Source organism: Ctenopharyngodon idella, chromosome 6 (assembly GCF_019924925.1).
Source record: "Ctenopharyngodon idella isolate HZGC_01 chromosome 6, HZGC01, whole genome shotgun sequence".
NCBI lineage: Eukaryota > Metazoa > Chordata > Actinopteri > Cypriniformes > Xenocyprididae > Ctenopharyngodon > Ctenopharyngodon idella.
The window spans coordinates 28,681,044-28,793,275 of NC_067225.1; the positions used below are offsets into that span (position 1 = coordinate 28,681,044).

General features: G+C 36.8%; 5 protein-coding genes across 10 annotated transcripts; 3 read left to right on the top strand and 2 right to left on the bottom strand.

Moving 5' to 3' along the window:
- Positions 1-9,144: 9,144 nt before the first annotated feature.
- On the top strand, positions 9,145-41,552 carry phc2b (polyhomeotic homolog 2b (Drosophila)). Of its 4 annotated transcripts, none has more exons than XM_051896718.1 (15): positions 9,145-9,286; positions 20,433-20,694; positions 24,958-25,116; positions 25,696-25,773; positions 25,919-26,080; positions 26,761-26,910; positions 28,079-28,361; positions 32,173-32,552; positions 32,640-32,799; positions 36,738-36,946; positions 38,104-38,236; positions 38,553-38,673; positions 38,892-39,018; positions 39,124-39,400; positions 40,471-41,552. In XM_051896718.1, exons 2-15 carry the CDS (start codon positions 20,494-20,496, stop codon positions 40,623-40,625), a joined length of 2,595 nt encoding a protein of 864 aa, XP_051752678.1. In that variant the 5' UTR covers positions 9,145-9,286; positions 20,433-20,493; the 3' UTR covers positions 40,626-41,552. The 4 variants fall into 4 exon arrangements, with proteins under 4 accessions (XP_051752678.1, XP_051752680.1, XP_051752677.1 ...); XM_051896720.1 differs by lacking the exon at positions 9,145-9,286 and adding an exon at positions 16,799-16,869; XM_051896717.1 differs by lacking the exon at positions 9,145-9,286 and adding an exon at positions 16,805-16,869 and having other exon boundaries at positions 26,761-26,850.
- Positions 41,553-42,038: 486 nt separating this feature from the next.
- On the top strand, positions 42,039-63,881 carry cttnbp2nla (CTTNBP2 N-terminal like a). The gene is made up of 5 exons (XM_051896721.1): positions 42,039-42,242; positions 45,719-45,826; positions 58,698-58,970; positions 59,123-59,230; positions 61,585-63,881. The coding sequence occupies exons 1-5, from the start codon at positions 42,228-42,230 to the stop codon at positions 62,653-62,655; spliced, it is 1,575 nt and encodes a 524-aa protein (XP_051752681.1). The 5' UTR covers positions 42,039-42,227; the 3' UTR covers positions 62,656-63,881.
- A 3,047-nt stretch (positions 63,882-66,928) lies between these two features.
- On the top strand, positions 66,929-77,326 carry wnt2ba (wingless-type MMTV integration site family, member 2Ba). Of its 2 annotated transcripts, XM_051896723.1 has the most exons (6): positions 66,929-67,418; positions 70,758-70,978; positions 74,407-74,684; positions 74,885-75,149; positions 76,284-76,545; positions 76,635-77,326. In XM_051896723.1, the coding sequence occupies exons 1-5, from the start codon at positions 67,249-67,251 to the stop codon at positions 76,511-76,513; spliced, it is 1,164 nt and encodes a 387-aa protein (XP_051752683.1). In that variant the 5' UTR covers positions 66,929-67,248; the 3' UTR covers positions 76,514-76,545; positions 76,635-77,326. The 2 variants fall into 2 exon arrangements, with proteins under 2 accessions (XP_051752683.1, XP_051752682.1); XM_051896722.1 differs by having other exon boundaries at positions 76,284-77,326.
- A 7,704-nt stretch (positions 77,327-85,030) lies between these two features.
- Positions 85,031-98,791, bottom strand: st7l (suppression of tumorigenicity 7 like). Of its 2 annotated transcripts, XM_051898276.1 has the most exons (15): positions 98,578-98,790; positions 96,516-96,598; positions 96,248-96,407; positions 96,120-96,174; positions 95,893-96,008; positions 95,719-95,797; positions 94,460-94,548; positions 94,278-94,378; positions 93,494-93,608; positions 93,320-93,392; positions 93,068-93,170; positions 90,131-90,281; positions 89,856-89,948; positions 89,563-89,702; positions 85,031-85,233 (listed from the first exon to the last, which is right to left on the bottom strand). In XM_051898276.1, exons 1-15 carry the CDS (start codon positions 98,744-98,746, stop codon positions 85,138-85,140), a joined length of 1,623 nt encoding a protein of 540 aa, XP_051754236.1. In that variant the 5' UTR covers positions 98,747-98,790; the 3' UTR covers positions 85,031-85,137. The 2 variants fall into 2 exon arrangements, with proteins under 2 accessions (XP_051754236.1, XP_051754235.1); XM_051898275.1 differs by having other exon boundaries at positions 94,278-94,548; positions 98,578-98,791.
- Positions 98,792-99,939: 1,148 nt separating this feature from the next.
- capza1a (capping actin protein of muscle Z-line subunit alpha 1a) lies at positions 99,940-111,755 on the bottom strand. Its single transcript, XM_051898277.1, has 9 exons — positions 111,682-111,755; positions 108,472-108,535; positions 107,676-107,727; positions 107,318-107,381; positions 105,675-105,881; positions 105,481-105,560; positions 103,416-103,566; positions 101,085-101,147; positions 99,940-100,948 (listed from the first exon to the last, which is right to left on the bottom strand). Exons 1-9 carry the CDS (start codon positions 111,718-111,720, stop codon positions 100,808-100,810), a joined length of 861 nt encoding a protein of 286 aa, XP_051754237.1. The 5' UTR covers positions 111,721-111,755; the 3' UTR covers positions 99,940-100,807.
- Positions 111,756-112,232: the final 477 nt, after the last annotated feature.

Genomic DNA, 112,232 nt, shown 5'->3' on the forward strand with positions numbered 1-112,232 from the left:
TGCGTGTGGGAAGTTGCTCTTTCGTTATAACTGGATTTGAATATGTGTTTGTGTTTGCAGTCAGGATCAGACTGGTTTAGATTTACAAGTGCATGAGGCTGACGTGTAACACAATTGTGTGACACCTATCACATCTCTCTTTCTTTTACCCTCCTTCTCTTACAACCCCCACTGATCCTGCTATCTGACCATCCACCACAGTTTCCTATTCAACCTTGCAGTCTTAAATCTGAGACTCATCTTAGGACCAGAATATCTCAATTAAAATCATAATAACTTCGGGCTAGAACTTTTGACTTGGCTCCTAGAAGCTAACCATGCCCTAGCAACCACTCACAAGTTTGCAGAGTCAAAGATTTTCTTCAGAAAGAATAAAAATCTACTATTTTTTTTTTTTACTTCCTTTTCTGGTACCTTTGTTTTCTTTTCATAGTTCTTGCAAAAAAAAAAATTTCTTTGAAAATTGTGCTTTTCTAGCTTCTCTCTTTCTCGATCACACACACACTCACAAACATTCTTTCTTTCTACCTAAACCTAATCCCCATTACTAGGGAAGTAAATGCTCTCGCTGACACATACACACCCTGAAAGCCAAACCCACTAGATGTGTGCGTGTCTGCGAGCATGCACGTCTGCCATCTGACGGCACGTCCCCTCCTCTGCCACCTCACATCTATTTGTTTTAACAGCAGCTCAGCCTCTGAAGTGCTAACCACAATGTGTTATTACTGTTGATCCTGCCTTGTAGAGGCATGGAAAAATTTAATGACCTCACAGCATTAGCCCAGCTTCAGTCAAAATCAGCTGAATGGAAATGGTGATGTTTTGTGGTAGCATCACTTATCGTTCTGCTTTTTTAAACCTTTTGTCATCGGGACAACGATCAGCAGTTGTAAGTTACATGGCTTTAATTTCTGAACAAATGAAGATGTAGTTCCTATACAGGAGCAACCACTAAAACCCTCTGCAATTCCAGTTTCCACCTGTACTTTCATGTGTGCGGCTTTCACATGCGCATACATGTCTGTTTCAGGTGCTTCATTTTTTGTCAAAGGAATAAATCAAACTTCTGTCATAATTTACTCACGCTCATGTCATTCTAATACATACAGTTTTATATGAGAATATTTATTTTTGCATGAACTAAATGCTTGAATAAATTGTGCCTATGTACAGTATAAGAAAAAGCAGGCGATAATAATTCTCTAAAAGCATGTCAGATAGACAATGATAGACAATGTGAAAGATGTAAAAAGAAAGTGTAGCTAATTAAAGCTAAAACAATAGTTATTCATTTATTTTTTATTATATACTATTTTTCGTCACTGTATAATTCAAATACCTCCATTTGTGTTATTCATAGTTTGATGCCTTTACTCAGTCTAAAATATGGAGTTACAGTATCTCACAGAAGTGAGTACACCCCTCACATTTTTGTAAATATTTTATTATATCTTTTCATGTGACAACACTGAAGAAATGACACTTTGCTACAATGTAAAGTAGTGAGTGTACAGCTTGTATAACAGTGCAAATTTGCTGTCGCCTCAAAATAACTCAACACACAAACCTTAATGTCTAAACCACTGGCCACAAAAGTGAGTACACCCCTAAGTAAAAATGTCCAAATTGGGCCCAATTAGCCATTTTCCCTCCCCGGTGTCATGTGACTCGTTAGTGTTACAAGGTCTCAGGTGTGAATGGGGAGCAGGTGTGTTAAATTTGGTGTTATCGCTCTCACTCTCTCATACTGGTCTCTGGAAGTTCAACATGGCACCTCATGGCAAAGAACTCTCTGAGGATCTGAAAAAAAGAATTGTTGCTCTACATAAAGATGGCGTAGGCTATAAGAAGATTGCCAAGACCCTGAAACTGAGCTGCAGCACGGTGGCCAAGACCATACAGCGGTTTAACAGGACAGGTTCCACTCAGAACAGGCCTCGCCATGGTCGACCAAAGAAGTTGAGTGCACATGCTCAGCGTGATATCCAGAGGTTGTGTTTGGGAAATAGACGTACGAGTACTGCCAGCATTGCTGCAGAGGTTGAAGGGGTGGGGGGTCAGCCTGTCCGTGCGCAGACCATACGCCGCACACTGCATCGAATTGGTCTGCATGGCTGTCGTCCCAGAAGGAAGCCTCTTCTAAAGATGATGCACAAGAAAGCCCGCAAACAGTTTGCTGAAGACAAGCAGACTAAGGACATGGATTACTGGAACCATGTCCTGTGGTCAGATGAGACCAAGATAAACTTATTTGGTTCAGATGGTGTCAAGCGTGTGTGGCGGCAACCAGGTGAGGAGTACAAAGACAAGTGTGTCTTGCCTACAGTCAAGCATGGTGGTGGAAGCGTCATGGTCTGGGGCTGCATGAGTGCTGCCGGCACTGGGGAGCTACAGTTCATTGTGGGAACCATGAATGTCGTCATGGAGGAGTGGAAGAGGACTCCAGTGGCAACCTGTGAAGCTCTGGTGAACTCCATGCCCAAGAGTTAAGGCAGTGCTGGAAAATAATAGTGACCACACAAAATATTGACACTTTGGGCCCAATTTGGACATTTTCACTTAGGGGTGTACTCACTTTTGTGGCCAGCGGTTTAAACATTAATGGCTGTGTGTTGAGTTATTTTGAGGTGAAAGCAAATTTACACTGTTATATAAGTTATACAAATTTACACTGTTATACACTGTTATTTACATTGTAGCAAAGTGTCATTTCTTCAGTGTTGTCACATGAAAAGATATAATAAAATATTTACAAAAATGTGAGGGGTGTACTCACTTCTGCGAGATACTGTATAAATAAAATGAGTAGTAAACTTTATCTACAGTACAGTATAGTATCACTAATGTCTTATTTCATAAAGATTTTTTTTTTTAATCAGTTCCGTATTTCTCCTAATTAAGGTTAATGGCTCATGTTTCGGAAAAAGGACCAATACATTACCCACAACTGTCTTTCATTGATGTACATCAAGGCTGTTTGAGGACACAGTCACACTTCTGAAAGTGAAAACAAGAACTTAAGAACTGCAAATGCAAGAATGCAAAACTAACCGCTATAGGGGAAATGTGAAGCATGTACTACAGTCTGTGTTAGACTATGCGGCTCTAACCGCCTGGAACTTGTGAAAGGTAGAATCACCTACTGACAAATAAATGCACTAAAAAGTAGAGGATAGGGTTTCCCCTTCAAGCAAAAAAAACAAAACAAAACAGACTCAAAGCTCATTGAATGTCTGCAAGACGTCACATTCAGAACAGCGGCCAAGCAACTGAATCAAAAGACCCATGAAGGCTTTATATTTAGTTAGTATTTGCTTGTTGGTCCATGCAGAAGTGTTGGGAGCGTACACGCTTTAATACATTTATTCGGTTTTCACAGTAACTGTGGCAACTGCATATCCAGAGACAAATGCAACTGGAGGTTATGATATCTAACACTTCATAAAGGCAATGATTTTAAAAGGGTCCTATTATGCTTTTTTACATTTTCAACATTCTTTAGTGTGTAATGTTGCTGTTTGGGCATTAAAAAGCTCTGCAAAGTTGCAAAGTCACTTCAAACGGAATTATTCTATATCAGTGTGCACTGTTTCTGAACCCCCTGAAATGCTTCGATTGTAGTCTTGAGTTTTCTTCCAGGAATGTACATGTCACAGTATTCCTCATTTAAATAATTCCTGCCCAAGGAATATGCAAAAAAGGGCGGGGGCCTGGTTGAGTTGCATTAGTAGTGTGTTGGAACTTGTGGTTATGGTAAGCGGTGTGAGATTCTGAAACACGCTTGAAACGGTTGACCAATCACAACACACTGGTCCAGCCGACCAATCAGAGCACATTGTGCTTTTCAAAAGGAGGGGCTTTATAGAGACAGGAACTAATCAGAGCATTACTGACAGACTGGGAAAAGAGATGCTGCAACAATGTAAAATATGTGAAAAATAATGTGCTTTTTGAACATTCAAGCATGAAAATCTATAGTAGACCCCAAAAACAAAATGAAGAGTTTGAAAAGGGACATAATAGATCCCCTTTAATATTAGCTCAGTAAATATTACACAATTTCATTCTCAGACAAACAGAGACATTTTTGTTCACTGAGTAATCTGGAGCCAGTTCTTCAATGTGGATCGACTGCTTTCACAGGTACAGCGTGTCTCTTTCTCACTAACTTCCTATGCCAGGTACTTCATTTATTCTCCATTTAATTTATTTATTTTTTTTTAAGTAGTCATGAAATCTTTTACTAAGTGCCACATTTTTTTAAAAAAAAATTAAATGCAGATAAAAAGTTTTATTCTCAAAATGGGGACAATAAATTGCAGGGTCTCATTATGACAACTTGCCACACTATATATAGTATATGCTATAGCAGTCAGCACAAAAGGTCAAAATGTGGTCCCAACATCAGTCATTTTACCTGGACATGTTCTTTAGATTTATTACATTTAAGAATAATAAATAAGGGAAAAAAACTCACCCTGAGAAATATTCACTATAGTAAAAAGTGTGACAACTTGCCCTGGTCTCTCCTACCATATGGATTACTGGACTGTACTGCAGTGAAAATGTAAAGACATGGCATAGTATAATAATGCTGACTGTTTAGGAACTTCAGTCAGGGAACTGATAGGATGATGTTAAATTTGCCACTGAGTCTGATTACTTTTACACTCTAAATTCAATCTAAAACTTCTCAGTGTCACAGAAACACATCCATCTCTCAGATCGGAACATCCATGTGAATACCACATCCCTTGGAATCAGCCCTTGCAAGTCACCATGCAAAGCATCAAACAAGCTCTTTTGAAGACCATTCATGGCCATTCAAGCTACACAGAAAGGGGAAAGGTCTGCTCACGTCAGACTAAATATCCTGAAGACAAATGTCACAAGTCAGTCGCGTAACTAGACAAATAAACGAGTATACAATGAGAAAGGGATACTGTCATTTCTGTGTAAATATACAAAGTTCTATCTATGCTGCCTTTTAGACACACTTCCTTGCAATACTGAGAAAAAGGAAGATCAAAATTATCTCAAATGCAATTATGTTTATTCCAGTAAATGCATCTGACTTTTACTGTTACGCCTTTTTTGTATTAGATAACTGGAACTGTAATATTTGTTATAGCATAGTGCATGTTTTTCATCATTGAGAAATTCTAAACAAAAGTGTAGTTAAAAGCATCTCTTGCTACTAACTCAACCGGCAGTTAGGCAGGAAGTGGTTAAGGCCTATTGATGAAAAGAAGGTGAATGTTTTTTTTCATTTGTGGCTAAGTGACATTTCAAAGTATGACTCTGACTAGATACATGCATCTAGTCAGAAACATACACACATAATTAAATGAAAATAAAAAGTGTTTTGTCCATGTTTTGTTTCATTAATATTCTGTTGTTTACCATTAGTGTAGAAATATTATTGCTAAAAACTTCTATCTAAATAATACATTTATATATTAAATTAGATTTTTTTTTTTTTTTATTTTACTTTAGATGCATATCAATAGGGGTTGACAAAATGTCAAAGGTCAGCATGTTAAATTTAATAAGCTTTTTTTCAGGAAATATTCAATAGCTTTTTTTGGTAATACATACTGTAAAGGTAAACTGACTCAAAATTAAACTTAACCTGAGAAATGTTCACTGGAGTAAACATCTACCACTATTATATCTGCAAGAAAAATGTTTTATACAGTTGATTACAATTCCAGTTACTCTATGAAGTTTCGGTTGAGTATAAGAGCTGAAAAGGACTTGTGTAAGCCCCCTTGTGGAAGAATGCGTTTCTTGTTCTTTTTCGAACAATGCCTCATTCTGATGAACAGATCACTACAAAAGATTCTGATCTTCAGATGCCCACAACCTCATCACCCAGTGCTCTTCTGAGACTTGCTTTTTCATTTCTGCCCAGTGTCCTCAACTAACCTCACATCTTTTCTCTGTTGTACGTCTGGTATTTCGCACCAGGCCATTAGAGGGCAAGGCGATGCCATAACCATCCCACAACGCCACAGTCGTTAAAGGAGGCAGAGCTTACCAGTCACTGCTAAACCATGATAGATTTCAGTTCTGTTTTACAGGAGACACATGCATTATAAATAATGGCATATCAGAGACCTGTCACATGTAAGAATGGGAGAAAACATTTATCAATGAAAATATTTTAAAACGGAAAACAAACTGTCCCATCTACTAAATGCAATATGGATCAGGTGAATCAGGTTAGTGGATTATAATGGCTATTTATGAGAAAGTTTGTTTTTGTGGGATAATTTGGGGTGGGTGGTGGGGGAGGGGTAATGGGGCTGTTCTGGTTTATACATTTTTATTAATTTAACCGTATGAGTGTTAAAAATAAAACAGCAGATTGTGTTGAAATTTGCCATATATGTTTTACATACATTGTCACTGTGGAATCTGCTCAATAAAATAAAATAAAAAAATCTTGACAACAGCTCAAGATCCAACATCTAAATATGACCACTAGATGGCAGCCATAACATAGTTTAAGTGTTTCCTTTGACTGACCTACTTTTGATATCACACCAGTCCCACATACCACATCCTTATTCAACATACAGAAAAATAATAAAAAATTTAAAATAGCCTACAGTGAGGACAAGCTTTATGCTAACTAAACTGGGCTTCCTTGTAAGATTACGAATGGCAGATTACTTTGATTAGCAGTGATCTCATTTAATGGTACATTTCCTCTTTGATTTGAGGTCAAATGGGGTGAAAACCCACTGACTTAACATTAGGAGCATTTTATTGATCTGTCCTTGCAAATGTAAACTTAAAGGTCATTTTTAAAAAAATATTTATTTACTCATTTGGTCAAAAATGTACAAATTAAACCCTCAGTTCTCCTTAATTAAAAGCCAATTATGCTCCATGTAAGATCATACTGTGGAAAATACCCAAGGGACATCAAAGGAACCATTGCAGGTATTTCTACAACAGGACATCAGCGGCACAGAGGGACTCCACATAAATATTTCATCTTCTCGCCCATGAATTATGCATATTCTATTACACGCCCACATAATATGATGCTCATGTCAATTTGGAGGTCCATTGCTCTACAGGGTGACGGCTATGAAATCCACCTCTCAGGTGAAATGTGATATACCACCGGATGCCTCTGCTTCTACACAGAAGGGCTTATGGGAATTACTGTTTTACTGGAAAACAGGTTGAGGCAGTGGGTCACTGTGTCTGGAAGCGGAGTATCAAGGGAGCTGTTGGGGGCCAGATAATTAAGTACCGGTCAAACCAGATAAGTCATATTGTAGATTAATTATTTGGAATAATCCTTATAATGCATACAGAGATTTATGAATATCAGACATCTAATGCTAGATAGGGAGGTGCGAGAAATTAAAATACAGTTTATAATATGATTTGTTCCTAATAAATTATATAATTTTGACTTTCGAGGGCAAGATAAAAAACCACTACAATTAATTGAATTTTGTTTAAATTGTATATTGGATCCATATGTTCTGCCTTATGATTAATCATAAGGGTTGAAAGATAAACTAGATTTCCACATTTTCCAAAGAAAATTTAAGTGCTTGTCAGTCCAAATCTCACTGCCTTGAAGTACTAAGTATCTTCTCAGTATCTCAGTACTAAGGCAGCGGTTGCAAAGCTGTTTTGAGCGGTTCTAATGTTGCTATGTGCAACATTACTAGGTAGTTGCTTACTTGCTCAAGTCAAAATAGCCCAGCTCCAAAAACTCTGTTATTCTGGTCACAATAGTAATAGTGATGCTTGTCTTAGTAGTACCACCAAAAACTGAGGAAGCATAAGCAAACCTGGGTACATAACAGAAAATTAATAAATTATTGCAGACTTGCATGCACAAACACATGGACATGCTAGATTTATTTCAGTGGCTTCCACCTTCCCCCATGACGAGGAACACATGACCACTGACATGAAGACCAATCACGCTCTGGACCAAACAACACACTCAGAATTAGCCTTTCAACCAATCAGCTGAACCCCAGGGCCCTTAGGATTGTGTTTTACTGTGATCCTCATGCACCATTATTTGAATATATTTGCATACATTGACTACACAGAACCCAGTAGCCCATAGGATGTTAGCTTTGTCTTTATCTCGAACCGAGGTTGAAGAAAATTGCTTAATAAATGAACATATATAAGCTAGTAATCTATATATAATATTATAAATATTTAAATATCTTTTGGTAATTCATGTTTGTTCAATACACTAGCCAATGTTAATTTACATTACTTGGAATGTTAAAAAATATTATACTTTTATTTAATTGTATTTAATATATATATATATATATATATATATATATATATATATATTAATCGCATCCAAAATAAAAGTTTGTTTACATAATATACGTGTGTACTGTGTATTTTTATGTATATATAAATACACACATATGAATGCATATATTTAACAAAAATATATTTATATATAAAAATTTATATTCATATATAAATATATATACATGTAAATATTTCTTACATATATACATGTATGCGTGTGTATTTATATATACATAATAAACATACAGAGTACACACTGTGAACATATATTATGTAAACAAAACTTTTATTTTTGATGCAATTAATTGTTTGACAGCACTAATATATATATATATATATATATATAAACAATAATATGCAAAATATTAAACATTAAACAAGATTAAGAAATGCTAGTTTATGATACCTAATGTCTTAACTGTATTAAATGTAAATAACCTGAACCATATTGTAAAGTGTTACCCTTATTTTTACATTGTTGTCAACAACTACACTATATATTTGACAAATGGCTATGCTTTCACGGGTCAAACAGTTATTTTTCACAGTATTTTAAGCAAACGGGTCATTACTGATGGCATCGGGCATTTGCTTCTCGCTTGCATTTTGTCATTTTATCAGTAAACTTTTCAGCCTGCATTTCAAGCGAGCCGCCATGAAATCCAGGAGAGGAAATTAAAGCTCTTTGTGTTGCCATGGTGCTGGTAGACTGACAGAACAAGAAGCAGGGGAGGGATTTAGGAAGAAGGGGGAGGGTCATGAAAGCATGCAGTCCTGTGATTGGCTGAGGCCGTGTCACATGTGACCTTTGGAATGCTAATGCCTAGATTCCCCCCCCTACTTTCTCTCTCTCTGCTCTGCGGTACAGCTTAACAGCACAAACACAACCCAGAAATGGTGTAGGATAGCAGGAAAGCAGGACGTAATCCAATCCTAGGAAGGAAAGGCAAAGCCAAAGCGTAAGGTAGGCATTATTTATGTGCATGTTGTTAAATTCCTTCCTTCTTGTGGTTCTTAAACAAGGTAGGAGGGGATTAGGGAGAAGGAATGTGTTTGTTTTCTTACTGCATGCTTCCAGACCTGTTTCAAAGAAGCCAGTCCAGATCTGACAGCTCGAGGGACGACAATGTGGATGTGAGGGCACTGGCCTGCTGTTGGCAAACCTGTGTATACAAAATACACTTTTATTAAGACTGCAATCCTATTTCGTAACACAAAACCTGCCATCTTTGTGTATAAAGATTTTGGGAATTCTAGAATGCATAACACATTATTTACTTAAGATTCATTTCAAATTCAAAGGACGATAGGAATATTATAAGGCCACAGGATTAAAGAATTGGTTACAAAACAGGCTATCTGAAGGATATTCCTTTAAAGGTCAGTTTCTTTCACGCCAAATATATATGTATGTGCATCCGAGACTCCCATGTAGACTAGAGTCTGGGGTCAGGAACGGGTCATTGTGCCCTTGGCATTCCGTGTGACCCACATTAGGCCAGATTATATAGAATGGATACCATGTGAATAAGTGCACCAGACCACAGTGCAATTGGATGATTGCGTACATGTGCGTGTACGTTCAAACTGCTCTTGCCTTTAGTACTTCCAGTTTGGTGATTCAGCCAAATAACAACACAGCTGGATTAGAACGAGAGACGCAAATCATTCCAAACCAGATCCTGTAAGAAAAAACCTTCTGAATTGTATTAAATCCAGAACATTCTGATCTGAGTCCCAAACATGCAAAATCACACTCTGTTTAATGGAATTCTTATGCTGCCATTTGGTTCAGGTCATTTGCCTTTAAAACAAACTCACTTACCTTATTTTTGTCCTGTGTGCTTTGATGACTTATGCTAGGTGTGTTCAGGTCATTTATTGTTGCTGTAAATCAACCAGTTTCACATAGTGTAAAGAAAAGCGTTTAACGTCTAATTATATATTGACATCACTTGCCTCAGCACTTCCATCAATCTCTGACTGGACAGTTCTGTTTGAGTTCTGATTGGTTGTTCTAAAGAGACTAAAATCAGTGATCTAGACTGTAAAATTACACATTTAGAATCAAAGTATCAAATTTTAACTAGTTTTACATAATCTGAAGAAAATTTGAGTGCTGCTTCACCATGCAATAGCACACCTCTCTTCAACAAAACACATAATCTGAGGAATCATTCATGCCCATAACACAATTAATATGAGTAATAATAGTGATGCCTGACCTAGCAAATACAGTCTCTGTTAAAGAATCTGCCTGTCAGTCCAGCCATCCATTCTTTAATCCAGAAGCTTTTTCTCAAGCTGTCTGTTAAAGTGCTTTTATTAAATAAACCATCTTCCCTCCTTTGTGCAGTGACCCAGAATTCTTGTGAGTGGGACTGAAGGTTAATTGCACTGGGAGCCTGGTTGTGTGCGCTTACTCTAACGTGCCGATTACTTGAAGGAATTAGGGCTTTGAGTGTCTCAGGTTTAACCCAGAGTCAAAGACGGATCCCTCAGTGTGTATATAAACGTGTTTACCTGCCTAAAATTTTAGTCCATGTTGTCCCCGTAGATACAATCTCCCAGCTTAATTAAAGAAGTTGAAATGTAACTTACATGCTCTCAGATTCACTGACAAGTCCACATGATGTTCTCCATGGGCTGCATCACTGACAGACGCGTGTTCCTGTGCTGACGTATACATTCTCCAGGCCAGCCACAGAGGTGTTCTGCTTAGTAGCATTCTGACATTCAAGACAAGAGATGTTATACTCTAGGAACACGGGCTGGTTTTTCAAACACTTGTCCAAAATCCTTGGCTTAACAAAAAAAAAAAAAAAAAAAAAGGTGTGTGATTCAGTGTAAAAGCAATGGCACCACAGTTTTTCTACAAACTGCTTACTACAAGGTATATGAATATTGGCATCTGATGTGGAACTTTTAAAAAAGAGCTGCCTGGAATTTATTTTTTATTTTTTATAATTAAAAGTGCAATTTTACACCATTTAAACATGCATAATAGACTAGTGTAGTATACATGTAGTATCACACAAAGCAAAAATGTTCAGTTAATGTAGAAAGCCATTGCATAAATGCGCTATTCACAGTCACCTATAATTAATTTACTACAAAAATGTCCAATAACAGGGGGTTTACTAAGACAGAGTTAGTAGTATTTGGCTGGTCATGTGAACATCTCATGAGAGTACGGTATACATGATTTTAAACAAATCAAATGAAGAAAAAAATGAGGATACAATTACACCTTTAATTTAATTGTTGATGTTTTAATGAAGGAGACAATGAAGGAAACAAAACTATACTAGCCATATAAAAAAAAAATCACCTAACAACCACCGGCAACATCATTATTTTTTTTTTTTTTACAATCATTATAAGGTTTGTGGTTCCAGAGGTGCTCATTACTGACATTCATATCCTCCTTCCCATTAATAAGTATGAGGGGCCTCCTCTGTAACCCATTTTAGTGGTCATCATCAGTGTACTATATTCACAGCCTTCTTAGGGAGAGTTAATCCATCTCCGCTGCATTGATGCTGCGGATCTGCTGAGGGAAATAGAGTCACTTGGGAATGTCTGTCTGGGGCCGTAGCGGCTCTACTGCCACAGAATGAGGTACCAAAGGGACACCAATTAACTGAGTCTCAGAGGAGAAAGAAAAGAGAGCAGGATGGAAAGAAGGTGAAAGAGGGTTACGGTGAGACTGTTCACTGCCATTAGTCAAGCAAAGCCCACCGGCACCAGCAAGTGTTCTATGGCTGTGATTTGTGTTCTAAGGCTGTGCATATCTCAACTGCTTGATTGCTTGTATCGTTGCAAAATGTAAACTATATTATCGCCCAGCTCTAATCTGCTTAATGCAACTATAAGACATGAAGATATTAATGTATTATAAACATTAACAGCATAATTTTCTGCATTGAAACAACATACAGTATATTGTGAAAAGCACTACAAAAATAAGATTTGAATTGAATTTGAATGGTATGCAAATTAATGCATACAGATTGATGCATGATTCAATTTAGTTTAAACATAGGACAGTTTGATATTTTGTATTTAATATACAGATGGACAGTTTATTGGTGACCATAACATATTCATCATATTAATTTATTGGAATCAGACTGATTTTATAAGCAAATGATTTTTTCAAACAATTTACTTCTTTCAAATCCAGGATTTCAAATTAAAATAAGTAATAAAATAAATGATAAATTAAAAAATAGTATAAAATAAAAAATATTATATATGTTAAAAATGAATAACATAATAATAATAATAATAGTAAACAAAAATACAAAGTATATAAAATAAAATACAAATAAAATAATGTATGATTAAAATGTAAAGATATATGAAATAAAAAAATAATACATTTAAACTTAAAATTAGTATAAAATGTAATATATATATATATATATATATATATATATATATATACACCAATCAGGCATAACATTATGACCTGATTGTTATGCCTGGTGAAGTGAATAACACTGATTCTCTCTTCATCACAGCACCTGTTAGTGGGTGGGATATATTAGGCAGCAAGTGAACATTTTGTCCTCAAAGTTGATCTGTTAGAAGCAGGAAAAATGGGCAAGCGTAAGGATTTGAGCGAGTTTGACAAGGGCCAGATTGTGATGGCTGGACGACTGGGTCAGAACATCTCCAAATCTGCAGCTCTTGTGGGGTGTTTCTGGTCTGCAGTGGCCAGTTTCTGCCAAAAGTGGTCCAAGGAAGGAACAGTGGTGAACAGGCCGCTGGTCATAGGCCACCAAGGCTCACTGATGCACGTGGGGAGCGAAGGCTGGCCCGTGTGGTCCGATCCAACAGACGAGCTACCGTAGCTCAAATTGGTCAAGAAGTTAATGCTGGTTCAGATAGAAAGGCGTCAGAATACACAGTGCATCGCAGTTTGTTGTGTATGGGGCTGCATAGCTGCAGACCAGTCAGGGTGCCCATGCTGACCCCTGTCCACTGCCGAAAGCACCAACAGTGGACACGTGAGCATCAGAACTGGACCACGGAGCAATGGAAGAAGGTGGCCTGGTCTGATCAATCACGTTTTCTTTTACATCACGTGGATGGCCAGTTGCATGTGCGTCGCTTACCTGGGGAACACATGGCACCAGGACGCACTATGGGAAGAAGGAAGCCAGCGAAGGCAGTGTGATGCTTTGGCCAATGTTCTGCTGGGAAACCTTGGGCCCTGCCATCCATGTGAATGTTACTTTGACACGTACCACCTACCTAAGTATTGTTGCAGACCATGTACACCCTTTCATGGAAACAGTATTCCCTGGTAGCTGTGGCCTCTTTCAGCAGGATAATGCGGCCTGCCACAAAGCAAAAATGGTTCAGGAATGGTTTGAGGAGCTGTTGACTTGGCCTCCAAATTCCCAGATCTCAATCCAATCGAGCATCTGTGGGATGCGCTGAACAAGCAAGTCCAATCCATGGAGGCTCCACCTCACAACTTACAGGACTTAAAGGATCTGCTGCTACATCTTGGTGCCAGATACTACAGCACACCTGCACACCTCTCTAGTGGAGTCCATGCCTCGACGGGTCAGGGCTGTTTTGGCAGCAAAAGGGGGACCGACACAATATTAGGAAGGTGGTCATAAAGTTATGCCTGATCGGTGTATAATATATATAGCAAAAACTTCTGCATCTGTCAGTAGACCCATTAATCAGCATCAAACATTCATGGGACAAAAGTGCAAAAAACCTCACTGATGAGATATCCGAGCATTGACCTCCATCAGATCACCAGTGCTCTTACCAATATAACAGCAAACAGACTTATCACTGACAGACTGAGGTTTACAGCAGTCGATTAAATGCGCTAAATGAGTCCAAATTTAGTGATGTGAGAGACACCATGAAATCAGCATTCCTCCATCTCTCAATGCTCTCGCATCTGTCCTCGCCCCCTCCGCCCCTCCCGATGGCTGCCCACCCCCGCCTCATTTCCCTGCCCCCCACTCATTTCATGCTGAGTGGATGAGTGAGTAACTAATATGGATCAGACCCAGACCAGACAGACAGCAGCACCCCCATCCCATCCCAGTTTACTGCCTCATCCTCATCTGTCCCTCTTGATTTTCCTGTCTATATCTTTTCCTTTCTCATCCAATATTCCCAGTGTTTCTTTTTCTCTGTTCACTCTCATTCTTTCTATCCTCTGTCTTCTGAATGGATGTAGCACATGTAGAAATGATGATGGAACAAGGGAGGGAAGGTGATAAACAACATAAAGAGAAAGAATGAACAACAATGCCAAAAAACAGAATGGAAAGAAAAAAAAAGGGGTGTGAAATCAATCCCCGGTCTTCCCATTCTGTTTTTTGCAGTCACCTTCCTTCTGTCCATCCCTTCTGTTCATGTTGTTTCCACCTTGCCTACCTTGTTTCATCCTCTTCATTCCTTCTCTAACCTTCCTTCTTCCACCTTAATATACCCGGCCCCACCAGAAGCTAATCTATATGCTAATAAGAAGATGGCAATCAATGACGTTCATGCCCGTCTGTGTGCAATCAATGTGATATTATATGAGAGAGTCCAGATGAAGGAATACATTTCAGAATAACACAGCCCAGAGGTATTACACAATAAGTGCCTCAATTTACTTTTCACGACAGTGGCGTTTTTATCTCCTCCTCCAAGGTCAGAAAGGCCCCCTTGTATGTATATTTTCAATTTAGTAAGGCCTCTTCAGAATGACCAGAATCGTCTTTTGTTGTGCCCTGATTTAAGCAGGCCCCAAAATCTATTCACCTTCTGTAGCACATACTCCAGTTTAAATTTGAATAACACATCAGCTGCATGCGGTCTATTTTTCATGAGTGTGTGGTTTGATTGGGATTGCCACAGCAGTTGGGGGTATTTACCCTTTGCTAAGTGATGCTCTAATCACTGACTATTAAGAGGCAGCTTCATCAGCACACAACACTTAATCAACCAAGACTGTGAACTGCAGTGTTTTCCTACTTCACCACGTCTGCACTTGGTGTCTGCTTTGTCTTTGTTTTTAGCACTGCCTTTAATTACAACAATTTCCTTCACTAGAATGTTACATTTGCTTAAAACTGAAGAGTGCTATTTGCTCCAATAAAACTCACTGCCACAACGTAGGTGTGAGTGGTTGCCAGGGTGTTGCTATGCAGTTGTTAGAGTGTTCTGAGTGGTTGCTAGGATGTTGCCATGCTGTTTCTAAGGTATTCTTAATGATTGCTTAATTAGAAGACTGCTATGTAGCTAGGTATTCTATATTATTGCTAGGATGTTGCTCTGCGGTTTCTAAGTTAATCTGGGTGGCTACAAGGACATTGCTAGGTGGTTGCTAGTGTATTATGGGTGTCTTGTTCTAAAGGAAAAAGCAGTGAGCTAAAATAAACTCGCCAGGATGCCAGGGTGTTTTAGCATAGGATCATGTTTGTAGCATAAACAGTTTGGGATGACTCGCAAGCCAAATTTTAATACACAAATTTAGGGGTTTATTGAAATCCCTGACCTTAAAGGGTTAGTACACCCCAAAATGAAATTTCTGTCATTATTTACTTACCCTCATGTCGTTCCAAACCCGCAAGACCTTCGTTCATCTTCGGAACACAAATTAAGATAATTTTGATGAAATCCGAGAGGTTTTTTATCTCCCATAGAAAGCAACGAAATTATGTCAACTGTGTACGAAACTGACAGGGTAGAGAGGAAATTGTTGAATAAAGTCGTTATTTTTGTTTTGTTTTTGCGCACAAAAAGTATTCTTGTCGCTTCATAACATTACGGTTGAACCACTACTTTACTACTTTTTTACTACTTTTCTTGACCTTGAATGTGGTAATTTCGTTGCTTTCTATGGGAGATAAACCTCTTGGATTTCATCAAAAATATCTTAATTTGTGTTCTGAAGATGAACGAAGGTCTTGCGGGTTTGGAACGACATGAGAGTGAGTGATTAATGACAGAAATTTCATTTTTGGATCAACTAACCCTTTAAGTATTATCAACAATAATAATGATTGTATTGACAATGATAAAATTATCTATCAGGTTTATATTTCTAAATACATTTAAACATCCATAGAAAGTATGACATTTTCACCCAGGTCTTTTTTTTTCTGGGACAGACCTTTTCCTCTGTTTTGGCAGTACAAATCATCACCGGTGAATATTCTGGTGGTGCTTATAGAGGGGGATAAAAAATCATTACCATCTCCCTCATTAGAGAAGAACCAATTGTCCAATCAGCACACAGCTCTGCAATAGGGCTCCAAAAGGCACCCCCAGTTGGCTGTCGCTAGGAAACCACAGAACCGGGGGGTGGGGGTCTCGTATGCGTGTGTTAGATGGAGAGAAATAGGGAGAGAGAAAGAGAGTGTGTGTCTGTGCCTGGCGACTGGGACGGTGGATGCTAGCAGTGATCTGGCAGGATTGGGGTGCAGACCGCACACTAGACAAAGAAGCGTTAGGGTCCTGAGGCATGGGGCTCACCACGGGGCCAAACGGAGCTCGTGCTGCCCCTCAGAAAAGGTAGGAGCTGGGTTTTTGTCTGGGAGGTGGGCCCTAGGCTAACCTGGATGTCTCTGAAATCTCTCAGTGCATGCATATTGATGCATGTTGGTTTTCTATGTGATGCATTTCCATCCTCATCCTTCCATCTTATCAAACATCCCTTTAACTTTTCTCTCTCCTGGAATGGTCTGTTAGTTAGTTCTGTGTTTTGGAATTACTGACAGACTTATTTTTAGCTCTGCTAAAGGTGACAGTGCATTTAATAGTTGTGTTTAAACTGTACTCTCATTGGTGGGATGCATATGGTTGGTTGGTCTGGAAGCCTCTGAGGGGCCCGGGACTTGGACTCAACATAACCGCTTCCCTCTCATTAGCAGACCCAATCAGCTGCTAAATGTGAACTAAGCAGGCTTTAATCATGAATGCATGCGTTTCCATGACGCATTTCCACCATAGCATGTTCTGGTGTTACTATAGAACCCTGCTCATAACATCTGAAAAGGTTGTGATGGGGTTACTACCATACTACACCATGTACTATTTCTGCAGTATTAAGTATGTATACTTAGTATGCAATATGCAAACTTTCTGAATGCATGAAATACCCAGAGACTGCCAAGCATTAATAAAACAATGTTTTAAACAAAATGGGATTAAAATAGCAAAAGAAAAAACTGGCTGTTATTCGTTGAATTAAGTGAAGTAGTGTGGTCATGTGACATTGAGCATACAGTTTGAAACATATACTTGTATATATGAGCAGTATAAAATACGCTAAATGTGTGTGTGTGCGTGTATATATATATATATATATATATATATACACACACACATATATCCATACATATATATATATTTAACCTTGAACATTTCATTCACTATAGTTTAAAAAATGGTAATAAAATATGACAAGATCTCAGAGTTAAACTGTGTGAGAAAAAAAAATAATCTTAATTATGTCAGATAACACTTAAGCAAAACATGGTCAGGTCAAAGTGTCTGAATAATTTTTGGTTCCAAATTTTTATCAATTTTACTGGTAGTCCACTGTATCAAGTATTTTTGGGTATAATATGTCACAGTTTACTTTATTTTGCTATCCTCACTTACATAAATGAACTATAGTGTCCTGCACCTACTAGTAAAAATATACAAAAAATATCAAAAACATCTGAATAATTTTTGGTTTGACTGTATATATATATATATACACACATACACATAATAATAATACATGTGCTACTACAGAAAACAGTATGCAGTAAGTAGCATGCCAGTATATGCCACTGCGAACCCAGCAAAGTCAACTTGTGCAAAAGCCAGCCTCTTTGCTTTTGTACAACGTTTAATAATATCCTAATTCTGTAACCATGTTTTCAGATGTCCCTATGGCCCTTCCATTAATGCATATTAATGAGGCTCCGGACTTATATTTAGATTATCTAATTACAATGCCCAACTCCATTAGTTCTTTGGAGCGCAGGAAATGGCTTAGGGGGAGGGCTCATTGATATTACACCATCTCGGCGAAATAACAGACCTAGAAAGGGGGGAGGCATAATGGTTTGTTGTGGGTAAAAAGGGGGGTGATTTGGGGTAGCTGGGAAAGGGGTGTAGAGTGTGCGGGGTTAGTGGCTCTCAACCACGTGTGTGAGTAATTAAATGAGTATAATTGAAACCATGCCACACTTCCCCTCTGAAACTACACCCCCCACTCCGTCCCAACACTTGTTCTTTCTGTGCCCCATCTCAATCCCATTACCACTTTCTATGCCTGAATAACAAACCCCAAAAGACAGAAAGGAAAGGAGAGGAGAGTCATTTAACAACAGTGCCTATGGCGACTCCAGTGATGAGATTTAGATGGGTGAACCCTCAGCTCAGGCACCTATTTTTCATTCATTAGCCCTGATTACATGCTTAATGTTTGTATGATGGGACGAACAGACATATGATTCTCTTGTGATACTTATATTTATGTCAATTTTAAAGAATATTCCAGGTTCAAAACAAGCTCTATTCACCACATCTGTGACATGTTGGTTACCACAGAAAATGAGTCACACTCTGTATAAAAACAGGCATCATGTTTACAGTAAAGCACTTACGATGGAAGTGCTTTCTAAATGCAGAAATGTGCAGCTCGTTTTACACACACACAGGGTCGGTATGATTTTTAAATGTTGTTTAAAGAAGTCTATTATTGTAACGAAGGCTGCATTTAAAAAATAAAGTAAAAACAGTAATATTGTGAAACATTACAATTTAAAATAACTTTTCTATAGAAATCTATTGTTTTTATTATAAAAAAAAGTTGTAAACAGTTATTCTGCTTGCTTTTTTATGGAAACCATGGTACAATGTTTTTCAGGATTCTTCAATGAATAGAAAGTTCAAAAGAACAGAATTATTTGAAAAATATAATTTTTTTTTGTAACAATAGAAATGTCTTTACTGTCACTTTTGGTCATTTAATGCATCCTTGCTGAATAAAAGTACAAATTTCTTTAAAAGAAATACTGATCCTGATTGTAAGAAGTGGGACTACTTTTCTAGGAGGATGAACTTTCTGGATAAACTGATTATGCATCAACAATGTCATTCCTGTGGATGGATTTTTTGTAAACAAACAGTCCTTTCTTGTTTAGCAAGTTTTGTAGGATATCAAAAGTGGATGTAAAGTTGCAGAGACAAGGTTAGTTAGTGATTTAATTACATTAGTCTCATGTTAGCAAGTACATAATATTTGAGATTTATGGCTATACTTTCAAAATAACTTTGTTATTCTGGTGCATACTGGTTTCTTGACCCATATACTTCCGTTGTAAGTGCATTACTGTAAATGGAAATTAAATTAAGTTTAAATTATCTGACTGTGGTAAAAGACAACCTGCTAACAAGCTTAGTTTGTATTGAACCCAGATGTTTTAATAATAATAAAAAGATTGAACCAAAAAAAGTAATGTTTTGTTGATGCAAGTTTTGTTTGGCATCCTTTAATGTGGTGCTGTATCGCATCTTGACATGGGCAACTCTTCTTCTGTCTTATCGATCTTCCACGGCCGTCAATGTGGTGGTAACAGGAGACTGCTGAAAAAAAGATTTACTGAAATGTAACATTAAAATCAATGGGATGAACTCAAATGCAATTATAATGTAATTTTCATCAAAGTACAGTATGTGAATGAAGTAATGTTAACATCTGTGGATACCAACTCAGAACTTTATGTGTTTGTATTTTGCTCTTCCCCCCTCTTTTTATCTACCTTTACAAGTACTGTGAAGGTATCAAATGGTATTACCATGGTACATTGCCATTTAACATACTATTTAATTATTGTCATATATACATAGACCATGGCATTTACATGATACTCCAAAGTATTTCAAAGAATATTATGGTATTACCATGGTGCATGTTCAAAAAACACGGCACTACCCTGGTACTCTTTTTGTTAGCGCATCACATTTCTTAACTATCAGCTAGAAACTGTGGTATTTTATTCTGATACCATCATTGTTCTATGGAAGAGAATTTTAGCAACAGGAGTTTTCAAATTCTTGTTCTCTGTCTCTCTCAGCTTGCGTCGAGTTTGGCAGCGGGGCGGTCGTGGTTCAAAGGTGAGGCATCGGGGCGGGACAATGGAGGGTGAGCAGAGCACTCCTGCCTCCAGTGCCAGCAGCACTACGGGGACCAGTACCTCCACCACAAACTCCACGGGCACCACCAGTGCCTCCACTGCCAGCACTGTCATCTCCACCAGCAGCAGCACGAGCAGCGGAAGACAGGCCGTTCCACAGATATCTGTATACAGCGGAATACCCGACCGACAGACTGTACAGGTGCGTGAAACAACCATTTGGCAGAATCAATCAATCAGTTTAAATATAGACAACTGAGTTCACAAATACATTGTGTTTATAATGTTTTTGTTCATGTTTACAAACACCACCTTTTTCCATGTCAAACCTTCTTGTATTAATCCAATCACTGCATTGCACCACACATCACTTTTTCTTGCTTAAAGGTTTAATTGACTTCAAGTCCATACTGCCATCTGCTGGTGTGTATATGAAAAGGAAAAGCAGATTGAGGAGGAAAGACAATGAAGATGCCTCAGAAATATTCATATTCATAATCTTTCCCCGGCTGTGGAATGTGGTGGTTCATTATTGACTCACCTCTCTCAACTTGTAACTTAAATGGCTGGGAATTAGGCACTGTTGCTAGATTTAGTACATTATCACATTCAAGTACATTATCAATAACAATTTTTATTATTTAATAATAATAATATTAATAATAATGTATAGCCCAAATCATATATAAAGTGCTCCACATGACAAATTGAAAAATGGCAACATCCGATCAATCCAAAGTACTTAAATTATTTCAACCTCACCCCCTATGTTCACTTAATTGTGTAAAAAAAAAAATTACATTTCCATCTTTAAAACTGTGGTAATATATATATATATATATATATATATATACACTATATTGCCAAAAGTTTTGGGACTCCTGCCTTTACGTGCACATGAACTTTAATGACATCCCATTCTTAATCCGTAGGGTTTAATATGGAGTTGGCCCACCCTTTGCAGCTATAACAGCCTCAACTCTTCTGGGAAGGCTTTCCACAAGGTTTAGGAGTGTGTTTATGAGAATTTTTGACCATTCTTCTAGAAGCGCATTTGTAAGGTCATGCAGTGATGTTGGCGAGAAGGCCTGGCTCGCAGTCTTCGCTCTAATTCATCCCAAAGGTGTTCTGTCAGGTTGAGGTCAGGACTCTGTGCAGGCCAGTCAAGTTCCTCCACACCAAACTCGCTCATCCATGTCTTTATGGACCTTGCTTTGTGCACTGGTGCGCAGTCATGTTGGAACAGGAAGGGGCCATCCCCAAACTGTTCCCACAAAGTTGGGAGCATGAAATTGTCCAAAATGTCTTGGTATGCTGAAGCATTAAGAGTTCCTTTCACTGGAACTAAGGGGCCAAGCCCAACCCCTGAAAAACAACCCCACACCATAATCCCCCCTCCACCAAACATTACACTTGACACAATGCAGTCAGGCAAGTACCGTTCTCCTGGCAACCGCCAAACCCAGACTCGTCCATCAGATTGCCAGACAGAGAAGCGCGATTCGTCACTCCAGAGAACACGTCTTCACTGCTCAGTCCAGCAGACTTCACAGTCCAGTGGCGGCGTGCTTTACACCACTGCATCTGATGCTTTGCATTGCACTTGGTGATGTAAGGCTTGGATGCAGCTGCTCGGCCATGGAAACCCATTCCATTAAGCTCTCTACACACTGTTCTTGAGCTAATCTGAAGGCCACACGAAGTTTGGAGGTCTGTAGCTATTGACTCTGCAGAAAGTTGGCGACTTCATGCGCTGACCCCGCTCTGTGATTTTACGTGGCCTACCACTTCGTGGCTGAGTTGCTGTTGTTCCCAAATGCTTCCACTTTGTTATGATACCACTAACAGTTGACCGTGGAATATTTAGTAGTGAGGAAATTTCACGAATGGACTTATTGCACAGGTGGCAACCTATCACGGTACCACGCTTGAATTCACTGAGCTCCTGAGAGCGACCCATTCTTTCACAAATGTTTGTAGAAGCAGATTGCATGCCTAGGTGCTTGATTTTATACACCTGTGGCCATGGAAGTGATTAGAACACCAGAATTCAATGATTTGGAGGGGTCTTCCAATACTATTTGAAATATAGTAATATATATATACCAAGATGTTTTCAGGCCATTTCAAGTTTTTAAATTAGTCTTCCCATCATTTTGTTCATTCCAATTCACGAACGTGCATGAAAACAAGAGACGGGATTTATCGCATAAACCAATCATATCCAATCATAACCAATCACATCACAGCACGATGGAGGCATTGCCTCCTCTCACGTGATTTTCCCCCATTCATTCTCAATCACCACCCAACAAACCCACTGCATGCTGTAGCGGGGCTGTTAAACTCAATGGGCTCAGGGGAGGCAAGAAAGTCGAGGACTCCTGCTGTAACTTTACATGCTGATGTCGCTGTGAGACATTGCTACTTTAGAAAAACTTGTTTTTTTAATGTCACATTTTGTAATATTTGCATTGTTTTATTTTTGTAATATGGATTATTTTCTCATCCAATTTTTTCTAAAGGAGGCACTGCCTCCCTTGCCTCCACTATTATATATATATATATATATATATATATATATATAACAGGAAAGACCCAGCTGCTATAGTCAGAGTAGTCTCAGATCAGTGCATGATCAGACACAAGCAGTATGAACATTAAACTCCATTCAGGCTGCACTTTACTCATGCCAAGACCAAGGGTCAGGATGCCTGTTGCCTAGCAACTGTGCAGTTGTGGGCAGTTCAGTAAGGACATAAAGGATGAGACAAACAGGATGAAGCAGAACATATTATATTGAGCTGGGAGAAAACGATAAGAAGGTACCATCAGTGATGAGACCGATGAACTTATCTACACTATCATCAACATATACTGAAAATGTTGTTTGAGCGTCTGCTATTTGTTCAGGTATTTTGGCATCTTTTGTGATTTTGGTCCGAATGCTTTTTTTCCATGTTGTTATGGGATGTTAGCTCAAGATCAATATTACAGAACTGTTAAAATAGGTAGGTGTTCATTTCTTGTGCACATGGTTTGCAATCATTTTTAAATAACATTATTATTGAATTTTTATATTGGATGTAAAAATATATATTTGGTTGCATATAAATATAAAATGTAACCGTTATCCTATACAATATAAATGTGTTATTGTTTTATTGAGTTCATGTATTAGCATATGTGTATTAACAAGCCTTGTAATACTGTGGTTAATGTTAAACATCTAAATATTAAATTAATTTTATGATAATATAATCATATTAAACATCAGAGATCTAGTTTTCTTTCTAGCTTGTTGCAGTTCATTTTCTGCCCAAAAGGAGGAGACAAATGCTGGAAAAAAACAAAACAGTTGCTCAGGGAACATTAAAAGTTTAGAATTGCAATCTGCCATACAAATATTTGACACCACCTTGAATCACATCATGCAACTTGCAGCTATTTATGATTTAAGTATCAGCTTTGTCTCAGATGTTTCTGTCAAACTTCTTAAGGTGAATACAAGAAACACGTTAGACAATTGTTGACATAGCAAGTATACAGAGCTATAAAACTAATGTAGATCTGTCTTAAACTAAACTGATGAGAAATGGTTGAGTTCATATTGAGATCTCTGACTTTTTTTTTTGCAGACTTTGGTATCTTGGCAAATCTGAGAACAGTTTGAGACACTACTGACAATGTGAGATTACCAAGGTCATTTTCTCAGAAAAAAAAAAATATTGAGACTTGAGCTAATGTCTCCATTTTCACTCAATTTAATCTCATTATTCTCCATGTGAAACAATTGAGATATTAAAGGAGCAGTAAGCGATTTCTGAGAAACACTTGATATTTGAAATCAACCCAAACAAACACACCCCTCCCTTCATTGCTCCTCCTCCAAAATGCAGGAACACGCAATGCAAGAGTGGATGTCTCTTTATAGCTGAAACAAAGCAAAATAATGCTTTGCGAAAAATAAAGTGAAGATGATGAACGAAAAGTGAAGATGATGATGAACGAATGACAAGGAAGAACAAAAAAAAAAAAGAGCATTGTTGTTGTTAGTCACCAGCAGCTCACATTACAATAACAACATATCTTTGTACTGTGAAACATTTCAAAACCAAACTATACGTGTTACTCATGTATAGAGCAGAAACAACGCAACCTCAGGGTGCATTTTCTGGCCTTCCTGCTCAGGTCTCTCCAGCGCTGTAAAGCTTTTCCTCTGAACTTTTCTCTTTTGTAATGTCTCTTAGCCATCTCTCTTTCTACAGTCTTTCTACAAATCTCCCTCTTTTCTCTCAAATCCCCCATCATGAGTGTATACGCCCCCTACTGCTGATTAGCTACAAATGTGTTGTGGTGCTCGGTCTCATCAACTTTCAACAGCGTTTCTCAGAAATCGCTTACTGCACCTTTAAGGAGATCTAATCTGGTTTCTAACTCTTTCTCTGTCTCTCTTGAATGGTAGGTGATCCAGCAGGCTCTAAATAGGCAGCCCAGCACAGCGGCGCAGTATCTACAGCAGATGTATGCGGCTCAACAGCAGCATTTGATGCTGCAAACGGCAGCCCTGCAGCAGCAGCACCTCAGCACAGCGCAGCTCCAGAGCCTCGCAGCGGTGCAGCAGGTCGGTCAGCATGTAGTCTCATATAGCAAGACTACGGCTGGGAAAATAAATCGATGCATCACTCAAGATTTCTGAGATTTCCAGAAGCATTGCGATTCTCTCTCGAATAGATTCTGAGCTTAGGTTTTAACAGAAAATGGCGCTCTAGATTAATTTTTAACCGCACGCTCAAATGCTCATGAAGACGAGCGCTCATGCGTTCAGCTGAGTCTGAGAATATATTTGCACCTCAGAATGCTTTTATGACACAAGATTAATGTAAACAGCCCACTGCACCCTTGTAATTCAACCTTTTCGAACTGTATGAATGATTATTTTACAGAAGGTTCAAGTGGTGTGTGTAAGGAATTGGAAGCAAGCAGAGTACGGCTGTTTCTAAAACACGCAGTGCCACGTGCTGTTAAAAACTAAGCTCAGAATTGATTTGAGAGAGAAATTTGGAAAATGTCAGAATCGATCCAGAATAATTTCTTGATTCGTGATGCACTGATTTATTGTCCCAGCCCTAAGCAAGACATAAGCATAATGCACACAAATACACTCTTACTCTGTGTGTCTGTCATGTTTTCTCCCTCTCAGGCCAGTTTAGCAGCCGGCAGGCAGAATTCAAACCAGAATGGGACCTCATCTACCCAGAGTGGAACATCACAGACCACAGTAAGCTTTTATTTTGATGCATCCATTAAAAATATGCACATTATAATCACGTCAATATCTTGTACTGGTTATGATATTCTGTTTTTGCATGTGACATAACATCCAGGCTGCTCATGTCACAACTCTGTCTCTCTTATTCCCATAGATTAATTTAACCACGTCCCCTGCTGCTGCTCAGCTGATTAGTCGTGCCCAGAGTGTAAACTCCGCCCCCTCTGGGATCTCCCAGCAAGCAGTGTTGCTAGGCAACACCTCAAGCTCCACCCTGACAGCCAGCCAAGCTCAAATGTACCTACGGGCACAGATGGTGAGCACAGCTGTATACTCACAAACACAAGAGTTTTTAATATTTGTGAAGATGTTTTATATACTTTATATATGCCAGAAATAAGTAGGATGAACTCAGCTAAATTAGGCCGCTGATAATTGGTTTAAACAATATATTTTTTTACTCAAGTTCACCCAACCAAAGTTAATGATACACAGTGCAACTTTTTGAGCAATGTTGCAGGGCAATGCTGCCGAGCGATTACGTTTGGGCACTTTCCCATTGAGAATGGGCAACAAATTTCTATCTGGATACTTTAGATCAAAATTTGTTGCCCATTCTCAATGGGAAAGTGCCCAAGCATCACTCGGGAACATTGCCCAGCAACATTGCTCAAAAAGTTGCCCCATGTATCACCTTAAGATGTTAAAATCAGGGAACAATAACACTCCATATTCCTTCTAACTGACCTATAATAATTTTTTGTAGAGTTACGCTGCTTGACCATTACTGATAACTCCAATTATTTTTATGTTATAAAGCCAAAAACTGACATGCTGGCCTATCAATCTATGTTGCTTTTCACTGTTTTGTTCACACCTAAGCACCATCCTTAAAATTTATTAGAGGGTTTTAATCATTATAATGTACTAAAGAAAAGGTCGTTAAACATTTGACATTTAATTGACAATGAGCATGTTTATGTGTGATTATTTTAGGCTCAACAAAGTAATCTTGTGCATGTAGCCAGGAGTCTGGGCCGAGCCGTCCCTCTGTCCCCTCAGCTGATCCTGGCTCCTACAGCTACAGTAACTGCTCTACAGTCTGACACTAATGCAACCAATAACACACAGTCTGCCTCTGCACAGGTGCACACATATACTGTAATACATGCACATCCAAAAGTACCCATGATTATTCAAACATTTCTCATTTGTATTCGTGAATATGCTGTGCTCAAAACAAATATCTTTTTGAATACAATTGCGGATGTATTGAACAAAAGAATATTTACAGGATTACTTGGTATTTCAATTATAATTTGGAACCATTCCATTTACTGCACATCCATTAATTCAGCAGACACTTTTATCCAGAATTACTTTTGAAAGAACCAATCCTAAAGGATCCTAATAGAATCGTATAGGTTTCCAATATAGCACAACACAAAAACTATATTTTATATTTTGTAACTTGACCTTTTAGAACACTGTGTTATGTTTGTCAATAAAGCCTGTATATGTCCAATGCAATAAAAAAAAATCCAGTAAATCCAATTAAAAAAAAAATCCAGTTTATGCAGTAGGATCATTTTTTAAAGATTCTTATTTGATTACATTAGAATTAGGATCATTATGATTGTCTCCAAATTGTAAAAGAAATTCCAATAGGGATAATGTTTACTTTAGGATAGTTAGCCTAGGTATTTACATGCAAAATATTTACTTTTCAAATACTACAATTCAAATGTTTTGAATATATTTGTACAGAGCCCCATAAATGACATACAGGGAAAAAATATTAGGCTAAATCGTGTGCACGATATACTAATTTGTTCTCTCGATTTGCTAAATCATGCACACAATCTATAAATCGAGGGAACGAATTAGTAAATCATGAGCACGATTTAGTAAATTGAAGGAACAAATTAGTCAGTGTTGCCAGTTTAGTGATTTTGTCGATAGATTTAACGACTTCCACGCCCCCTTTGAGACTTTTTTCAAAAGCCTAGCCACATATCTAACTACTTCTTGGACAAACCTTATTTGGATTATTATCTCGTCCACTGATCTATATTTATATAGATCAGTGAACTCGCCATTATGATGTCATCTAGCGACACTTAGTAACAGTTTTAGCTACTTTCAATTGAAAGCAGTTGGCAACACTGGAATTAGTAAATCGTGTGCATGATTTAGTAAATCGAGGGAACGAATTAGTAAATCGTGCGCACGATTTACTTTTTTCTTGCATGTCATGTGCAGGGCTCCGTAACATTTGAATTCAAATGTTCATTGATATTTATTACTTTCATAGGTGCAGAACCTTGCCCTGCGCAACCAGCAGGGGGCGTCTTCCACTTCTCAGTCCTCAGGCCTCCAGGCACTGAGTTTAAAGCAGACCCCCGTCTCCATTCAGCCCACCCCGCTCATCAAGACACCCTGCCAGAGTGCTTCCAGCTCAGGCACTGGTGTTGGAAAAGGCAACTTGAACACTGCTTCCTCGGGTGGCACGAAGAAGGAAGAGGAGGGACAAACAGAGATGAAAGCAGTTAACATGAGTCGTAATGTCACCTCTTCACATCCCTTAATCGCACCAGGTAAACTCAGACCCATATGGCCTATACAGTAACCCCCAAAAATATTAGGACACTTAACCCACACTTAGGCGGTCTGAATGCTATTGCATTCAGCAAAAAAATATGACAACAGTATACATCTGCAAAGAAATTATATTAGAGCTTTTCTATAAACTATCATCATGATTCTGGGGCATTTTTTGCAATGAGGAAGTTAGTTCCCCTCAATTTCACTCAGGTGTCCTCCACAAAGATGCTCAACAACAAATATAGTTACTTCTAGTATTGTCTCTCACTTTGGTTGATATTTGATCTAGTAATGTTTCCGTCAAGCACGTTTTGTGGTCCAGAAATTGTTGTGTGTGCACACTGGGCCAGAAAGGTTCACTTAAACAGAAATGTTTTCTGACATGTTTTCACTCTAATAAGTTCCAACTTCACTTGTCAATCCATCATGTCACACACTAAGTAAGTACCAAAGAAAGGAGAAATCCACCCAAGGCTACATTTGTCCTGCATGGCTTATGCTCAAACGTATTAACGCATACATGGCCTTTGAAGGGCACACACGTTCGCAGATGAGTATTTTAGTGCCCGTCAACATCTGACATGCACGCCATCCATCATTCTACTGGTCTCTAATCATAACAGCTCACACAGGGCAATTATCCTGCATATTTATAAGCAGGTACCTGGGCGTGTCGAGGCCAGTAGGGACTCGGGAGTAGGGACTGTGCTATGCTTTTAGTTATGCTTTTGTAGAAGATACAAAAAAGGCCTCTGATTATTACAAAAGAAGAAGAAAGTATCTCCAGTAGCTCCAGGGTCAAAAATTTGCACCAGTCAAGTGCCAAGTAAAGTAAAAACAAGCCTTCAGGAGTTTTGGTTATGTTTATGTATGACCAAATAGCAGTTTATGTGACCAAATTAAAGCAAATACATAAAAATCTAAGAAAACCTTAAATTACCTCTTTTCTTTCTTTTTATTTTTACAACAAAAACTACTATAAAACGCATTGTACAATTATATATTATATTGTATAATGCAATGTAATGCAATATAATGCAAAATACATTTTTCACATCCAGTCAAAAAAAGAAAAAAAAGAAAAAAAAAGGAACTTTTCACAGTACATCTACTACTGCAAAAAGTTAATTTTCGACCCTGGTTACCTAGCTCCCATGTAAATGTAATAATATATATATAAATTGATGGCTGTGTTAAGATAAAGACTACTGGCTAAATACGTAAACGGGAAATGAAACTGCTTGTCTTTAAATGTAGCTACATTTGTGCATTCATATAAAAACTCACTTCACTCTCATTAGGAGAGCTGTATTTCTTTACATGTCAGTGATCATTTGCAGGTGTAAGGTGTATGCCAGTGTATACATACACAAATAACAGAATGAATCAAGCTTGAACAAGCTTTGACTTGATTAAACAAAAAGTGTGTTTGAGAGGGTCCAACTGAGCCTCAGTGGAGAGGAAGGGTAAAAAGCCACCTGATGTGTGTTAGGATGTAGTTTCCATGGAAGTGTGCTCCAGAGAGCTGATGTGATGCGTGTTATGATTCCCCTTGTGCATTAATGATATTCACAGATCTGGAAAGTCATCCCAGGCTATTATTCTCTTAGTTGAATCTTGCCAGTTTGCTTATGTTCTAATGTTTTTAAAATCTGAATATCAGGGGCCAATTACACACCACCGTTTTCAATTAAAAACGGAAAACTTATTTTGTGTTTTGGTTTTGGTGTTTTGTTCATTTACATGACAACGACATTTTGGGGGCTTAAAAAATGTAAACTGAATCCCAAAAACGTGTTTAAAAGTGCAAATCTTTGAAAACTATACCATTATTGTCTCAGTGTAAACTACAAAAACGTGAATTTGTGAAAACAGTGACGTCATTTTCCTTTACAAACTACTGGCCTGACATAAATAATACAGCGTTTCTAATAGTTTTCGAGGATCTGTGTGAACGGGGATCATTTTGACAACGTTGTCCTCTGTACACAAAATTTTTTGTTTTAGTACATCATTGTAGTGTAAATGTGCCCTAAGATTAAAAATAATGTGAACGTGGATATTGGAAAGAGATTGGATTGGATATTTTGGTTTTAAAAAATTGAGAATATGATTGCCAGCTGATTGTGAGATTTCACTCCTTGCTTTTTTTTTGGAACTGGTAAAGTCTAAACCAGTAAAAACTGTTTATATAAAGTGTATTCGACTCTCTATTTTGATACTAATTCTAGTATCAAATACAACCACACACTAGAGGGCTTGTTAAAAGAAAGAAGGAAAGAGCCACAGACATTAACATACCGCTGCTGTGCCCTCAAAATAAGTGAAAAGTACTTATTGTAGAGCAAATGCACCCATATAGGAAAACCTTATTCAAAGATTTCTCTTCTCTTCTCTAATGGAGTTAAGCTGAGAACAGTTTGAGACATTGATCTCTTCTGGAACTCTATGGAAACTCATACCAGATTACATGGGTCTCATGTCAGGAAAAGCAAAGTCTCAATTCGCTCTCCATTTAATCTCATTGCTGTGTGAGAGAAACATTTGAGATATTTAAGAGATCTAATATGGCCCAACATGTGAGAAAAGGTACATCTTGTATGTCTCCAAGCATATGTCATTGTTTTAATGTGTTATGTATTGTGGCTTTGCATATAGCTGAACGTTCGGCAGGAAATTTCGGGGTTTTCCAGGGTTGCGCTCTGCAGGGAATAACTCATCAACTCCTTATTCTGAACATCCGGGAGAAAGAGAGAGTGAGAGAAAGTGAGCACAGAGGATTGAGTCATCTGAACACACCATCCCACACCATTCACATTAGACGGAAGAACATTCCCACACTGAACTTTTTCTGTTTGCTATTAAGAGTTTCAAAGAAAGACTGTATTTGTTCCTGACGTCTGCTTCACATATCCGGTGTACATTTCAAGTGACAGAACACACACGCGCATATTATATTATATATATATATATAAAAACATAAAAACATAAAAACCACATGCTAGCTAACTTTCCAGTTGGAGTTTTTCAGATTCCTTTACTGCTCATAAACTTTTGAGGTTGTGATCTCAATGTGCCCAACTCTTAAGGTTTTTGTGTTTGAATGTTCTCCTGCTGAGATAATATTAAATTTTAACACACTTTCCTGCAAGTCCTCCAGTCAAACACCTAATCACAGTTTTAAACTCATCCAGTTTCCACTGCCGTAGTCCTGGATACAGAAGTTGTACTGGAAAACCCAAGCACAGAGACTAATGTTAGCAGATAAATAAAATAAAATAAATAATAGGAATAAATAAATAAATAAATTGAGTTATATATATAAATAATTTTATTGACATCAGTCAGGGTTCAACACTTTTTGACCAATGAACTGACATGACTTTTCCATGAACTTTCCAAATGTTTGTGATTTACTGGATAATCATTTTACAGAATAATTTATATTCAGACCGATTCTCAATTGAATTTGCTTACAAATCAGAATTCACTAATGGCTTGAAAGCATGTAACTTTAACAAGAACATTGTTTAATTAATTAATAAAAAAAAATAATAATAATAAGCGAGCATATTGATTATAGAAATTACTGGAAAACACAATTTTAAAATTCCCTGACATTTTCCATAACTGTGGGAAACCTGAGCACTTTAGGAATTTACCTATGCCAGCTTGAAAAAACATTGTATAAATGTATGAAATTCCATGTGCATGTTGCTGTCATTTTATATTCGCAACTGTCAGTTTAATGTGTAGTCATGTGAAACAGTATGTGTATGTAATAATAAGTGTTTGTCCTTCCAGCGTATGCCCAAATCCAGCCTCAGGCCCTGATTAAGCAGCAACCGCAACAGTTTGTCATTCAACCACAAGCCCCACCCACCTCTAGAACCCAGCCTCAGTTACTGCAGACCGCCTCTGTCCAGCCCCACCAACAGACAGCCTCACTGGGCATTCAGAGCTCCGCCCAGACCTCATCTGTAGCAGGGATCATTCCAGTTTTGCCCAAACCAGCACTTCACAATCAGGTCTCAGCTCAAAGTCAACAGGCCACCATCTTCCATTCAACTATAAGCCACCATGCAGTTAACCAGCACGGCACACACATGGGCCTGGCCCATGCTAAAGCTCAACCGGTCCAACTGACAGCCATCAATCTCCAAATCCAACCTGCACAAAGCCAGGTAAGGGACTCCCTTATTAGAGCCTTATAGTAGATTAAAGATATTGTAGACAATTCAAAAGCAACTAACTACTTTTATCCTATTTAGGCTTCAAGACTGGCTCAGGATGACAAGGAGAAGCCCACCTCTTTGGTGGTAAGAGAGATCTGCCCACCAGTACAAATGCAACCATCCACTACGACCCAAGGCACCGACCCCCCTGAACAATCCAAAGCTGACACTGTTAACGCTACATCTCAAACACAAGGTACAGTGGCCAACAAGAGTCTATGTTTGATAAAACATAGCCTATGCAATTATCAACAATAGAGACACTGTTAATTGATTAAAGTATATTTTATAAAAATATAAAGACAGTATATTTTAAATATTTAGTTTATATTTAGCATCTTTTTACTAAGCACTATGAATGAAGGCCAGTATCACTGAGTGAGAAGTGATACTGATTTTTTTTCTTCTCAATTTTAGCCATTAATTATAGCCATTCAACATTATAGTATAATTGAAAGCTATAATTTTTAACATTTAATAGTTTTTAAAAATATAACGACTTTTAATTTAAGTGAACTTAAAACAATCTTCACATAAACCAATTGTAATAAATGTCACATTTAGCTGTGCCTTTAGTATATGACGGTTCAACGCTGAGGTTTGTTTCTACTGGCTCAGATTTTTATCTGCCCTGCAAAAATGTTGTTTTTGACCCATGTAACCTTGTAAACAGTGCTTTAAGATTTTCAGGTAGGTCTAACAGGTAAAATATACAGAAATTGAATAATTTCTTCTTCGATTATAAATTGAATATAGAGCTACATAAGTTATTCAGTTAAGAGCAGTGAGTGATTTTCTCTTTGTATTTAGACAACCGTGCTGAATAGTGCTGGTAGAATGCGTGAAGTGACGTCACCACTCACAATTGGTCACTTGTCTGTTGTCTGGCTACCAGTTTCTCCGTAGCTGGCTAAGCGCTCTATTTGAGTGACGTAGACACAAATTAATAATAAAATTAAAAGAAATATCTGATCATCCTCCATAACGCGGTCGTTATTTACATCTCCTATCATCAGTAATCCGTTGCGTTACCAAGGCAATGAGTGACGCTTTTGTATTACATTCCAACGTGCGGCCGTTATCACCCCCACAGTGAAAAATGAAACTGTAACCGTACCAGCTGGCCTGGATTACACGGAATGGAACAGTTACGCAATGAGAAACGTTCAGCCTGACGGTGGAAAAGCGGCTAATGATAGCTTGATCATACTGTAGCGCAGCCAAAGGACAGAAAAAAACAGCTTTGCATTAAATTGCATTAAATATTTTTAACACGTTAAATTGAAAAAATTAATTGCATGCGTTCTATATATGTAAGCAATAAGGTACGAGAGGCTGTGCTGTATCGTGAATAAGTCACGGCTGAAGGGCGTTGTTAGGCACGACGCGAAGCTGTGACTTATTCACGATACAGCACTAGCCTCGAGTGCCTTATTGCTTTTATAAAACGGTTATCACACAATACAATATTAAAGCCAAAAATATGTATCAATGCAACTTTCATGAAGTAAACTTTCACTAAAAGCCTTTTTTCTGCCGGAAAAAATAGTCCCTGACCATGAACAGCAACAGAAGTTACATTATTACGCCATTAGATGGCAGCAAAGACTGTCTTTATGAGTGTGCCACTCAGTAGCGAAGACTTTTACATTGAAAAGACTGAATTGCTGTGAACACAGAACAAGACCAGCTGACAAATGCTTTCACTAGCGCTGTCAGTCACGGGAAATCCCCTTAACTGTTAAAAGGACAAGATAATACATCGGACATTTAAACAGATTATTTATTATGAACATAGGACTGACCTGAAGGAAAATGCTAAATCTGAATGCAGGTAATAAACTCGATCAATCAATCTCTTTCTCACAATACTCTTCTAGATCTACATAATACAGTAAGCTTCAATGAACAATATCAATTGAGAACATACAGTTTACGTTGCTAAGAGTGGTTGCTAAGGGTGTTGTGTAGTGATACACAGATCCGTTGGGTGAAGCGGTCATAGCTGTGTTTTACCATGAATAAAACACAGCTATTGACCAATCAGTATCAAGGACAGAAACTAACCGTTTATATATATTATATATATACACATATAAAACCTTAAACCTTCTGTTTATTTCACACCTATCAAAATACAGTTACAAATATGCACATACAAACTTGCCTGATGAATACATCATTAAGACAGAATTCTGAACATTAAATTCTGTTAATTTTTGTATCCAAGTAAACAAATAAACAACATACCCATCCCTATACCTGAATATTTTATAATGGATATTCTGAAGAAATCACTAAAGACACTAGTTTAGCACACTAACCAGTTAAAATTGTAATTTGCAAGGGTGCCAAAATATTTTGATAAAAAATTCATAAATTTCAATGCATTAGATCACAAAATAAATCAAGTGGTATTGTCAAACAAATTATGTGTAGCATTTTGCTTGCAATGTGTGCTTATGCCATCTCATTTCAAAACTGACTTTAATGTGTTTTATATTCTGTTATCTAATGCAATGACATTCATACATTGCAAGTATGGGTTATGTCCAAAGTCTGAGGGCACTATATCAAATACCACATACGGCTTTCACTATTTCATTTAAAATACAAGGCTTTCGACTCCCATGTGGTGAATCAGATTTGCTAACAAAGAAAGAGAGGAAGTAGCATGCAATTCCCATGAGTACAGTAATATGAACAAGAACTGACTCTGGGCCAGTCACATGACTCTGTAGACTTCCTTGACTGCCAAAAGGCACAACTAGCAGCCTTCCTGCCGAATCAGTCAGAAACTGGTTTTAGACCAGGGTGTAACCTACCTTGAGATAATGCCCAATATAGGGGATATAAAGGACACAGTCGCTGCCGCCAGCCAGTGAAAGACTCTTGAACCTCTACAGAGTCATGTGACCTGCCACTTGAGGCTGCTGCCATCCAGGGAAAGACTGAACCGCCTCTCCGGCAGAATGTGCTTGTGCGTGGGAGTGAAGCATTAGAAAAGGAGCAGCGCACACTGCATGTTGCGTAGTATCGCACGCGTGGCGGTGCCTGGAAATTCTGTCTTTGATATCAGTGAAACAGGCGTGTGGGAATGAGGCTCCCCCCGTGTTTTGAAACGGAATTGAAGAGCGCCCCTTCGGGAAATGACTTTTTATTATGCTTTGTCGGTAAGCTACAGTATGTCTTGTGTTGTGATGCCAGTAGTTTTGGTTAGTGGGCTTAAAAGAAAACCGAAGCGGTCTCGAGGAGGCGCGCATTTTGACGCCAGTCTGAACGCAGTGACGCATCTTGTGTGAACAGGAGAGATGTACTTTTTCTTAGTTGATTTAAGTTTTTAGATGCCTAACGTTGGTGGGATGTTTCTTCAAGTAATAGTTCACACAAGATCAAATCATTTACTTACCCTCATTATGACGTTCCATCGTTATTTCATTTCTTCAGTGAACTGCAGTATGTCCTTTCTTTGACAACTTGTTCATAAAATGACAGCGAATAACCTTAAAACACTTCGTAAAAGTAGTCCATACTTTAATATTGAAAGTATTCTGAAGTTATTGAATAGCTTTGTGTGAGGAATACAATGAAATTGCAGTCGTTATTGACTAATAATCTTCCCTTCGGTTTAAAATACCGTTGGCAGACAGTTGCGTTCAAATTAAAAATGGCGCTGTCTTACGGCGCCGCTCTAGTTGGACGTCTTTGACGTCAAACGCCATTGGCTCTCAAGTGTCACTTGACTGATCAACACATTTTGTGCGTACTTGTAGCGATATTTTCTTTAAAATATTCTTATAGCCGCTTTTTATGAATATGTTACTGAATATCTCCCTTTGTGTTTCATAGAAGAAATAAAAATTCATAAAACTAAAAACATCATCATAAATATCTTAAACCAGCAAACCAGACTGGTTTAAGAGATATTATTTTCCTTTAATGTTTGGCTTAACTGTTCCTTAAATGTTCGTAAACTACTTTATAAGCTCACTGTTTGTATTTTACTTTCAGCAGCAGTCTTTTCCAGGCTTTCCCGTAAACAATGGCGACTGCTGATATTTGTGCTGCTGATGTTGTTGTGGTTGCTATGGTGATGAGTTTGAGTATGGTGATGCTTTGTTTCTTTTCCGCCAGGCTCTGTGGAGACGGCGCGTGACCCCACGGGAGCACCGGTGACATCGACCATGACCTCGGCAGCCTCAAGCGAGCCGCCTCCGGCAGCTGTGACAGGAAGTGTGGCACAAAACGGCGAGAACAAGCCACCTCAAGCCATAGTGAAGCCACACGTCCTCACGCATGTCATCGAGGGGTTTGTTATCCAGGAGGGAGCTGAGCCATTCCCTGTGAGTTGTAATAAAAAAACAAAAACAAATTTAATACAACAACATGATGATAATAATAATGCAATAACTATTGTTGTTTCAGTGAATCATAAGTTGTTAAAAATTATAAAAATAATAACAATTAAACCTCGAAATAAATACAGTAATATTAATAATAATAATAATAATAATTGTATTATTATTATTATTATTAATATTATTCATAGAAAATTAAATGCAACAATATTATTGTTATTATTGTTATTATTATTATTACTATTCATAATAATTTTAATAGTACCATATTATTATTATCATCATAATAACCATAAAAAATGTAATACAACAATAATAATACAAGTATTATTATTAATTCAGTAAATAATAACAAATATTTATAAAGACTAAAAAAGACTAAAAAAAATTGAAACTGGAAATTAATTTAATAATAATTGTATCGTTATTCATAATACTACATTACAACAACAATATTATTATTATCTCATAATAATTGTAATACAGCAATATTATTATAATTATCACTATTCATACAAAAATTAATACAACAACAATAATACAAGTATTATTATTATTAATTCAGTAAATAATAAAATGTATTTATATAAACTAATAAAAATGATAACTGAAAATTAATTTATTAATAATAATAATTGTATTATTATTCATAAGAATACAATGCAACAACAAAATATTATTATTATTATTACTATTCATACAAATTAATACAACAACAAAAATAATACAAGTATTATTAATTCAGTAAATAATAATGATTTATAAAAACAAAAATATTAAAATGGAAATTAATGTATTAATAATAATAGTATTATTAGTCATAATAATACAATACAACAATATTATTTTATTATTCATAATGCAACAATAATAATACAATTATTATTAATTTAGTCAATTATATAAATTAATTTTAAAAACAAATTAAATTAAAACTCAAAATGTATTAATCATTCCGCTATTTATTGTTAAATAATTAAATTTTTCATTTATTTTCAGCATCAGTTTTTTCTTTGTATATTAGCGAATTGCCCTGATTTACACCATCAAACTAAACTGTAGAAAAATATTATCTGTTGAAGGTGTCCACAGTGTTACAGTAATCACCCTGACATCATCACTTTTGAATACTGTATTGTCAGGTGGAGAGACCTCCGGTGCAGGCAGACAGCCCCAAGAAACCAGACACGCAGCTTCCCTCAGATCCAGAGAAAACGGCCAGCAGCAATTCCCTCAGTGCCACAAACTCAGACATGGAGGAGGTTGGACAACAAGGTAGACATTTAATTTAGTAGATTCAAACATACTGCAGCCCATGTCTGTTTTTCTAAGATCCATGATTTTTTTATGCATCAGGGTAAAGTTTTGAAAGATTGGAAACAAAGGAGCGTCATGATGCATTACTGATGAGAGATAGTCGGAATTTCCTGTTTGTGAACTTTACGATTGAAACGTTGTGTAGTGAAGGTGCGGCAAAAAGATAAGCTTCGTAGTAATGCCTCATCATTGCAAAGATTACAAACAAACCTTGTTTCAGCTAGTCATAAATAAACTGTAGCTTAATACTTTATATTATTTTTAACTTCATCAGACACAAGGGTTCAGGAGGAATCGGAGGAGCCCAAGCTCACATGTGAGCTCTGTGGATGGGTTGATTTTGCCTACAAGTTCAAACGTTCAAAGCGCTTCTGTTCCATGGTCTGTGCTAAAAGGTTAGAGATTCAAAACATTTTTTACAAAGTTTTTAATGGAAATATCTAGAAATGCATGTTTAAACAAAGTTGCATGACACTTATTTGGGTTCATTTAGGAACTTATACTTAATAACTGAAATTATAGATATAACTGCTACCAAAATGATAACTAATAAAAAATTGTTGTGATGTGCAGTAGTTTTATCTGTATGCTAACATACAACACTCTTGTTCAGATACAGTGTTAGTTGCACGAAGCGGATTGGTCTGTTCCACCCTGACAGAACTAAAACACCCAATCAGATAAATAAGTGGAGAAGGAGAAGGTCTCATAGTCCCAGAGGCAGGGAGGCCAAAAAGCAGGTGAACAGCTACTTTAGTCCAGTTGTGCATGCCACAATTAAGTAAATAATCCTATCTTTGTTATTACCTCATTTTCATCTCTTGTTTTATTCTTGATCCTTCCAGCGGCTCTCTGTATCTCAGCAATCTCAGGGAGAATCTATATCCTCACCGCTCCAATCGCAGCCTAGTCAAGGAGAGTCCAGCCCCTGTTCGGATATCTCCAGTTATGAGGAAGCAACTTCCCCGCTTTCTGCAGCCAGTTCTGGCCCAATCGTTTCTCAAGGTGGGGTCGCTGGTAACGATCCAGAAGAGCTTCCTCTCCTCAGTCAGCACTTCCTACCATGCGACCCCACCAAATGGAATGTGCAAGAGGTGTTTGAGTTCATCCGCTCTTTGCCAGGTAAGTGGCTTTTTATGATATATATATATATATATATATATATATATATATATATACACACACACACTACCATTTAAAAGTTTGGGGTCAGTACGATTTTACAAAAATAAAAAATAAATTAACTTTTATTCAGCAAAAATGCATTAAGCTGATCAAAAGTGACAGTAAAGACTTTTCTAAAGTTAAAAAAATTAAAAAAAAAAATTAAATTTAAAATTTTGAACTTTCTGTTCATCAAAGAATCCTGGGGAAAAAAAAAAAAAAAAGATCACGGTTTCCACAAAAATATTAAGCAGCACAACTGTTTTCAACATTGATAATAATAAGAAATGATTCTTTAGCACCATATCAGCATATTAGAATGATTTATGAAGGATCATGTGACACTGAAGACTGAAAATTCAGCTTTGCGTCACAGGAATAAATTATATTTTAAAATATATTAAAATAGAAACCAGTTTTTTTAAACTGTAATAATATTTCACAATATTGCTGTTTTTAACAAATGAAATCAGCATAAAATGCATAAAAGACTTCTTTCAAAAACAAAAACTTACTGACCCCAAATGTAATAACGGTATCGTATAAATACATACATGCACACACACACATTTGATATGATATTTTGTCATCAAAATAGTGCTGTCAAACAATTAATCGCATCCAAAATAAAAGTTTGTATAGTATCTGTTTGTGTACTGTGTATAATTATTGTGTATATATAAATACACACACACACACATGCATGTATATATTTAAGAAAAAACTGTTACATTTATATATTAAATATTTCTATTTATATATTATATATATAAGTGTATATATACAGTATATACATGCAAATATTTCTTAAATATATACATATACATAATAATTATACACAGTACACAAACAGATATTATACAAACTTTTATTTTGGATGCGATTAATCGCGATTAATTGTTTAACAGCACTAATGATGACAAAGAAGATAAATGCAAAGATATTTTGAAAAAAAAAAAATCTACAACAATATATTTATTTACAAATATGCTATTTAATAATGCAAATTTTTGTGACTCCACAATTAGGTTGCCAGGAGATTGCAGACGAGTTTCGTGCTCAGGAGATTGATGGACAGGCCATGCTGCTACTGAAGGAAGACCACCTAATGAGTGCCATGAATATTAAATTAGGACCCGCCCTCAAAATTTTCGCTCGCATAAACATGCTGAAAGATTCCTAGCCTTAAAAAGGCAGTAAGTGTTTGTGTGTGTGTCCTCTGATGTCACTTAAACTTGACCTAGTGACTACAGCACCCCAAACTGCACTACAACATTTTTTTTAAAATAATATCTAAAAACTTTATAAAAAAATTGGGGCTAAGCCCAAAACTGCACCTCCTCAAGAGAAGAACTGAAGTAAATTCAGCTGGAATAGAAAATGACCGACTACCTATGAAGATCCGCACAAATATTGACTTATACCAAATGGAAGGCATTATGAATTAGTGATTTGGAATGGAATTCTAACTGGGACTTAAAGATCACAATACCGGTGCTCAGATAAAATCTTTGGATAATGTACATATAACAACGCTGCAGTCCAAACAACTAATATTATCATGTGGTTTCACAATCTCACATTTTGGCCCAGATATCTCTGGAATGTACATTTGTTGTTTTCAGGTATGATTTTGTCTTATTGTACATGCCAGATGCTTTTGTACAGTATAAATATGTTTAAGTAAATTATTCTTACCTTTGTGTGTGAGTATTTGTAACAGAGTTGAATCACAACAAACTGGTGCTATTTCACTGTCACATTTACTTTGAGAAGACTTGAATAACAGAAGCACAGTAACAGAATATTCAACTTTGAACCTGAAAAACGATAGAACCTAAAGGAAGGGATACAGTTTAAAAAAATCCTGTCAACAGCGCCTTATTCAATGTGTGTCTGTGCACTCTGGTTTTGAGATGCACATTAAATTGTATTTGTCTTGGATATTGGGAATGACACTATGTTTGGTTTTAATTGTGCCCAAATTTGTCATTGTATGTTGCTAGAAATGATTGTGATGATGGGTTGTTTTTTTTAGTACAATGCTTTGTGAAATGCCTGTATTTATCAGATGAATGAAATTTGTAATATAACATTTTTAAGGAAAGAACTTGTTTAATTTCTTGTTTTTCACCTTAACTGCTTGCACAGCTTCATTAATTTTACTCCACACCTAATTTTTCATTACATTGATAACAAAACACTCACATAAGAAAACATTCTGTTTTGCCATTTAAAACCTAACAAACTTTTTTTTTTTTTTTTAAACGTTCTGCTTTATTTATTATCTTTAAATAAAATGCCACGCAGTTTAATATTTTGCTAATGACATTTATTCATTTTAAATTACAATAATACACCACTAGGTGGCACACATGTATTTCGTCAAACTTAAAACTATCCCGTCTACATTTTTTCAACATTTAAGATGACTTTAGAGTGGTCGCCTATCTAACTCGACCCTGATACTAATAAAAATTTGATTTTTCAAAGAATCCCGTCCAAATATGTCATGATTTAAGTCATGGTGGGAGTTCAGTACCGAAGAGAGCTTTGCTTTCAGGTCGCAGCACAAAGAATCCCATCTTATAAACTTTTCACGCTAAGTCCCGCCTCCTGTCTCTGCATCTCAATTCTCATTGGCCCTTTGCGCCGAAACACTGGCATCTCATTGGCTGTTTAAGATGTCCGTTTGCGTTCCTTCACAGTAAATGAACTTCGGTGAAGCCGATCTTCAACAACGGTGCTGCTCGATGAGCGATATTGGAAGCTGATCAAACCTGGCATGGCACCCACAACGGTGAGAATGTTCTCTTTAACATATCACTTAGTATTTATAGAGAAAGAAAGTAGAAGAAAATGAGCACGAGAGGAAGAGAAAGTATTTTTGCAAAGACAGGATGCAGATTGTATGAATAGTTTGAATAGTTAATGCTGATTAGTTTAAAATAACCGACAGTTCTGACAGAAACGGTTTTAAAAACGCTCAAGAAATCGTTAAGCAAGTACACAAATCCTTCCTGAACGGAGTTTGTTATATGAGCTGTACTTAAATAAGAATAAACTGTTCAAATAGTCGAGACATCGGTTTTTAAAGTAAACAGTAAACTGATTTTTTTTTTTTTTTTTTTGGTAACTGATTTTTGCTTGTCAGATATGCGTAATTGTAAAAGTCTGCGTCTCAAAACGGAGTTAAAACTGTCTACCTAGGCGGCATTTTTGTGTATCAATAGGCGCGTGCATCATTTTTGGGCATCACATCAATCCCAGAAATGAGTCCAGAAATGCTGCACGCACATATGATGCCCAAAACTGCATTCTAGATAGGCAGTACACTACGCCAAAGAATATCAACGAAAAAGAGTATAGTTTTTACAGTATAGTATGAAAAATTATACATTTTTCATATTATATATATAAAATGTTACAGTATAGTATGAAATAACTCAATATATTTAATAAATACAATAAATGTTCAATATAGTATATGCTCAAAATATTATATTTTTTATATTTTTAAAATATTTTTATTTTTTGTATATTTTCGAAATCCTATTTGCAGGTTTTTTTTACTGTTTAAATGGTTTAACAGTTAAAAATATTACACTTTATGTATGTAGTCTGTACAGCTGATCACATCAACAGGCAGTTGACATTGGGCCATCTGTTTTGTAGCTCACAAGCAGCTTGAGGATTAAATTAATTACCCTCTGACATGTCGGGTGAGCTTGGACTCAAACACTGACTGCTTCAGTCTAGCTCCAGGGTGAAATGCTGGGTAATTTAAGAAGCATTTGGGCCTATGTTGAATGCTGTAGCACCCTTTAATTCAGAGAGGCATGGACACCATTAAAAAGGAAATGCCAAATTAGTCAACCATGAAGAACACTATCGGATAATCCTCAAGTGCACATGAAAGAAAGGTTCTGTAGATGCACAAAAGTGTCTAAGAATGTTTTGAGTCTTTTTATCTCCTTTTCCTCATATCCACATAATGATTCATGCTGAATCACAAGTTTTAGTAAAGAGACATTGGCTTAAACAAAATGAGTCTAGTTAAGAAGTCTACAAGTATTTTTCACACTTGAAATGACTACACTGTAAAAAAAGAATTGTTGGTTTAACTTAAAAAAGTTACCTGGTTGTCTTAAAATTTTGAGTTTATTGAAATTAAAAATTTGAGTTAATACAACAAAGGCGATTGATTTAATCAACAGAAACTCAAAATATTACGTTATCTGAACCACATTAATTATTAAAGTTGATTAGAAATCATTTTCCTTTGGTTTTATAAAAGCCAAAGTGGAGTTGTGAAATTAGCGCGTCTATAAAGTATGGCTTTGCATAGGAACACGCTTCAAATTAGCGTTGTTTGAAATGGCAGACCGCAAAACCATGAAAGCTTTCTTGCATACTGGCCTCAGATCTAGTATGCAGATCCCATTGATGCACAAAACATCAAAAGGAACCTGACTGCAATTTGCAAGGACAACTTTGACAAAAGGTTGCAAAACACAGATGAAAGGGAGAATTTGAATTCATGCACTGCAAAGTACAGTAATGCGATTTATGGGAGCTCTGACGTGGAAGTCAAGCTTCCAAATTTCAGCTAGAGCACAGTAGCTGGACGTCTTCCGTCTCCGGGCATATTATGTAACACTCAGAGACTCCTTCGTGACTTCATGATGTGGAAACTTTGGCTAACCACACAAATCTCAACATGAAGCACCATTAAAAGCAAAGTGGGGTCAGAGCGAAGAAATCTAGATTCAAGTTTCATAAGATTATTTCAGTTGAGGCTTGCAGCACAGGGTCAGAGCATTTATGGTGCGCACAGCTATATGGGAGAGTGAAATTCGATGCTTTCAAGGTTATCCATGCGCAATTACTGAGTATTTAGAAGTGAGTGCTCGGGAAGGAATTTCAGTCAGTCTTACCCTACCAACAACAAGTCTCTTTCACTAGCTGTCTATCAAAAGAAAAGTTGTGGAATGCCGCTTTAGCTTTGATGTGTGAAAGATGCTTTGACTCATAAGAGTAAAATGGAAAAAATGACCTGCTTTTTTCTTTTCCTGTGAACTGCACAGAAAGAAACACAACATGGGAATGGGAGTTTTTCCTGAGATCACAGCTCTGATCTATAGCCATTATGCTCTCAGACAAGCCTGTTAAAGGGATAGTTCACCCTAAAATGAAAATAAAGTCATGATTTACTCACCCCGGTGTTGATGTAATGCTGTATGCCCTTCTTTCTTTTATGGACCACAAAAGGAGAATTTTTTAAAAAAATCTCACACTTGCACTTGTCCGTATAATGGCATAGAAAAAAGCATCAAGCTTTTTTTTTAAAAACGCAAAAGAATCACAGAATGATCCCATGTGACACGTGCCGTATATTCCAGGTGTTCTGAATATATATTTTTGAAGCAAATCACCTACCCTGCCTTTAAAGGAATAGTTCACCCAAAAATGAAAATTATCCCATGATTTACTCACCCTCAAGCCATCCTAGGTGTATATGACTATCTTCTTTCAGACGAATACAATCAGAGTTATATTAAATAATATCCTGGCTCCTCCAAGCTTTATAATGGCAGTGAATAGAGGATGAGATTTTGAAGCCCAAAAAAGTGCATCCATCCATCATAAAAGATATCCACACGGCTCCGGGGGGTTAATAAAGGCCTTCTGAAGTGAAGCGATGCGTTTGTGTAAGAAAAATATCCATATTTAAAACTTTAAAAACTAAAATAACTAGCTTTCGACAGACGAAAATGCTGTATTACTATTAATAAAAGCTAAAGACTTTTTTCAAAAACATTAAAACAATCTTACAGACTTTTAAATGGAAGTGTGTGTGACAAATATGCCTGCAATTTGATGTTTAATGGTACCGGTAACTGAAAACATTTGCATGCTGCATTCATACTGAAAACATAAAGAAAAACTATTTAGTGCACTTGTTTACTGTGGGTTTGTCTTGTTTATTTCATTATAATGTGCATTGAATAAGCAGCACACTGTACAATCAAGACATGCACATCAAGATTTTAGCAGACTGCGGTCATTTGGTCTGCAGATGGGAAGGAAAGAAAAGGATTTGTAGACTTGGATATTGTTGCCTGACTGCATGTTTTCCAAACAATTTATTCTAAACTTTGCCCTAATGTAGTGTATCGTTTGATGAAAACATTCCCTGAATTCCCTGAATACATTTGAGTATTATTTTGTATTTTTTCACACACTCATTTGCTCCATGTTTTGTTCTCTTTTCAGGAGGCGAGGCTAAATGTGGAGGCTCTGAGCAAGAGAGACGTGCTGCTGCTCTTCAGTGTTCTTGAGGGAGAGCTGGAGGCCAGAGACTTTGTCATACAGGCACTCAAGGTTAGTGCATTCATTTTAGTGCTGATGTAGGACAAGAATGTTTCTATAGTTTCTTTGTATGCTGCAGTCTATGGCAGTATGGGCAAATTGTGCTACTCCTGGTTCTTAAAGTAACAGTTCACGCAAAAATGAAGGTTTTATCATTATTTACGCAGCCACATGCCATTTCAAACCCATATGTTTGTGGAATTTTTGGAGAATCTTCATACAGTTCTTAATTTAGACCAAAAACACCATTAAGAACCATAAAGTGGTCGATATGACCTGTGCTTGTGCGTTATATATCCAAGTCTTCTCAAGCTATATGATAGCTTTTTGTGAAGAACAGATCAATGAACATCACATAAACATAATAAACAAACATAAAAAAAGGAAACCATTCCTGTGTAATCATGTAGAATTTATTCAGGAGCATCTGGACTTATTTATCCATTCAAGATGTTTAGATGTTCAGCTACTTACAGTGCTGCATGTTTTCTGAGCAGCTGCGACCTAAGTCATACATCAGTCGCAATTTACACCATTAGGGAGGCCACTCCCTCTGTGATTGGCAGCTCTTATGATCTTGTGGTGTGTATTCCTTGGGGAGTTCCCTTCATCCTGATACATACTGAATTGAGGCACTTCAATGAGAGCTGAAACATCTCAAATAAATATATAAACAAGCTACATATGATCAATACTAATAAATCAGTACTTCAATAATGATATGCCTCAATTATTGTCTATTGACAGTCAGTAGTTGGCTGTCAAACAGGTTTAACTCTTCACACAGCAGACTAGATACACAGGAGAGACATTATAGCTGTATCACTCAATGAAATCCAGATGTCTGTCTGGTTCATAGCTCAATCGTGCACGCTAGCATATTAACGCTAACATCCTGTTAGTGTATTAAACAAAAGTGTCCAGTTTATCTATGGCAAAGCTCAGTTTATTTTAGATATGTAAAGGCTAAACATTTATAAAGATAACTTTAGCCTTTGTATAACTTGTCTTTAAGCTAGAAATAATGCCGTTGGGTATGCAGAGTTCTTGGTTAGCTGTGCAACAAACATCTCACATGGTTTTTGGGAAAGTTGCCGAGAACCTACACTCAAATAAATGCCATAGGGATTGATATTTGATCATACCCACCGTTTGTTGTACTTCCTGCCTAAACTTAAGTGTTTTGCTGCGTTTCCAATTCAACTGCATTCTCAAGTTATTTTCAATACAACATTCATCGACCTTTAAAGGCACAATATGTAAGATATTTTAATTAAAATATCCAAAAACCACTAGAACAGTGTTATATATTTTGTTGACTTGTGTACATTATCCTAGGTGTTTCCAAGAATGTTTAATTCCAGAGAAATAAGCAATTTTAACTAGTGTCCTATCCCTTGTCATTGCGTTGCCTATCATTGACGTCATACCCGCGTTACCCTCGAATATGTTTTATTCTAATATCGATCTAGCTTACTGTGCAGTGTGCAACAAGTGTCTCATAGCAGCTGCCGAGCGAACACACAGAGTAACATTATAACACCATTTTCAACACATAAATGTATCTAATATGATAAAACAGCTCTGTGTTACCCCACATACGCTTGAGTGAAAGAAGCGGAAGCAGCGACTGCAGCAAAATAAAAGTTCTGCTGCTCTCTAACCGTGTGTCGCGCTCGTCTTTCAATAACAATCACTCCAGCGGCCTCGTTCCGCTCCCACAGCACTCTGCCCTGCTCTGCTTCATACTACAGTAACGTTAATAATAGGGCTGGGCGATATGACGATATTATCGTATATCGACGATGTCTCGCAAGTATCGCGATGTCGATAATAAAAGTCAGTTACAGACGATATTGCTCCATTTTTCACCAATATTGAGAAAAAAAATTTATTTAAATACAAATTTATTTAACATAGTCCCGTAGTTACCATTCACATATTTATTCACATGCAATAGCATAAATGAAATATTTTGTAGCCTATAGTAGCTAATTAATAGGGTTAGGAATAAAAAAATCTATTCTGGAATCACATTTAGGCTACTTAAGGCTAGGAATTGAATAGGCCTAGGCTACTCTTTATAAAATTAACATTTTGATTTTGCTTATTAACAATGTATTTTTATTTTTAAAACATTCAAGCGCGAGATGAAGCAGACAACACTTCTGTAGGCCCCACACGCTGTTTTTTGAGCTCCGCACACATCCAGAGCACGTACAAAAGAGCCTTCTCATAGGTTATTTCGTGGACAAATACACAGAAAATTATGTCAAAATATTCCCGTAAACACAGTTTTGTCATGCATGTGTGTGTGTAACAGACTATATTGGATTTGTATATTGACATCAACCTAGGCCTATACCCACGGAGCTAATAATGTTCATTTCTGTTTAAACAGACAAGATTGTTAAGTTAGAATTAAAAGGCTAAATTAAATTAGAATGGATAGCCTAAATTCTAGCCTAAAGTCTGTGACTCATTAAAAATAACAAAACGCTCTCCACGCAAACACGTTCAAACTAAGACGTTCAAACATTCAAACTAAGACGGAAGAAAGCAGTACCTGTTTTCTTTATTTTACAAAAACAAAATGTTTTTATTGTGAGTGTACACAGATATAATTGAACTCTTTACAGTTTATGTATGACCAAAAATGAGTATTTTAAGTTGTTTTCACTGGTGTAAGGAAGCAGTTCAAGTGATCAAGCTGGCGCCTCACGCGCACACGTCAGTAGCACTGCTTGACATCGCAGCCTGTTCATTATCAAAATAAATGAAAAATAAAATAAAATACTTATTTTTCCAAATAAATAATGATTTTTTTTTATTTCGTGATAAGAGGCCTGTAAGGACACATTGGAGCTCTAAAACATGAGAAAAAATAACCTTTCTGTTTTTGGTCATGCAGAACGAATCAAATTGTTTTTAATCGCTTTTAGACAAATAACAAATACATTATAGCTTAACTACAAGTTTAAAAAACAGCGCTACACGTTAAAATTAAATAAATTAAACGTATTATCATGAAATGTGTCCAATGTTTCTCTTTAAAAAATGAAAGAGAAACATTGGACCTTAAGAAAAAATAGGCAAGACACATTTGACACCAACATGCATCATTCTTACAATCACCACCAGAATGTCCACCTTCACAGTGAACTCCGTTAAACTCTGATCAATTCAACAGCTCTCTGCACGAAACGAAATTCATTTCAAACACTTGATAAGAGCAGTGTGGAAATGATTAACAACACTAACATAACAACAAAGCTAATGTTTTATATTAAAGCACAAACTAAGAAAAGAAAAACAAACCTTTAACCTTTAATTAAATTACGTTTATTCCTACTGATTTGCAGGCTATTGTCAGATAAAGTGCAACCAAACTGATGTGTGTTTACAGTAGGGCTGGGCGATATGGCAAAAAAATAAAATCTTGATTTTTTCAGAACGATTGACCGATTCATGGTTTCGATTTTTTTTTTTTACTGTTTAACTAGCCAACTTAAAAACTTAACTACAATATGATTTAAGTAACATTCTCTTTATTAACAATCTGGCTAAAAAAAAAAAGTTCCATTCCAAGTGCACCACACATGAAGTGATCAACATGGTGTAAATATAAAACAATTTGTTAAATATCTTTGCAGAAAATATGCCTGAAATATGAAGGCAATTGTTGTACAAACTTATCTTAAACACATCCTATATACTCAGAAATAATATAAAATAAGAAAATGCTAAATATTTCTTGGCCAAAAAGTAATAGCAATAAATAACACCAATAATAGGCTATTATTAACAGCAAATGCTTTGTAAAAACAGAAAACAACAGCAGCTTTCAGCCTGTCGCCATTATGCAAACATGAAATATCAAACAGGTTTACAGGTTTTTGCATTCCATTGCGCTATTTGTCCTATTGTTTTTATGTTTGGCGGACATGTTTGGGTGTTTTACTCGTATCTCGCGTCTTTTGCAGCGTCTCACCCATGAAACGGCATTCTAAAAACACGGCGGTCAAGTTTTAAAAAAAAAGCTCAACTCGCGTTTAATAACTTTGCCTTTTTTTTCCTCATTCCACTGCCTGCATCTCATTTTTAGAACGCAATAACGCATTTCTGCCTGAGTATGATTTCTGCCTTAGTCTCGTCAGATTCTTTTCCACTGGCTGTAGACGTGAAGACAACACCTCCCATGATTCCGCGAAATCAAGGCATCATCAAGCTATGCCTTTGTTTTGAAAAAGCGACCTCTAGAGCCGAAAACTACATAGTGTGCCTTTAATTAGAGCCGACTGGGTCTCATTTTACCTTGCTTTTCCATCAGACTCTCTTCTGTTTAATTTTTATTTATTTATTTTTTCTGTGAGACTCCTACTACATTCCAACACTGTTGCTGGGCCCCATCCCACACTTCTGGTGGACACGCAGCTCAGCAGACAAAACTCAACTTTTGTGCGCCACAGCCAGATGAAACATCTTCAGGATCACCTCAGCAAAACAAATCTGCTACACTTTTTTATTTTTTAAAAAAGTACTTTAGAGTACCATATAAATAAATACAACAGTATGTAAATATATAGCAATTCAGTACTATTATATTGGTGAATCTCACAAAAAGAACTGTTAAGAACATTAAGAACCAATTCATATTTTAGTCAAAAGTATGCAAATTATGGTCACACTTTATATTAGATTTCCTTAACTACTATGTACTTACATCAAAAAATAAGTACAATGTACTTATTGTGTTCATAATGTATTTCAAAACACTTTTGCTGCTATATTGAGGTGGAATAGGGGTAAGGTTAGGGATAGGTTTGGTGGTATGGGTAGGTTTAAGGGTGGCTTAAGGTGTAAGGGAAGGGTCAACAGTGTAATTATAGATGTAATTACAGAAATTAATTACAGCTGTAAATACATGCAGGTATTTTTAAAATATATAAAAACATGTATGTACACAATAAGCGCATTGTATCAAATGATTCAATTAAATGTTAGTACATAGTAAATACACCTAATATAAAGTGGGACCCAAATTATATATATATATATATATATATATAAATAAAGTGGATTTACTTATTTGGCAATTTAGGAATGACTCAGACTCAGCCAGACAGTGAGCAAGACAACTTCCCTTTTGAGCATATCATCTGCGTCAGTACAAACGACAATAGTCTGGGCTCCTGGTCAAGCCTTGTTTTATTCCAAAATACACTTTGAATGTTATTTGTTCTCTGCACAAACATGTCAAACATTATTACGCACATTTCCTGTTGTCTAATATCAGCTTTAAACTTTATTGTAGTGCCGTTGGTTCATCTGATCATGTTAGTATGGTAATAAAACTCAGCATCTGTGCTCTGAGATCATGTTTTTTTGTGGTAAATCTGTATGGAAGGCTGCACAGATATTATCTGCTGCATTCCTGTTCTTGAAAGCATTGGACTGAGGCTATGTGAGCATCACAAAGAGTAGATTTTGGGTATTACCATTCTTTTAATCACTTTTAAGTGACTTTTTAAGTAGATAGCATATATTTAACCTAACTGCATATTTCTAAAACTCACTGTGGTTTTTAGGGACGATGTTCTGGCATGCTGGGATTACAATCTCTGTCACTCATTGCTTGCTTTGAATGAGGTCATTAAGGCATGACTTTTCTGCTCTGACTCTATCACACACATAGACGCATGACAAATGTCCCTTATGCATTTGGTCTAAAGAAAAAGGGAAAAATCAGGAGGGCAAAAATCACGTCACAACAGCTTATAACTTCATTAGCCATGCTAATCGTACATACAAACATTATTCATTATTTCCTTGTGGTATTTTCTTTGAAAAAAATAAAAGTGGAACTAAATAGTATTTTGCTCAAATAATCGTTTCCATACTTATTTATGCCCCTTAGCAGCTATTGACTTTTGAGGGAAAACTTGAAAACATTTCGTGACTAAAAAGTAAATAGTTTTAAATAGTTAGACTTTGTGTTCCAGAAAGAATGCCCTCCAGGTGTCCATCTTAAAGTTTAAAGTAAGTTTTATGCATCTTAAAATTTCAAAAATGGCTTCATATATATATATATATATTTGTCATTTGAGGAGCTAGCATGGAGGATTTTGGGATTATAGGTAGCAGATACCAAAAGTATCTCACTGTTGTCAGTATGTTGTTTACCTTTATCCCCTGGTCTCTTTAATTTTCTTAGTGAAGATACTCTGTATGTTATCTTTCTCTATCAGATAGACACTCTCTCACACAGACACACACACACACACACACACACACACACATAAAGGTTGTTTGAAGGCACCAGACTGGCTGACTTATCTTAAGTCATTAGTAAGGTTAATCTTCCCAAGGCCCCCATAATTGCTCAAGCTTTTAGCCTAAACACACACACACACACACACACACACACACACACACTATTGAAAGCATCATAAATATAGAATAGAAAGTAGACATCCATTAACTTGACAAACAAAAGATTTTGCATACAGAACAGCTGTTGTGTATTTGGGCTATTTGGAGCTTACATTATCTAGTATTCAAGTAAATAGCTTTAATACAGTACTTTCAAGTCCCTTTATTTCAGTTTAGCTTTTGTGTCAGATTTTTATTGCCAAATGGAAGAATATTAAAACAAGAAATATATAATAATCTATAAAAAAATAAAAATAAAGAATAGACTAATATAGATCAGAGTGTTGTGTATCAAAGTACAGCAACGACACATTGTCTTTTAAATATTTAAAGCCCAGGAAATTATTCATTTTAGGACTAGATTAAATTCACCTTTTAGTCTGATACTTCTTTTTAAACATCTAATGCTTGATGTTTGTGTTGGGCTTATTTTTGTGTGTAAACCAGAAGAATGTCCAAGATAACGAAGAGTGGCTATGGAATTCTGCATCTTGTGAGATTTTGTTTACAAGGCTGATTGTTTATCTGTCACAATAATAATCTGAAAATCTCAACTGGAAGTAACTACAAACATCTCGCTGTGCATGTTGTGAGTGTGTTGTGGATGTGCGTGGTTAGAATTAGGGATGCTCCAATCCGCCTTTTCGCTTCCGATACCGATTCCAATACCTGGGATTCAGTATCGGCTGATACCGATCCGATATTCAAGTAATAATAAAAAAAAAGTGCTAAATTACCTAATAAACTGTATGCATCACTGTGTGGAAGAAACTGGGATCATTCTTTTGTGCAAGGCATCAGGCTTGACTTAAATATTACTTTCCTAACTTTGTAAAACAAAATAACAAACAGGCACAAATGTAGTGAATTATTTATTAAATAATTGTGCATCAGTGCAACAACTGTAAATAAACCAATAGCTTCACTAGCTTGGTATACGTTCAAAATAAGCAGGAGTCCAGCTGACTCCTTCATCCATGACTTTCATGAATGTTTGAGTCATACATGACATAAACTAAACATATTTATATATAAATATATACTATAAAATTAAAAGACATTTCTTTTAAATTTATAGCAGAGTTTTTTTTTTAATGAGGCAGCAACATATGATATATAGGACAGAACAAAAAATGCTATTAACAATCTTTCATTGCGCAAAAGTATTATAATATGAACGGCTCCCATACAGAGCGGCACAAAACGCTTATGCGCATCCCGTGTGCAAAATGATGCGCTTGAAGCATCATGGAGTCACAGCGCGCAGCGGCAGTTCAAAGCACAAAGTGAAGATATACTGATGCGTATTGTATTACTGGTATCTTTGTCTACAGATGAAGTATAATAGTAGAAACATTGAATCATCTTGGATAGAGTTTAAATGTGTTGACTGTCGTAACCGAACGCGACACGCAGTTTAAATGCTGAATTGAGAATGACTGACAGCCGCAGCGGAGGGAGGCATTTACGTGAACTTTAATTTAACGACTTAAATATTTATCTGTACCTCAAATTAAACTATGGAATGGCTTCAGAACACTTGGAATGTAATGCACAAAAACTTTATGGTGCTTTTTAATGTTTTTGTGCCTTTTTTGGGGCTTAACAATAACACAGAATAGTACACGCACAATATCGGATTTGGATCGGTCCCATCCGGCCGATACCCAATCTGAGTATCGGATCGGTGCATCCCTAGTTAGAATACAGGTTTTAGTACCATTCTGCCTTTGTTTTCTTGCCTGATTTGTTTTTGACTTTATTTAAAAAAAAAAAAAAAAAAAAAACGAATTAAAAAGGCAAATATTTTAGTCTGACCTGTGTAATGTTGCAATCCCTTTTGACTTTTCTTTTCCCGACTTTTCTTTTGACTTTACTATCAATTTAAATCAAAGCAGTTAAATAAGATTTTACTTGTTATGTAACAGCTCCTAGATGCTTATCTTCAAGATGTCTACTTCAGAAACGCCTTTCCTTACTTTTTATTTTTTCCCTTCATTTTCTCTTTTTTTCCATATAATTTACAGGATGCTTTCTAAAACAGGGAATTTAGCCCTTCGATTTGAACTTCCAATATGTTTCAGTAGGGGATACGTCACATCTGGAAAGAAAATTGCATTCATCAAAGACAAATGGCATTCATCTTTAAAGCTGCTGTGTGTATTTTTTACAGTTGTAAAATGTTTTTTAAAGCTTTCATTAAAGTATTGGTGGTAATGTCACCCACAGTCCTCATATTCTCCGATGTTTTGTTAAACATCTTCAGCAGGACAAAAACACAGCTTTTACTCCCTTTCTACCTCACCCCTTCTGCTTCAGAAACTGAAAAACACTCATTCATTGAGTCACGTCTGCACGGCACATTTATCTGTTCCAGCATCAGCACCAGAGAGGTTTACAAAGAATCAAAGTGTACACTTATGTACCACATTCATCATGGCTAGTGTGTGAGTTTCCGATAATCCTGTTTCTGTAGAAGTCGAATCTTAGAACTGTCTCAAATGGCAAGGCTTTATGTTGCTGAACTTGAGTAAACCATTAAAACACACAAATACTCTCACATACACATACCAGATGGACATGCATGTTACAACTTGAATCTGTCAATCTGAGAGCAGATGAGTCGAGTAGATTTGACAATGCAGTGGAGAATCCCACTGTCATATATATTATATATATATATATATATATATATATATACACACAGTGCTCAGCGTAAATGAGTACACCCCCTTTGAAAAGTAACATTTTAAACAATATCTCAATGAACACAAAAACAATTTCCAAAATGTTGACAAGACTAAGTTTAATATAACATCTGTTTAACTTATAACATGAAAGTAAGGTTAATAATATAACTTAGATTACACATTTTTCAGTTTTACTCAAATTAGAGTGATGCAAAAATGAGTACACCCCACAACAAAAACTACTACATCTAGTACTTTGTATGGCCTCCATGATTTTTAATGACAGCACCAAGTCTTCTAGGCATGGAATGAACAAGTTGGCGACATTTTGCAACATCTATCTTTCCATTCTCCAAGAAGACCTCTTTTAGAGACTAGATGCTGGATGGAGAGTGACGCTCAACTTGTCTCTTCAGAATTCCCCATAGGTGTTCGATTGGGTTCAGATCAGGAGCCACTGAATCACTTTCACCCTGTTCTTCTTCAGAAATCCAACAGTGGCCTTAGATGTGTGTTTAGGATCATTGTCATGTTGGAAAAGTGCATGACGACCAAGGGCACGGAGTGATGGTAGCATCTTCTCTTTCAGTATAGAGCAGTACATCTGTGAATTCATGATGCTATCAATGAAATGCAGCTCCCCGACACCAGCAGCACTCATGCAGCCCCAAATAAGGACACTGCCACCACCATGTTTCACTGTAGGCACCATGCATTTTTCTTTGTATTCCTCATCTTTGCAACGCCATACAGTTTTGAAGCCATCAGTTCCAAAAACATTTATCTTGGTCTCATGACTCCAGAGTATAGAGTCCCAGTAGTCTTTGTCAGCATGGGCCCTGGCAAACTCTAGGCGGGCTTTTTTTGTGCCTGGGCTTTAGGAAAGGCTTCTTTCGTGGATGGCACCCATGCATGTCATTCCTCTGTAGTGTACGCCGTATTGGGTCACAGGAAATAGTCACCTCAGTTTGGCTTTCTACTTCTTTAGATAACTGCAGTGAACTTGCATGGCGATTTTCTTCAACCCTTCTCATCAGAAGACGCTGCTGTCGAGGTGTTAACTTCCATGGACGTCTCTGTGAGATGGTTGCAGTTCCATCTTTTTAAAATTTTTGTACCACTTTTGCTACGGTATTCTGACTGATAAGTAAAGCTTTGCTGATCTTCTTGTAGCCTTCACCTTTCTGGTGTAAAGAAATTATTTTCTTTCTCAGGTCTTGTGACATTTCTCTTCCATGTGGTGCCATTGCTGACAGCATGAAATGGGAAGGGGTTTTAACACCCTTTTATAGTCAACTGTCTGCTGGACACCTGTGTAATGAATAATTAGACTCACCTGTGGTTGGATTCTTGTTAAATTAGACATTTGTCGTCTAAAATTTAGCTTTGCTCCAGAGACTTTCATTAGGGTTTGCATCACCCTAATTTGAGTAAAACTGAAAATTTTGTTTTCTAAGTTATATTATTAACCTTACTTTCATGTTTATAAGTTAAACAGATGTTATATGAAACTTAGTCTTGTCAACATTTTGGAAATTGTTTTTGTGCTCATTGAGATATTGTTTTAAATGTTACTTTTCAAAGGGGGTGTACTCATTTACGCTGAGCACTGTATATATCATGACATGCTAAAAACAGTCCTAAAAACCTTTAAATTGTTCTTTCCACCACGGAATTTAACAGTTTAAAAGGTCATTGCAACTTTTTATTGCAATGATATTGCAATTGCAAATTTATATCTCACAATTCTGACTTTTTTCTCAGAATTGTGAGATATAAACTTGCAATTCCAAGTTATAAAGTCTAATTCTGAGGAGAAAAAGACTAACTTTTTGATATAAACATGCAATTCTGAGAAAAAGTCAGAATTGCGTGATATAAAGTCGCAATTGCATGTTATAAAGTCAGAATTGCGTGATATAAAGTCGCAATTGCGAGTTATAAAGTCAGAATTGCGAGATAAAATCGCAATTCTGACTTTATAATACACAATTGTGACTTTATATTATTCAATTATGACTTTATAACTCGCAATTGTGAGAAAAAATCAGAACTGTGAGATAAAAAAAATCACAATTACCTTTTTTATTTTTTATTCAGTGGCAGAAACAAGCATCCTTAGAATACATCTTTGTGACTGGTAATAATTATTTCTGGTAGGTAAATTTTCATCCTCCATTGGCAGGTGTGGAAAAACGTTAATGTTGGACCCTGAGTGTGTATTTAGATGCATATCCATACCCCTCCTCCTGATATTAATTTACATACCTCTATTCCCTGTAGACGTCTAGTCATTTTTCAACAGCTCCCACTCCCACAGCTTTCGGCTGGAATCGCGAAACATGCCACGTTATTCCAAACTACCCTGAAGGAGGTGGAGTATTTCATCCCTCTTTTCTTCTTACTTGTAAGCTCCAACCTCTTTTGTTACAACCAAAAGTATGTTTATAAGTTTAACCACACAGAACACTCTAGCATCCACCTAGCAACAGCCCAGAACACCATAGCAACTACCCAGAACACTATAGCACCCCAAAGATCCCGATACACCTCAAGCAAAATCAAAGAATAAACTGGTATGATGTCATTTTGAAAAGAAAATCAGGCCAAAACGAAGTTTGTTTGGAGTTCAAAACAGCTTGCCAAAGTAAACTTTCTAGAAATATTCGCTCCAACTTCAACCTTCGAACTACCATTGGCGATGATGTAATAGGTAGGTGTGGCTCTGAGGCTCCGCCTTCTTTGATGTGGAAATCTTCTCTGGTTCATTTCTTCTGTTCAGTCCATTGTGGTCAGACGTCTGCGAGTAAACATGAATACACTGGAGAGCCGCTTTATAGTAGAAACTTTAAAATCCTGTGTAGCCAATCACAGACATATCTGTTGAGTGTGTGAACACAATGGCCAATCAGAGGTGTTTAAGAATCCACTCAACAGTGCTCAAAATCACTGGTATCCTCACATTTTTAAAATTTCAGTACCGACTTGGTACCGAAGCTGGTACTTTTGACAACCCTTGCCTTTATGCAGTAATGTCCGGGTAACCCTGGGTAACTTTTGCAAGAATTATTTTTTTTTTTGTAGTTGGTCTGGAATTGTCAACATTACTTGAACCCTGTAATATAAGACTCTTCCTAGCTATCAGTGACTCTGTCTTCACTGTTCAACAGTTCCGTTCTTTATCCTTGTGTTTTTTTTTTCTAGGTCAAATGAGCCCTTTTAGTTCAGAGTCATTTTTAGGAGGTATTTAATTACTCCAGCTGGAACTTTTTTTGGTGTCCCATTCACTGCATTGACCCTACCTAGACTAAAGCAATTGTTTTCATCCCTATATGGACCCCTTACTTGACCTCTTACTTAAAACAGCAAACACAGAGAGCTGAACACACACTTACACACACACACATATACACAGAGCCTTAGAGAATGGTTTATGTTGCTTTTGGCAGGGTCATATGCTCTGTATCATCTCATTTCCTGTTTAGAAAGCAAGTATGGACTGAGCGTGTCTGTGTGAAAGAGAAAAATGGAGACTGCTTTACAAGGCTTGCAAAATGAAATGGAAGCTACAAAAATGATCCACAAACTCCCCTTAATACCAAGATAACAGATCTCGGATAGCTGTTTCATGTTAAAAGAAACTATGGACATTTTGATCTCTTTGAACACTAATTGTTTGAACTGAAATGTGCAGAAATCTAATAAAATCCACCTAAAATAATCAAATAAATCCCTCGTCCTCTGTCTCTCTCTCACTGCAGGCCCAGCGTAAAGATTCCTACATGTGTGAGCGATATGGCAAATACAACCTGAGCGACCCGTTCCTGGCCCTGCAGAGAGACAGTGAGGTCCTCCAGAGCTCAGGCCAGACCAGGGGAGATGGCGGAAGTTCCTCCCAGAGACGAGAGGGGGGCTGTGGGGCCACGGCTCGCTCAGACCCTTTGGCGGTGCTGAAGCTGGTGGTTGGACACTGCAGAAGGATGCAGGAGAAGATGCTGAAACAGCTGGCAGTTGCCGAGAACAGACACAGGAGGGTGAGTTTATACTGCATAATAGCTAAAAGCAACTGACATCATTACATATCATTTAAATTGGATTTACCAGAGTGTAGCAGGTCAAGGAGAGATTGGATTGGTTTATAAGCTAATCTTTGTCTCATTCTGCCGCCCCTCTGTGGTGGTTTCAGGTCATTGCTGATCTGGAGGAGGAGAAGAGAAAGCATGCTGAGGATACTGCAGAAGGAGATGATGTCACGTACATTCTGGAGAAGGAGAGAGAGCGCCTCCTGCAGCAGGTACAAAGAACTGATAATATTATAGTGATCTTAATTCCAGGTTCTCCTAGGGAACAGGCTACAATTTTCCTTTACCCTAATCAAAATGAGTCTTTGCTCTATTAAAATATACATTCAAACATAATTTTTATTATGATTTTTACACATTTAAATATGCAAGTTTGGCATCATCTTATTAAATATGCACATTTTTGCATATAACAACAAACTTGTTATAGATCCCACATAGGGCTGCATGATATAACGCTTTAGCATCAATATCGCGAGGTGCACATTTGCGATGTGTGATGTCAAGTATAGGGATCATAGTTGATGTGTTATCTGTACAGACCAGGCACCAAGTTCGAAATGCACGTGATTCTCGGATTAATTGCAAGGTTTAACCATCATAGAGTAAAAGTTTATCATTTGCACGTGTTTAGGTCCTGTCAGTTTAAACATTCAAGCTTCTGTTCAGATCTGTTTTCTGTGCGCACACACAGAGCCGCGCAGACAGAATGCGAACACCGAATTCCGTTCTCTTTCTCGTATGTTTGTGCTTGAACGGACACATGCACGCATAATTATGTCAAAATGGCCGTCTCGGCGAGTATCCTCGTAAACACAGACGCTTATGGTTTACGTGAGCGTAAACAATTGAGAAAGAAAACAGATGCATATCATTATATCGGATCTGTGCATTAGCTCTTAAAATCACTTTTGTAGCTTTAACAAAGATTAATTATATTTGATTTATACAGTGAAGACTATGCAGTGTTATTTTACATTTGATTATTCAATATCTGTACCTAAATACTGTTAGACTTACCTGAAAAACATAGGCTGAAGCACTGTTTATTTCATTTGTATCTTGTTGTATTTATCTATGCTTGTAATTTATTTTCTATGCAGATTAACTCGCCTACAAAATCACCCCAATCATTCAAATGATAAATTCTTTCCAAATAGAGATATTCATCTGGTGAAACTGTTTTCATATAGCAATATACTGTATATCGCGGAATAACAAAATATCAGTTATATACGTTTTTTCCAATATCGTGCAGCCCTGATCCCACAGAAAATGTCGCTGATGAACAAACCTGATTGTTAAAGTCTTTGTCAAAAGGTGTTTTAAAACGTTATTTAATAAAACATGCTCTTTAATAACAATCTTTAATTAATAATTAATAATCTTTAATATATCATAACATTTCAAATAAATGCTGTTCTTTTGAACTGTCTATTCATCAAAGAATCCTGAAAAAAATGTATTGTGGTTTCCACAAAAATATTAAGCAATGCAACTGTTTTCAACATTGATAATAATAATAATAATAATAATAATAAATGTTCCTTGAGCAGCAAATCAGCATATTAGAATGATTTCTGAAGGATCATGTGACACTGACGACTGGAGTAATGATGTTGAAAATTCAGCTTTGTATCACAGAAATAAATTACATTTCAAAATATATTGAAACAGAAGACATTTTAAATGGTTACAATATTTCACAATATTTCTGTTTTTACTGTATTTTTGATCAAATAAATGCAGCCTTGGTGAGCAGAAGAGACTTTAAAAACATGATAAAATCTTACAGACCTTAAACTTTTGAACAGTAGTGTTCTCTGCAAAAATGTGTTACCTTACAAACAAGTAAGTAAGTAATAGGGAATATAAATAAATGATAGGGCTGTTGTGGCCTAATGGTTAGAGAGCAAAAACGGCTGCCCACTGCTCTGGGTGTGTTCATGGTAGAGTTGTCAAAAGTACTGACTTCGGTACCAATCGGTACCAATGGCCATTGTGTTCACGGCTCATTGGATATGTCTGTAATTGGCTACAAAGATCAATGCACTGGAGCGTTTGAAAGCACATGGAAGTGTTTGAATTTGAAAGCATTTTGAAAGCAGGAGTGGGAGCATTTGAAAGCAGGTGTCTATTAGCAGACTGGTCCGCGATAGACGCCTGCTTTCAAACGCTACCATGTGTATCTCTGTAAGCGCTCGGTGAAGAGCATCATTGATGACTATTTACAACGTTTTTGAAGCGTTCATCACGCCAATCACAGACATATCTGATGAGCTGTGAAAACAATGGCCAATCGGTGGTGTTTATGAATCTGCTCAACAGGGCTCAAAGTGTCACATTTTTAAAATTGCAGTACCGACTTGGTACCAAAGTCGGTACTTTTGACAATTCTAGTTCATGGTGTGTGTGTTCAATACTCACTGCTGTGGGTGAAATGCAGAGCACAAATTCCAAGTATGGGACACCGTACTTGTCTACACGTCACGTCAAAATGTTCTTGTGTACATCTACGAATCTATCAGTGTATTTCGAACTAATTTGTTTTTATACATATATTTAGTTGGAGTTTGAGAAAGCAAAGACGTCCCGAATGGAGAGGGAGAACAAACGACTGCACGATCAATTAGAAGACCAGCGAGTCCAGCATAAACAGCTCATGACGGCGTTGAGTCGGGAATGCAAACGCTCCGGCACCCGCGCACACGAGGAGTCCCAGCGTGCCACCGAACTCAGCCATCGCCTTGATCGTGAGCGAGCGGCCAATCAGACTCTGAGGGCAGAGCTTGAGGAGGAAAAGAAGCGGGCTATGCAAATGGAGGCGAGGAGAGAGGAGCTGTTGGCCGAGTTTGACACTGAACGGGAACAGCTTGGGCTGAGAATACGGAAAGAGGAAGCACGCTGTAACGCACTACAGGAAGAACTAGAGAGGTTGAGGAGAGAGATGAGCAATGCTGAGGAGGAATCAAATAAGACCAAGACAGAAATGAATGGACATCTTACTCCTACGGAGGAAGATGGGAGTGTTGAGAAGCAGAATATGTTAACCAATGGGAGCTCTCTGACCAGTTCACAAGCTCACAGCCCTATGACAAGCAATCAGTCACCAGACATGCCCAGTGTACAAGCTGCGTACCAGGCTGGCATCAACCAGCGCTTCCACGCAGCCCGTCACAAGTTCCAAGGCACCACTGATCAAGATTCTCAGGCGGTCTCTTCCCCTCCAAACAGTCCGCATGACCTTTCACCCTGTGCGGCCCATGTGTCTCCATCAGACAACGTTTCATCTAAACAAGCAGCCCGCAGCACCGTCACACAGGCCCTGAGTCGCTTCAGCACTCAGCAAGGTCCCAGCTCACCAACATCTCCCAACAGTTCTCCTTTCGGCACAGATTACCGCACGTTGGCCCAATCTGGGATGTTGTCTCCCACCATCAGGTCTCCAACTATTCCCAGAGCCGACAGAGGGAACCCACCTCCGATCCCACCCAAGAAACCAGGCCTCGCCGAAACGCCGCCTTCTCCGGCCACCCTCCGAGCTGCTCACTTGGCTCAAATGTCGGCCGGTTGCGGACGCAGCAGCAACCCAGAGAGCAGCAAAGAACCAGACCTGGTGCTGTCATCTAGCGGCTAGCAAGCACAAATGATGAACTTGATCCCGTCAAACACTGTTGATTTTTTTTGTAAGGGACGTTTCAGGTTTTTAAAATCATTTTGGAAGATTTGAATGATATATTTTCTATGTAAATTTGTTACAATATCTCATTCAAATGCATGTTGATTGTGTGCATGAATACATTATATATTCTGTATGTCATCCATGAGAAAAATCTCCTGTTTATCGCTGACAATCACCAGTTTTATATATTGTTATTCTGACAAATATTTATATATAGACACACTACCATTCAAAAGTGTGGGGTCAGTAAGATTTTTTTGAATATTTTTATTCAGGAAAGACGCATTACATTAATCAAGACATTTATGCTACAAATTTTAATTAATCAAATAGTCCTGTAAAAAAATGTCATGGTTTTCACCAAAATTAATTAAGCAGCAGCTGTTTTCAACATTGATAATAATGAGAAATGTTTCTTGAGAAGCAAATCAGCATATTAGAATGATTTCTGAAGGATCATGTGACACTGAAGACTGGAGTAATGATGCTGAAAGTATAGCTTTTCCATCACAGGAATAAAATACATTAAAATAGAAAACAGTTATTTTAAATTGTAATAATATTTCAAAATATTACTGTATTTTTTGAACAAATAAATGCAAACTTGGTGAGCAGAAGAGACTTCCTTCAAAAACATTTAAAAAGGTTACCAACCCCAAACTTTTGAACTTCTGACCATTTTACCCTTCCCTGTCATCTAGTTTATACACTGAACTATATATTTACAGATTGCATGAGCAAACAATCCTTTGCTTTCTCACATAGCAGTTTGTTTTTTGTATATCTAAAGACATTGGATATTTAGCCTAAATATTCACATCTCGCTCAGAATCATGTTACAGATGTTTGTATCACCTTATAATGTTTTGTTCTGTTTATCTTTGAAGTTTGTATTCTTTTTGTGATTTGATATGAATGTTATTTTTATAACCAATATTATCTATAAATTCTTTGTTAAACTTGTAGACATGGGCTGGAAGAAATTTTTGCATATCTGTACCGCCTAAATCCAGCCAGCAGGGGCCACTGGGTGGTAAAGTTTCAGTATCACCCATCCTCAGCCATTCATAGACTATGTGGAATGGAATACTAGCACACTAGCTTACTGCGCAGTATACACTATATACTGCCTTCTATTTTGTATAAAATAGTATGCGAAATAAAGTTATTTTGAGATTTAATCTGATTCTGTGTATAAATGTACTTGTGGTAGTCTTCTCAAATAATGGTGATGTTAAAAAAATCAGATGCTATTCATTTGTCACAGAGACGGGTTGGGTGCATTTGTGTTCAGCAGAACAAAGAAATTCATACAGGTTTGGAACTACTTGAGGGTGAGTAAATGATAGAATTTTCATTTTTGGGTGAACCGTCTCTTTAAATATTCTTTAATTTCATACATATTCATATTTGAAACCTATAATGACTTTTTAAGTTAAAAAAAAAAAACACACCTTAAATGTGTTTATTTTGCAATAATGACTGGCTGATTGTATGTAATCCTGCCTAAATGGCTATTTGCCTAATTAACTGATATTAAATATTAATGTAAGTATAAATTAATTTATTATTTGGGAAAATAAGCACAAAGTAATATGAGAAACATGAAACTAGCTCAGTTAATTAGCTCAGTGAAGAATGCCACGACTGACCAATCAGAATCAAGTCTTCCAGAGAGCTACCTAATGAACGTTATCATAAAGTGTTACCCCTTAATGTCATAATATAATGAGCTGATCATATATAAGTCAGCATGAAACAGAAGTTGCGATTGTCTTTTCTTCCCTATTGTGACATATATCTGAGTGAAACTGCTTCTCGAACAAGGAAAATGTAGGACGGGACTTGATTTTGTCCATCGTGAATTGATTTGATGGTTGTGGTTTGCTATTGGTCGATCTCATGTGAGTGACAGGTTGCCCCGCCCTTGCGCCAGTGAATGCATCATCAGAGAAGAGAAGAGATATCACTGCAAGAAGAAGGGGAAGATATTTTGATTAAAGCTTACGAGGGCACATGAATTTAAAACAAAACAAGAAATGATGAGCACAGATGAATCATTTATAATAAACGAGAGTTGTTCATTTTAATTTTATTGGTGACTTTAAACACTCACTACAAGCTTAATGCCACAGAAATTAGTCATTGTCAATGTATGATTCTCATTTTTGAAGTTATAATGAAAGCACGACTGACCCTTAGATCTCCCAGCATCTGCTGTCTCAAACTCGGGACAAAGCGTGTGAAAAACGTGTGTGCATCACAAGCATCCATGTGAGACTAACAGGAGCAGGGATCACAGTTTAACCAGCCAGGAGCCTCTCCCTAAATCCTAAATCCCCTCTTTATGTGTGTGTATATGTGTGCGAGTGTGTGTGGCCCGGGAAACAGAGAGGCAAACACGCATGAAGTATGTGCCACTCTGCCCCCCCGGTCACAATGGTCTTACCAGGTTCCAGTCAAGCGCAAATTCACTGCTTATTCAGTTTAGAACTGGACTCGACAACTCGAAAAATCTAATCAAAATCTATTTAAAAAAATGTAATCTAATATAGCTAATATAAATTAAATCTAGTATAAAAAATTGTCATTATTTACATTATGTACAGAGGGTGAATAAATAATGAAGTAATTTAACTATTCCTTTAATGTCTCTTAAAATATCAGTGCTGCTATTTCTGCTGACTACATTGGTTTATCTGTAGATGTCCTCTGTGTCAGGGGATGGTCACCCCCTCTGGTGGATGCTGCTAATTAACATTCCTGTTTGGGACAGTAGGTCGAGGTTGCGAGGCCGACAGGGACGCATGCCTGGCCTGGTGAAATCTGTCTCCCACACACTGCTATAATCACCAGCTCCTCTAGATCAGGGGAGGGGAGGGCACTGACCTCTCAGTACAGAAAGGACAAGTCACTAATTATTGGTGCACATCCTGGGTCCCAAAGGGTTAAGAATTCTGGTCATACACTGTTTAGAGACAACAAAATGTTACAAGTGATGCTCTCCACTGTATGAGCTCCAATAGTAGTTACCTTTGGAACTAGATTTGGTATTTAATCAGTATTTAGTGGTTGTTTATCAGGCAAGCATCACTATTATAGCTCACACTTAATGTTAGTACACTAATTATATACATCCATATATATATATATATATATATATATATATGGATGTCTGTTTCCAAGTCTTTCCAAATACCAAAACTTCTAATATACATAGTGCACATTTATAGTCTTTTAATACAAGTAAATAAATGGCATTCAACCAAAAAGGATACTATGAAAACTTACGTGCATATTTCATCCATTAATGATCTTGGCAGGAAGCTAAATGACAGTCTGAGTTAAAGGGACCAGAAACATTCTTTCTGGAGCTCTTTGTCGTTTACTTTGCATTACTGTGTGTAAAACAGTTTCCCCTCCATCCAATACCAGTGGTGTATTATATGAGCAAGGTGGGGTGATTATAGGCCTATACCTTCATTCACAATGTCACGTCCCAAAATATATGAGCAATGGCTACTATCTTTGCTAAGAAGGTATTCATTGAGTTATATATAGACTTGCATACACCAGTCTGGCATGTTGATACCAAAACAAACACTGGACGTCTGGCCTGGTATTACATTATGAAGCATGTTATAAGGCGATATAGATAGATAGATTTTTTGTGGTAATCTAACAACTATAGTAATATAAAAATATGACTTTACCCAATACTGTACAGTTTTCTACAACTAAAGGGTATTATACTACAATACACTACAGTTTACTGTAGTAAAAACTAAAGTATACTACAGTTTTTTTTTTCAGTTTATCAGTTCACTATAGGTAATACTACAGTATGCTGTAGCATTCATTGTAAATACTGTACTATATACTGTATACTACAATTTACTATAGATTACTATAGTAATAAATACTATAGTAGTTTTTTCATGTGGAGCAAGATTGTATTACTAAATTAGACATATGATGATATTATTATATTTTAATCCAAGATACTTCAAAAATATCATGGTAATGTGCAAAAACGACGGTCTACTTTGTAAGTTGTCAGAGTAACGCCTGACAGTGAGTTGAAAAGCGCGGCTGTTATCTGTGACAGCATCAGGAAATGTGTGTTGACGCGCGCTCATTCATCTCGTCTCCTCGTGCTGATTCCAGCCAATGAGCGCCAGGACACCCCCACCAACCAGAGATATTCCTCTGAATCTGATTCTGCGGGACAGATACTGTACCTCACCTCACCCAATGGACCGGTCCAGACGCAATTAGGAACCGTGATAACTATTTTAACATAGACATTTTCAGATTCATCCTGCTGCTCGAATGAAAGGAACTCACTTGGATACTTATGAATATTAAATAGGCTGTTTTATATGGATATTTCTTTCTTTCTTTTTTCATTCAGAGTACCTTTATCGATCCTAACGTGGAAAGATACATTATTTGAATTGTGAGGAATACAGTATCTCAAGAGCCGTAATGAAACTGTGACAGTTTATTTTTTTTGGATTAAAAAATTTCACAAACTGCCCGTGTAAGATGCGAGAGTTTGATGGATTTGGTTGCGCGTCAGCGGCGCGCAGGGACAGACAGCGCGCGCGTAACGGATTTCTGTCACGCCGTGAACCGAGCGGCACCGCTCACAGGATTTACCTGCTCTTTATCTTGCAGCTGCTCATGTTTACTCCCACTGTGGACTCGTCTTGGTGGTAGGTCTTTCTAATTGTTTATTTAAAGTGGCACAAGAGCCACTCATCTGCACTGATTCATTTTCTGTTCGACCTAATATAAAACTAATAGAACTGTTGCTGTCAGTAAAGTAGTATTGGGTTGTTTACTGTAATTTACTAAACCAGTATCCTCAAACCAAATCCTAAAACTACGTTCACTTCATTTATCTCACAATCTGGGAACAATCATAGCAAATATCCTTTAATAAAAAACTAAAAATAGGAATTTTTATCCGGTAGGATTTCATTTGATTCTTGTTTGAATGGCTCCAAATTAGGATTAGTAAGGAATAAAATTAAAATTAAATGAAATTCAAAGAAATTCATATATCTGTAATTTTTATCTAGAAAAGCAAAGTCGAGATAAAATAATTGAAAAAAGCTTGTATTTAAATTTGTATTTAGCTCATCACATGTAATAAATTCACTTTAGTATATCAGGGTGGGAGAACACCTAATTTCCCAGAAAACATTAACTGGGTTACATTTCTTTGCATTGCAGTTCAGTAAATTCCTCTTCCTGCCATTCTAATTCAAATTACAAAATCAAGTTGTTTCCATCTGTCTCTAGAAATGACTCACGTCCTCTTATCTGTTTTATGATCCACTTGGTGGAAAATCACAAGTTTGATCACCTAGAAAAGTACAAGAAATACATTAGCATTTCTTAAGAATTTTGAGATTAAAACAGAAGATATTGGATATAAAATATTGGATATATAGTTACAAAATATGAAACTATGTCAAAATAATAATTATTATAATAATAAAAACATTAATTACTAATAAAACGTTGTTTTCAGAGAACATAAATATACATTTATATTCAGTCTAAATAAATTAATTTAATTACAGTCTAAACTGACTATATGTTCTTTAAATTGATTTTTTTTTCAGTCTAGACCAATTCCACTCATAGTCCAGAGCATAATAAGGAAGGAAGATCAGGTAGTGATGTAAAGTTAGTGATATTTGAATGACAAAAAGAAAAAGAAAAGAAAGAGTGATATTAATAAAAATTCAGATAAAATGAGACAACAAGAAAGAAGAAGAGAGAAAATTATCTCTAGATGCCTGGCAGAAATGCACACAGTACTGTTTAATCATTTCCCAGAGCAGTTGTTAGTAAAGACAGAGGAGTCTGATGTCTTAAACTGACATTGATCAACACATTCCAGTATTCAGACTGTTCTATAACAGATCTTGGCTGGATCAGCAGACCTACTTGTGTGCTAACACACCATATAAACATACTTGCTAGGGTGATATAGATTTGAAGTGACTTGGTTCTGAAGTTATTGCTTTTCATCTCCATTTCTTCATTGTATAACAGCAGACATGATGACACAATGGCAGACTTCGCCTTTAAAAACGTCTAATTGCAGCATTCATAAGTTCCCCATCACGTCTCAGAGGTAGCAATATCAACATAGTCAGCACACTGCCTAGTGCCCCACAGCTGAGTAAACAACATAATCTCAGTCCACGCTATTTTTTGATACTTTCAATTAAAATGAATGCTCGGTTTCTCTCAAACGCACACGATGAGACAATAATACCGTATTTCATGAATGGGAAAAGGAGGGTTATCATTTGTATCATCTCTGTTGTAATAACTATACGTATGGCCCCTTTTGCCCTCCATAAGGCAGCGGGGATTCGACGGCGTGAGTCCGCAAGACAGCCATGGCGGCATGCCCAAATCCGTGTGAGCCAGTGGTGATAAATATCTCTCAGTTCCTATGGTAATTTATACAGTTATGGGGATTGTTGTCATCATTGCAATCAATTCACACATAGCGGTTTTCTGGCTCACGTGCAGCAGCCTTTCCCAATCCCAGCCGCATGCAGCTGATAAGTGTTCTGGAACAGAGAGGCAGAGCAAAATTGTGTTTCTGTGTGTCAGGGATCAACAGGGCAGCCGCGCGAAGCCGGCAACAGCAGGCCCTCCCATGGATGCTATAGCGAGAGGAATAAGTCTTTCATTGGGTCGTATGTTTGCACTAGTATGTCAGTGTGAGTGAGAGAGAGCGATAGGGACAGCCATAAGAGGAGTGGAAATTGTTCAGTAGGTTTGTACGGAGCGCTGTCACACAAACCCAGACACGACTGACTGGATAATGAGATCCGGGAAGGAGACAAGGGCGCGTGAGCACAGCGTAAACCTCACTGAGGGTGTCTGTGTGGTGCGCTTGAACAGAAAGGGTAGACCAGGAAAATGCTACACCTGAAACACAAATATCAATACCAGAATGGCAAATGTTTTGTAGAAATGTGTTCAATCAACACAGAACCATGGGAAATAGGACATGCTGGGGATTTTCTAAATGTAAGAAAGAGTAAGAAATAGTCCTTTAATGGATAGTTTATCCAAAAATGATTTGCTCAACTTCATGTTGTTCCAAACCTGTATGACGTTCTTTCTTTTGTGGATCACAAAAAAATTGGACCCCATTGACTTTCTTTACCTGGGGGGAAAAAAAGAAGACATTTTTCAAAACAAAAACATCTTCTTTTGTGTTCCACAGCAGAAAGAAAGTCATACTGGTTTGGAACGACATGAGGGTTGAGTATGTGATGACAGAATTTTATCATGGCAATTCATAACTATTTTACGTTTTGGTGAATTGTTAGCTAATTCATATAAATTCATACAATCTCATGTCGTCCGATTTTGCTCAACTGACTGTTTAGTTAACAGGTAGACCTTCATGCATACATTTTTTTAAATAAAAATCTAATCACATTCATACAAAATGGCAACCCCAAAATAGTTATGTTTTATCATGAGATTGGGTTGGATGTTTATTTTGGGGTGAACTATCCTTTTAAGACTCCTTGAGGCACAAACAGAATTATTTTGAGTTTTTGCAGACAGTAAAATATCATAGGGGTATCATTATCACAAAATATCTCAAATAAATGGAAATGAAATATTGATTTAAAGAAACAGGCTGAGACATGAAACTAGTACAGCAGGAAATCAGTTGACTGGAAAAACAGACAATCATTCAATTTAGTGGTCTTTACGCAAAAATATTTGACCACAGAATGATTGTCTAGTGAGATTCAAGCATTCCAAAGAACTGTGTATTAAAGTGTGGCTAACATGAACTTTGAAGGTTTGGTCTTAAATAAAGATGACCCAGAAGAGCATTTTCTGATGTTTAAGTGGGATGGATTAAATTATAATGCAATACAAGATGATTTCTAATCACAAGACTGCCAACTACTGTAATAGAAACGTACATTTATACATTACAATTGTTAATTTAGCAGATGCTTAGTCAACAAATGTGTCTCTGTTTGTTTCTGCAGGTACATTGGTGCGTTAGGTGCACGGGTCATATGTGACAACATTCCAGGGCTGGTGAACAAGCAGAGGCAGCTCTGCCAAAGACACCCAGACCTCATGCAATCCATCGGAGAAGGAGCCAAAGAGTGGATCCGAGAATGCCAGCACCAGTTCCGACACCATCGCTGGAACTGCAGCACGCTGGAGCGAGACCACACTGTGTTCGGCCGTGTCATGTTGCGCAGTCAGTATTTATGCTACACTTTATCATCATCATACAGTAATAAGACATGAACTATGCGACCGTGTATTATGTAAAAAAAAAGCACCACATTTCATAAAGTATCAAACTGTTAGTTCAAATAAAGCTGTGTGCAGAGGTGAACCTGTCATGAACATGTCAGAGCCACCCCAAAATCAAAAGAAAGATATAAGAAAGTATATTTTGTAGGGCTGCCCTCGACTAAAGTTTTTTCTGGCCGACTAGTAGTCGTTCATTTTAAGAGATTAGTCGACTAATCGCACGTTTAGGCAGAAAACGTAAATCGCACATTTAGGCATTCTGTTTGCTTTCATTATTTTACAAAAGCACAACGTTTTTGTTTTTTTTGTTATTGTGAGTGCACACAAATAAAAGTAGACTCTTCACAGATTCAAAAGGTGTATTACTCTTATCTGTATGACCAAAAATGACGGAGTATTTTAAATGCAAGTGATCGCACTGGCACCTCCATGTTAGCAGTCGTGCAGAATCACAATATTATAAATTGAGAATCACAATATTTTTTGTTTCAAATAGAGATCTACAGACAGACAACTAAACAAAATAACATGTAATTTACTGGAAGTTCTGACAAATTAAATTTGAATGACTCATATACTTTACTTTTTTCATAACTGGATGAATCAGCATTTTTGAATGAATCTCTTGAATGAATGATTCAATGACAAATACATTTTTTTAAGTTACTTGTTGCCACCAACTGGTCTAACGATATAATTGATATAATTCGTCATTTGAAGCCCGTTACTTTCAAAAGGTGATTTGCTCTATTTTGATCACTTCCGCAGACATCAGTATTTATATCCTAACTATAAACTTTTATCTCAGTACTTCTGTAATAATTTGAATATTTGTAACACAGAAATAATGATACTGTGTGTTTGAAAAGACTGTTTGTGAAGCTGTTTCATATCTATATATATGATAACGGTTTCTCTGGCTCAGTGGCAGCACCAACGGAGATCTGAATGTGGATTTTGTCAGATCTGAATCTGGTGTGATTTTGTCAGGTTTAATAGACAGATAAATCTTTGTCAAGTAGGAATAAGATCGCGTGGGTGTTTGAATCGAGATCGCAATATTTTTACGATTAATCGTGCAGCTCTAATCTGTTGGATAGTGGTAGGGACAAAAAGGTCTCCACTTCCCAAGAATAGGCGAAAGTCTGAGAGAGAGTGGATATTCTCCAAATACAAGTGGCTAGTCGGAGGGGGTTCTCTACAGGCTGATGTATAAACAGTAATAGGAGATGTAAATATTTGTGCAGATGACTCTGGCAGACAGACAAAGCTGCTCTTTTTGACATATCACCCTCTGTTCTGGCTCAGTGCGTGAGCTGGAGGAGGAAAATGAGCAAAATAGGGGTCATTTTGCGCTACTTTGGCAAAAAAAACACACCTCAAGGCTATGAGTGCAATCGACCAAAGAAACTAAAGGTGAAGGAGTGTCAGCTTGAATCAGTCCAATGTTAGCAAGCTGTAGGGTGGCCTCCAGCACTTAGTTCAGCCAAGGGGCTTAAATCTAGATATGATGTTAGAGAGTTGATATAACAAAAGCACAGTGGATTTAACATCATATTAAGAGCCTTAACACCTCATCAGCCTGCTTGGCTCTTTTAAAACTACTGAAAAGTTACTTTTTAATGTTAAAACACTTTCTGACAACTGTAAGTAAGCCATTCATAGGTTGACACTAAGAGGGATTTCACATTAGGCACGTTTGCTGTGGTCCGAGTGCAATTGTTCCAGGCGCCCCCGCAGCGTTGGTCTGGTTTCACACTCACTTTATTCTATTGAACCCTGGTGCATTTGAGTTCATCTTGCATGAACTCTTACATGCACAGCGCATGATAGAAAACAGAACGTGGGTCAATATATTGTGTTTTTTTGTTCATTTGGTGCTATTATGCGCAGAAGAGTGATTGACGCTTGAGTTTACTGTATGTGCCTTCATGCTAATTGCAAACGGACTCTTTTGAGGAGACAGCAGATTGCAAGCCATTCATTTGCTGCTCTAATTACACTCGCTCTACACGATGACACCGCATGCTCACTCTCACTCGTTTCTAACTAAACTGCCAGTGTGAAAGCACCCTGTAGTCAACATAAAACAATGTGCATAACCCACTTGGCACTAAAATTAGGCCGTGTGTCCAACAAAGCGTTTTTAGCCAGCTGAAAACACCAGGCGCTCTGCTGCAAACGCCTAGCTGTGGGCGCTTGAGAGCGCATCGGCAGCGCAGCGTTTTTTGTTTTTTTTTCAGTTGAGATGCTTTCTTGCTATGATACGGAATATCCGTACCATAGTATCTCATTTCACAGATAGTCTGTTTTTGTACTTTTTCTATATAAAAATGTCGATACAATGTAAAGTATTTGCTCTCGCTCTTGTTTTAAATTATTTTGTTCTGTTATTATGCTTGTTCTTGTCATCTGTTACCATTGTACAAGCAGGATGTGGGGCAGTGTTGCCAAGTCTGTGGTTTTTCCGTTGAATTAGGATACTTTAACACTGTAGCCGTGGGTTGTTTTTTATGTCCGCGGGTTAAAGCGACCGCAAATAACATGATATTTAGCCCCTAAATATGAATTTTACCAGGGGAATCCTGCCAAAAAACAGGACCCCCTGGAACGCAATTTTTACCGGGGGACCCCCCTGAAACGCTTTTGGGCTAGTTTTGAGTAGCAATTGGGTGGATTTCGGCTGAATCCCAAATGGCACACTTCTATGCACTTTCGGTCTTGTGGACTTACAATGGCTGCTGCGTGTGCCTGTCCGTTAAGTCCACGAGACCGTACGGTGTCCCATTTATCATTTTAGGTTTCAGAAGGGTGCTCGCGAGTGCCCCCCTTTGCGACCGCTATGCGCCCTCAATGCGCACTTCAGCTGAGCCTGCAAGTGTGCGAGCTACGCAGAGGACTTTACCTGGCAGTCAAAGCACCATTTCGTCACGAAAGTGTGTTCAGAGGAAGACCGTGAGGGTTTAGGGTGCCATTTGGGACCGGGCCTTTGTTGTGAAAACCTGGCAACCCTAATGTGGCCGTTGGTCGGTGTGGTATTTGTCCCACCCCTCCTCTACTGTGATTGGACAGCTGGATAAAAAGTGACCGCGATGAACGCTGCATTTTACCCAAAGTTGAACAATCTTCAACTCTCTGCAAACGGTAAACAGCACAGAGTGCTCAGAGCTCAACTTGAAATAGACGCTCAGCGCCTGTCATGCTGCTTTTGTTTTAAAAATGCGGCACTCCCATTGAAAACAATTGGGGAAAAAATGCTTTGGTGGACACAGCCTTATACACTAAACTTGAAATTATTTTTGAAGCACAGAACTATATCACATTTTTAACATGCTAATATGAAAAATACATATTTTTCTCCTCCATCAGGTAGCCGTGAAGCAGCATTCGTTTATGCAATTTCCTCTGCGGGTGTGGTTTATGCCATCACCAGGGCATGCAGTCAAGGAGAGCTGAAGACCTGCGGCTGCGACACCCACAGGAGAGGCAGAGCAAGCGATGAAGAAGGAGACTTTGATTGGGGCGGCTGTAGCGACAACATTAACTACGGTATTAAGTTTGCCAAAGCTTTCGTGGATGCTAGAGAGAGGATGGTCAAAGATGCCAGAGCACTGATGAATCTGCACAACAACCGCTGTGGAAGAATGGTAAGAGTCAAGATTCTCACATTTGATTGATTATCATTGCAAAATAAACCCCAATAGGTAATCAGGCTATGACCCTGAAGGGGATTATTTTGTGAAACATGAGGGGGAAAAAATCAGCAAGCTAATTATAAAAACTTGAACTTTTTAATCTGGGTTATGGAATGGTTCATAGGTCATGGGTTGAGTTTTGTTTTCTTTAGGCAGTGAAGCGTTTTATGAAGACTGAATGCAAGTGTCATGGAGTCAGTGGGTCATGTGCTCTCAGGACATGCTGGCTGGCTATGTCTGATTTTCGGCAAACGGGGGACTACTTGAGAAAGAAGTACAATGCTGCTGTGGAGGTCATGATGAACCAGGATGGTACAGGCTTCATGGTTGCAGACAGAGAATACAAGAGAACAACCAAAAATGATCTAGTATACGTTGAGAACTCTCCAGACTATTGCCTAATGGACCGATCGGCGGGTAAGCAGCAAAGAGCTGAGTGTTGAGTGTTTTTGTACCATATTTCATAATGATACACAACTTGTGCATGAAAGAATTAGATCAATGATCAATGTATCATGACATATACCATTGTCATTGTATATCAGAGAAATATATTTCATCTCTTGTTATCTTTTTAATACTTGAGCACTTAAAAATCCCTTCAAATATGAGCACTTTTGTTTGGTTTGGTAGTTTGTTTCCGATTAACTTGTCTACGATCAAGTCAATATTTTCCATATTTCATATTTCCAAATTATAGTATGTACATCTAAGAGCAATTTGGCAAAATTCACAAAAGCTGTTAATGAACATGCCTGAATCATATTTTACCTCAAAAGAAATCAGAATTTGTTTTTTGCATTTGAAAGAAAATGAGACTTATTTAAGGACTATTTAGATTTGGCATTGTTGCAGTATTAAGCACATTTCTCCCCTAATCTTTATTACTGCAATACATTAAATTATAAAGTATTTATACATCATGGTACCACTACCTTTAATTTATCGTGACTTACATAAAAATTATTGCATTTAAGTATATTTTTTTCAGTAACACAGTAATCATTTAAATGTATTACATTCATTAAAAATGATTATAGTGATGAAAACTACCAGAATAATGACATATATAAAAATAAAGATCAAAAGTAAAGCATTTTGTTTATTGGAACTGAGGAATAAAAATGTGCTTAATAATCATTAAAATACTGTCATAAAGTCTTAAAATAGGTCCTAAAATATGCTTGATTTTGTATGCTTTTATTAAATATAAATAACATTTATATTTTTATTTTATTATAATTTATTTGTTATTTTTTGGATTTAGGGCGAAATGGGACCCAAAGTTGAAAATAGGGCTGCAAAAATAAATCTATGCTTCTCTCTCGAATCGATTCTGGGCTTAGTTTTTAACAGCAGATGGCGCTCTAGGCTAGTTTTTAACCGTACGCTCAAATGCTCACGAAGAAGAGTGCTCGTCCTGATTTCAGAAAACATGTTTTAGGAATATGTGAATGGCCTATTGACTCGCAATGGAATAATTCTACTATTGTAACTGAAAAATAATGAACCAGATATATGCCAAATCCCTTTCCTGCATTTATATTTCAGGTTCTCTGGGTACAGCAGGACGGGTGTGCAACAAGTCTTCCAGAGGCATGGACGGCTGCGAGGTCATGTGCTGCGGCCGTGGGTACGACACCACCCGTGTAAAACGCGTGACCAAATGCGAGTGCAAATTCAAATGGTGTTGCGCTGTGGAGTGCAGGGACTGTGAGGAAACTGTGGACGTCCACACTTGTAAACCACATAAGAAACCCGACTGGCTTGATTTGACTTGACTGCCGTGACCATGACCAATCAGCAGCTACTGGTGCTTTTTTATTCTCAGGTTTTTGAAGTGGGCCACTGCATTGTGGGATGTGTAGTTTATGACTATAACGCTCTGATCTCCACTTGCAGAACCCTGAACTTTATTCGCCTTCAAATGATGCAAGCGCAGAGATCACAGGCCAGTCTGGAGCACTGGTAGACGGTGGGTATCATGGGAAATTATACAACGGGCATTGTCTGGTGTTTTATTGAACGAACTGTGATCAGGACACAATCCTTTCACTATTTTCAATATGTAAAACACCTTTTACTGATAATATGTGTGCCTATATACATCAAATTATGTTTTTGGACAGCTGTGATAAATGCATTAATGCAGTTTTAAGGAAGAACAATATACAGCATCAGTTCAAGCTTCCCTAAAGAACAGCAATAAATCGCATTTCACGCCAAGAACAATTCCATTTAATTGTCCAAAATGATACTTTGAAGGGCGCTGTAAAAACATTGTCAAACAGTGATAACTGTGTTACCCTTCACTTACTTTATGGACCATGATTTTGATACACAACTTGTGCATGAAAGAATTAGATCAATGATCAATGTATCATGACATATACCATTGTCATTGTATATCAGAGAAATATATTTCATCTCTTGTTATCTTTTTAATACTTAAGCACTTAAACATCCCTTCAAATATGAGCACTTTTGTTTGGTTTGGTAGAGTCTGTTTCCGATTAACTCAAGTCAATATTTTCCCTGATGGATTTCTCTTTGAAATGTGATGTTTATTGAAATAAAGAGTCCAAACCATCAGACTATAGACTGTTCACACATGATGCACACAACATACAAAATTGTACGCTCAAATCTGATTGGCTACATTAGTTTCTGAGAATAAAAGTGCACAGATTTGCTACAATGTGGGCTTCAGGTTGCTGGAATTACCCAGAGTTTGCAATGTAGCATCAAGTCTTTGAAAATACTTATAGTTTGGGTTGAGGCAGTCAGTAGCAACTAAACAAGATGCCTTCAAGATGTTATGTGCACGAAATAATAGCTACTCTGAAGCCGAATGGCCTCTCTGAATGTATTACTGCTTGCTTCATACTTATGTCCTCATGTAAAACCCACACTAAAGGCCAAATCATTGCTAAAATAAGACAGCAGCTTACTGAGATTGAGCAGTAAAAATAGTCAGGTTAGCATGACTTGCATTCTTCGCCATTCATTTTGTTGGTCTGAATGAAGCACCTTGGTTTGACAACATTGTTGTTTCTAAATTTGCTGTTAAGATGGATGAGTGAATGAAGCGCTCAGGTTGTCATGCTGGTCTGTAATGCGTGTCCAAAATGGTGGCCCCATTAATCTAAAGCAACCTGAAACTTTGTCAGGTAAAGGCCATGGAAGCTTATTTTGTCATTGTACAAACTGCCATTGATGAAAGAGACTAAAAAGGAAAGTCGTTGCTATACAAACAGTGTCCTATTTATTTATTTTTTGGCCACTATATATAAAATTGCCACAAAATCCTTAAAAAATAAAGGAATGTATGTATATTTTTTAAATAAATATTTAATTATTCAATGAACTTAACCTGACAATACAATTATTCTGACTCAGAAAATTTCCAAAATCATTAGTAGACAGATTGATATGTCATTGATTAGAATTCCAAACGTCGCTTATATAATCAAATTCAGATGATCATTCTCACTGCTTGAATTAAACCATGTATAATGTTGCAGTTCCTAAAAAAACCTCACTTTTTTAGTTTTATTAACTAGTCATTGCCATTGTTTACTGATTTTTGGCACTCAGCGAGTGTTAATTTTGGATCCTGCACAGAAGTGATTCTGATCTCAAGCCATTCTAATTGGTGTCATGTTGTAAGACAGCAGCTCGACCAGATTTGTTTTCAGCTCTGTAATTCTTATATCAAGATTGAAGTCTCAAAGTGTGCCAATAGCTCTCTATTGTTACTTCATTTTCAGCATCGCATCCAAAGATACATTTTTCCAATTGTGGAATGTCAGAAATTTCCCACAGCTAGTCTGATTATGTTTTCCGTTGTTCAACAGCTCCACCTCACACCTTGTCTTTGCCAGAAAAACTTCTGTGTTGAGAAAGACTTGTGGAAAACATGTCAGAGTATGTTTACTTTTGAACATTGTAAAATTACCCCCTTGGCAGTGTGTAACCACTATGTGGTTAGTGTTGAAATGTATGCATGTTCCTAAACAGAATCAGCTAACATTTTAATTAGCGCACTAATCCGTACAAGGACATATTGATAGAGTCAAGGCGCTGAAAGCTAAAATAGAATTCACAACTTTTTGGTCTTTGGAGAGGACTTTGTGTATATTCATCAAGTCACATGATCATGTCCTCAGAGCCCAATATGTGTGTGGTCCTTACAACTGCATTCATTTTCAGTCAATTGTCCAAGATAACAATCTTGTTATGCTGAAAACAAACCAGCTGTTTCAAAGCTGAAAAAAACTTGAACAATTATACCCTTTAAAACTTTCATATTAAGGTACGTTTCGGTTCAGATGACGCTTAAAAATTCAATGAAGAGATATAAGCGAAGACATGCAATTATTAAGTTAGGGAATGAGTTTTTCAAACCCCATAACACTAAACATTACACTTCAGGGCATAACCGTTTGTGCTACGGGTCTGAATGTTACTTTAAATCATGAAAGCGTGTTGAGGAGAGGTGTGCTATTACTTTTGTAAGCAATTTCAACTGCAATTTTCACATGGCAAACAATACTAAATGTGGCATTCAGTGGATTCTTTAGGTGACACCCTAGCAACCATATACACACTGTGAAAACCATTCAGAACACCATGGAAACTCTATAGAAACGCCCTGGCAACCATTCAAAACACCCTACAAACTGTAAAGCAACTAGTGTTGTCAAACCTGGAACTTAGATACAATACCCTGAAAAATATAGATATTCAATACCATTTTCGTTATTCAGTTATTCAGTCAAAGAGCAGCGAGTGATTTTCACTATCTTTTGTTCTTTGATTAACATGACAGACAGCAGCAGGTTTATTAGGCTGCTGTCACTTTAAGAGCTTATGCACTGTTAACATGCATTTTCTCTCAACTATTTATGTTCCAAAACTGACTGTATTTACCTGAATACTTGGGAAGATGGGCATTATGACATAATTTTGTATGTATTTGACAGTTTAAGTGCAGTAAGCCATGAAAAAGAAGTCATTTTGGTACTTGCAAGCTGTTTGAGAGGCGGCTTTATGTGAGCGGCCAACTTATATAGATCAGTGGTGCACATGCTTAAATGGTGTGAGCGTGAAACCTGCGGGAATGACTAAAATGATGTGCAGTACAAGCACTATTCAACAAATTCATATCGAAATTTGACAACACTAATAGTAACACTGAAAATGACTCCGAACACCTCAGCAAACATACAGCAACGCCCTGGCTACCATCCACAAGATCTTAGCATAATGGTGATGGGTTTCGCACAAGCAAAATATAAATATATTAATATTTTAAAAATATCCATAAAATACTGAAATTGTACTTGAAACCACAACTTAAAAATACATTTGCATCCCTACGAATACCCTTGCTCATACAGGAATGCCGCATTGGGAACTGTGAACTTCTATTCCACAGATCCAGAGCAAGTGTTTGGTCTTGAGGGCAGATTTATAGGGGAGATAAGTGTTATATATACGTGACCTTTGGGGACGAGTGTGGCTTGGCTCCCAGAAGCGAGTGGGTGTGAGCGTTAGCACGCTTGCTGTCAGACGGTGCTTACCAGGCCGCCGGCGTGGGATTAACACATAAAAACTCTTATCTTGTGAGTCAGCTGGCAAGAATGTAGCTCTTCCAAAACTTTCAATGCAAAACAGAGGCAGAGCAGCACTCCTGTGAGGAGCACCAGAAGACTTTCATTTTTGTTTAAAGATGTATGGGGAGTGAGATTCATAGATATATACATAGATGCCTCATTAGCTGCGGTTTCTATGGTGTGCTATATGTTAGCCGTCCGCCATATTGGAACGGTCAAACCCGGTCTGTGAAAATTCGAGAGCAAATTGACTATGAATATCTAGATCTGCAACAGACTTCAGCAGATGATTTTGCTAAACTAACACAATACAACAAGACGAAGACATCAGCTAACATGACATTAAAAAGTTACTATAGTTTAAAACCCTGTAATATTGAGTTAATACAAATAAAAACACAAACCAACACATTCACACCTGTGAAAGGTTATCCCATTTCATCGGGAATTTAAATCTCGGTGGTTTTTACAAATTTGCCACTTGTCTGCCACCTGATGTCACCTGATGGAGTTTGGGTTCCTTGCCGCTGTCGCCTTTGGCTTGCTTAGTTGGGGACACTTGACATTTGACTTGACATTTGATATTCAACAGTGCTTTGATCTGCCTGCATTGACACTATTCTTTTAAGAGCTGCTGTGCAGCCAAACAATGTACCAGTTATCAATGTAAAGCTGCTTTGACACAATCTACATTGTAAAAAGCACTATATAAATAAAGGTGACTTGACTGACTTGACTTGACAACCAGAAGCTTTGCAATGTTGTGGCATCATTGATTCTAGATGTGAGTGAAGACACGCTGACCGTTCCAAGATGGCGGGCGCGCCAACAAGTCTGGAAAGGTTGAATGTGGCATCTACGTATACATATCTATGGTGAGATCTATGAAGAGATGTGGGAGCAACACCTTAGCAACTGCAAAGCAACAACCCAGAACATCATGGCATAAAAGTCTGACCCCACCCCAAAACCTAACCACCAGCGGGACACAAGCAGTTCATATGAAAATGTACGAATGAGATCATACAAATTCATATGAATTTACTACCAATTCGCCAAAAAGAAAAATTAGTTACGAATTGCAATGCAACTGGGTTGATATGGCTAGTACTAGGACAGCTGTCCTCAACAAACCACATGATTTGAGGTATCAGTCATGTCCATTACCCAAATAGTGTGGGACGAGTTACATGTATAGGCGGAGGGTGAACCAACTCCAGGGTAAGGATAAGGAGATGCGCTTCCACTTTAAAAACCACATACATTTCCTTGAAATAGTTGCAATTTACATGTTGCCGAACAACCTACACATCCCAGCATAAATGCTCCTGATAATTTGTTATTAAAGCGTCTTCGTTCACAAACCACTGTTAATTTTAACAGTAAAGCAAGCATACTGTATGCATCACTAAAATCACTAAAAAGCTGTCCCTCATCTTAGTTTATAGCGATCTCACAAAGTTCTGTTATAATAAATTAAGCAACCTGCACAATGAATCTCTTATTTACTTAATGTCTACACTTTGTTTGTTATTATGAGAGAATCTGTGAGCACGCAGCACTCAGAAAACAGCTGGAGTTTTTCTTCAGCGCTAACTTAAACATCTCTGATTGGCCATTGTGTTCAAGAAATCAACAGATATGGTTGTGATTGGCTACATTGCTCAACGCTGCAAAAACACGTTGTAAATAGAAACCTTTGAGGTTCTCCAGAGAGCAAACACAGATTCGCACTGGATAGTTTGCCAAATCTGTTTCGCCAATATGCTATTATTAGAGAAAACTGATCCTAGACCAGCAATTATGGGCAGCTTTTCTCTCTAAAAGCAACCAGAAGCAGCAGCAGGCAGTGGTTTGAGTGAGAAAATTCAACGCTAGTTTCAAGTCCGTGGAAGGTCTTACCCAACCTCACACACACTCTGCCTTATGGTTACATGGTTTAGTTTACTACTTAGTGCTTTATAAGGCTTTGACTAAATCCTTAACCCTAAGGCAAGATCCATTTCTAAGAGTGGCATTATACGTTGTAATACAGACACAGCTTTAATTTAACATAGCAAAGATTTGCATAGGATCTCATGGGACAGTATTTGCTGTAAACATTATTTGCTTGGTTGTCACTAGGTTTTGTTACACTCTGTGGCTTAAGCCTGCAGTAAACTGCCAACCTGAACAAATCCAGACCCCTGGAGAGCAACAGTTAAGACGCCCCCAAATGTACTTAATCCAGCTGTAGGGCACCAGCTCTGTCAGCACACAGTAAACGTGCCTGTTATGGTATCAAGTGAAAAATATTACCTTCTTTAAGCAGCATTTGTTTGCAAATATATGACTGAATAAACATTCTCCTGTGTGGGATCTACAGTAGCCGTGCGTCGCACTGGCTTCTGGATCACTGGCTTCAGTCTCTTTTCTATTCTACATTCAGTACCTTATGGAGATTTATTCTGACCTTGCACGACCCCGTCTGACCGTTGTTGGATGACTGCCAAACAAAACAGGTGGTAGCGGGACGTTTGATGATCAGACACCATGCTTTCGTCTCATATGTAGCTGTGAACATCCATGTCCATGCCAAATATGTTGAGAGGCATAGCTGTGCTGTAAAGACACTGGAGCGAAACCTGGGAAAGAATTTTGAACAATACTGTGTAACTTTAGCAGCCATCTTAGGTATAAGACATACGACTTGAAGAAACTTTGTAAACAATAAAAAGATAATGAAAAAGTATGTCACAATGGAAATGTATAACTGCATAATAAGTATACGTATGTAATTTAGTGTATACTGTACAAGCATTATGCTAGTATTCCATTCCAAATTGAGAAAATATTAATTACGAATCCTATGAATCCCAGTTAGAAGACACCGTTCCCACATCAGAAGAGGTGGTAGCACTCAGAGCGGGACAGGAACCGTGTTTATTTACAGGTAAAACCCACTTAGTAATGTTGACTATTTACAGTAGCTACATACAGAAGAAAAAAGAAAAAAAATAATCTTAAAAGACACTATTTACAAAACTCAAAGTGGCACATGGAAACATGGAAAAAACAGTTACCCAAGCACCCATAAATAATCCTCACACATCAGAGGAACTTCTTGCCCTTCAATGTCTATGGTGATTAAGGCTCAAATATAACGTGACATTTGTTAGCTGCTATTTCAGCAGCGGTCTTGATAATAATTTACATCTGAATAATGACACTGAGAAACTGTAACAGTCAAACAGTAAAGAGTTTACGATTAGCACCTGACCAAAGAGACAAAATCCAGACCCACATGCATAACCCTTTTTGCTTTAAAACCACCTATTCTATTTCTCTTTGTGTTTTGGTAAATTTTGCATATTTAAATATAGTTCAATCTTTTTATCGCCTTACAGCTAAAATAACTGGACGCGGCTCAAACCGGAAGCCTTGCACATTCAAGTAAAAACGCCCGCGCCTGCTCTTACGTTAAAAATAAGGTGTATATAATGAGACAAATTTAGCACCTTGCGTGTATAAGTTAGATATAAGGGTATTTATTTTATGGGAATGTTTTATACTGACCTTCCTCCCGCGTGCGATCATACATTTGCCTACTTGCAACGTCATTTCTGAAAGCCCGCCAATAAATCTCCCTTTATTAAAAGCCACCACAACAACGGAAAGAAAACTTTAGTAAAACTGGAATGAAAATATTATTATTATTGCATAAAAGATTATTAAATTAAAATATGATTTTGCTTATCTCTGCAAAGTATGGAAGCCCGTTTCCGCCACTAAATAAAAAATAAAAACAGTAATTGCGACTTTTTATCTCGGAATTCTGACTTTTTATCTCGCAATTGCAAGTTTATATCTCACAATTCTTACTATTTTTCTCACAATTGCGAGTTATAAAGTCACAATTCTGAGATATAAACTCGCAATTGCGTGATATAAAGTTACAATTCTGAGATATAAACACAATTGCGAGAAAAAAAGTCAGAATTGCGAGAAAAAAAGTTTCACACAATTGTTTATATCTTGCAATTGTGAGAAAAAAAGTCAGAATCTTTACTTTATATCTTGCAATTCTAAGATAAAAATTACTTTTTTATTTAGTGGCGGAAACGGGCTTCCATAGCAAAGCACTCTTGAACGTTAGATTTTGGTGGTACATCCTGTTAAGTCTTTTCTGCCTGACTTTTATGTAAAGATGTGTAACCATATTTTGTCAGATTCATCAACCATCTCCCAGATCTGCCTCATTTGTAGAACAGAACATCATCACAAACTGAGTGACATTTAAGACCATAACCGCAATGCCTGACTGTCCTTTCTAATGTCTTCAATTCAGTTTCATCAAGCCTTCATTCTATTATTGTGTGAACATACCGTTTCATCTGTGTAACCAACTCACCCTCATGCTGTGTATGTGAACTTTTGTTTAGCGAGATCTTCTAAAAACAGACACATTATTTATTGCTGAATCTTCAGGGTAAGGCCAGTCTTTTTCCTCAGTGATTGCATCAGCACTATATCACCGTGGCAACCTGCCTGGAGGCCATAGCAGGCATATATTTAAACGGGATTAGAGGCAGTCACGGCATAGAGGTTGAGAGACAGGCGTTTAATCGACATGTTCATATTGACTTCTGCTGTTATACTCAACAATGTCAGATGACAATAAATACTGTAGCAAAAGAGAAATGTGTCAAAGAGCCAAAACATTTTTATTGTCAGTACAGGTGGGCACTTTACACATGTTACATGTACAGTAGTGTTTTTGAGTGCAAGTATGTGTGAATTGGTGTACGTCAGACGTTTGCAAGTTGATGCCACAGGCAGGAGGGCATAAAACTCTCCATCTTGTCTGCAAAGAAGCCCAGTGGTGCAAAGAGGGTGCTGAAGAACTGCAGAGAGAACGAGAGGAGAGAAAACAGTTAAGACGTGTGACGTAGCATTTACAAAGAACTTACTTGTTGGCCGTGCCTGCAACCCCTTCAGCCGTGAATTATTCACGATACAGCACTAGCCTTGGGTACCTTATTGCTTTTATAAAACGGTTACCACACAATACAAATATTAAAAAATATTTATCAATGCAACTTTTATTAAGTAAACGGTCACTTAAAGCCTTCCTTCCGCCGGAAAAAATAATTCAGCAAAAGAAGTTACATTATTACGCCATTAGATGGTGGCAAAGACTGTCTTTATGAGTGTGTCAGTCAGTAGTGAAGACTTTTACATTGAAAAGACTGAATTGTTGTGAACACGGAACAAGATGCAACTGACAAATGCTTTGACTAGCGCTGTCAGTCACTGGAAAACCCCTTAAATGTTAAAAGGACAAGATATTGCAGCGGACATTTAAACAGATTTTTTTTATTATGAATAGGACTGACCTGAAGGAAAATGCTAAATCTGAATGCAGGTAATAAACTCGCTCACTCGATCTCTTTCTCACAATACTCTTCTACATAATACAGTAAGCTTCAATGAACAATATCAATTGAGAAAATACAGTTTACTTTGCTAAGGGTGTTGTGTAGTGATACACAGAACCGTTATCGTGAATAAAACACAGCTATTGACCAATCAGAATCAAGGACAGGAACTAACCGTTTATAAATTTATATATTTGTTATTAGCAACACTGGTGGCCGTTATGTGAACTGCAGCCAGCATATTGCTCATGCTCGTACGCACGTAACGGACAGAGGCTGAACGTGATTCAAGGCCCCGATATACTCACGTCGATGTTCTTTTTCATTCTTTGCTTAGAAGAAAAAAAAAGTTGGAAATAGGTACCTTTGCAGCTACATACTGTTAACGAACATCTAAACGTCTGCGCCGTTTAGATGAATATGTAAATATGCTGTGTGCTCTCAATAGCAAAATAAATACACAACAAAATGTCAGCAAGGAAAAAGGGGCCATTAAGAAACCATCTGATCATAGCGATATGGATACTGTATGTTTACACAAGCTCTACAATTCACTGGCATCATGTCGACAGATGCTGTAGGCCAATTAAAACACTATTATAATAGTTTGATTATAAAGTGTATTTGAGACTATAGATCTGGTTATGTGAGAATGTAATTTGAATTAATCAATTTTCTTCGCATGAGACAATGACATTTTATTCTGTACAATCCTGAATATTGTATATGCGTTAATTTCATGTGTCACTGAATGGAAGAGAGGCTCTCAGGAGCGCGCGTAACTGCCACATCTTTTGAATTTTCCTGGCAAAACCGACCCGAGTCCTTAAAATCAGTCTACAGGTTTACAGGCAGGTCAATGACAACTTAGGACATCAGGGAAGGTCTAGTTTTTTTAAGTTTTGTTAAAAGCTTTGGCTCACACACTGGCAATAACATAAAAATCAATTAATACATGAAAATTCTTACATCCCTTTAAAATATTTAAATATTTGAGAAGTTTCATTTCCAGTCGCTGGTAGTGACTGTACAGTAGTTTGAAGTACTACAGTAAACACAAATGTTTTTACAAAACAACTGTTGTGAAATTACATTGATATGAATTTTAGCCCTAAACTGCAGTATGATCATGACAGATGTGAAATGATGTTGACATGAGGTCCATGAAAAGCACCTGTACAACCTAAAACTAAAAAAATAGTAGTGCTTTTGCAAGCTCATGCACACATTTCTTGTGTTGTCTGCCTCTTTCACGGACTATCCAAGTATCTGAGCCACAAGCTGTCAGAAAGTTGCCTTTAAAGTGCCTGAAGTGCTAGACGTAAGTATGATAGAGTTTGTCCCTCTGGGCTACTACTTGGAGGTCCTGACAGACACAAACAAGAGGAGAAAAAAAATCTCTGGATGGCAACCAACTTTAAGACCGTAAAGCTGGCGTGAATCAGTCCCTTTGAAAAACACTGAAACCTCCATAGTTCTATCCACCATAAACAAGCCCCTAATGTGTTTATGAAGCGATACATTTCACGGATGAACAGATGTTTATGACGGAATATGGGAAAGGAAGCCCTGGGCTGCACGTCGGAGAGGGAGGAAAACTGAGCAGAGTGGAGGCTAGAGAGGTATCATCCATTTTAACGCAGATCCAGGAAATAGATAGTGCTAACGTAAATATGTGTTGTAAGATGACAAACGAGGTTGATAAAAAGATAAAGGCCATTGAGGCTGCATGTCCTCACATTCAGGAATTTATTGCAATTACAAATTAGGGCATCGTTCCCCAAGGAGAACAAGATGTTTGCAGTGGATGGGGAACAAAGCACGCGTGTGTGTTCACAGGCAAATGAGGGAGTATAACGGAAAAAAGAGCAACTTTGAATGCGTGTCGGAGGTGAGGCCTCCCATGGCGTCTAGCGCAACAATTCAAGTGTGTTCTGAAATCAATCGCTCACTATTAATTCACACAGATGAATGTAATCAATGATAAGACAAGAATGCACCGCCACGAAATGCACATCCTGGTGATTGGAAAGACTAAAGGTTAGTGTACAAACAATTTAAAGGCCTGTGTGTCTTTACTTATGCTTCTTAATTTCTCCTATCCATTTTCCACCCTACCTCATTGACTTGCTTGATACTAAGGACTGTACATAAGTTACTGGTTAAAGTATTGTGCATATACAAGGGTTGGACAATGAAACTGAAACACTGGCCAATATAGTGTTGGAGGTTTCACGCCTATATATGTGTGGCCTGGTGGCCGATCTTCACTGATTTTATATTCCATCAGTAAGAGCAGAGTGTGAAGGTTGAATAGTGCAGAGCAGTAGCACAGCTGTACATAAAATACTGCAATCCACACAACTTAATGAGAAGAATTCAAAAGAGGACAAATTGTTGGTGCACATCTCGCTGGCTCATCTGTGACCAGGACAGCAAGTCTTTGTGGTGTATCGAGAGCTATGGCATCCAGGGTAATGTTGGCAAACCACCACCTAGGACTAACCACATCCAACAGGACTAACTGTTGATGCAAGAGGAAGCTGTCTGAAAGGGATGTCCCTAAAGCCAGGTGTTTCAGTTTCATTGTCTAACTTCTGTGTGTATATATATATATATATATATATATATATATATTAGAATGTACACATATGTAACCCCTCCTGTTGGAACCACCCGCTCTAAGTGGGACTCGAACCCGGGTCCGCTGGCATGGGAGATGGGCGCTCTAACAAGGAGGCTATAGACCGCAGTCTCTAGCATCAGTCGCGATCTAGTGATCAGGGGAGTGAGGTTTACACGCACAACTCTAGTATGTGTGTGGCAAAACTCGCACACACAAAAGGCAAAACTTACAGTTAAATCAGTAATACTGTGAAAAAGCATTTATTAAAAAAAAAAACATTATATATACTATATAATTATTAGGATTTATTATTATTACAAATATTAGTAGTAGTAGTGGTAGCAGCTGTAGTATTAATAATGAATATAATAATATTTATCTAACTGTACATCTATTTTTAGAGGGTTTCTAAGAAAATTGGATGACCATGCAAATCTTGCTGCCACACAAATCTCTTAAATATTTTTACATTTTTATTAAACATGGACCTTTATTTTCATTAAAAATTTGGATATTTTATTCTGTACAATCCTGAATATTGTATAAGCGTTCATTTCATGTGTCACTGAATGGAAGAGAGGCTCTCAGGAGTGCTCGTAACTGTCACATCCTTTTAATTTTCCTGGCGAAACCGACCCGAGCACAGACGTACCTGGTGGCCACAGTTGCCTCAAAGTCGTGCATCTTCGGAAGTGGAGCCGCACACAAAGTTACAAAAAATGCTATGCACACCACCACGCGAAATAGCGTCTCGCGCACTTAACCCGCACAACTGCCCACACCGCGATGACATCATATTTGCCATGCGCACCTTTGCGTTTGTGCGGATACGGCGAGTATAAACAAGGCTTAAGATGTTGTGGGATTTTGCTAGGGTGTTTAACTGTGGTAAAAATGTAATGCACAGCCTATTTCGTTCCTTTAATAGAACATTACAGAGAGTTATTGGTCTCATAAGGAACATTGGTTTATACCGTCTAGAGTGTCATTGACAGAGACTTCATTCTTATATTGCAACACAATGAAATGTTTATCTTGGAAGTTCAGTGATTGTGTCTTTCTCTTCTAAACAAAAAAATAAATAAATAATAAGGGCAAAGAGGGACAAAAGGAAAGCCAAAAAAAAAAAAAAAACACTTTTGGGTTTGGTGAGGCGTGCAGATACTCACGGCTTTGACGAACACCCCCATGAGCTCTGGAAACTGGTGTGTGAGCATGGCCAACATGGCACAGAAGGAGCAAAGGCCCGCTGTGAAGAGGATGAAGAAAGGAAGCTCCTTCTTTGGGTACACTGAGACCTCGTGAAATGCTGGAAGAAAAAGACAGAAAAAATGCATATCCTTAAAACATGTCTATAAAATGTTCCTATTATTATTAATTTTCACACCTCTTGACTTTTAACACTCTATGCTTGTGCTAACAGTTAATATTTGTATATAATGACAGATATGTGTATAATTACAAGGCAGAAGCTCTCTGTCTGCGGTCTCTGTGCATCCTGGGTAAGGATAGAAGAGATGACCCTTCTCCAGAGGGTATGGAATAATCCGGAAAGCTACAAGAGCCAAAAGATGTGGACTGATATCAGGTGAGATAATTTACATTTAGTTTTACAGTAAACCGCTTACAGTAAAATTCCAGGGGTTTTCAGATAGTATCACGATGATAATACCATGCCATTCTTTTATACACGAATGTGATGGTGTTTAAAAAAGAAAAGATGTGCACTGTACGTACTGCCTTCCCAGGTACAGTGTAGCAGGTTGAGCGCCCCCTCTGCTCGTTTCCAGTGCTGCAGATGAAAGAAAGCGTATGCCACTGCCTCACTGTCTCCCCTCTTCAAAATATGCTCAGGTGGCAAAATCAGGCTCTTCATCTCTAATAAATACTGCAACGACACACAAAACACATTTAAAAAAAAAAAAAAAAAAAAATTCAGGATAATGAACATATTTACCCCAAATCTCATTATCATAAGCAAAATGCCACTCTCATTAGTGAAAGATATTATTTATTATATATACAATTATTTTTCATTATATAAATATATTATTTATAATATTATTAAATTGTAACATTTAAACAAATAAATAAAAACTATCAAAAGTAAAAATATAATAATGAGAATTGCATTGGAAAATAATGACAGTAATAATCACAATGACTAAAATATTAATGTTATTAAAAAATGCTACATTTTGCTTTATTTTCTTACTGCAATATATAGCGTTTGGGTTGAAATGTGACCCAGACATTCACCCATATATATGAGAGCTTTATATTTACACAGAGTCTGTATGTGTGTGTGAGAGCAGTCAGTCCCAGGCTCCGGGCCCCAGGGTGAATGTTGTAGAGGGCAATACAGCAGGATTAAATGGTATTATCCAAAGGATAACCTTCCCAAATGCCCCTGGCTGTGATTATTGTACATTGCAGCTTGGTTCGACCGATTCCCTCTACAATGTGTCAAGCGCTCCTTCTGAATTTTGAACAAATATCCAAACATATCTTTCCGTAATAATCACCACAATGGATATGTCAGAATGTACACAAACATGTGCTTCGTAGACGTGGGTTATTTAGCTTTATGATCATGCTGACATTCGACAGGCAGCTGTCCTACACAACATGCCCGCACACAAACACTGTCTTTTATGGCGGATCAAGTGTCAGTGATGGGTCTCTTTTATGTGGATGTTCCTCTTAAGCCCCTGCTGAACTCCCATAAGCCGCTGTCTCAGTCTGTCTCGTATCTCTTTTCACTTGACCGTACAGACATTGAGCGATGACATCACACTACAGCGGTCTTGAAGATGCCATGTAAAGGTGAGGTGCAGGTGTCCAGTGACAGATGACAACATGCATTATATTTTGCACATTTCTGGGATGTCAGTTAATGTGTTAACTTAAGATATAAATTTAATGTGTTTAATAACAATTTAATGCAATTAACAAATTATACTGCTTAATATAGTTCCACTTTTTCCCCACTGTAATAGTGAAAAACATACACTACCATTCAAAAGTTTGAGGGGTTAATTTTTACTTTGAAAGAAATAAATACTTTTATCATTAAATTGATCAAAAGTGATAGAAATCTTTTTTTAACATGATAAAAGTTACCTATTTCAAATAACTGCTGTTCTTTTGAACTTTCTATTCATCTAGAAGAATCCTGGTAAAAATCAGGATTTCCACAAAAATAACAGTTTTCAACACTGATAAAAATAAGAAATGTTTCTTTAGTAGCAACTAGCAAATCAGCATATTAGAATGATTTCTGAAGGATCATGTGACACTGAAGACTGGAGTAATGATGCTGAAAATTCAGCTTTGCATCACAGGAATAAATTATATTTTAATATATATTAAAACAGAAAAGTTATTTTTAAAATTGTAATAATATTTCAGAATGTTACTGTTAATGTTAGCATAACACACTTTCAAAAACATTTAAAAATCTTACTGACCGTAAAATTTTCAATGATAGTGTATGTTGTCAACTTAATAAAAAGTAAATATTTTCCCAGATAATATTTTCTTTGGCTTCAGTACAATAGCTTTATAATATCATACTTAATATGTTTCTCACACAATATAAAGTTCACTATATGGCTGTTTTTATATTTTAGCAAGGGGCTCATCGCATTCAAAATGTTTAAAAAACACTGACAAGCAATAAAGTACAAAAGATCATGACATTTAGCATGTCATTAAGTGCCTTTTTGTTTTATGAAGCCGTTACTACATAATAAGGATATGAAGGACAATTTTTCATTCATTAATTTATTGTAAATATAGTCACGGTCTCTTGTACCTTATTGCTTATGTAACAGTGTAAAATTTTACTGCATTGCCCAAACTCTACAAGTTCGACTACATTTAAGATCTTTAATAATGTGTTCCAACCCTAAGCCTTTTGCAAAAGGTTAAGAAAAATACAGGATCTATACAGATGGAGGTATAACTCCAGGACAGACTATTACACACAAATGTAATAGTACTGACATTCAACACCCTCTTTGCTCATTATGGAGCGTCCTTTTTTGCCGTAGGGCCAGATTTGGCATATGACAGACCAGGTGTATGTGTTTATATTTGCTGCACATCTCAAACAGGTGCACTTTGTAGCCTGATACAGCATGTCTGGGGCGCACAATACCCTTTCGTCTGGGACTGTGTTTGGGTGCGAAGAGGTTGTGTACTTTGAAGTCAGATCTAGTGTTTTGGAAAGTGGCAAGTTGAAGCCAGGTACAAAGAAAGAAATAGATGATGGGAGTCAAAACATCTTTAAAGAGCATAAAGAAATATCAAAGGTGATATTACTTTTACCCTAAACACAGCTTACGGAAATATATGTTTGGCAGCTTTGGGTCGACAAGCACACCTGCAATTATGTTCAATGCAAAACTGTAAACAATGCGCTCCTGATGTGAATGTTAGAAAAGTTTCAGTTTAGTGCAGAGGACTACAATGTGCTTTACTGTAAATACTACAACAGCATCACCTCCTGGCCATGAAAATATGTCTGCACTCATGAATAACAGTGAGATGTCTGGCCTTGTAACTTCAATATTTGCAATATAAACTGAAATAAGGTTGTTGTTTTTTTTTTTATTGGAGGTTAGCAAATCTAAATCCCCCAAGAAGGGGAAATATTTATATATTTCGAACCTTTGGTACATGTGGGTTGAACTCCACAGCTCTATGTATGGCCTCCACTGCATTCATCTCTGCTGTGCTGAGACCTCGTCTAGACGCTGCCTCAGGTGAAAACCTGCCATACGACACAAATACAGATTCATTCAGCATCCATAAACATCACCTATGCAATAATATGGTTATGCTATGCATTATTAGACATAACAGACATTGGTAGACAATTATTTACATCATTTCATACATTCCAGCATGCTTAAGACTTACTTATCTGACACCGCTCTGGCTTTCAGTAAGGCAGATGTGTAGCATATAGTAGCTGATTTTGGCAAGCTGATATCTGAAGGGGGAAACATCAGATAGTTAGTGAAACATTGATATTAGCATCACTTCCTGGTCCTGACTGAAGTGTACAGTAACATGACAGTTGAATGAGCTCACCATCATATTTTGCGAGTACTGCTTGTACATCAGCGTAGGCCTGCAACTCTAATAACGCTTCTAGAAGGTTCTCGTGAATGTTTAACATTCCCAATAAAGGGAATTCTTTCATTAACTGTACAAGGAAACAGGAAACAGAGCATAATTGAAGTATGATATGGCACTTATAAAATAAAGTAAAAGTCCAGTCTAGTGATATGAGTATGTATACATTTCAAGTAAAAGCCGAGTTTCAATGTATTCATAAAAAATTATCTAGAATATATTCATCAGGGAGTAATTTATGCTTAAAATTTTAGTTACATGGATGGCATCTAATATTGACAACTTATAACAATAACATCAACATTTTAGGCTTAAAAAAAGAAAATTATATAAAAAGCTATACAAGGCACAATCATTTTATATTTTACTTTGGTTGTAAAGTAATGTTTCTCTTTCAGTTTTTATTTCTTAATGGTGCAGAACTGGAAAGGAATTGTTAAAGTACGTTCAAAAATAGGTTTAGAATTGTTAATTTGCCCTGAAGACATTTAATGGATGTGACAACATTCTGCACTAAATTTAAATGTATATACCTGCACAAGTTACAGGAATATTCAATATTCATGTTGCCAATTAAGAAAATATTTTTGGCTCAAAAAAACAAATAAAAAGAAACAAATTTACAGCACTTACTATGATAGTGTATGGGGCAAGACTTTGCACTAGGATAATCATTAAAATACAAACTTTATTCAGCCACAAGACCTGAACTTTATATGTGTTATATTGCTTCACTCACATCTCTCATCATCTTTACAGCTTCTTTGATGCGACCCAGTTTTCTAGCACACATGGCCAGTCTGCGCTTGATGTAGACCACAAGATTGGTGTCTTTACCGGCTGTGAACGCAACAGTAATAAACAACAGCGTGAGATACTGTGTGCTGAGTACATATGTGTGACAGTGTGAAAGTTCCATACCACTTTTAAGCGCTTGTTTGAATAGCCGTTCAGCTTCTGTGATGGTTGTGGCTTCCTCCTCAGCCAGGAGCACATATGCTGCAGCACATCTGCAAAAGACAGAATCATACGCTTGAGAGTTAGAAAAAATGACAAACTTTTGACGCCTGTGTATGTACTGTAACATGAAAGTAATTACTGGCTTTTTAGTATCAGCCAGAATTTTAGCATATTAGAATGATTTCTGAAGGATCATGTGACACTGAAAACTGGAGTAATGATGCTGAAAATTCAGCTTTGCATCACAGGAATAAGTTACATTTTAAAATATATTAAAATAGAAAACACTTATTTTAAATTGTAATAATATTTCACAATATTACTGTTTTTACTGTATTTTTGTTCAAATAAATGCATTTCAAAAACATTAAAATTGCTTTTAAAAACATTCATCTTAATTATTCCAAACTTTTTCCACAAGTGTACATGTACATTATATATATATATATTATACACACTCACATACATACATACATACATACATACACACACATATTAGTGCTGTCAAACGATTAATTGCATCCAAATGAAAAAAGTTTGTTTTTACATAATATATGTGTGGGTTCTGTGTATAATACACATGCAAGCATATATTTAAGAAATTTTTTTTTTGATTTATATATACAATATTTAGATTCATTTATAATATAAATTATATGTATATAAATATATATACACATAATATACATGCAAATATTTCTTAAATATATACATGTATGTGTGTGTATTTATATATACATAATTATACACAGAACACATATATTTATATTAACCTTTATTTTGGATGCGATTAATCGTTTGACAGCACTAACATATATATATATATATATAAAATACATTTAAATTACGATCAAATAAAATACAAATGAATTTAGGCATCAACATTATAATGTACAGTATGCAAAATTAATTTCATTTTGAGATTTGCAAAAGATTACATTTAATAGTGTTATCAAATTATTATTATGTTTTTAAAAATTAGCTTTTTAATATAAGTGACAGAAAAAATGAGCATGCATAATAAAATATCCAATACTGATCAATTTTATAAAATCAAAGAGAAATAAGCAAAATGGTACCAACATATTGTGCATCCCTGTGCATCCCATTTTTATTGCTCTTTATTAAATAATATACCATTCCAGCTCTAAAATCTGACTGGATGAGTCACGTCCGAAGATGTTAAATTGAATATAACTGCAAGGACGCATTGAACTCACTCGCGATTCAGTTCAATTGCCTGGTAAGCTGCTCGAATACGTGCCTGCGGGTTCCTCTCCCTCCAGGCCTTTTGCATTACTGCAGAACAAACAACAGAGATAACAGCCATGATTAAACGTCAGTTCTGATTAAATCTAGGTGTTATTTCTTAAGTAGAAGAGCATGAGACTAACCAGAGTCCTCTGGTCTAAGCTGCTGAGTGTCTCCCAAGAAGAAGGTCTGATGATCTTGTGCTGATAAATTCATGTCATAATATGTCAGGGGCTCTTTACCTGTCACCCAAGTGTACCTGGAATGAAAGGTTCATGAATTTGATATTTATATACTGTATATAAAAAAAATGGATTTCTGTCATTTTTTAAAAGCTCATATATTAACTGATGGCATTTAAGTAATATACCTGCTGTACTCTGCACCTCTGAATAAGTTCAGTGGGTTCCTCCACACTTTACATTCTGAAAGAATAGCTTAAACATTATTACATTTGCTTTATAATGTTTAGAAAGATAACCAATAACTTTTAAAAACCTGCAACGTTGCTTCTTTGCTCTGTATCTCCGTTTACTGAAGAGAAGAGGCCCGCAGAGCTGCTGTTCTCCACTCCTCCCAGTAGAGGGCGCAAGTGACTGACCGACACCTGCTCGATGAACGAAGTGCCGTACTTTCTGAAGTACCACCATTCGAATATCTGAAAGACAAACAAGCGTGTGTGTTTTTACCAAGTTTTGAAACTGAAGTTTGTTATTTAGTATAATTATTTTACAACCAATTCACCAAACACAAGAAAAAGACTCACCAATATAAGGCCCGAGATGAGCGAGGAGGTTCCAGTGAGCGCAACATAGAATTTAGGTGTAAGAGTGTTTAAAAACACAGATGCTGTGGATGAATAATACGTGAGATAATGAGACACAGGAATTATGATACATTTGGTCAATACAAGATCTTGACCAAAAAACAATTATTTCCATCAAGAGGTGCATCAATTTTTGTGTCAAGATCTTGTATTGACAATGTAAGAGGTGAGCACTCTGTAAAGTCTACTCCAGCACATCCCAAAGACTTTCAATGAATTTAAGGTCAATTCATGTGTGAAAATGATTCTTCATGCTCCCTCCCAACCATTCTTTCACAATTTGAGCCTGATGAATCTTGACATTGTCATCCTGGAATATGGCCATGATACATCTTAATACATGGTTGTTTAAGAAATGAAAGGCTACACACTCCAGTTAGGGTTAGAAGAACTGTTTCCACACATATAACATGCTAGAAACATAATAATCACTGCAATAATGTTCCAATAATACACTTTTAAGTATTTGCCTATTTAAATCTAAACAGCGTTTTTTTTTTTTTTTTTTTTGTCGAGCAGTGTATATGTACTCACACAACTGATAAAACATGGCCACAAATTACTTACTTGCAAAAAAAAATAAAAAATATTTAACTTAACCCATATCTTGCATACTATTATGGTTATAAAATTATTAAATGTTAAATTAATATTAAAATTAACCGCTGAATAATGTTTCTACTCAAACATCACGTGCACATGATACTTATAAATTATTATACGTATAGGTTCGTGCTGTCAAGTCGATTAATCGCAAATAATCCCACCAAACAATAAAGTTTGTGTGTGTTGTGTGTGTATATATATATATATATATATATATATATATATATATATACACACACACACACACACACACACAAAAAACATGCACACATATATACATTTACAAACTTTTTTGTTAGATGTGATTAATTGATTTGACAGCACTTGTATATGTAGATATTCATACCCATAACAAATTTTCAAAATAAAGCATTATGAGGGTACTTTATTTAAATCTTTAGCTGATGTCATTTGAAACTGAGATATTGGAGTGAAGTTTAATGTGTGTCAGACTGGCATTAATGTACAAAACATTATATTTTTTAGACTTACATGAAGTCAACCTCTGTTTATAAATTCTATGATCTTACATAAAACATGATAAAACATTTAGTCACAGTAAACAAATATTTTTGTTAAGTTGATTATAAATATATAATTTCTATTATAAATTTATGAACACAACTCATAATATATGGCCACAAATTACTTGATTATTTGCGTACAACTTTTTAAAAACATCTTTAGTACCAAAAAAAAAAAAAAAAAGATTAAACCTAACCCATATCTTGCATAAAAATATTTCCATTCTGCTTATTGTGCCATGGCACATAGTGTTGACAAATTCCTCCTCTGAATATTGCTATTACTCAAACATCACAAGCACAATGTACTGTGCAAATATTATATGTATATTATATTAATACCCATAACGAAATGCCAAAATTACGATGCCACTTTATTTAAGCCTTTAGCTGATACCATTTGAAACTGAAATAATGGGAGTAAAGCTTTAAGAAATTTGAGTCAGACTGGCATTAATATACAAAACATTTTCTAGACGCATTTGACAGCTGCTTTAACTAAAGTTTTTAACGCAACAAATAATTCAATAATGACTTAAATTCAGGTCTGTTTAGTATGACTTTAAAAGAACTTGTAATATAGTGCACGAGTCATAATGACTACTGTTATGATACTTAATGGTAATTTTGAGTCATTTTGGGCGCTTGACATCTTCAGCCACCATTCATTGACATTGCATGGAAACACCGACCAGCACTGACTTCAAAATTTCTGCTTTTATATTGCACAGAAAAAGAAAGTCTTCCGGGTTTGCACGGGGATGAGAGAAATAATGGTAGAATGTTCATATTTGTATGAACTTTTCCTTTAATTAACAAATATACCCAGTGTTGGGCTGTAAACATACACACAGCTGATCAGAAACACAAACCTGCGTTGACGGTCTCCTGCAGCTTCAGGGGGCTCCTCAGCACGTAAACCATCGTTAAGACCATGGCGAACCAAAGCGCACATATGTACGTCCACGACCAGCAAAGCCACGATTTTAATTTCTCCGTGAAACCGGGTGATTGAGGATTACTGCCACTGCTGTCCGCCATCTTTCACCGACGAGCCGTAAACATTAGAATTGTGGGATACTGGAGGAGAGAGTGCCGTACCGATGCTCTCCACCAGAGGGCGCAGCTCCTGTTTATTTATACCCAAGAGTTCTTTAACGACTGTTGTGAAACCTAATACAAGTTCATAATGGAATACTAGCATAACGCGCAGTATATACTGTATACTAATTTTTTTTTTTTTTTTAAGTGAATAGTGAAATGGGCTGTTCAGAACAGCATTTTAACACATTACTTTTACCCCCGGTTTCAAAGACAATGCTTAAATGCATGTTTGAGCCGTTTTAACTCAAAACAACTCGCACTGACATATCCTAAAATATATCAGTGCCACTGTTTCGTCTCAAGATGCACAAATGTAAACACATTAAGGCACATTTGTAAAAGTTACTTAATTGAACTATGGCCTAATCCTGGCTTAAACTAATCCCTGTCAGTGAAACAAGGCCTTAGTATTTTAGCAGTATATAGTATGCATACTGCGCACAGTACTCTCAAAACAATGCCCACATTTTATGTTACTGTTGTAAGCTTAATTAATAGATTTACATTCAGTATTTGGCATACTTGAATGACAGTGTGTTGAGTTAGAAAAATCCTCTAATAAAGGTTGAATAAATGCTCAATTCTGAGGGGAAAACATCACCATTCGCTAATTAAAATTAAATTAGATAATAAAATAAATTCATTTATGAGGCTAATGTATTTTTGGGCACAGTTTATAAATTATCTGTATTAACACACCCAGAAGACTTACTACATTTGCCAAAACATGTAGTATAAAAATACTTAGTTGCATAATAATGTATACTTCTTCACATATTTTTAAAATCATTTTTATAGTCAGAATCAAACAAACATTTTAGCATTTTAAGCAGGTGTGCAGAAATGCACCAATGAAAATAATGTAATGCATCATTTACAGACATCTGATCTAATAAATCTGATATAATAATAATATATTTTATATAAAAAAATAGCTATTATGAATACTAAAACAACTGAATTAAACAACTGATTCAGGGCCAAATTTCAGAATTCATGATGCATTACTAAACGATACAAAGAATCAGAGCAAATTTATACCCCTCATTTTAAGTAAAATTAATATTATATATAATATATGACATTAAAATGGTGTTACCATATATTATAAAAGAAAAAAAAAAAGTCAGTTTGGTGCAAATCATTTATTCCTCTGGGATCATATTTGTTCTTACATTTCGTAAAAAATAGTTAGCAATAAAAGCTAGGGTAGGAGGCTGAAGTGAGGGGTAACAAATATTTTGTGTAACTGCATACAGTATATATATACCATTCTTAGACACCAGAGTATGACGATGGGACCATTTCCACACAGAACAGTAACCTGAAATGACAAATACAATGCTCACTTTGGCACAACCCTCTCTGTGATCAATTGACAGCACATTCAAATGATGGCACCTTACAACAATGCTTTAAAAAAAGACCAATTATTATGATGGAAAACAACACGGGGATGCGTAACTGGTGTAAAGATATTCTTTATAACCAGTCAGGGCTACGTATGGTTAAATGATATCTAATGACTAAACTTTAAGCAAAACTTTGGAGTGTCGACTTGCTAAAAAAGTAAATGAAATGGACTCAATTGATCATATGGGCTAAGTGCAAAAAGTTCAGTGTGTGTCAAGCTTTAGGAGAGTTGATCTAGGGGGTGGCGCAAGTGATATTGGGGGGGTTATTTGTGACGGTGTACACTGGTGTCATGGGAGGTATTTGTTCAACAGCAAAAACGTTTGCTAAACCCATTAAAACAAGCTTGCAGTCCTCCTACAATACAGAAAAGGAGGCAGTCTCTTCAGCTGAGGTCAAACCGTGGCTTCTGGAAAACAAACAAACGAAAAAAAAAAGACAGACACATTTTTAGCACACTTCTTGAAGGACCTTCTCGCCTTGGCCCTGGCCTTGATTCAGGTTTAGGTTCAGGTTTAGATATGGGCCCCTCGTAGCTTGTCTCTTTGCTTGTTACGCGAGCAGGAGCGGAGGCATGCCGTGTGTCTAAGCGTTTTGCATCTCTTTGCCAATCTTGTAGCTGAGGATCTTGTTCCAGTCAATCTTGGTACGGGTGACGGGAAGCTGCCGACGTAAGGCCTTGAAGGTGGTGTCAGACATGGTCTGGTAGTTCTCACTGATGGCCGTCTGGAAAGCAAAGGGCAGGGGAAAACTCACTTCACACATCATAGATACCATCGGGTGCTATAGAAGAATTCATTTCTTCCTCCATCAAGAGTAACATTCAATGACAGTACTGGAAAATAGTGACTAGAAGACAAACCTGGTAATCGTTCTCAGCATTTTCGATGATTTTGACAAATTCCTTGGCAGTCTGTACCTCACTCTGTTGAAATATAAGAGAAAAAAAAATTATTCCTAATGGAAAGTTTCAAATAATTATATATATATATATATATATATATTATATATATATATATATATATATATATATTTTTAAATAAAATTATGGTTTTATTTCATTTTGGTGATTTTGTTCAAAATTAAATGGATTTGCTGGGCAATTTCATATTACTTTCCTCTCTTTTTAACTTCTCAACAAAGAAAAGGAAGCATGTGGCGCAAGCACAACAAAATGAAAAGCAAAAGGAAGAACATCAGGTGTTTAACTGAATTTATCATTCTCATGTTGCCATAGTGAGCATTGGGAAATTGAGATGGTTGTGAAAGTTTATGAGGCAGCAGGATGTCTAAATGAATAGTATATTATGGCAAAGCCAAACTGTACATCTAACATTCACAATTAAAAGTTATTATAATTAATACCAATTAGCTTAAGCAAAGATTCTTTAACAGATGCTTATTCTAATTGTACAGGCTTAAACAAAATCCCAATTGAGGTGGCGTTGATATACACTACTAGGGGTGTGACAATACACTTGGCTCACGAGACGATAATCGATATTGGGTGCACGAGATGATATTTTTAACACCATTTTTAAGAAACCTTCAATGACAAAATATATGACTTGAAAAATAGTCTTTTATTTGACTGAAAGTCACAAAAGGCAAAACAATACAGGTGCAGTTTGAAATGTTTTAACTAATCTAGTGCTTTCACTAACAATTATTTTGGTGATCGAGTAATCGGTCGATTATTTTGATGATTAATCGAGTAATCGGATCATTTTTGTGGTAATAAAAATAGACCTAAGCGAACAATAGCCTTTAAAATGACTTAAAATACATATATAATAACAATGAGGCAATAATAATTGGTTTTAAAGCTAGTAATCATATGGTCTTATTGAACAACACTGTTGGGGCCCTATCATACACACCTGGTAATGCGACACCAGGCACGACAAGTTTTTGCTAGTTTCAGCCTGACGCAGCTATCATTTTCACACCCAGCGCCCGCGTTGTTTAAATAGCAAATGCACTCTCGCGGATATCATAACGGATAGTCATTGCATGTATCAGAATTACCTATTTGCAGTAATGACGAATGAAACTGGCTAATTATTTGACCAATCGTGGCAGTACACACATGTATTTGAACTGACTCTTCAGGTTGAGGGTGTTTATATTAAATATATGTAATTAGCAATCCGCCATGGTGCAAGCACACCCGGCTTTTAAAGGGAATTGGAGATGAGACTCTGATTGGTTTATTGCATGTTACGTCCAAAACACACCCATGACTCATTAAGAGACTAGGTACAATCCATTTGGACCATGCGCCTGGTGCGCCGACCATTTTTTCCATCTTTAAACTAGCAAAAGTGGATTTGGATACGCCCTGTGGAAGTGCACCTGCGCCATGCGCTTTCAAACCATGCGCTTAGATCATTAAAATAGGGCCTTTAAAGTACATAATGTAATATACATAACATAAACAATCAACTTCTGTAGATTATGTATTATAACAAATGCCTGCAGGGAACCAGCGGCCTGGTGATTGTTGTTGTTACACTTTACAGCAAGATCAAATCCTTGTTTAATATTGGCTGAATAGCATTTAATTGAACAAGATCATGTGGCCGTCTGTCGCAAGGCAGTTATTTGAGTTTTTAAAGTTTTAAATATGGATATTTTTCTTACACAAACGCATCGCTTCGCTTCAGAAGGTCTTTATTAACCCCCCGGAGCTGTATGGAGTATTTTTATGATGGATGGATGCACTTTTTTGGGCTTCAAAATCTCATTCTCTATTCACTGCCATTATAAAGCTTGGAGGAGCTAAGACATTATTTAATATAACTCTGATTGTATTCAACTGAAAGAAGAAAGTCATATACACCTAGGATGGCTTGAGGGGGAGTAAATCAGGGGTAATTTTTATTTTTGGGGGAACTAACCCTTTAACTAGTAAATATTCTGACAGGTAGCAACAGAGCTAACTATGCAAATCTAAGAACTCAACAACAAAGAGCTGAAAGAACAAACAATATTAGCCGATGTACCAAAAAGACGTCATTTGCTTTATCTATTAATAGAGCACCACACCCATTGTCATTAGCAATGTCATTCTTAGGGCAGCTGGCTGTTCCTTTATCAGGCAGGTTGTTTGTGTTGTACTGACTCATTAACAGGAAGTCTTGGGTTCAAGGACTCACACAAAACCTAAGCAGCTCAGGTTCAAACAACTTACAGAGATGACCAGAGACTCTTGCACATCCTTGTGGCTGACCAGCTGCACGTTGCCATCCTCATAATAATGAACCTGGATCTTCAGCACTCCCACCACCTGAGCAGTGGGTTGAGAAATGCTGAACTTCCATTCTGATCGGCAGCGCCCGTTCCTGTATTCAGAGAAATGGAGGAAGTTCAACGGTAATTAGTTTCATGGACAAAAAAAAAAAAACACACACACACACACACACACACAAAAAACAAAAAACAAACACAAGACTGATAGCATTACTGGTAGTTTTATTGTAGAAAGAAACTGCATAATTATTCGCACAGAATAGTATGCAAAGACCATTCCTAGAAATCCATGGTATGGATATGACATCTCAAAGAAAGATGTTCTTTTGTGCCATTAAGTCATGTGTTGTGCTGTCCTTATGTGTCAAAGAGCAAAGCTAGTTTGTCAGTACAGTGTGTAGGCGACCTTTGCTGTCTAGTGCACCTGTTCTCCATTCAAAAGACATATAATTGTATCTAGATACAGTAAGGTCATGATCTGGGTGGGGCAGAGCTCATGTCACACATCTTAAGATCATATAATTAGAACAAAGCTGGTAACTGTGACAGAAGAGTCAAAGAGTGAATACCTATTATGTTTTTTTTTTTTTTTTTTTTTTTTACACGCTAGGGACCATTCACACAGAACGAGTTTTCGCTTTGAAAAACACAAGATGCGGGTAGTAGAATGGGGGGAAAAAACGCAAGGTCTCGAGACACCTTTTTTTAAAAGCTGAACTTCTTTTGAACTTCTGCAAAAGACAGGAGACGCAAGCTTAATGCTCAAAACATCAATCTAGCTTGTTTACATAGAAAAACAATGCAAAAATAGCGCAGTGGAATGGAAAAACACATTCTGTGTGAACCGGCTCTGAGAGTATCAGTCAAAAGTCTGGACACACCTATTCATTCTTTATTATTACTATTTTCCACAGTTTAGTACAATAGGCTTTCTGTCAACCAACTTGACTGGGTGCATCCTGGGAAATTTGTACATTGAAGCAATTGTTTTAATGGGAATGCAAGGTATTTTCAATATTAACTGGGGTTAGTCTGTGATTTTACTGCAGTCAAAAACAAGGATGTTGATTAATAAAAACGCAACATGAAATACTACTGCTAGAAATAATTTTAAAAAAAAAAAGTATGTGTACTTTCCGCTGAGTTGAACATCTCTGGACTAGAGGTTGACAGCATTTATTAACCTCAGTTAATATTAAAATGGAATCTTATTGTAAAGTGTTACCATTTTATATAAATCCAAACAGTCAGCTAGTGTCAACTTTAACAGATGTGAATGCGATAACTTCACATCAGAGTAGAAAGTACATGGATTGTTTTTTGTTGCATTTTTATCAATCATGATTTCTCACTACTCGTGTGATTTTTCTGGGCGAGACAGAGTGAACTGCAGCGCTAAAGCCATGCAAAGAAGACAAACAGGTCAAGATTTTCATTAAATAAATTACATTTCAGTTTGTTTTTCACCTAACCCGATCATATACCCCTAGAACATTAGGAATATACAGCACATGTCAGGTGGGATCATTCTTTGATACTTTTACATCTTTTTTAAAGCTTGATGGTGGTTGCTATTCACTGCCATTATACAGCCGTGTGTGAGCAGGACACTTTTTAAATATTCTCCTTTTGTGGTCGGAAAAAAGAAAGAAGGGCACACGGCATTAGAACACCACCAGGGTGAGTAAATGATGACTTAAAAAGATAGTTTATCCACAACTGAAAATTCTGTCACCATTTACTCACCCTTATGTTGTTCCAAACCTGTATGGGTTTCTTTTTTATCTGCTGAACTAAAAAGATATCTTGAACAATGTGGGTAACTGTCTGGTTACCAACATTCTTAAAAATATCTTCCTTTGTGTTCAGCAGAAGAAAGAAACTCATACAGGTTTGGAACAACATAAGGGTGAGTAAATGGTGACAGAATTTACATTTTTGGGTGAACGAACCCTTTATAGCTCAAGTCATACTATCAAAAACAGGATAAAGTGTAAAGAAATTACCAGAAATTTTTGGGCTGAAACTGATGACCCTCGATACAGGCGATGATGGTTTGCTGTCCATCAATGGTTTTCCCATAAACCTAAAGACACCAATACAAAAAAAATCAGCAAACGTGTGATATAAAACACACTCATTGCTTTATTAAATGAGCTATTCCTTTAACATAACCCAAAATGCGATCTAGTGAACTTACAGTGCAGACTCCAGTGGGGTAATGGTCTTTAACATACGCCCTCAGAGCTTCATCACAAGCATCCCTCCACGGCCTTAGGGCTGCTTCACCCTCATAAGACTGTGGGTCAGTCGCCTCTTTCCTCAGGTGGTCAAACTTGAACGACTGTTTCTTACGAGGGTCAAAGAATCGACCGTGGCCAAGGTCTCCATGCTCTGTGATCAAAACCTGCAGTATGGAAGCAGTTGAAGTACAATTTATTAAAAGATTTAGTTTAAAACACATTTTCATGCTGTAGATTTAAGGGTTTTGACTACCATTAGTTGTTTTCTTTATCAACAGAAAATGGCATTCACAACCCATTACAATCTATACTGTATTAGACCTAAATGTGAGTTTGCTAAAATGATACCTTAACAAATATTTGGCTATTGGTTAACATTAAAGGGTTAGTTCACCCAAAAATGAAAATTCTGTCATTAATTACTCACCCTCAAGTCGTTCCAAACCTGTAAGACTTTCGTTCATCTTCAGAACACAAATGAAGATATTTTTAATGAAATCTGAGAAATTTCTGTCCCTCTGTTGACAGCTATGCAATTACCACTTTGACGCTTCAAAAAGTTCATAAAGAGATTGTAAAACTAATCCATATGAAGAGACTCGATCGCTTTACGTGACTGAATTTAGGCTTTTATTCACATATAAACATTGAACTTTTTGAAGTGTCAAAGTGTCAGTTGTGTCGCTGTCAACGGAGGGACACAAAGCTCTCAGATTTCATCAAAAAGATCTTCATTTGTGTTCCAAAGATGAACGAAAGTCTTACGGGTTTGGAACGACATGAGGGTGAGTAATTAATGACAGAATTTTCATTTTGGGGTGAACTAACCCTTTAAGGTGATTGTCTCTATGTGAAGTAATTTCATGCACATTTTTGACAAGCAGTTTCCAAACACAAACATTGTTTTCTTTGGAAACGTGCACTGGTAAATCATGCACAAAATGACAAGGAATGAGTGTTAAAGGGATGGTTTAACCAAAAATGAAAATTCATTTACTCAGCCTAATGCCATCCCCGATGTATATGACTGTCTTTCCTCAGATAAACACAAAGATTTTAGGAAAATAATCCATCTCTGTGAGTCCATATAATGCCATTGAATGGGTGCTGTTTGGCTGATGCTTGAAAAACCACACACAGAGATTGTGACAGTACCACTTCTCACGCGAGCTCGACAACACACTTATGTCACGCGTCACAACTTTACTCTCGTTAACGCTCATATGACAGTAGACCAGAAGCATTGATTAATATTTTTAAAAAAAGTTAAAAATATTAGTATTTTTCTTAAACACACCTATCGTTTCGCTTCAGAAGACATTGATTCAATCAATCAATTAATCAATCGTATGGATTACCATCACGATTTCTGTGTGTGATTTTCAAGCATCAAACAAGCGGCAGCCTTTCAATGGTATTGTATGGACTCGCAGAGATGGATTATTTTCCTAAAAATCTTTGTTAATCTGAAGAAAGAAAGTCATATACACTGTGGAAGGCATGAGGATGAGTAAATGATGAGAGAATTTTCATTTTTGGTTGAACCATCCCTTAAAGAAAGTAAATAGGGTCCATTTCACTTCATGTCAACGTTAATCACCTGATCTTCACTTCCATCAAGTTTAGCAGGTGTGAACTGATCCATGTTGTACTGGGCAAAAGCACTGTCACAAACAGAAAACAATGTTTAGTATCATATTCAAAATTTACAGCATTACTGATTCACAAAATCTTATCAAGTACTTTTGATAAAGCCACAGAGCTAAATATAGCACTTCTCCATAAATATATTCATATTGTGAAGTGGATTCTAAACTGAAAGAGACACTGAAAACTGGATGTGCATGAATGCCTGTGTTGGACAGAATCTTGGCTGAAGAAAACAGACTTATGAAGGAGGCGGGGAGGATATTAACATAATATGCATTCAAATAGTACAATAAATACAGGCTACTCACTGAGCCGCCCCTTCCCTGAGCAGATTGTCATTATTGAGCAGTAGCCGCACATCTGAAAACAAAGGTGTCATGTGATATCATGTGAACATTATGATGTCAGCCAGTGACAATGCATCTTAAATGTACAGTATAGTTGTTATAATGTACTTCCACCTAACATGCACTACTGTGTAAAAAAACTTGGGGTCAGTAAGTTTTTTTTTTTTTGGAGATAAATTAATATTATAGGATGCATTGAATTGATCAAAGTAACAGTCAATACCTATATAATATAATAATAATAATGTTACAAAAGTTTCTATTTTGAACACATGCTGTTGACCTTTCATTCATCTCTTTTGAACTTTTTATTTATCAAAAAAAAAAAAAAAATCCTGAATAAAATGTATCAAGGATTCCAAAAAAAACATTAAGCATTACAACCTTTTTTAAAATTGATGATAAGAAATGTTTCTTGAGCAGCAAATCTGCAAATTAGAATGATTTCTGAAGGATCATGTGACACTAAAGACTGAAGTAATGATGCTGAAAATTCAGCTTTGTCATCATTCACAGGAATAAATTACATCTTAAAATATATTTCAATAGAAAACATTTATTTTAAATTGTTATAATAATTTACAATATTACTGTTTTTACTGTATTTTTGATCAAATAAATGCAAGCTTGCTGAGCAAAATACTTTTTTCAAAAACATTCAAAAATCTTAAGTTCTCTAAAAAAGGAGGAAGTACAAAGTATGCCAGGTGTGCCCTGTCTTTTTGATATCTGTATACATTTATCATGAACTTTTTACCATTGAAGACTTCGTTGAACTCTCCAGGGGGAGCATGGATGACAAAATTTGCAGCAATGCGGACCTGTGGAAAAACAAATGTAAAACTTGTGAAGAAAATGTGAGCGTTGCTTGCACATGCAAAATTCATCTCTAGTGTTTATTTAAACCCTACACTTTCAGAAACCCAAGAAAAACTGTCACTTTCAAGAATGGGTGGGGTGTTATGCATATACAAACTAGTTTTATGAGACATATGCATTTCCAAAGACTCTTAGAGCCACAAACAACTTAACCAACACTTATTGGCTAAAGGATGTTGGTATCTTTGTGCTTCCATTGAAAACAGGTCAAACGATGCCTTAGTAACACACTGTGTCCACATCGGGTCACTCCTTAGAAGGCGGCAGGGTTGAGGCTTTTCTTAGCAGTGCACATGTAAGCATTATGGGCCAGGCAGTGACACCGAGTCCTGCATTGGCTCCATGGACGACTCCCATTCTGGACTCTTTCCAGAACCTCTACAGGGTCTGTCTTTACTGACAAATCTAACAAATAAATACTGTAAAGACCACCTGTTGAATATTCGGTTCACAATTATCTATCGTCAAGCTGCAAATGGGAAAAAAAAAAAAATCACAATAATAATAACGGCCAATTTAGTAACATTATTTGGAAATGCAATGGTTTAAATTGTAAGAATCATCAAAGACATGCAAAACATCTACTGAAGAAATGTGTCACAACTTGCACACCGTATAACAACTTTTAATTCTGTGGAAAGTGTAGACGTTATCTAGGATGATGCCTAAAGTTTTGTTTGTCCAAAACATTCTTTGCATCGAAGCTAAAATATGTGCAACAAAATCATGACCGGTCTTGACGTTTTTCTGAAGGTTGCCATTTCACCAAGAGACCTAGATTAGTGACAACGATTTGCGCCGTCTGCCATAAATACGCAAGGAAACATTTTATATCACTGAAACAAACACATAAACTAGCTTCCAACTACTGTTTGGGGATCAGTATGATTTTTTTTTTCAAATAAATTAATACTTTTATTGAGAAAATATGCATTGAACTGATCAAAAGTGACAGTAAAGACTTTTATAACGTGACCAAATATTTCTATTTTAAATAAATGCTGTTCTTTTAAACTTCCTTTTCATCAAAGTATTTTGAAAAAATAATAATAATAATAGAGCATGCATGGCAAAAATGTATTGGACCCTGGGATGTTTTCTTGCCTGACAGCATTTCTAAAACCTAAATTTGCTATGGATGCAGAAATAAAGCACACATTCACATTTTCTGTTCCAGTCACCATGACAAAAAGAATTTGGTGTTCTTGGTTTCCTTGTCTAGTCACATGCTCAAACAATTTAACCTTGATTACTGATAAGCGGTGAGGTTAAATGAATAAATTACTGTAGTAGATGCATTAATAACTTGCCCACACAATATCTACAGAGTGTATGAATGAATGAAGCATTTACATAGCACTTTATTATGTACTATTGTACACCCAAAGTGCTTTACAATCATATCAGCCTCAGATTTCTGCAGAATTTGAATGCCTGTAATTAATGAAAATCTACAAATGACTCAAAATCTATATATATATATATATATATATATATATATATATATATATATATGAAAAAAAAAGAAGCCTGTTTTCCACTGATATACTTAAAAGAACAGGTTTTTTTGTGATTGAATTCTCTGTCTTGCTCACACTTTTAGTAGGAAAAAGGAATCTGCTCAATTCCCATACAATTTCTTACAATTAATATGACAAAATGCTTTCTAGTTCACAAAAATGTCCAGAAAATGAAAATTCTGTCATCATTTACTCACCCTCAAGTTGTTCCAAACCTGTATGAATTTATTTCTTCTACTGAACATGAAAGAAGATATTTTGAAGAATATAGGTAACCAAACAGTTGATGGACAAACAGTATGGGGGAAAAAAATCCATCAACTGTTTGGTTACTGACATTCTTCAAAATATCTTCTTTCGTGTTCAGCAGAAGAAATAAATTCATACATGTTTGGAACAACTTGAGGAGGAGTAAATGATGACAGAATTTTTATTTTTTAGTGAACTATCCCTTTAAAACTTTGAAACATACTAAAATAGTGTGTTCAATACTATTATCCTATACCTATAATAACTTAAAAAAAAGTTTTTTTAGCATAAAAAACTGTGCCCTCAAGTACAGAAAAAGTTAGGCAATCTTTGGCTCTCACAGACGTTAAACAACATATCAGGGGTATCTATATAACACATCTATGCTACTCAATCTTGAGCAGTTTGCAGCTGCAACAAGCTTTCCACATCTAAGCATTTCTGAAATGCTTCTTCCCTCCTTTAATTGGCCTCAACACGACTGCTTTCGCCTTTGCAGAGGCGGGGGGGAACATCCGCACATTAGAACAGCCCGTGACTCGCATCGGCACGGTGGCAGAGGGAGAGGGCGTGAGACCGGAAGAGCCGCGCGCATGTAAGAACATGCAGAAAGAGGGCTGGGTCACCCACACTCAGCTGAGAATACAAACAAGACCAGAGCTGAGGTTGCGCCCGTTTCAGTGCAAGAAAAGCACTTCCCCTTGGGCTTAGTACATAAATCCAAAACGGCAAACGAAATGAAGCCATTTATATATGCGATAAAATTAGAAACAAATACACACACATATATATAGCAACAGTGATCTAAAATAAGTTTGTTATATGACAATCAACTGTCATAACATGCTAAGTTATATGACAGAGGATAAAAAGTGCATTACTGTAAATATACATGCTGTTATAAACAACATATAAATTGTTAATCTTGATTAAGTGATTTTTTTCCCCTTATTTAGATGCCTCACCAGCTAGCCTCTACTAATAGTCCGTAAACTCAATAATACTTCCGATGTTGATGTGAAACCGCAAATATTATCTCATAGAAAACATTTTCAACAAGTAACAACCATATTAATCGCTAATCTCAGTTACCATCTACACAGTCTAGCGTCTCTGAGAGTGCGATCATCGATTAGATCGAGTTTCAGTTAGCCTGCTAGCTTCCTTAGCACGCTCTTCATCGCGGATTTTATAGACTTTAAAACATCCAGTGTGCATAATAACATATATAACATGTTCATAACCACATAAAAGTTCTACATATGTTAATAACAAACAAGGAAAAATAAATCAGGAAGCCTGAATAGATAATCATATACCTTCTCCTCGTCGGTAAGCTGTTCCTCAAAGTCCGCCATCTTGGCTCAATTGGACCTGCCCTGTCAAACTGCATCACGGGAAAACAATCATAAACATGACAAAAGAGATTAAAAATTGCATATTTACCTACTCAACGTTATGTTTAGCTATTGACGTTTGTGAATTGCACATTGTGTGTCACGTAAGCTTTAATTAAAAATATATTAGAATGTGTTTTTAGCAGAAATTTCTATTTTTTTCTTTATGTTTTGATTCAGTAAAGGTTTAAGACTGAAAAAGTTTCAAGTCACTTGTATTCAAGCAAAATAATAATTTACAGTATTATCCAAGCATATAACCCGTTGAAGATTACGTTTAATATATTTTGTAACCTGTTTTACTGTTTATGTTCTTGAATTTCCATTATACAAGTATATTGTTTGTTGTTCTCATTACCAAATATTAAAAAAAGCTTGAAATACCCAAATATACAAGTTTCTATGTTTTAAAAGAAATAAACACATCTTGTTTTTATATACTTTTTGGTAAACCAAATATTTAATTAATTAAT

Excerpts from the sequence above, each read along its gene's own strand:
- st7l (XM_051898275.1), bottom strand. The coding sequence starts at position 98,746 with ATGGCGGACAGCAGTGGCAGTAATCCTCAATCACCCGGTTTCACGGAG. Across the intron at positions 95,798-95,892 it reads GCTTAGACCAGAGGACTCTG|TAATGCAAAAGGCCTGGAGG; the intron begins GTTAGTCTCATG and ends TTTGTTCTGCAG. Across the intron at positions 94,549-95,718 it reads GCAATTGAACTGAATCGCGA|ATGTGCTGCAGCATATGTGC; the intron begins GTGAGTTCAATG and ends TGTCTTTTGCAG.
- wnt2ba (XM_051896722.1), top strand. The coding sequence starts at position 67,249 with ATGCGAGAGTTTGATGGATTTGGTTGCGCGTCAGCGGCGCGCAGGGAC. Across the intron at positions 70,979-74,406 it reads CGGCCGTGTCATGTTGCGCA|GTAGCCGTGAAGCAGCATTC; the intron begins GTCAGTATTTAT and ends CTCCTCCATCAG. Across the intron at positions 74,685-74,884 it reads ACAACCGCTGTGGAAGAATG|GCAGTGAAGCGTTTTATGAA; the intron begins GTAAGAGTCAAG and ends TGTTTTCTTTAG.
- cttnbp2nla (XM_051896721.1), top strand. Across the intron at positions 45,827-58,697 it reads TTGTCATACAGGCACTCAAG|GCCCAGCGTAAAGATTCCTA; the intron begins GTTAGTGCATTC and ends CTCTCACTGCAG. Across the intron at positions 59,231-61,584 it reads GAGAGCGCCTCCTGCAGCAG|TTGGAGTTTGAGAAAGCAAA; the intron begins GTACAAAGAACT and ends ACATATATTTAG.
- capza1a (XM_051898277.1), bottom strand. The coding sequence starts at position 111,720 with ATGGCGGACTTTGAGGAACAGCTTACCGACGAGGAGAAG. Across the intron at positions 105,561-105,674 it reads ACCCCACTGGAGTCTGCACT|GTTTATGGGAAAACCATTGA; the intron begins GTAAGTTCACTA and ends TGGTGTCTTTAG. Across the intron at positions 100,949-101,084 it reads ATGCTGAGAACGATTACCAG|ACGGCCATCAGTGAGAACTA; the intron begins GTTTGTCTTCTA and ends TTTGCTTTCCAG.
- phc2b (XM_051896720.1), top strand. The coding sequence starts at position 16,820 with ATGGGGCTCACCACGGGGCCAAACGGAGCTCGTGCTGCCCCTCAGAAA. Across the intron at positions 20,695-24,957 it reads CCGACCGACAGACTGTACAG|GTGATCCAGCAGGCTCTAAA; the intron begins GTGCGTGAAACA and ends CTTGAATGGTAG. Across the intron at positions 39,401-40,470 it reads GTTCATCCGCTCTTTGCCAG|GTTGCCAGGAGATTGCAGAC; the intron begins GTAAGTGGCTTT and ends CTCCACAATTAG.